The sequence below is a fragment of the Haemaphysalis longicornis genome, unplaced genomic scaffold (genome assembly GCF_048455015.1).
Source record: "Haemaphysalis longicornis isolate Haplotype H1 unplaced genomic scaffold, Haemaphysalis longicornis Haplotype H1 scaffold_2, whole genome shotgun sequence".
Classification (NCBI taxonomy): domain Eukaryota; kingdom Metazoa; phylum Arthropoda; class Arachnida; order Ixodida; family Ixodidae; genus Haemaphysalis; species Haemaphysalis longicornis.
In genome coordinates this window covers 161,274,403-161,413,769 of record NW_027526295.1, presented here as the reverse complement: position 1 = coordinate 161,413,769, position 139,367 = coordinate 161,274,403, and the positions used below count along the sequence as shown (strand labels likewise).

The following is a 139,367-nucleotide window of genomic DNA, read 5'->3' as shown; positions in this document are numbered from 1 at the left end:
ACCAGGCAGATCTAGCAACCTCACCTTTGTGCCACTTCTGCCATGAAATTGAATCGGATGAGCATTTCTTCCTTTTTTGCCGCCGATTCTCGCATCACCGGAGAAGGCTGCTGGAGGCTCCCCTGCGGCGTCTTGGAATGCCACTAACCTTGCCAGTGCTTTTGTCGTTTGGAGGCACACAGCTAGGTCACTGCCATGGGGATGTCTGTCAAGCCATTCATTCCTTCATTTCAGAGACAGCTCGTCTGCCTTGTTAAAATGATTCTGATCAGGATCTCTCACTCCTCTTTCTTGTTCTGTCTTCAACCTATATTCTAAATTCTTTCTTCGACTGCACCTTTTTGCCTATCTGGTTTTCTAGTTAAAAAAACGCTCTTCTTGGCCAATCCCCCTGAGTGGGTATGCGCCACTTTATGGGCCACCACCACCACCACATCACCGAGAATAATCCGACGGCGCCGGCGTATTCGGAGAGAGCGTCATGTGGGCGTTGCCTCCACACAAGATACAGCCCGCGGGCAGCATGCAAGGCCTGGACCCCGAAATTGTGCTCCTCCTCTTCGACCGCCTACTCGTGGAAGACCGCGGCCATCTAGCGCAGGTGTGCCCAGCATGGAACGCCATTTCTGACGCGCCCTCCATCTGGGTGAACGAAGAGGTTGATGTGCGACTCGAGGACAGCGCCGAAGCGGATATGCTGGCCTGCATCGGGAGGCGCTTGATCCGCAAGCTCAAGGTAACAAACGCGGCCAACCCCGTTTCTCATTTGCCGCGGCTACTGACCACCCTGCCCGAGACCAGCTCACTAAACCTCATCTACTGCTATAACCTGACAGACGACGTCCTTCTGGTGACGTGTACCGGGCCTCCATGGACGTTGTTGACTGTTCTCAACCTGAGCTATTGCAACTTGATAACCGATTCGGCCATCTTATATGTCACAAAGCAGCTGCCCAAACCTGAAGAGCTCTGGCTCAACTACTGCAGCCGCATCACGGACGCCTCCGCTGGCCACGTCGCTGCACACCTTTCCAAGCTCAAGACTCTCGAAAGGAACAAAACCAGTTGAGTAGCACCGGCCTCAGTCTACTAGCAGGGCTCGACGAACAGGACACCATCGGGACCGGCCGCTGAATCACTCGAATCTCTGTCCATAAGGCAACGCGAAAATGTAGACGATGCCGGACTGAACTACCTCAGCCAAAGCATGCGGAATCTTGTTGTCTTAGATGTTTGGCAGTGTGGCAGGGTGACTGACACTGGGATAGAGCACATCGGGCCGTTGGGCGGCCGTCGGATAGAGCACATCGGATAGAGCACATCGGGCCGTAGGGCGGCCGTATTTTTGTGGGATATCCTTCAGAGGGTTATCCTCCAGGATTTTTCGCTGCATGCCCCCGGCATCCGGTTTTCGAGTGTGGACAACGAAGAGGGGTTTCCTACCATTAGGTCATGTTATCGGGCCTCCACAGCATTTGGAATTCACGCATAGCCTGGCTCCGCGGGGACGTGGATGCGAGGACGACAAGACGGTATTTTATAGAGAGTGTCACGCAATTTGCGCAAGTGCAAAGGTCGAAGGACTGCCTTCTACCAAGGGTAAAACTCCTGATGGCACTTGGAGAATTTTAAACAACAATGCCAGCATAAGTGAGGCTGGCAGCGAAATGTGTGATTTTGTACATCATTTGTGTGACGTAATGTCGAAGACCTGCAATAAAAAAACAAAAAGAGTGGCGCAATCGGATAGATGTTGGTTTTATACCGCGAGGGACCGGGGTTCAATCCCGTCCACAATGTGTTCTTTTTTTCTGGGGGAAAGGGGGGGGGGGGGGGGGGGGGCTTCCACGATCGTCATCGTCCTCAAAGAAAATTGGCTATCTTGCAGTGCGGTCTAGGCGCTCACGGACGACCGAGTAAGACATGGAAAGCTTTGCCTTGAAAACTACACGAGTTGTTCTATGAAAGAGACCCTGCTAAACTTTTTTTCAACTTTTTTCTAAATCTTATATGCTTTCAGAACGTAGTCAACAAACAGACCCAGTACTTAGGATAGGGAGTTACAAAGTTCCTCAGACAAAAATTACTGGACTATGCCCATCAAATAACTTGAAAACCTTCGCAAAAGATTTTGCTTTCGTCCCCGAGTCTTGGAATTCTTTGAGCGCTGGAAGTACCTCATTACAGCGGTGTAGTGGATATCGGCTGCTTCCTTCCTGTTGCAGCAATGTACGCATTCGATAGCCATTTAAGAATACAGCCACAAAAGCAAAGCGTAAACGGAAGGTGCATCTGTTGCGACGAGCAAATCACGTAGTGTCGCTCCGTGCTGTTCATAACAATAGCTTTAACAATGCTTTCAGATACGAAGGAAAGAGTGACACCGCTTATCCGAAGTGTTGCGGAGTCCATTTAATGAACCACATGCCCTTAGCAATGTGTCCTCAGAACCCACGTACGCCGACACCCTTGCGTGCACGCCTTTTTTTGTGTGTTTTGTTTTGATTTTCGAGGCACTGTGCGTGCTTGCAGCCACATGGCCTGTAACAGCATATGGCATGCCTCCGGGCGCCGACACCGTTGTTTCACTTCGTGAGCCCCTTCTCCTCTCGCACAAGAAGAGGCTATCTGCGTGAAAAAGCGCAGCAGCAGAGAAGGGAGATAAAAGCACATAGAAACAAACCATAATGAAAATAACTCTTCCTGGGAGAAGCACGAAAGCTAAAAGTCCATCCAACCCTTGTCTAAAGGTGCGTCTAATCGATCTTCAAACCTTTGAAGACCCAAATCGCAAATGAAGAACGCACCCTTGCGTCGACTTTTCCCGCACTACGTAAACGCATCTACGAACGACCTAAATATATAAAGATACGTGGTCCATGAGGTAAAGGTATAACTATTAAGCGCAATGCACTTCTCAAGCGACCCTGAACCTGCGTCCACCGGCGATGTCCGCGCACGTGGAGATGGGCGCGCGCAGCCTGGCCGCTGACATAGCACATACCCACGTGGGGGATTGGCCAGGAATCTCCTCGTCTTCCTTGGCAACGGGGGGAGATGGGCGCGCGCTGCCTGGCCGCTGACATTGTACATACCCACGTGGGGGATTGGCCAAGAATCGGGCGTGAGAAGGGCTAATGCACCTGCTTAAAGGAGTACTGACACGAAATTTCAAAGCTGAGATCCGCTCTAGCAATCAAGTACAACGACAACACAAATAGGTGTCTGTGAATGAATGCATCTTTCTTTCTTTGTAGTTGTGTGTGTGTGTGTGTGTGTGATCTCTCTTTCGCGAACATTACCGAACCGCGCAAATTCAACTCGTGCATTCGCACTTTCACATTCTTCCCCTCGGGGAAATGCGGGGAATTTTTTTTGTACAGTTAAGCCTTGCTGTAACAAACGTCCATGTAACGAATTCCTTGATTTAACGAAGTTTTTCAATTCCCCATTGCCCTCCCCATATAAGCCCATGCGTTTTCAACCTATGTAATGAAAGCGTCGCGATGGTTAACCTTGGTGTAATGATTTCGCTACGCTGATTAGTCTATATTTCTTGCACTTTTTCTGAAAAATCGGCTGGAGAAATGTACTAATTTATAGCATCTTCGATAAACCGCACCGGTGCACACCGGGGCGCACCTGTGCAGCTTATCATTCTCGATAAACCGCACCGGTGTGCACAGTTTGTCCTCAATAAACCGGGGTGCACCGTCGCGGGGTAATTTTTGGTTGCACCACCGCGGACCGAGAAAGTCGACGGGGTGGCGTGGTGCAAACCGGTGTGCACAGTTTGTCCTCAATAAACCGGAATATAGACTAATATATAGAAATATAGAAATATAGACTAATCGCTACGCTGGTTAGTCAATATTTCTTGCACTTTTTAAGTGCGAATGCACTTCTTAAGGGACCCTGAACCTGCGTCCACCGGCGATGTCCGCGCTCGTGCGAATGCACGCTACATGGCCGCTGACATGGCACATACCCACGTGGGGGATTGGCCAGGAATCTCCTCGTCTTCCTTGGCAACGGGGGGAGATGGGCGCGCGCTGCCTGGCCGCTGACATGGCACATACCCACGTGGGGGATTGGCCAAGAATTGGGCGTGAGAAGGGCTAATGCACCTGCTTAAAGGAGTACTGACACGAAATTTCAAAGCTGAGATCCGCTCTAGCAATCAAGTACAACGACAACACAAATAGGTGTCTGTGAATAAATGCATCTTTCTTTCTTTGTAGTTGTGTGTGTGTGTGTGATCTCTCTTTCGCGAACATTACCGAACAGCGCAAATTCAACTCGTGCATTCGCACTTTCACATTCTTCCCCTCGGGGAAATGCGGGGAATTTTTCTGAAAAATCGGCTGGAGAAATGTACTAATTTATAGCATCTTCGATAAACCGCACCGGTGCACACCGGGGCGCACCTGTGCAGCTTATCATCCTCGATAAACCGCACCGGTGTGCACAGTTTGTCCTCAATAAACCGGGGTGCACCGTCGCGGGGTAATTTTTGGTTGCACCACCGCGTACCGAGAGAGTCAACGGGGTGGCGTGGTGCAAACCCAAGATAAATCTCGAGCGACGCCGGGGAAGCGGTTTCCTGTGCCGTCTGCTGCTTCCTGTGCCGTCTGCTGCAGCGACGGCGCATCGACGCACTCGTGTCAAGGCGGAAGGAGCTGTATATTGTTGCTGACAAGGATGACTTGCTTGCGAATTCATCGGGCAACGATGCGACAGGCTCCGAACTAGCAGTAACAACGGCCAGTGACTGTAAATGAGGACGTGAACTTCGTGTACTCCACAGAAGGCTTAATGCATTTCCAGACAGTTGGGGATTGGCATTCGTTTTGTTCGATTGAATTATCATGAATTGTCACTGGAGTGCCTAGTCCATGAAGACCTACTTGTTTTGCTGTAGGGGAGGGCGGAACAACACAGGCACTGGCATTATGGCTCAAACGAAGATGAGAAGCAGCTTGTATGTAACTGTTTGGTGGAAGCGGTAGATGTATGTTCTCACGCATGTGTGGCGGATATGGGTTGGGCCTACATATAATCATTGGCCTTGAATAAATATCTCTTTATAATAGCGCTGTGCCTCATTACAGAGCTTTATTGCCACTTGTGAAAGTTTTTAGATGCGAAGAATCTCTTGCTCGGGGGGATGTTCCGTGTTCGTGCCCCGTCCGCAGCGCCTCTGATGATGATTGTGGCAGCCCTCGGGATTGGCCAACCAAAGAATCCATCACGAGATAGCTCCGTGTTCAACCACCGTCGTCATCTTCCTGTAGGGGAACCGCTGAAGTAGAAGAAGGAGAAGAAGACAAAGCTGCGAAGAGGAGGGTGTGTACGTTGCTCTCAGCCGGTGCACCAACGTCAACAACCTTTACCTCACCAACGCTGACGGACGAATTTTTCTCGGGCGGCATCCTTTTCTCCTATTAGGTTGAATGCGAGGCTTCGCACTTCGACAGAATGCGTTGCCTAGGAACACCTTGGCTGCTGCCAACATCGGCCGCTGAGAAGGCGTTCCGATTGTTTGAACCACTGCCATAATCGTCCTTCGATGGCGCCCAATCTTGTTTGAAAGGCTTCAGAAATACGCGCCGCGAATCTCCCCAGTGGGGCATGTAGAATCACACGCAATCATTGCCTGAAGAGGTTATCTCGCGAAGCCGATGATGAGGGATGTCTAGCCACTCACATGGGGAGTCTAAGGTGCTGGGTGTATCATGCGCGGCTTCAATATCGAGGTGGCATGAGGAGATCATGAAACTCTATGCGGAAGTAACATTACAGAGTGCCCGAGTATTTTTCCACCTTTGGAAAGAGTGTGGATCGAAGTGACGCCCTTTGTAACTCTGTCCCACCGGTCTGTTCGCGGCGCGTTCAGGATGGCGGCTGATTTCTGGCGCGCTGCCACATACGTCGGGGCATCTGCCAGTTACTTCTGTGTCTGCCTATCATAGTTCGCCCAGCGCCGTTGCGAAACAGGCTGCTATCTGATAAGAAGCAGCAGCGGGAGGTGCAGGAGCATCAGAGGTGTGTTGAGAACCAATGGTATACTGGATTCCACACCCCCACGAACATGGCGCAGCAACTTTAAAAACAGTGATGATAGGGCTTCTCCAAACTTTTCTGTTATCCAGGACGAGCTGTTTTCGGTCATACCACTACTTTTGTTAGCCAAGCATATCACCATAGGGGTTTCCTGAAACGTCACCACAGTGTCATCACTTTCGTCTATGTCTTCTGGCCTCGGAGCGAACGCCGAAGAAGCCGATGGTAGCGAAGGCATCAATTGACGTACACGGACAGGCCGAAGGATCCCAGCTCGTACGCGGCCAGCGCAGCCCTAAGCAGGATCAGCGGCAGCCAGCCGCCAGGATCGAGCGGGGACGGTGCGTCGCACTGCATGTCGGGAAGGTGGACGAGTGCTGCGCTGGCGTGCTCCTCGGGCGAGGCGCAGCGCGTCTCTCGGGGATGCTCCACCACGATGTTGCGCTTGTCTAGAAGTAGTTGACGCAGCCAGCTAAGCTCGCAGTCGCAGTGGAACGGGTTGTCTGTGTGAGAATAGAAAATAAATCAAGGTAAATACCTCTCTAAAAAATATGCGGAGAACATGCTGACCGGGTGGGTTGTGTTCGCACGAACTAACCAACGAAGGAACAAACTAATCCACGAACAAACAAACGAACGAACGAACGAACGAACGAACGAACGAACGAACGAACGAACGAACGAACGAACGAACGAACGAACGAACGAACCAACGAACGAACGAACGAACGAACAAACGCACGCACTCACGCACGGACGCACGCACGCACGCACCCTCCCTTACAGCGTGTCACAATGCAAACATGCAAAATCAGTACTCATCGCTGAGTTTTGCTCCCAGTCTAGCATCCCTCTTAACCTCCTACAGCAGTTGACGCGACAAATATGTACTGTGCAATAAATGCCCAGTCTAAAATGACGACAACAAAAATCCCTGTAGTTTGTCGTATTTTTGCGTGTGGTACTTTCGTGTCGTCCTAATCTTGTGTCGTGATTCTGGCAGCTGGCTATGTCAACGGCAGTATGATAGTTGTCGTAGCGACAGGCAATCCTGCCGCGACTACAGGAAAGTTTGTTTGTCGTTACGACATAAATGTGTGTCGTAACAACAGATGGCTTTGTCGTTACAAAAGGGTTTCCGTTGTCACAACACAGTTTTTTGTCGTACGACAGAAATTCCTGTTATGTTTCTGGGGTATTCCTGTTGTCATTATAGGCTGGGTGCCGTATTACAAAAGCAGCCGTTTTCACCCAGACGCGTAGGATTGCTGAAGGCGAATAAACCAGGTCATCACCGTCGCGGCATAAGTCGAACGGCACATGATTCAGTGACGCACACCCGAGAGAACCGCATTAGGGGCAAATAAATCGCACAGTATGACCATTTAGTTAATCCCGTGCTGCGCCCTTCAAACTTGAGGAAGCACGTGTCGACAGTGTCCCGTAAGAGGCGAGTCATCTGCTCCCGGTTGACGAAAGTTGGCGATGAAGGCGCTGATTTATACCTAGGAAGGGACACGACGTATTTTCCGCGTCCGCTCCTATCGTTTACAGGCGGCAGTTTAAGCATTGCCGGAAGCTGCATGGATCTGCACAGTCCCAGCACAAATTGCTGGGCTGAGACGGAAGTTGGTAGGGAGGAGCGTCACAGCGTCCTTACCATGAACATCAAGTATTGACAGTGAACTCAGCAAAGGCTTGAGCACGTTGTAGTTGATTGTGGCTATCTTGTTCGAATGCAGGTACAGCCACTGGAGCGAGCCCATCCCATCGAAGGCGCCGGCCTCGATGTACTGCACCCTGCGAAGGGTTGACGCGTTAAGATAAGATTTGGGTGAAATATGTAAAAAAATTATAGAAACAAACATTCACAAGAAAATACTCGTGAAGAGACAACTCAAGCGCATATGCGTGCACCTTTGTCGGTCATCATAACGTTAGGCCTAATATAAAAGCTATTTCCCAAGTCACGCAGACGCTCGTTTACTTGGGCGGTATCCAGAGTTTGTTGAGCAAGAACTCCTGAAGAGGGCATCTAAAAGGCTCCCGATTCATCTAGGATATATAAGATAGTAAATAAATACATATTAATAATACGATAATTAATAAATATAAGATAGCACATAACGTCATTAACTAGAGCGGTGTTGTCTGAGACCTCTACCCGGAGTATTCTTGTCGCGATCATGAACGATCACACCCATATCATCTTGTTAAGTGGTAAATATGTCAGGCGTGACTTCTACGACGGCTACGCAGTGCGCAAAGTCTGGGTTTATAACCTGCATGCAGTAATTGGTCGTGTCTTCGAATGCCGGGCGCCAAGTTATCCTTATAAGCGCAAACAGCTTAGATAGGCTCCGCGTGACCCGCACCTTTTCTGTGAATTCCTGCGAGGCATGCAGTGAAATTATCGTCCAGGTGGTCCGAGGAGAGTCTGAAGCGCAATGGCGCGCAGGTGCTCGGAGGTAGTTGTAAGGGTTCCAGGCGTCAGCGACGCTGCAAAGTCGAACGCGTGGGAAGCGGCGGTTCCCTGAAGGGCTCTATGGCAGCCAGCTTGCTAAGAGCTAACGGCCTTTGGATCATGCCGACTGCGCGGAGACGAATTGGCTTGAGCCTCAGCTTGGCTGCGACGTTGTTTTGAACAGTGTGTTGCAAAGCACAGTACGAGCGTCGGAAAGCGTGGGTCGTATGCTTCTGGGGCCGCCTGCGCGCGCGTTTAGCCAGAGGGACGGTTGTAAAACCATTTGGTCCGTCGAGCGGCTGGAGACGGGGAGCGTGGAGCTAGCTGTCAACTGTGGTTAGACAGTGGCCGATTTATGGCGGTAGCTTTCCTTTTGTTGGCTAGTGCGCGCGTTGCGGCCTGGGATGGGCGCGGCAGAGGCGACGCCTGAGCCGGCCGCCGTGTCCTTTTGTCCCTACGCGCTGTTTCTGCCCGACGGTCCAATTAACGGGGCATCGCCTGTCAACGGCGGAGAATCTTGGGGACGCGCCGGGTCGTTAAGACGGATGTTTATGGGTTTCAGCTGGCTTAGGTGGCTGTCCGGCATTGGACGAGAATCGTGGGAAGGGGTGGCACAGGCCGCGTGTGTAGAAGCTTGCCCCGGGCGCTTGCACGTTTTCTCGGGTGTTTGAGTGTTTGTTGTATTTGTTTGGTTCGGTTTTGATCTCATCCTTTTTTTTCTGGGGGGAGAGAGTGACCAGCCTTTCAGGGTTACGAGGGGCGTCGCCCACCGTGATTTAGGCCCGGATTTACTAATCCATCCTATCAGGTGCCCAGGAGATACCGATTGGTCTGTGTATCGGGGGTGGGGCCTAAGTAACCCATTAAATGCACGAGACACGAGGTCTCGGGGTAGAATCCTCAAGGTTTAATGTGCTATGCACGGCCGGCGTATTGCCGGGCTAGCCAGGTCAGGCCAGGGAGGATCTCACCACTTGGGTAGTCTTAGGTCAGGGTCCGTCGCTGACGGGGGTGCCGCGTGCACAAAGTTGTAGCTGACTTAAGACTCTCATTTTATTTCTTACTCTGTCTACTTCAGTCTGTAAATATCCTGTATATGTCTTCCGTGTAAATATACAGTTTTTGAAAAACCCTCCATCAACCATCGTCGTCGTGTCATCAGTGCCGTCACCATCAGGCACGAACGCAGATCATCTTCAACAACACCAGAAAGAACCTAACATCATTTACTGTAGTGTTTCGTGTCCGCGAGAAATCTCCGCATTTGGCGTGACCTAGTTGTAAAGCTCTTTCAGGGCGGTACAGTAAAAAGGATCATGGAAACAGAGTTGATGTCTGGCTGAGGTGGCGGCGCTAATGGACGACGGTGTGGCCAGAGCACGCACTTGACAGGCGGAGTTCGAGGTCGAAGCCTCCGGCATCACATAGCGAGAACGTATCCTGGGCCTCGTGTGCCGCCTCGAAGCCACGGCATCTTCAAACGTGGGTCCAGTTCTTCCTTTTTTTTCTGGATTTTTGGGCACCACCACGCCGCAAACCAGTCATGCTTATGCCATTATGTCTTACGTGCCTAGAGTGGATGTCTTTAAACACTTCTTCATTGTCAAAACAATTGTTGAGTGGAACAACTTAAACCCATGTGTATTTCCTATCAACAATACGGTTGACGCTTTTGTGCAAAATTTGAATGCATTGTTGGTGTGAACTTTGCATTGTATTCCCACCCTGTAACAGCCCGGAAGGGCTCACAGTATTGAAAATAAAATAAATTGTGCGGAAGCGCACGGAGGGAAAGGCCCAGGGTCTATTATTTATCGTTTGGAACAGCCCATAACCGCCCCACAGGAGCTCCGTATTTTACGAGAACAGTTCTGGACTGCCTTGGAACTGCTCAGCACGGTTTTGGGGAAGTGAATACGAGCGACCATCAGCGTACGGATCTTAGCGGTGGTAAAGGAACAGCTCCTCAAGGTCTAAGAATAAGCTGGGCACGCATAGAATACGAATTACTATATATTCTTCCTAGAAACTGTATTTACGGCAATCTTTCCGCATTATCTCGTTTCCCGCCCACTAGATTGTTGCCAGGATGCCGCTATTAAATCTATACAACCCGAGAATTTCGTTCAAGACAAGTCAAGCAGCTATGGTGAAAGTTCTCTGGGAATCACCCAGCACGCTCACTCGTACTGACCACATACAAGCGGCTTCAACGAGCGCGCATGTGACGCCTCTTGAAATGTTGGGCTTGCTTACCGGTTCTCTTGCAGGTATAGGAACCTGAGCGACGCACTGAAACCTGCGAAGGCGTCGCCGGGCACTGCCGAGATGTTGTTCCCTCGGAGATTGAGCTCGTACATAGAGGTGCAGTTCTGCAGCGCCTCGCTAGGGACTCCCCCGAGATTGTTGCGGCCTAATTTCAGCGTCTGCAAGGTCGCTGCGCACACAAGCAAGTACACATGAGAAAAGTGACAGATTGCGCAGTAGTGAGCAGCCACGAGGAGAGCCGGCGAAATACTGTGTAGACGCGCTTCGGATGTTTGGTTCTTGCAAGACAGCGACGACAAAACGGCCAAAGACATAACAGCACCTACATAACACCCGGCGACATGCTCTTCGCCTCATATCAGTACTGGAGATATCTGGCAGTATCAAATATCAGCGCTTGAAATATAGCCAATGCAATGACACTCAACGGGAAATGACAAGAGTGCGAGGCTGAGCGAGTCGGTAAGGGCGAGTCCTGTCCCAATTGCGGTGTTTTAATCATGGAAATGAGCATTTCCTTATTCCTACGAAACATCGCTCAACTGAAAGCCGCCGCAAGACCCCAACACTGGTTGTTGGTTTCGCAATAACTGCCGGTACAAATCCGATTGTCGGCATTCCAAGCTTATTGTCGGTATTAGAGAGCTTTGCAATTTAAAGGTGCCCTAAATAGTGTGGAGAAGGGTATAACGCCTGGTGCTATATCCTTTCCTCGCGCCTCAAAGCGCTGTCGATGGTACGAGCTGATAAACTAGAGCAAAACAACCTTATGTCCCTTTAAGCTTGTATAATATTGTAAAGGGCCATAATTTGTGGAAAGAAAGTTTCAAAAACCAAAGATATAAAAGATAAAAAAAAATACACGAAACGGTGAACCGTGTAACCCCTGAATTTCCACAGTAATGCCGAATTCGCAAAAGCCCCACCAGTAATCGTTATAAAACGTCAATGGAGATAATTTGCGGAACGTAATTTGTAAATACTAAAAATTAAAAATATATATAAAAATTACGGAAAATGGCCAACAGTAAAACACCCTGCATTTACACTTCACTGCCGATTTCGCGAAAGTTCCACCTGCAATCGTCATACTAGCTGAAATGGAGATAATTGGTCAACGAAATTTCGAAAAACTACAAAGACAACAAAAGTATTAAAAAAATGACGGAAATTAGCGAACCGTGTTACGCCCTGCATTTAAACAATAATGGGGATTTCGTGAAAGTTCCACTTGTAATCATTATTATAGCGTGAATGCAAAGAATTGGACGAACAAAATTTTCGAACACTAAAAAATAAAAAAATAAATAAGTATTACGGGAAATGGCGAACCGGTATAACGCACTGCACTTACACAATAATGCGGATTTCGCGAACGTTCCACATGTAATCGTTATTATAGCGTAAATGAAGAGAATCGGTCGAACTAAATTTTGAAACACTAGAAAAATAAGAAAAACGTAAAAATATTACGGAAATTGCCGAACAGTGTAACGGCCTGCACTTCTACGATAATTCTGATTTCGCGGAAATTCCACCTGTAAGCGTTATAATAGCGTAAATGGAGATAATTTGTCGGACAGGATTTAGAAAAACAAAAAAAGGCTCTAACGAACTCACGCTCAAGACAAGCTGCATAACAATGTTCTACATTAGTAACCAATTCTCTGAACTTCCTGCAGATTTTTTTTTGTTGCTTTGTGTAGTAAATCGAAAGAGGACGCTTAATTTGATACACCTTTCTGATGTTGTTCATACATTTTAAATTGTAATTTACTTTCAAAGACGATAGTCTTTCTTGGGCTACTTAAACCCAGAAATTTTGGTCTGTCTGTCTGTCCGTCTGTCTGTCTGTGACTCAATTCAGCCACCCGGCCAAAGCAAAACAATGCTTGCGCAATAGTCTTATATAGTCACAGCTAAATCTACCCGTCTATGTCCGGTGTAAGGTTCATACTTGTCAACATTGTTGAAGAAGAACAAGACATTACGCAAATATGAGACAACAAATCAATACAGAAGTGATATTTGCAGTGTTCCTTTATAAAAAAAATCAAACATGCTTGACTTTTGTGAAATTAAATACTTCATCAACTGCAGAAAAAGAATTCACTCCGCCGTCGCCTGCTGTCGCCCGCGCCACTATAGCTTCTGGCGCCATTTTAAGAAATCAACCGGCAACAGTTACGCAAGGTTCCACTAGATAGGTTCCACGTTCTGCTTGCAACGCACGTGGAGTAGGGAAGCGCGGTTCTATAAACGTTGAAGTAGGGCGCCTCGATTAACGGGCGTCTTCGCCGTACGGCACCGTTCGCATCGAGACACCCGGTTTGGAGCAGTAGAACGCGGGAAATTTAAAATGATTTAAGCAAACGTTTGGCGTCTTTACATTGGGAGGAGCGCGACGCAAGAGGAACAACATGAGAGGTGAGCGGGAAAACGAAGGGCGGCATTTACTTCGCAAAAGCGTCTTTTGACGGCATTTGCAACGAAAGGAGCAGATACGCGGCCAATTTTTTTATTTTGATTTTGTGTTTGTTTTATTGCTATTTTATCATGCGAAGGTACTTGCGTCAGGGTATTTGCAGGGTATATATATTAAGTATTTGCAAATTCATAATCTTCGTTGTTTTGTTGTTTGAGTCTCCTCCGACTGAAAATGGTCATCAATCAGAGATGGCTGGAAATATCTAATGCCATATTTCTCTATAAATCGCAAAATTCGGCGACCTTTCGCTTTTTGTAGTTACAGTGCTCTTTCTTCTGAGACTTTTTCTTACAAAGACGTAGTTAAGCGATAATATGGCGATTAAATGCGTTAACTTCCGCCAATTCTGCTATTTTCTTTGCCGATGTAAGGAATCACGCTGTTCTTTTTGTTTACTCCTCAAAGAATGCTTACACATTAGGTGGCTGGTACATTAAAATGAATCCATGCGAAGCATATTTCCTGCGGGCTTTCCATTGCCCATTTATTGCCCTCATTTTTTTTTCGTTTGACGTTTCACTTGTTTCTTTCTGTTAAGACAGAACACGACTGTTACATTTTTCTGCTGCTACTTACAATGTAATTTTTTTCATGTGCTCACCCCGTTAAGCGTTCTAAAGCATTAAATATTTTATTACTGCGTGAGCAATATATGTGCCATTTTGGCCTAGAATTTCCGCCGTCGATCAGCGTACAAAGAGCGACAGAAGAGGACAGCAACAGAGCGCGTGCGGAGAACGGTGACGTCAACCAAGCTAGCGCTGCATTGACTTCGGCGGCTCTGCGTTCGCGCAGCATAATTGCCATGAAGCCGTCAAGTCGAAGCGCGGCTTGCCCCTTTCTCCGAGCGGCGCGCTCTTCGAACGGCTTCTGGTCGAGCCTCGTCGCCACTTGTGCGCGTTGTCAAATGGAGCCTGCAGTGAGCCCGTCTCCGGGGAGGCTACAAAAGGGGGTGGGATGAGGATGACGGCGATTAAATTGACAACGAAAGGAATGACAGGCAGCCAGGGCCGCTGCAATATCGAGCACACATGGCGACTGAAACGGTTATTATACAAAGTGCGGTTGGCACAGTGGGCGAGGGGCATGCGTGAAGCGCTGTGCGGCGGGCTTTAGATGCCAAAACAAGGCGTACGCACCGGGACGAGCCTCATGTTTGTGAACAAGATGAGGCGACCACGCAATCTTAAACACCTATCAATGCATTTTACACTTATTTCATCCTTCGGATCTCTAGGGAAGTTTTCCGACATTAAGATTTGAAGTTTCTTGCTCAGAAGGTGGCTCCCCCACTCACTCACTCCGCCGCAATACCCGGGGTATCAGCGTTTTGGAGCTAGCCGTGACACAGACCGTGGACCCCTTGGAAGGCAGCCGGGTGGATTTCGAACAGGCCATTGCGCTCCAGGTCCAGTGAGCGTAGCGCCGCGAGGCGGGCGAAGGCGGCCCCTGGCAGCGTCCGGATGCGGTTGTTGGCAAGGCTGAGGGTGTCGAGCGCCTGACGTTCGAACGGGAACTGGTCGGGGAGCAGCTCGTTTATTTGGTTCTCGTGCAGCAGCAGCCGCTCAAGCGCTCTTAACCCCTTCAGCGACTCCGATGGAACCTGCGGGCACGCAACGCGAAGAGGACCGCCAGTTGAACTAGCTTTATTACCACCAATGCTTTGGTTGAACCATTTCCTCTGGACTTACCGTGGTCTGAGTCAGGCCGACCACCCGACTACGAACGCCCGCTTCTTGGGCCATATCACCACAGCCTCTTAGATTTAATTTTTAAGAACAACACGTTCCAGTACATTGAACCGTAGTCGGATCACCTCTACACAGTAAACTATCTACACAGCAAACTATCGAAAAAAAATAATAAAACGGCCATTTTTCTACATTTCCCTAGAGTGACTACTACTACCGAAACATTTCCGTTGCTTTAAAGGACGTTTGAGAATTTATTTTGTAGTGTGGCATGAGTAGTGGTACACGGAATATATTGTTCCAATCCATAGGATTTGACTCAGAGTTGAAAAAAATTGAAAGAACAAGGGTGGCCATGTATCTGCAGCTTTTTTATTTTAGGCATTTGCAATAACTATACAAAAATAAACCCTACATCACTGATAACATATCTGAAATATCTTTATATAGTTTTCGCGGGGAACAGCTTAGGCTGCTAAAGACAAGAACCAATTACGGCCGACAATATTTAGCATACCAAATTCTCTTTCTTTTAAATATAGTAGGAATGCAAGTAGATTTTAGAAAGAAGATATCGAGTAACACATTTGAAATTATAATAATGGAAAGTAATGTTCAGTGTACCTAATTTGTTTCTGTGCCTTGTATTTACTTAATATGGGCCGACAAGTTTCTTTCTTCGCAAGTACGACTGTCCTGTTCTTATGGTGTTTGCCACTGGTGTTATGGTGTTTGCCATTGTTATCCTGTACTTATGCTAACATGACTTAATAATTAAAATTAAGTTGAGATATGTGCCTTTATTTTCAATACACGGTGGTGTCTTTTCATTTTGTTAAGGGTGGGTCTGTATTTAAATCAATTTCCTTGTAAAACATTTTCTTGACATGTTCTGCTTTGCGAAATAATTGCCAAGTTTTGTTTTGTTTGTATTAAAGTGTACCTGCGTGTCAAGTGTGCTCGGAGGGAAGGCCTCTGTCAGCCTAGCCGCCTTTTGCCATCCCTCAGTTTTTTCTCTATACAGAAAATAAACTTGAATTCAATTCAATTCAATAGATAGGCACCGAGAAAACCAAGAACTTAAATCTTCATCAGTAATTTCTAGTTATTTAGAAAATTGGCAAGTGCAATCACATTTGAAGTCAGCGTTATTCTTGAGGCCTAATGCGAGTGCGAAAAATCTTTGATTTCTGAGGTGTTCAAAGGAAATGAAGGTACGGGGAGAAAATTAACAGTGGCTTAGCTCGGCTATGCCAGGATATACGTAGCGTGAGCAAAGCTTCAGCAGGTTAATCTGAGGTTTCCTGGGTGTCTAGGATTAGCTGATTATCATGCTTACTGCTGCTAAAACGATTTCCAATCGGATCCAATCCGACCCAATCCAATACAGTTCAGTCCAGGGACCCCATTCTCGACTGCACAAATTACCAGGGAAACAGGGAATATGCCGGAAATTCTTTCTCATTGGCTTTCAATTTTGGTCGCGTGCTTCCGGTTGACAAAGCGGTATTGTATGCCTTCGTCATTTCGACGTTTTAATGACTTTAACGGCCACCAGTTGTAAAGTTTGCATTATTTCTTTTTACTGAAAGCGCATAATTCTTGGCCGGCAATGAAATGCTATTCTAAATGCACCGGACATGACAACGTAGGTCTGTCTTTGCTATTCAACAGCAATACTAAGACACAATAAACTAGGACACAATAAGCTTATTGTGAACGAAAAATCCTTCATCTATGATAATAATTTGGATTTTGTGGTTGAACCAAAAAGACAGCAGAAGTGGAAACGGGCACCTGCTCGGAACGATTCACGCCGCGCACGCTGAGTGTCACTAACGTCCGACCTCGTCATTCTGAACGTAAATTGCCGAAGCATTAAAAATAAAATCGACGAATTTGCAATGCTTGTTGCAACAGCTCACATTATCATTGACACAGAGTCTTGGCTTCATAGTTCCATTCGTGATTCAGAAGTTTTCCCGCCTGGCTTTGAAGTATACCGCAGTGATAGGGACACGAAGGGAGGGGGCGTTTTTGTGCTCGTTGACTCCAGCCTGCAATCCAGTCCACTGACAGTATCGTTCACACACGCGGAATCGATATGGTGTAATATTCATCTAAAAAATAATGGTCAGGTAATAACAATTGGTTCCTTTTATCGTCCTCCTACATGCACCAACCCGGATGTTTTTCGGTCCTTATCGGACTTCCTGTCTACTCTAAAAAACGATTACATACTAGGAGGCGATTTCAATATGCCGCAAGTGCTATGGTTAAATCAGAAATCGGTCTTCAGAATCAGAAATCGGTTAAGCTTTCACGAACTGGTTCTGGCCAATGACCTTTTCCAGTTTGTAAACGAACCCACTAGAAAAGGTAAAGAGCAAGCTTCTGTTTTAGATTTACTATTTGCAAACAGACAATCACTTATCAAAGATGTTAATATCATCCCAGGCATCAGCGACCATGACAGCGTTCATGCCTATCTGTCCCCGCTTAACTGCAAAAGCGTGCACACCAATCCGAGAAAGGTATTTTTCTATAACAGAGGTGATTACGCAGCTTTATCGGAAGAACTTCAGTCTTTCCTTCCAGAATTTAATGAAATGAGCCACTCACTTACTTGCAATTCATTATGGGACACACTGAAAATTAAATTGGAACACTTAGTAGAAAAATATGTCCCTAGTAAAGTTATCTCCCGTAAAAAACGGGCTGATAAGCCATGGATGACTCGAGATACTTTGCTGCTAATAAAGAAAAAACGTCGTCTCCTGAACGCGTACAGGAAAAGTAAAAACCTAAGCATTTTAGATGCTATTAGGAAGCTTGGCAACGATATAAAGAGTCGTAACAAAGACTCCAAGGAGAAGTATTTTTGTTGATTGATTGATTGTGGGGGTTTAACGCGCCGACGCAACGCAGGCGATGAGGCGCGCCGTAGTGGAGGGCTCCGGATTAATTTTGACCACCTGGGGATCTTTAACGTGCGCCGAAATCTCGTACACACGGGCGTTTTTGCTTTTCGCCTCCATCAGAAAAGCGGCCGCCGCGGCCGGGAATCGAACCCGCGACCTCGTGCTCAGCAGCGCAACGCCTTAGCCACTGAGCCACCGCGGCGGAAAAGAAGTATTTTTGTTCTCTTGGAACGAAGCTTAAAGAAAACCCCAAGGAAATGTGGAAATTTGTTAAATCCCAGGGCAAGGAACCTACAGGGGTACCCAGCCTCCAAGTTGATGGTGAAATACTTACGGACGACTCTGAAAAAGCTACTTGTCTTAATCATTATTTCAAATCAGTCTTTGCACCTCCCTATTCAGGAAACCTCCCTCCTGTGCCTGAAACGATAGACCAACCTATGAGCCCCATAACTATCACTTATAATGGTGTCCTCAATCTGCTTAAAAATGTTAAAGTTAATTCAGCTGGTGAACCGGATGGCATACCGAATTATGTTTTGCATGCTTGTTCTGAAATCATTGCCCACTTTCTGGTTACCTTGTTCACCATAACGCTCGCTACTGGTGAACTGCCTTGTGACTGGAAAACCGCTAATGTGGTCCCCATTCACAAAAGCGGCTCCAAAAGCAACCCCGAAAATTATAGGCCCATTTCTCTTACAAGCGTGTGCGGAAAAATTCTTGAGCACATAATTTATAGTGCAGTAATTAAACATTTAGAAAGCAATAATTATTTTACAAATTATCAACATGGTTTCCGGGCTGGCTTTTCCTGTACGACTCAATTGGTTGAATTTAGTCATGACATTTTCTCCTCATTTGACCAAAACGAACAAATAGATTGTGTATTTTTAGATTTTAAGAAGGCCTTCGATTGTGTTCCTCACGCCTTGCTTTTACACAAACTATCTTTTCTTGGCTTAGACTGCAATGTAATGCAATGGATAAGGGTTTATTTGGAAAATCGCACGCAGCGCGTTGTTTTGCATGGGTGCCAATCTGATGCAGTGAGTCTCTCTTCCGGTGTTCCGCAGGGGTCTGTCCTGGGGCCTCTGCTTTTTCTTGTTTTTATCAACGACATTGTAGCTGATCTTAACTGCAAAGTGCGTCTGTATGCTGACGACTGTGTCATTTATCACCGTATAACTAGTTTCAATGATACATGCCATCTTCAAAACGATCTACATTCAATTCAGCGCTGGTGTAAAAAATGGAAAATGACGTTGAATGCAATGAAATGTCAGCACATTACTTTTTCGCGCAGTCGTGAACCCATTTCGTCGAAATATGTTCTTGACAATGTGCCCCTTAACACAGTTACAGATTTTAAGTACCTCGGCATTTACTTCTCATCCAACCTCTCCTGGAAAAGACAGGTTGAACATGTTTGTTCTTCTTCCTCCCGAACGCTTAACTTTCTTCGGCGCAATTTCAGGGCTGCCCCTCCTAAACTGAAAGAACTTCTTTATTTCACCCCCGTAAGGTCCATCATGGAGTATGCGTGCGCCGCTTGGGACCCGCAACTTGCGTACTTATGCGAAATGTTAGAACGTGTACAGAACCGTGCCGCCCGTTTTGCCACGGGTGATTACAATTTCCGATCCAGTGTTACATTACTTAAAAACCAGCTTAACTGGGAACCCCTACAAGAACGCAGGCAACATGACAAACTTAATTTGCTTTATCGTAAGTATTTAAAAAAAACTGGCATTGATCCTGACATCTTTCTGTTTACCCCACATTTCGTATCTAGACGGCGTGACCATAGTTGGAAAATTCGTGAAATACCTTGCCGTACAAATGTTTTCAAGGATTCGTTCTTTCCTCACACCATTAGTTTGTGGAATAAGTTGCCAAGTGCTGTAGTTGATTGTACCACTGACGCGCTTTTTATTAAGTATGTGTTAGACTTGACGTTCTGTTTTTATTTTTGTATTTGTGACGATGTTCAGCGATGTGTTGTAGCCTAACTGCCACATGTATATGACCACATGTTCAATTTCCCCCTGCTATAATGCCATCTTGGCGCTGCAGGAAATTAAATAAAATAAAATAAATACTGCTTGTAATACACGCCCTCTCTGTGATTGGCTGAGAAGACATGACGTAATTTAAACAGTTGGAGGGAACGATGACCTCACACATTGGCAACTTCAACTTGCGTAAAAGTGAAGTAATGCTACGTAACAGCTTGAAAATGGCGGCTGCTTTTGCCGCGAAATAGGCCAAAAAATTTCCCCGACCTTCGGCGCAGCGAAATGTCCGCGAATTTGCAACAGTCGCAGTTTTGCATGACGCGCGGTTGAAAGCATGTTTCCTACCGAAAGAAATAATTGTTTGGTCTGTTTCCTAGTCAGCGATGGCGGAGCATACAAATAACGTGCAGTATTTTGTTTTTATGTTTGGCGATAAAATCAAAATTGTTTGGAATAACCGCAACATAAGATGGCATACAAGCCTCTCCATGACAAAGAGAACCCAATGCATGACATTTGTTCACACTCCTCTTAGTAAGCTGCTGGGTTACATGATCCAACTCAAGAGAAAAATAACAAAGAAAAGTGACTCTTTTGTTCATTACAGCGCTGATTGAAGTTGAGCTTGACGAATGAGTGAATCGGCGAGAACGGTAAGTTCCGCGGTTATCAGGCGCAGCACTTCGCTCCTCTTATCTGTCATAGAAGCGATGGTCGCGACCGTATTTTTCTGTGATCACGCCATAAACGTGTAACATGGCAGCAGAGGATAGCGTGGCGGTGGTTGCGGCTGGGAAGGTGTTAACCCATAACGATAACGCAACGAAGATTGCATTGAAGCACAGAGCCCAACTATGTTACTAAAAGCCATTGAAAGAAATAAATAGATACGGTAAAAAATTGTGTGATGTTCTTTAGCTAAACATCCGCCTTTCGCTCGCTTTTGGATCAACGTTACTCGATCGCCTTGTGGTGTTGACGCCAATTTTGACCTGCAGAATACTGTTTCTCTTGCCAGCCTCAGCTACGGTCTTAATGTTTATACAACATGCCGTGTTTTTATATCTTTTATGCGCAATATTTGATACCTTGGTTGTGATCTTTGTGAGTGAAGCGTCAAATTACGCTGCATGTCGTCATAGCTATAGGTGCATCACGTCACTGATTGGTTACGCCGTGCTTACGCAAAAAAAAAAAAAATTGCGAATTGCCTGGGAATCTGTGCAGTCAAGAATAGAGCCCCAGTGCAGTCCAGTCACTGCTCCTCGTGCATGTGCAGCACGGCTGTCCAGGAGACACACGAAACGGCTATCAAGCGGCTCCGGTGCACCGTCAGACTTGGCTACTGCGCAACGGAGGCGCACAGCAGGGCACGTGCTGGCGCGAGTGCGTCTGCCGTGGCTATGACGCCACACCTCTGGAATGCGCAGACCGGGGAATGTGCCGACCCAATTCTCTGCACACCCGTACTCCAATTGGATTGGATTTCCAATCCATTACAAAACAATCCAATTTAATCCAATGCAATACAAATACAATCCAATCCAATCCAATGCTCCTCGCGGTTGCGCAGCACAGCCCTTTAAGGTCCACGCGAAACTGCTTCACCTCGGCCAGTGTTACAAAAGATTCTAGGCAAGTGCTGAGCGTATGCTGTACCTGCTCCAGGAGATTCTCGCCCAGGTTGAGAGTGGTGATTTTCTCGCCAAGCCCTTGGAATGCCATGGCGTCCAGCGTGGCGATTCGGTTGCCCAGGAGCGACAACCGAAGCAGCGACACGAGGCCGCGGAAGGCCCCGGCGCTTACAGTGCGAAGCCGGTTGTAGCTGAGGTTCAGGAGCACCAGCGACCGCAGTGCCTGCAACGAGCCGGTCGGGACCTGCAATGAAAGGGTTTGGTGGATGGGGCTGTACATTCTATCCTCTGATCAGTTTTGTCCCTATGCGTCTGCCTGGTAAAGGATTGGGTCTGCCAGACAAACAAAGACTGAAAAGGACTGCAGATTCAACGAACATAATGCGAATATTAAGTGCTGACTTGCCTTCCAGCTCTCATATATTCTTCGGGAAAAACTGTCGCTATAATTATCAACTAACGCTGGAAAGGGTTTCCTTACTAGTAACTCTCTTTTGCTTCCTCGCACATCATAAGTGTGCTTGCTGTGGAGAACCCATTCTGGATGAGCCTCATGACGGAGAATGACGATGATAATGAGGACGTGGCGGAGATGATGACGACGAAGGTGATGGGGATGACGACCATGAGGATTATTATTGCGACGATGATGACAAACCGATGACGATGCCGATGACGATCATACTATTTGAGGAGACACGGACATGACCAGTATACCAGCACACGCGTGCCTCTTCAAAAGTGAACGTGATGGCACGAAAGGGAAGCAGGTGCAACCATCCCTTCAGAGCCGTGGCTCTAAAGAAGCTTTGGCTACCATTCGCCAGCCAGCTTGGTGAATGATTTCACGCCACAGGCGATGAAACTAAAGCGAAGAAAAATAAGCAAGCATGGTTTCGCTATGCTTTCGCCTTCAAAGCTCATAATCAGCAATTTTATAAATAGTGTTTGAAGAAGAAAAATTTCGCCGCTGTCCGAGCATATGTAGTCGAAAGACAATATCCTTATGCTTCCTCTGCCACGTAACTGCCTCTCTTCTCCCTCGCCCCCTTTCGACACTCCCACGATAAACACAAAGAAAGTTCGCTCAAGTCAATTCAAGTTTTCCGGGTTGCACGACTCGCGCCATCTACTGGAACCTTTTGTGACTGTTGAACTTGGAGGGCTGTCACGAGGTCCAGGATCACGCGAGCACGTTTTGTATGATGTTGAACAGCGCGGAGACGGGACTGAGGGCAGAGGCGGCAAACACGGGTCGCCTCTGCACACGGGTCGCCTCTGCACTCAGTCCCGTCCCTGCGCTGTTCAACTTCATGCAATGAACCAACTAGCCCTGTTACAAACCCTCCTACACGCTTGTAATTCCGGGACAACCTTATTTTTAATGCGCGTCTTTTTCATTTCTTATCGCGAAAATGAAGCAGACATGTGTTTTTAATTAAAATATGACGGCAAACACCACTGATGTTTTAATCTCATTCCTCAAATATGCTTAATGTTTTCTTTATTTCTGAACAATGTTGGCAATGATTAGGCGTGTTTACAGATTTAGTCGCTTGGAAAAGTTTTGTCTTGGTAAACTTGTCGTTTAAGTGTCTTAGCTTTTGGGCGAAAGGCTGAATCGAGGGGCATACATACATACATACATACATACATACATACATACATACATACATACATACATACATACATACATACATACATACATACATACATACATACATACATACATACATACATACATACATACATACATACATACATACATACATACATACATACATACATACATACATACATACATACATACATACATACCGAAATTTTGGTGTTTAAGTACGGCAAGAAAGACTATCGTCTTTAAGAGGAAATAGCGAACATTTACTTCGGTAAAACCAATTAAGCTATACGATGCTGGCAGCATTGCGCGGGTGTTTATGATCAAATGGGTGCCTCTTGTATGGGGAAGCACCGGCATTCCATCCCTCCCTACAATAGTGCATGAAAACCGGAATTGTAGGAGCGCTACTGCAATAGCGCTCATCCTCACAAATTGTGTCACTAAGCTACACCAGGGCACGGAGCCCTCACTACCACAACCACGCAATGCATTCTCAGTGTCCACTGACCTCTTCGAGGGCATTCAGGGAGAGGTCGAGCGCTTCTAGACAGTCACTGAGCCCTCCAAAGGCGTCCGTATGGATCTCGGAGACGTTGCTGCGGTGAACGGACAGCCGGGACAATTGCAAGTCGTCGAGGAGGCCCGGGGGGAAGCGCTCTAGCCTGCAGCGATTGCAGAAAGAATCAGCGAGGATACGTAGAGGAACACTGAAGTGAATTTGTCAAGCTCCTGTTTATGATTGCATTGCGTAGACTGGCCCAAATAAACCCACTTTTCGTCGTTTAGCCGGGCGATAAGGCGGTATTCGTTTTATATATAAAGCCTGAAAGAAGAAAAGCTACCATGCGAGGTTTGCGGCGGCCGCACCAACTAATGCAGTGACGTCCATGAAATGTGCTCCGTGATTGGACGATTTCTAAGAATAGAATTCAAACCAGTTTCGGTTTCGGTTCTCTAAAACAACATGCTTGGCATCCAACGTTATCGTTGGCTGGGCTTTGTCACTAATCGCCATACCATTCCTCTTCCATGTTGTGGGCTGTAAAATGCGTAAGATACGCCTACCAGAATGGCTTGGAGTCGTAGCTACCACTAGCCGAGGCGTACGCAGTGGATGAACGCCCTCCGCGCCAGCGAAGACGCTCAAATGCCATGCGCTTTTAGCCCATCTTTGGAGCTTGCCTCTATTGTTCCCGTATCGTAAAAAGCATGGTCGCACCAGGTTAAGGGTCTGCTAATTCTGGCTTGTGCCCACGGCCCGCAAGCAGTCGATGCTTATGGCAACAGCACACCAACGAGAACTCACTAGCGTTTCAGTGTCAGTCTGCGCTCCTTTTGCTTACTCGTTCGGGGAGCAATGAAAGTTACAGCGCGAAAATGGGGAATTCAGTATACAAAACATCGGCCGAAAACGAAGAAATCAACTTACAAAAAAAAAAGGGTGTACTATCGGTGATTCGAACTTGCCACTTGCACAATAACATATCTAGTGCTCCAGATCCCTCAGCCACACACCAGGGATGCCAAGGGCGAAATAAAAGGTATATAGTGTATAGCCAGTTTATATCTTCATTTAGTTCTAGAATTTCAAGCAGCTGAGATGCCTATTTCTTGTATAGCGCTCGTGCAGTAAGCGTCCCCAAATTTCCACAATATCTCACGTCTAGCGACTGCGTTCCTTAGACGGAAAAGCGTTCGCAGATTTGTAGTTGTGCTACTCACCGCTGGGCTAGTTCACAGAGCGCAAAAAATGCTTTCTGTACCCTGGTTTTACGGTGTACGATAAAAGTTACGGTTGATTTTAATTCATTAGCACCTATATTAACTTCGCTGAATCCTCTCCCGCCTTCAATTGGCCTTATTTTTTTTTTTCTACTAGCGTACCAGTCAGCGAAGCGTCGCGTGTGCGTTTATGTGGAGCGATTTGGACCGAGAAATTGATGCAGTCCACAAACTAAAAAGCTAAAGGCACATTCTTCCTGGCACAAACGTGCCGTGGCTTAGTTTCAACAGAGCCAACGAATTACGACGACCCTCCGACCGCCGGCCGACTAAAGGCTGGGCCGACTGATTCTGTCGGAGGGTCGGCAAGCCGTTCAGTAGCCCAGTCAAGCGACGCCATATTTTTTGACCTCTTACGAAACGTCATAGAAATCAGCAAGGAGGATGCATAGAGGAGGGCAGCATCTCCGAGTTGACTTTTCTATTGAATAATGTCGCGTAAACGCAGCGACAGTGGTAGAAATAAGGGGCGCCAGATGCCCCTAGATGTTTCGCTCCAGAGTTTACACCTGCTGGAGTTAACGAAGTCGTGATAGTAGAGCCTCCAATAAACCTCGACTGACACCGGCCCAATTGCGCGGAGCACGCTTGGCATTATCAGCGCGCCAAGTTGAGGCCACCCACGTTGAAAAAGCGCGGCTTGTGTGAACATCCGCGTGCAGCGGCATCTATAATCGAGTTGGTATATGCACTCCGTTGCGTAAAGTAGATAACCCAGCTATTCATTTTAGAACTTCCGCCTGGCCCCAGCCTTCGTTTAAAACTCCGCGCTCTAAAAGCGGCGCGGGGCGGCTCCGATTTTCTCGGTGTTCTCTTCTTCCAATGAATTGTGTTTGCTACGTGGTTTGAGAATGGCTCCAGTGCAGCTCCGCGCAATCCCGAAGTAAGCGAAGGAGTTCACTGTAGGGAACGGAACGCGCCCTTCTCCCGACTCTGTCAAAGGTGACCGGCATTGTTTACGTGCGGACGGTGCGCGTAGCATCAGAAATCACCCAAATTTAGCGTGCCATGAGCGTGTTTCAATATCGACGAGTGCGTTTTAGTCATTGAAGTCGTGCCATCTGTCGTCGATTGTGTTTTCACTGCGTATGAAAACGGCTGCCGTGGGAAAATCTTGCCGTCTTGGACGCTCCTATCGTTCGGACTAGAGGGAACTCTTTGTTCGGACCGAACAACACCGTGGCTGTGGCAGCATTTTACTGACGGTGGGTTGGGGACTTCGTTTGTTCATTGTTTGTTGCTTAGTTACTGGAGCATAAAATGCAAGTGACTTCGTGGCTGCGACGCTACACAACCGGCGAAGTGGACGCCATGGTTGGGCGTCGCGGTAGCCATGCCGAGAAAAATTTCGCCGCTGTCCGAGCATATGTAGTCGAAAGACAATATCCTTATGCTTCCTCTGCCACGTAACTGCCTCTCTTCTCCCTCGCCCCCTTTCGACACTCCCACGATAAACACAAAGAAAGTTCGCTCAAGTCAATTCAAGTTTTCCGGGTTGCACGACTCGCGCCATCTACTGGAACCTTTTGTGACTGTTGAACTTGGAGGGCTGTCACGAGGTCCAGGATCACGCGAGCACGTTTTGTATGATGTTGAACAGCGCGGAGACGGGACTGAGGGCAGAGGCGGCAAACACGGGTCGCCTCTGCACACGGGTCGCCTCTGCACTCAGTCCCGTCCCTGCGCTGTTCAACTTCATGCAATGAACCAACTAGCCCTGTTACAAACCCTCCTACACGCTTGTAATTCCGGGACAACCTTATTTTTAATGCGCGTCTTTTTCATTTCTTATCGCGAAAATGAAGCAGACATGTGTTTTTAATTAAAATATGACGGCAAACACCACTGATGTTTTAATCTCATTCCTCAAATATGCTTAATGTTTTCTTTATTTCTGAACAATGTTGGCAATGATTAGGCGTGTTTACAGATTTAGTCGCTTGGAAAAGTTTTGTCTTGGTAAACTTGTCGTTTAAGTGTCTTAGCTTTTGGGCGAAAGGCTGAATCGAGGGGCATACATACATACATACATACATACATACATACATACATACATACATACATACATACATACATACATACATACATACATACATACATACATACATACATACATACATACATACATACATACATACATACATACATACATACCGAAATTTTGGTGTTTAAGTACGGCAAGAAAGACTATCGTCTTTAAGAGGAAATAGCGAACATTTACTTCGGTAAAACCAATTAAGCTATACGATGCTGGCAGCATTGCGCGGGTGTTTATGATCAAATGGGTGCCTCTTGTATGGGGAAGCACCGGCATTCCATCCCTCCCTACAATAGTGCATGAAAACCGGAATTGTAGGAGCGCTACTGCAATAGCGCTCATCCTCACAAATTGTGTCACTAAGCTACACCAGGGCACGGAGCCCTCACTACCACAACCACGCAATGCATTCTCAGTGTCCACTGACCTCTTCGAGGGCATTCAGGGAGAGGTCGAGCGCTTCTAGACAGTCACTGAGCCCTCCAAAGGCGTCCGTATGGATCTCGGAGACGTTGCTGCGGTGAACGGACAGCCGGGACAATTGCAAGTCGTCGAGGAGGCCCGGGGGGAAGCGCTCTAGCCTGCAGCGATTGCAGAAAGAATCAGCGAGGATACGTAGAGGAACACTGAAGTGAATTTGTCAAGCTCCTGTTTATGATTGCATTGCGTAGACTGGCCCAAATAAACCCACTTTTCGTCGTTTAGCCGGGCGATAAGGCGGTATTCGTTTTATATATAAAGCCTGAAAGAAGAAAAGCTACCATGCGAGGTTTGCGGCGGCCGCACCAACTAATGCAGTGACGTCCATGAAATGTGCTCCGTGATTGGACGATTTCTAAGAATAGAATTCAAACCAGTTTCGGTTTCGGTTCTCTAAAACAACATGCTTGGCATCCAACGTTATCGTTGGCTGGGCTTTGTCACTAATCGCCATACCATTCCTCTTCCATGTTGTGGGCTGTAAAATGCGTAAGATACGCCTACCAGAATGGCTTGGAGTCGTAGCTACCACTAGCCGAGGCGTACGCAGTGGATGAACGCCCTCCGCGCCAGCGAAGACGCTCAAATGCCATGCGCTTTTAGCCCATCTTTGGAGCTTGCCTCTATTGTTCCCGTATCGTAAAAAGCATGGTCGCACCAGGTTAAGGGTCTGCTAATTCTGGCTTGTGCCCACGGCCCGCAAGCAGTCGATGCTTATGGCAACAGCACACCAACGAGAACTCACTAGCGTTTCAGTGTCAGTCTGCGCTCCTTTTGCTTACTCGTTCGGGGAGCAATGAAAGTTACAGCGCGAAAATGGGGAATTCAGTATACAAAACATCGGCCGAAAACGAAGAAATCAACTTACAAAAAAAAAAGGGTGTACTATCGGTGATTCGAACTTGCCACTTGCACAATAACATATCTAGTGCTCCAGATCCCTCAGCCACACACCAGGGATGCCAAGGGCGAAATAAAAGGTATATAGTGTATAGCCAGTTTATATCTTCATTTAGTTCTAGAATTTCAAGCAGCTGAGATGCCTATTTCTTGTATAGCGCTCGTGCAGTAAGCGTCCCCAAATTTCCACAATATCTCACGTCTAGCGACTGCGTTCCTTAGACGGAAAAGCGTTCGCAGATTTGTAGTTGTGCTACTCACCGCTGGGCTAGTTCACAGAGCGCAAAAAATGCTTTCTGTACCCTGGTTTTACGGTGTACGATAAAAGTTACGGTTGATTTTAATTCATTAGCACCTATATTAACTTCGCTGGGCGGGCTGTGTTTGATTGACACGAGAACTTAGAGGAAACTCGGGATTGATATTGCACGGCCGAGTTGAACTCGTCACGCTCATGGTGGCCGCTGCTTCGTCTTGGATCACTGTTCACGGTCTCCCTAGCAGGCATATATCTATCCCGACAGATGTTTTTCTTTAGCAGACGATGAATCTCCAGCTCGTTTTCATCTCGGAAAAGTGCTATGTATTGGCCGTGCAGTCATATTCCACCCCTTTGCAACGACTTTGAGGCAGCTTTCCCTTCGTCACTGTCGAGGAGCAAGTGTTGTGTGTGCTGCGGTTTGACGTGCGGAGCACCTTAGGACCGCACAATGTCCGTCCGCGTCCGTGCGCATAGCATTTAGAATCGCAAAAAATCACACAGGCACCGGAAGGATACGAGCTTGTGTCTGGTAACCAGACAGAGTTAGTGTCAGACGTCTTAGGGCTACGACCGTGAGTTAGTACCCGAGAGTCAAACGGCTTACTCCCTTGCCTGTAACGGTGCGGAGTACCTTAGGACCTCCCAAGGTCCGTCCGCGTCCATCCGTGCGCACACCACCATCATGCGAAAATCAAGCGAAATTCGATTGGAGCCATGAGCTGCAGTTTCCTCTGGGAATAATCAAGGTGCAACTCACGGCTCAAATCGAATGGCGGTCGGGGCGCCAATCGGATGTCCCTCGGGGCGCAACTCGGATGTCATTTCGAGTCCCCGTACCCCTCACCCTCGCCATCATCCATGGAGTGGAGATGCTGCCATTTTTGAAGTGACGGGCACTTTCAACACAAGCGTTGGTAGCGGCCGCCACCAGTCGACAGTCTGGCGGTGTCTGCACAAAAAGGTTACTGCAGACATGTTTTTCGCCCTTTTTATGTGTTTCGCCGGACATGGCTTCCGAAAGTTCTACCATGCATTTATCCGTCTGCAGCCGGAGCATACGCTTCAGTCGCAGCAGCTCGAAGGAAAGGAGGTTTCCATCGAGTGGCCATGCTTCAGACAACTTTCGAACGTGCCGTTGAATGACCATGCGTTTCATTCACCATAAGTGCGGCAGACATTTTCGCTTCAGGAGTTGCGCGTCACACATTCTTGCGAAAATGCTATTGGCAGGATAGTATAGAATCAAAGGCGTGTATCTATTATCGGAGGAGATCTCTACCCATTTTAAAAAGTTTTGTTCCGCGTATGGCAGGAAGCAGAGCATGCAAAGCGTGTGAAGGGGAGAGTTGAGATCGAAAGTAACAGCGTGTGCGTATGACATGTCGGCGCACGTTAGATCCCTGCAGGCGGTCAGAATAATTCGAAGCTCTCCACTACGGAGCGCCTCATCGCCTGCGTGCGGTGGTGCGTAAAGCCTACAATCAATCAATCAATCAATCAATCAATCAATCAATCAATCAATCAATCAATCAATCAATCAATCAATCAATCAATCAATCAATCAATCAATCAATCAATCAATCAATCAATCAATCAAGCAAGCAATCAATCAATCAATCAATCAATCAGAAAGTATGAGCGTGACGCCAGAAGGAAGGTGAAGGGAGAGGGTGCGGTAGGGGATTGCACTTCATAAAAGAAAAGCAAGGACTGTAAAGACCTTCGTCAAACAAGAGCAATGAAGAGCAAAGCGAAATAAAGGAAACAAATCGGAAAAGCTGTGGTTGTTGCTATTCCTTGCTTCGTAGCACATGCTCACATGGGCGACTTGCCCGCAGTTGGGAACTTTGAAAAGCTAATGGGCCCGGTTTTGAAAATTGACGAAACTCTGAATCGGATAAGTAAAAGTTTCAGAATAGTGCGTGCCGCGTGACACGTGCACGTGATGGCACATCAAAACGGCAGGGGCACATCAGCCACGCAGAACCGCGATTATGGAGAAACTGTGGTGTGTGCCATTCTTCTTGCTGATGAGTTCACTACGAAATGAAAGAGAAGAAACTGACGCAAACACGGCATAGCAGAGAAGAAGCCGATCGAAGTAATGCCAAACTTCATGCCGAAAAACAAAGAAATGAAAGCGAGAAAAAATATGCAAGTGCAATGTATCGTTAAGAATTATCCCAAGTTCAATGCAAAAGTTGTTAATAAGATCGCCAAGCTTTCACCTTCAAATCACGTAAGATGAGTTATGTGCCCCTAGAAAAATTTGTATCGAAAAGTGTAGGTAAAGGTAAAGTGACAGCCTGGATTCCCAACAACCCAGAGGGCAGGCTGGGTTTAGAAGATGGTCATCAACAATAGATCACGTTCATGTCGTCAATCAAGTGATAGAAAATTCCGCAGAGTACACAAAACCTCTTTAGATTGAATTTATAGATTATGAGAAAGGGTTTGATTCCGTACTAAACGCAGCCGCGCAAGAAGTAGTAAAAGACCAAGCAATAAAGGAAACCTGCATAAGACTTCTAGAAGACATATATAAGGAATCCATGGGCAGGCTAACCCTGCACAAGCAAAGAGACAGATTTCGGATCCAAAAAGGAGTAATTCAGGGAGATACCATCTCGCCAAAACTATTCACAGCGTGTCTGGAGTGGCTATTGAGAAAGCTAGACTGGAGAAACAATGGATTAAGGATAAACGCAAAATACTTGAGCCATTTCAGATTTTCGGACGATATAGACTTGCTCAGTGAGACTGCAGAACACACGCAAATAATGCTTGAGGAACTAGAATCAGAAAACATGGTCATGGGGTTAAAATAAATTGAATAAATACAAAGTAATGAGAAATAATCATTCCAAAAAAATTACACCATCTTCCCGTGGGGAACTCTGATGAGGATGCGAAGCATCGTGGCGGTTCCGTGTGGTTCCACTGTGTTGCCGTTATGTTGAGTGATCTGGTTTTTACTAGCGGCAGAGGGAATTCCGCGTCCGGGTCCACACCGGTGGCAAAGGCACGCAAGTGCTGTTGTGTTACGGTGAGTAGGCGGTGGTTCTCGAGGCGCCGAAACTCGTCCATCATGTTCTTGTCGATGTTGTCTCTGTGGTAGAATCGGTAGTCTCCGTCAGCTTTGGTGAGGTAAAGGTGACATTGGTGCACCGGCTGAGAGCAATGTACACGCCCTCCTCTTCGCAGCTTTGTCTTCTCGTTCTTCTTCTTCTTCGGCGGTTCCCCTACGGGAAGGTGACGACGGTGGTTGAACGCGAACCTATCTCGTGATGGATTCTTTGCTTGGCCAATCCCTAGGGGCATCCTGCCACAATCAGCATCAGAGGCGCTGCGGACGGGGCTGGTTAAGCTGCAAGGCGCGTGGCGCTTCCCGCCACAGCTTTCCCACGGGAAATTCAGCATCCCCTTCTAAAGTTTTCAGTTCGTCGTTTCCGTTGACGTTCAGCTTCACGTGCCTTCGTTGTATCAGTAGCTTCTTGACGTAGTTTGAATGAGTCAAGGACATAAGGCGCGTTCGTAGCACTTGCTCCTGTCCCGGATTTGTAGCGTAGTGGGAAGAGCACCGCGTACCTCCCGTTGCGGCCAGAGAGTCGTTGGAACGAAACCGGGCGCCGCTACCTATTTCTTTTTTTATAGTGTAGTATCGCGGAGCTGTGGGTGTAAGGAGGAGAGTTGTGCATGCGCAGTGAGCGTGTGGACGGCGCCGCCATCAACGATGCAGGACCAGGCGAGCCTAAGAAATGCTCCGCATTTAAAACTTCCTCTAAGCTTAGTAAACGAAACGCTAAAAGAAAAAATAAGAATATAACTACCTTGCAGAGATGGTTGTTGCTGACCCCAACCACGAGAGAGAAATCCGGCGCATATTATGTATGGGTTGGGGAAAGCACTAGGAAAGCACTCACAAATAATCAAAAGTAAGCTACCACTGTCACTGAAAAGCAAAATCTACAACCAGTGCATACTGTCGGTAATGAGACACTGAAACTTCGCACTTTACTAAACAACCAGAATGGAAACTTAGGTCGGCTCAACGGGCGAACGAATACTGTTAGGAATAACACTGAGGGGCAGATAACGAGTTACCTGATCAGAGAACAAAATAGAGCAGAAGATATGATAGTTCAAATAAAGAAAATTCCCCGCATTTCCCCGAGGGGAAGAATGTGAAAGTGCGAATGCAGGAGTTGAATTTGCGCGGTTCGGTAATGTTCGCGAAAGAGAGATCACACACACACACACAACTACAAAGAAAGAAAGATGCATTTATTCACAGACACCTATTTGTGTTGTCGTTGTACTTGATTGCTAGAGCGGATCTCAGCTTTGAAATTTCGTGTCAGTACTCCTTTAAGCGGGTGCATTAGCCCTTCTCACGCCCGATTCCTGGCCAATCCCCCACGTGGGTATGTGCCATGTCAGCGGCCAGGCAGCGCGCGCCCATCTCCCCCCGTTGCCAAGGAAGACGAGGAGCGCGCGCACCCGCAGCTGTTGCTATGCGGACTGCGGCGGAATGCGGACGGCGGCGGACGCTTCAGGCTCGCTTAAGAAGTGCATTCGCACTTAAAAAAGAAATAGCATTGGGCTGGCCATGTAGTGAGATGAACCAAAAAACCGGCGGACAATTAGGGTAACACACAGGATAGCAAAAGATGGGTCTAGAAGGGGTAGGCCGATAATCCGATGGAGGGATGAAAAAAAGGAATTCGGGCGTAAACTGGACTCCAGCAGGGCAGGACACGAGTGGTTGGAGGTTAATGGCAGAGGCCTTCATCCTGCAGTGGTCCTGAATAGGCTGATGGTGACGATTATGATGATTATGATGACGAAACCCGACTGTCCGGCAGGAACGCTTCTCGTGTCACACTTTTATCGCGTACTAAAATGATATTAAAATGAAACACACCACTATTGAACTACTATTGAATGGAACGAAGCAAACGGCTACTGAAACAAACAGGGCTGGGTGTATAGCACTTTATAAATACGCGCGGAATCGTAAAGAGGTCTATAAACTAGTTCTTCGGGGCCAGAGACTGCTTACGTAATTTGAACTCAAAAGTATTATGACTTTTGTTGGCACTCTACGCCTTTGGCGCTTTGGTTTTGTTTGCGTACTTGCATGGTGGACCCGGCTTAGCAGACACAGAAACTTGCGGAACACAGCATGTCGAAGCAGTTTCTATCACGACACACGGTGCGAGTAACTCCAACAGCTTCCATGTGCATAAAGCAGACTTACGGCTTCCCCTCGCCCGCTATGAAACTACGAGTCTCGCTAATTCAATGATCCACAAGGGGATCGCTTTTGTTTTTTTTCATTGTCTTTTATTTCTTCTAATTTTTTTGGTTCTAAGAATGGTGGTGCACGCCCGCAAGAAAAATTTGGGGGCCATCGGTTGCTACCAACGCCGGTTTTTTCGCCTCATAGGTCCCATAAGCGTTTCCCCTTTTAACAAAAGGTCCTTGGCCATCATTCATTGAAAGCAAACTTGTTTTATTCCCCTACAAATGTCTTCTCAGCAATACAGTACTACTTCCAACTTCACATAGTGTATTGATAATTAATGCGTCACAAAAGACAAAAAACAAATTAACAACCAAGTAGATATTGTCGAATTAATTTCAGCTGCTCTACTGAACACCAAGCCCGTTTAAATTAGGCTTCGCTACTACACGCCCATACATCCTCGAGGAGACATTTTTCTTCGGGTGCCGCAAAAGCAGCCTGATACAGATGTAGGAAGGCCATAGGGGCTTTATTAATATATTTACCTAAAATCCCATGTATTCCTATAAAGCGCTATGCGTCCTCCCTTTCAGTGTCGGCTTCACAAGTATGCACTAACGTATTCCTAAAAAGACATCTTTATGGGCAATACAAGGGGTCTGATATCAAAGTATGGTAGCATCAGCTTACCCAATTGTGCATACCCAACATGCCCCACTTCAAATCTCCGAGAAGAAAGCTGCAACCTTGTGTTAACTCTTAACCCAATTACCCGTTTTATTAAAATTGTATGGCGCTTTTAACAGCCGGCCATTCTACAGTACTCGCCTGACTTGGTTGATCCTAAGGTAGACCATGGGGGGTTGCACTCGGGCAATGGTGGCCAGAGGGGCACTCAGTCTGTCGGTGCTCTCCACCCGCTCGCAGTAGAGGTTGAGCGCTTTGCTCTTTTCCATGCACTCGCACGAGGGCCCAATCTGATGCCGAGAAGGGCACATCACCACAGGAAACCGGTGCCCCGACGACGATGTCCCTGCCGTGGCCGCCAGCAGAAGCAGTGCCGCCGCCGGCCACGTCCTCCACCGAACCTCGTCTCCTCTTTCCATAGTCGCCCAGTGCTGGGGCCACTCAGAGATGGCGGGACGCCTGAGGACGACGTAAAAAATTATAGGGGCACTGTAGCATTTTTACGTGCTTAGAACAGGAAGCCTGGAGTAGTATTGCGGCGGATTACACTTATATACAAGTCCACACGTCGATACGGCAGCCACTCTTCTTTACCACCCTTAGTCCTTCCGTTGTAATCACCCTTAATCCACATTATCCAATCTTAGTCGAAATTAATCTACCAAAACCAATTTTAATCCACCTGAGTGGTACCCTAATCCAATTTAATCCACCCTAATTTACTCAATTCACCTTAACTGATCTTATTTAATTTTAATATAGCCCAATTTCTGCATTAATTAATCTCTATCCACCTTAATAACACCTTGATAAGCATAACTATGAATTTATAATCAAGTAAACTTCTTGGATTCTAATCCACCTAATGCATCCAGATTCATCCCTATTCACATCATTCTCACTTTACTACTCATTATCATAAATAGCTAAACACTCATTACTGATCACCTCCTACACACGGCTGGCATGCTTTTGTTCGCTTCCTGGGTTCCTTGAACAAATTGCGTTTCTGCAGCATTCGCCTAAACGCCGGGGTCATTCGAAGTCAACCTCCCACTGAGATACAATCAGGCTTTCGCCATAATAATTAACGCACTGAAGACCAGGTATACAACTGAGGCACGAACCCTCACCATCTTCAAACCATCTCGCTCATATCAGGTGTGGGGAAAGTCCTAGAGCACATCAACCGTGTTCGCCTTACGAATCATTTCATCTCTACTAATTCTCTTCTCCACTGCATGATTGCCCGCAGATTAGGATTTCCCACTAAGGATATTCTTCTTCAACTATCCACGGAAGTAATTACCCTACCGTCAAAACTGAACACGAAAGCTATACTTGCCCTAGCTAGACATCACAAAGGCATTTGACCGGATATCAAACACGGCAATATTGTAAGGGCTATCAAGAGTATCCCCTCGAGACCGTACTTACGACTACCCCACGGACTTCCTCACGTCTCCCACTGCAACTATTCAGGCTAGAGACGTCACACCAGACGTTGTTGAACTTCCCTCAGTTGGCACTCCACAGGGCGCCGTACTGTCTTCGCTGCTGTTTAATCTCGCCCTTCTTAACATCCCCAGAGGCTAGAAAGAATCCCTCACTTTCACTTCAGCCTATGCTCCTATCTATGATCCTTCGTCTACCCGCGAAGCGTCGATCGGAAGCCCCCGGACTTAAAAATTCAGATTGGGACCAGCACCGTCCCAACGCCAGAAAGCATGAAAAATCTCGGTCTTCTCATACACCGCAACAGAGCAAACACTCAATTATATCGCTTATTACACCGCATGTAAACAAAACTATCGGGCTAATTCCGTGAATTAGCCCGATAGTTTCTCCTTAAGTCACAAAGGACTTAAGGAGAGAGACGTTCGCTGCTACAAGCTTAAGTTATAAGCCGCATCACCCAGTCCCTCTATTATCTTTGTGTTACGTAAACCAAGCTCAAAGAAATCGATTGTGTCATTTGAAAAGCTTATAAGTCCGCGTTTCAAGTTCCCATTGACGCAACCACTGCTCGACTCTAACGTCATGGGGGTTCATAATACGGCGGAGAAATTTATGGAAGCTCATTGTATTAGCCAAATCCGGGGGCTCTCTGACACCTCCACAGGAAAACACGTACTATAACGCCTGGATCTGCGTGCACCGTCAATTACCCATAAGAGAATCCCCATTCCCGTGGTTACGCGTGACTGTCTTATAGTCCGCGCCATATCGCGGAACATGCACCCCATTCATCGCAAGGGTCCCAGGAAGCAAATTGCAGGGGAGCTGTCCAGGCGTTCTCAATAAGTCCAGAGATACAGCATATCGACGCGGCGGGCTATCAACACCACGAAGCATACGCGGTGGCCGTGTAGACTGACCAAATGCCACCCCTACCCCCCGTCAGCTCCCTATCCGCCCGTAACAGCGACCCTGCGCCGGTGGAAGACACGGCGACTGCATGAGCTTTAACACAACGACCGACCCTCTCCCCAATCTTAATCTGTGATTCGAAGACGGGAATTAAACATTTCGCCAAATGACTACTAACCCCGAAGGCCTTCTAAATTATCTCCAAAACTTCACCCACCAACCCAATAGAACTTATCTGACCCCACCCCGCATCGGTGTGTGTGTGTGTGGGGGGGGGGGGGGGGGGTAATGGGGGTAACAAGGCGGCCCAGGCTATTCCTCTAGAACTCACAATTTGAGCGGGCCCCAGCCTTGTCCCCTCACACGGTTCCAGATCGGTTTGAGACAGCCTACTCAGCTATCACAACTTTGTCACACACTAGTGTCTCCCCCGCCATGTGTTCCCCCGCTCACGTCAATTTTAAAGGGACACTGAAGTGAATTTGTCAAGTTTCAGGTCTTGCTTGCACTGCGTAGACTGGCTCAAATTAGCACAATTTTCATTGTTTATCCGGTTGATAATTCGGTAATTATTTTATAGAGCGTGAAAGAAGAAAAACTACCATTCGCGGTCTGTGGCGCTCGCACCAACTAAAGGCTGTGACGACGGGAGGAGATGCACCTTGATTGGATGATGTCCAATGTTAGCATTCAAACAAGTTTCGGTTTCGGTTCTGTAAAACAACATGCTTGACATCCGACAGCATCGTTGGATGGGCATTCTAGATATCTCAGTAATCGTCGTACCGCGCTTCTCTGTGTTGTCGGCTGTTAAATGCCTTAGATAAGCGTCCCAGGACGCCTTGGAATTGTAGCTATCACTAGCCGAGGCCTACGCAGTGGATGAACGCCCTCCGCGTCACCGCAGATGCTCAAATGCCATGCGCTTTTCCCGCATATCAGAGCTTGCCTCACTCATGCCTGTATCGTAAAAAGCGTGTTCGCACCAGGCCAAGGCTCTGCTGATTCTGGCCTATGCCCACTGCCCGCAAGTAGTCGGTGCTTGCGGCAACAGCACGCCAACGAGAACTCGCTAGCGCGTCAGGGTCAGTCTGCGCGAGTTCTGCGAACTCGCTCGTGGAGCAGTGAACGTTACGGGCCAAAAATGGTGAAGTCAATTTAGAGAACATTGGCCGCAAGTGAAAAAAAGCAGCTTACAAAAAAAAGCATGTGCCCTTGGGAATTCGAACTTGCGACTTGCAAAACAACAGTCCTATAGCGCTTGAGACCACTCGGCCACGAGCCAGCGCACATCGAGGTCGGATATACAAGGTATATAATGTACAACCAGTTTACACTTTTATTCAGTTTTATAATTTCAAGTACCTTAGGTGACTATTTGTTGTATAGCGCTCGTGCAGTACACGTCCCCCAAACTTCCACAATATCTCACGTCTAGCAATTGCATTTCTTTAACGGAAAAGCGTTCGCAGATGCGTAGCCGTGCTGCTGACCGCTGTGCTTGTTCGCCTAGCGTATTATAATTATCATCGTCATCGCATTCATCTGGCGTAGCAAGCCAGGCATATTAGCTGGGCTGACATCGCCAGTTTTCATTAAAGACGACTGTTCTCTCTCTCTCTCTCTCTCTCCTGCTCCCTAGTTTTGCGCTGTACAGTAAAAGTTTAGGTTGATTTTATTTCCGTGGTACCTATATTGACTTCGCTCACACTTCTACGGCCTTCAAGTGGCCTTAGGTTTACCTACTAGCGTAGCAATTGATTTGATTGTAGGGTTTAACGCGCCGACGTAAAGCAGGAGATGAGGCGCGCCGTAGTGCGGGCTTCGGATTAGTTTTGACCATCTGGGGATCTTTAACGTGCGCCGAAATTTTGTAAACACGGGCGTATTTGCTTTTCGCCTCGATTAGAAAAGCGGCCGCCGCGGACGGTAATCGAACCCGCGACCTGGTGCTCAGCAGCGCAACGCCTTAGCCACTGAGCCACCGCGGCGGGTCTCGAAGCTGTTGCTTATTCATTCTAGATAAAAGTTTCTACGTTCTATTCGGTCGTTGTTCTCGGCGTCGACGTTTGCCTCTCAATCTTCCTTCTGCATTCTCTGGAATGAGCACATGGCTGGCAGTGTAGACCAAACGCGGGCTTTTTCTCCCTTGTTTGCGCAGCTCATCGCTGGTTTCTCGAGCCTTGATTGTCTCGACCGGATTCCTGCTGACACAGTATTCCTCGACAGCCTCGTTGAATATCGTTTCATGAGTTGTATAAAAGATTCCCAGCTCTCGACCCAGACCAAACAAAGGGGACCGAACCCTGCAGGAAGAGAGGATCAAGTGGGATGGCGACCTGTGGGTCATCTTCTGGTTTTCCTCGGCGTTTCCCACACAATCCACAGCTACCGACGCCTTCTGATCGGTACGCGAAGAGGATACGGCCATGCCCAGACCTTTGTTTACCCGGGAGCGCATGGAGTCGAGGTATCGAGATAATTTTATCAGAACCCAGTCCTCCTCCTTCGCCTTACGAAGTTTTCAAAGCAAAAAGAAAACGCAATGCCTGATAACGCTAGTCGGGACCAAACTAGAGGCAGGTCAGCGAACTGAAACTTTCTGCTGCAACCGAAGAGCTGGACTGCACGAGCATCACCTGCTCCGCATCATCGATGCTTTTGTTATGTCCCGTATACTATATACAATTCCGTATTTGCAACCCTCGCCATCTCAGCTCTCGTCCCTCGAGGCCTCCCTCCGCACACTTTACCGTATCGCTGTGGGAGTACCCCCCTACGCCCCCAGCGCCACCCTTCTGGAACTAGGGATATATAATACTCTTGAAGAACGCATTGCGTGCCATCGCCAGGCCCAACTCGAACGCCTGCAGACTTCTGCCCAAGGTCGTGCTATTCTCAATACACTTAACTACCCCACTTCGCAACTACCCCCCATACCACCGGAGCACCCTCCTTGGGCGACTTTCACTAATTTACGGGTTGAGCCTTTGCCCCGCAACATGAATCCTGATCGACACCCTGCTCGTCGTGCACTGCGCGTTCAGGCCCTCTCCAGACGAATTAATTTTCTACTCTCCCATGGTTCCATCGTTTACTTTACTGACGCCAGCGACATCTCCTCAAACTCAACGGGCACGGCTTCATTTCTCCAACTCCCTTCTTTAGACACTGCCACGCTTTCCTTTCTTTCCCCACCGGGTTCGATCTCTCGCGAAGAATACGCCATTGCCCTTGCAATAGAGCACGCTACTCTCACTGTTCCTACCAGCACGCCAGTATATATCTTCTCCGACTGTCAGTCAGCCCTTCGTAATTTCGCTCACCATGAGACTCACCCACACACTACTGAATTCGTCACTCCGATACTTGCATCGAATCCTCGGCCCCGCTTCACACTGGTTTGGGTTCCTGGCCACGCTGGCATGTGCGGAAACGCCTTAGCAAACGCGCTCACCCGAGTACCTTTCGCGGGTCCGCCCATGTCCTGGCCAACCTTGTACCACCCGCCGACTGTTCGTATTCAACACCGCGCTTCCCGCCGTTACCAATTACACGCCCAACGCCTATCACGTACCCTGTACCCACCCCCCAGTTCCCGTCTAACTCGTGAGGCTGCGTTCCTCATTCGGCAAGCTCAAACCTCTTCACTCCCCTCCCATCACATTCTTCACCGCATCTATCGGCGCCCTGGTCATCCTTCCTGTCCCACCTGTTCTTCCTACCCCTCCATCCCTCATTCTTATTGGGACTGCACCCCGCCATCACTTGACCCATCCCTCGCCTCCATCACCTCCTGGGAGCTCTGGTTGTCTCCCCCGCCGACAGTAAACATCCAGGCTGCCCAGGAAGCTCTCTACAAACACGTGCACCGGATCCGCACGGACATTCTGGAGTACTACGTGGATCCGGTGAATTGAACTTTGAAATTAGGACCTGGACTTAGGTCCTGCGGAAATAAAGTTTGTTCTTTCTCTCTCTCTATGTATGTGAGATTGCGATGCTGTAGGAGCAAGTCGCCGGCGCTTTTCGCAGGAGGTTACGCAGTGGGAAGCAGGCTTTACTCATGGAGTTCCGGGCGAAGGCGATTAGCTCCTTAACATGATTCGCAGGGGCGGCGAGCGGAAGGTCTGCGTCATCGACTTTCCTGAGTTGATCGATGCCTTAGACTACAAATCTGCTAGAACCACAGGCAGCACGCACAAAAAAAATATAGAAAACATCACAAACACGCTATCTCACGCAGCATCGCAAGAATCGGTCCATCCATATCCGTCATTTTGGTCTTTTTCTATACAACACAATTCGAAAATTGCGGGATGATAAAGTTCTGGCAGTAACAACGAAAATTTATTTGTCGATTGGCTAGTCACTTGATTGGCTATTACTATGTGTGTTTTAGGTGCGGAGCACCTTAGGACCGCACAATGTCCGTTCGCGTCCGTGCGCATAGCATTTCCAATCGCAAAAAATCACACAGGCACAGGCAGGATTCGAGCCTTACACTGGTAAACCAGACAGAGTTAGTGCCAGTCGTCATACCCATTTGGCTACGACCGCGAGTTAGCAACCGAGAGTCAAACGGCTTACTCCCTCGCCTGTAACGATGCGAGTATTATAGGACCTCCTATCCGTCCACGTCCATCCGTGCGCACACCACCATCAAGCGAAAATCAAGCGAAATTCGATTTTAGCCGTGAGTTGCAGTTTCATTTAGGGAATAATCAAGGTGCAACTCAGGGCTCAAATCGAATGACGTTCGGGGCGCAACAGGAATGTCACTCGGAGCGCAACTTGGATGTCATTTCGAGTCCCCGTACTCCCCACACTCGCCATTATCGACGGAATGAAGATGCTGCCATTTTTTTATATCCTTCGGTCTTTACACCTACAAGTAACATGAAATCGATTTAGCTATGTATCTAAATGAGTTTCATGTTTCTTGTAGGTCTAAAAACAGGCGGGTCAACTGTGCACTTTGCAGCGCATGCGAACTAAGGCGTCGTGCTACTGCTCCCTGGGTACGGAGGGGATATCACATTCTTCTCCATGGCGGACACTATTTCCACGAAAGCTAAAACTAAAAAACACCCACTCGTATGCCTTGCAGGCCTCCTTTAAGGACAATAAAAGTGCGATTTGAGTAGGTTAAGTGGCAATTTAATTAGGAAAAATAAACTAATCGTCACCTGTGTTAACTGCCGAGAAAAGGAACTGAGAACGAACAAAGCAAAAGATATGTTGGAAACTGAAGTTACAGTGAATTACTCGGTCAGTCACCGAGGAAAGGCTCAGGTCACGCACTAGTTTCTTAAAATTTAAAACAGACATTGATTCCCTCTGTGGTGCGCAACGCCATGTGCTATTTTTAGAATCTGCGTACGTCCATACCACTCCAAATCATTCGATTGCCCTCTTACACATCCCCTTTCAGTTAGGGTGCTTTGAACACGCACAAGGAGTCTTCTAATGTCTGCAATTTCACGGTCTAGGTTTCAAAGGCCGGCCACAGCCTCGCCATATTTTTCAAGCAGTTATTCAACTGATCTGTTAATTTCTGTCATTGTTGCCTCCCATTCATGGAGAGAATCAATTTTCTCAAATACAGGCGTCAGTTTTCCGAATTATTCCCGTATAGCTGCCATCTCACTTGCATGGCTTTTCTCGTCTGAGTGAGCCTTAGCAGGAGGACGCGAACTGCTGTGCTTTGTGGGGAGCACGCGTGATTTCCATCTCAAACTGTACTGACTTCCATTCGCCTTATTCCTTCTCAGCGACCTAGCTGACAGGGCTGAAGTGTTTCCCGCATGGTACCAGTTTTCGCACGACGAACAGATAACGAATACACTGCTGTCTAATATACAGCATTTGTCTGCGTTATAGAAGGTCTTATCCATCAGACGAATTAAAACCAAGTAATCGCAGTCGGCGGCAGTAGTACAGTCGCCATTAACGGTCAAAGAGCAAACAAAACGCATACCGACCTCTGACACAGTGAACAAGACAACTGTCAGGCGATTGGGGGCCGGATGGTAGAGGAGGCCGCAGTTGCTCTAGCAAAGTGCAACTATACGAGTCTCGGAGCTGTTGCAGTCGCAGCTTGGAAGCCAAGAATAAAACGATAAGGCTCGGCGGAAACCGCGAAGAAAACACCCAAGTAGCAAGCAGCCGCTTCAGTCGGGACTGTGCAAAACTGAAACAGTATACGAAAGCAACTGCCAGACAAGTGAGGGCTGGATGGACGGAGATGCCACGGCGTGTCTTCTCCGCTTCGAGGCTCGTGTTCGCTGACTCCGATTTGTTGTCGCCTTACGACGACGACGTCGACACAGTTGTAGTGTGAGCCTCTCAGCGATTTCCACTACGCGACCCGACTGCAAGATTTGGCTGAATTCTATCGAGTGTCGTAGCTGGTTTTAAGTAGCAGCTCCGTTATCCGGATGCAGGCAGCCTAGTCGGGTCTTCATCCCTTGCTGCGGCGACGCGGCAGGACCAACTTTTGATCCAGTGCTCCGGTTTTGACGAAAATATTTAGGTATGAGCCAAGTCATTGCGATTAAAGAGGACGCAAAGTGTGGTTATCTTAATGCAATCGTGAATGAATCTTGGTACACCTCAAGTAGGAACTACGTGGGCCAGCTTAGGAAACTAAATCATTTCCGAAATACAATATACACAGTGTGTCCCAACTATCATGCACCAAAACTGATAAAACAGCAATGGCGCCACTGGAAGAAAACCTAGCCCATAATGTTTCCAATACGGTGGACTAGCGGCCAGTATTTTCTTCGTTAATAAGATTTCATAAGGTTATTTTGATTAATTATCTAACAACAAAAGTACTGCCCAATCATTAAAGTGTCAATGAAGCACTTGTAGTCACCCACGAGGGAAATCTAACTGCCGTAGTTTCAGCAACGTATTAATTCCGTACTCATTTTTTTTTTCTGACTGACAAAGAAATCCCGCGAAATGGAAAAAAAAGCACGTGACGCCTTCCTGTCCGTGTGTGTGTGTATATACATGCCTTTTTTTGAAACTGCTGTATTGCCTACGCGTACCTGTGGCCGAATTTTAGGCGTTTCCGCTTCGACCGGGAACCAGTGGCAAGCCGTGGGCGAGGCGGTGAGCTATACAGAGCAATTGCAGATCGTTTTGAGAGGAAAGAAGAGGAAAGCTGTAATCACGTTCTCCCCCTCTCTCTTTTCTCGTTCGCCTTGCTGGTGGAGCAGCAGGTGGGTGCTGTTGACATGGGGAATGAAGACGAACTCGTTCTCTGCAGTACCTTAAGGATGAGACAACTACGCGACAGAGCATTCGGAGATTGTTTGAGAGGCAATTGCCTCTCAAAACAATCTCAAACAAAACAAAGGGGAAAGGCCGCTTAATACTGCCCCGCGGTGCGCGACCCCTGCACTAGAAGATAACGAACACAATCAGCGATGATCGTATGGAAATATTTTCGCCGCGCACCGTGTATGCATCTGTTGTATATTATGTAAACATTGAAGTACACATTATGCAGGCAGAGAACGTGCGATTTGGTGCTCATTTCGCAAAAGTCGTTTAGTTTGTGAACATATAAAGGAAAATTTCTTCTCGTTTTTAAGGCGGTGCCCTGCAGGTGGTGTCAGCTGAGCCGGCTGCGCTACTCGCGTCTACTTGCATGCCCCCGCTGAAGAAACCGTTTGCAGTTACCTCAGGCTATAGGAGAGCAACGTTCTGTGTTCTATGCTACTTGCGAACTGTTCCTTCGTCGACCGTACGCAACAAGGAAGAACGATAATTATTGCCGCAAGTTGGGCCACCCGACTTGGCGATACTGACGCATGTCGGGACGATCGCGGCGACAACTCGCTCAAAACGGAGGCGATAAAATGGCTTATTAGGTGCGGAGTACCTTAGGACCACACAATGTCCGTCCGCGTCCGTGCGCATTGCAGTTACAATAACGAAAAATCACACAAGCACCAGCAGGATTCGAGCTTGCGTCTGGAAGACATGACAGAGTTAGTGTCAGTCGTCTTACCCATTGGCCTACGACCATTTTTTTTTTTCTTTAATGCATGGAAATTTTAGAAAACTTTAGAAGACAAGACACTTAATACGCAATAGCAACAGACGGCAAAGGGCAAGGACATCAGTCGAACAAAGATCAAAACTCAGGCAAGCAAACGCACGCATACAAAAGAGTCAGCCACTCCGGTGGATCACTCGCCGCAGCATAAACGCTCCGCACCAACGACGCCTGTTCCCGAAAAATGCACTTGGTCGGCCTTGGGGGTTCCGCATGCCGATCAGTCATGCGGCACTTCTACAAGCTAAAAAATCCTAGGAGAACAAAAACGTCATATGGCACCCGATTAACATCTTCAAATGGCAGGAAGCGAATGGTGTACGGGGTGATGTCAATGTCCTTTTTTAGTGTCCGCTGCAAAACGTCCAAGAAGAACACAGCATCCCGGCACAACACAAAACAATGATCAATTGTCTCTGGTTGATTACAGAGGCGAGAACTGTCCGACCAAGTAATAGACATTCCCTTTTCGCGAAGTCATGTCTTAACTAGGAGTGTGGAAGAATGCAACTTGAAGAAAAACGTTTTTGCATTTGGCAGAATACACATGCTCATTACGCGTTTTAAAACATTGTTTTTCTGCTGGCCTAAGTAATACTGGCGATAAATAGGCACCGAGAATATACTTACAATAAGAGTGCTCGTCATAGTTTTCCTTGACATGCTGAACAGTTATTCCAAGTAAAACCGCGCGGACAGAAAATTAAAAGACTCCACGACCTCCTTGAGAAGTCCCCATGGAGGCTACGTATTAACTTCGCCCGTACATATAAGCAAAAAAGGCAAATGGAAACTTATGCGCTGCTCAAGTGCATTTAGTAAAAGTGGGTGATCCACCAATTTGTAGATGAAAAAACCAGACACAAGTTGGTGCACAAACAAATGCATGAGCCCAACACCCACTGCCTTTAAAGGAAGAAACACACAAATGTTGCAAAAACTCTATGTAGGGCCTGTACTCGCGCACAGTGAAGCACTTGAAGCACATAAAGGAGCTTTGTGGCAAGGAAGACATTACACACTCGTGCACGTGCAAACACAGAGAGATCTCGCCCATTCCATGCCTGCGATGCGCGCTTAACTTGCGTGAGCGCTGATGACCAATGAGGCCCTGTGTTCCGTATTTGCTGTAACGGCACGCCGAGGTACTGAAGTGGGGCGCTATCCCAAATAGTACCTGCGAATCTGGAGTGTTTCGATCCCCATTGTCCGATCCAAAATCCCTTAGTTTTTTTCATATTAATATCCGCTCCAGACATATCGCAGAACTGCTTAGTCACTGTAAGGGCTTCCTGGACACTCCTTTTGTCAGCGCAAAAATACACTATATCATCGCATAAGCAAGCACCTTAACTTCGCACGATTGGAAGCAAAAACCTTCCCCTCCTTGGCTCTGCTGAATGCTGAGACAAAGAGGCTCGAGGTACAATGCAAACAGCAACGGTGACAGGGGGCAGCCTTGTCTGACAGACGACTTGATCGTAATCGGCTTAAACAGAACACGATTGACGATAAGCTGTGTAGTGCGCCGATTATAGCACAGCTTGATGCCCTTATATAACACATCACCTAAGTTGACTGCTGCCAGAAGTGCGAATAAGAAATCGTGAGAAACCCGATCATACGCTTTTGCAAGGTCAATTTGTATTAGGGCCACCTGATCTACTGAATCGGACACACACTCCAAGACAGAAGGAGCAATATGAATATTTGTGTGAATACTACTGCCCCAGTTAATACCCGAGAGTCAAACGGCTTACTCCCTTGCCCGTAACGGTGCGGAGTATCTTAGGACCTCCGAATGTCCGTCCGCGTCCATCCGTGTGTTCACCACCATCAAGCAATTTAGGGAATAATCAAGGTGCAACTCACGGCTCAAATCGAATGACGGTCGGGGCGCAACTTGGATGCCATTTCGAGTCCCCGTTCTCCGCACCACGCCATCATCCACGGAGTGGAGATGCTGCCATTTTTTTAGCAGATGTTATTCTGTTTAGCATGTGCACTTTACGGGTTCTTTTACTCAATTTGCTCATAATTAAACGCCCCACGCGTTTAAATGAGGTACAACCAAGTGTAGCTCTGGCTTGCGATTGAAAACACATGGAAGGCGGCGCGGATTGCCTGCTTTTGTACTGCCCAGCCATGCCGGGCACCAGGGGGCTCTGGATAGCACCAAACCTGAGCGCAGAAGGCCTATATGACGGTTAGCGCTCGAGCATAAGTCGCGCCTTAGCACGAGATTGTAGGCGGACGACCACCATTGCTTTCACTTTACCCATCCGAGTTTTGAGCAGTCAATGGATTCTTGGAGAGCTTCACGACCATCTCGTCTTTAACCCTTTCAGGGTCAATGACGTACATCATCGCTTGTATGTTTAAAAAGCGCGCCTTTTTCGATCATTTCTTTCCCTTCGCATGTGCTGCCACAGTGCTGAAATACGTGAAATTTTTTTCCTTGCACCGATTCCGCCGATGGCCCTTCTCTTCTTTTTTTTATGCTTTACTACTGCAGTGCGCAGGCTATAATTTGTGCATGCGGTCACGCTCGCGCCCGCAACGGCTAGTTTCGGTTTCGTCCTCCGGGCGATTCCAGCTTCCGGCGGCCACAAAATTGATCGCCATCTGGTTTCGCTCACTCAAAAAGTGTTCGCTTTTTACTGTCCCGTTTATTGCTCCCCGTGGAGTAATTACACTTGTTCCCACGCCGGGGCAGACTTACAAAAACCATTTCTTGTATTTTTCTGAACGTGTTTTTTCTTAAGCCAACCACCCGTGCATTTTTGATAAAGGAACATTGCGAATATCATTTATGTATAGATTTCTTACCTCAGATATACGTAATATTTTATTTTGGCTCACCAATGTTGAGAAGTATGAACATTTTCAGCGCCCTTAGACGTTTAGATTTGGCTGTGGGTATATAAACCTTTTTCAGCATCTGCCTTTACTTTAGCCAGGCGGCTGAACACACACACACGCACACACACACACACACACACACACACACACACACACACACACACACACACACACACACACACACACACACACACACGCACACGCACACGCACACGCACACGCACACGCACACGCACACACACGCACACGCACGCACGCACGCACGCACACACACGCACACACACACGCACGCACGCACGCACGCACGCACGCACGCACGCGCACGCGCAGACTTGACTTGACTTGACTTGACTCCGGTTTGAAAACTTCTGTGCCGTATGCAATGTTCCATGGACAGCGGGTCCCGCCCGTTTTGAAACTGTTTAACAAGTGTTACTTTGCAGGTTTCGGTTCTCATGTTGTCGCACCCCAGACTGCTGAATCTCGTATTTTCACGTTCCTCTATTTCAGAGGTAAGCCCTAATCAGATAGATATGGTCGCCGCTGCCGAGTTAGCGAGACGAGATTTAGGCAGAAGAAGCAAAAGAGACCGAAAACTTGTGATGAAATTTCTGATCAATTGACACTAATAGTTCTCATAGCGCAGAATCAAACCCCAAATCAAACCCCGAATCATACCTTGCAGAGTTTGCACTTGCGTCACACTAAATTCAATAAAAATTAGAAGTGATTGTGTTTCTGTTATTTCTAAGATTGTGTAACGAAGGGATAGCTTGTGGTGCGATCTATTCAGTCGCGCAATGCTTGCTTGATTGATTTATTGCTTGTAAGGTTTAACGCGCTGACGCAACGCAGGCGATGAGGCGCGCCGTAGTGGAGGGCTCCGGATTAATTTCGCCCACCTGGGAATCTTTAACGTGCGTCGAAATCTCGTACATACGGGCGTTTTTGCTTTTCGCATCCATCAGAAAAGCGGCCGCCGTGGCCTCGAATCGAACCCGCGACCTAGTCCCGCAATGCACTATTTCCATTATTTTATTCGACAGTGGTGTGTTGAATGAGAAACGGTACGTGACGGTCGTCTATGACGCGACTCATATACAACTTAATAAGGCAGCAAACGACTTTCATTCGTCTCCCAACGAACGGTTTTAAACAGGGGCTTTTCGGGAGTTTACAAGGCGTCCTTAAAAGAGTACTCACACTAAATTTCTCGCTTTCAGTTTTTATGCTGTCAAGAATACATATTGGCCCAGTAATTACGAAAATCGAACCGAAAGCCGTCAGCCGCCAACACAGCATTAATTATAGTTCGTTTATTGCAACCAGTTTCCAATTCGGTCACCGCGCGGGAAAATGGCCGTTCGTAGGCCAGCCTGCAAGCGGGCCAGTCTGACGTCACGGTCTCACCCGTGACGCCAGGGACGTTCGCCGCATCGTCTGCTACGATTGCACATGGTCCGCACTCGCCCGAGCAGTCGACATGTCGTCTGAATCGTCAGACTCAGATGAGTCGCTCGGACTCGGATGAGTCGCTCGGACTCGGATGAGACAGAGCAACTTTATTTGGCCAGGCGGTTAGGCCGGCGATGTCTACACCGTCGTCCGTTTTTTAATATCACTGCGGCTCGAACCGGCGCACACCGTGATAGCAACAGCTTGTCGCCACTCTTATAATCAATCTGATAGCGAAAAAGAAGCTCCACATGCGAGGAAGTAGATGTTAGTGTGGTGTAAAATTGTGCTAGGGGTTGTTATCAGAGCTGAATTTAAAAGCGGCGTTCAGATATTTGCCGCCATGGTAAGCCTACGCTGACCGGCAGCGGAGGTTCGGCGCTCCGACCCAGCACTGCCGGTACCGCGGTGCGGCGAGCGGCCGAAAGATGGCGCCACCTGCGCGCTAGAATCAAAACAGGCCACGGCAGATGTCTTGGTCACCGATCGCTGAAACGGCAATTATCGCCAAAATAAAGCTCATTATGCGAAAAAGGGAATGATAGTGTGGTCATTCGCAGTTGTAGAGATATCGGCGATCAAATGTTCGCCACGATACTAAGCCTGAAGTTCCCAACACCCAAGCTGACGCGGGCAACACCGAGCCCGCTGGCTTGGGCGACAGTTCTTGCGGCCGCCGCCGCGCACGAACTCAGTCCACGTTTAGCGCTGCATGTCGTCGCGTGGAAAATAATGCATCTTGGCATCGTCATCGATTTGCTCGGACAGGCTTCCACGAGCAGTACTTTGCATTCCGCGTGCTTGCCATTGCACAACTTGTGCGAGCTCGGCGCCGCGGTGCGCGTCGACATCGAGCAACGCGCGGTGCCGGCACCGCGCAGTTTTCGGCACCAGTCCAAGGGAACACCATGCACCGGCCACGAACTGAAGAGCAAAGACGCCGAACACGCAAAGTGCGCAAAATTTACAAGCATTGCTCACACAGCTACACCCGTACGTCTCCTGCCCAAACGAATACCACCGACAACTGCAGCGCAGGATATCGTTTCCGGTTCCGAAAACGGCTATATGACGTCACCCTGAACCGGCTAGACACGCCGGCTGATGTTTCGTCACGCCGAAAGCGATTTCGCTAGTGCTGCCGATTTGTGGAAGCTAGCGGCCGGGTCAATCAAAATCGATTTTAGATGTGATTCCGGCCTCGGATCGCTGCAAAAATTTTTGTGAGGCATCTGTACAAACTAATGAAGCCAATTATATCATTTTTAGGCGTCAAAATTTGGTGTCAGTACTCCTTTAAGACGTCTGCGCAATGGTGGGCGTCTTTTCTTACTCGTTTTCTAGCCACTTGCTTCTATAGCATACACGCAGCAAATGCATTTTGTAACCCATTTAGGCTCTTTGGGAACCAGTCTGAAAACCTTCAGAGACTCATAGTCTCTGGTTAGTCTCCATCAAATGGTTAGCGTTAAATCTTCAGCGATCTTTTTGATCAACTGGTAAAACGAGCTCGATTCGGCCTCAGTGGCCTGGCGGCTAGCGTCGCGGCTTTTAGCGCTGATTTACTGGGTTGGGGCCCAAGCAGGTCTACCTTTCTTTTCCCAGAATTCTTTATTGAAACCAAGAACAATTAGTTAACTTTTACGCATTTCTTCGCAAGTAAGGGAGGTTTAGCCCGTTTAGGTTGGTAGAACGCATATCACCACGTTTAATTCAAGTTCTGCATCGCACTGATAATGCCCGACCCGCAGTGACTTAGAAACGGAATGTCGCTGGGCCAGTAAACCTCGACAAATACAGTGCGCGTCAGGTTTGTCTAGGGCAAGCGAGCGCACGGCTCAGGGGCATGCTGGTGACATCTGCTGATAGCAGCTGGGATGGAGATAGCTTGCCATTGCGCATGCGCGGATATCGGACAGGGTCGGGCCGGTCGCTGCTTTGCAGGCGCCACAGCAATTTGCAGGCGCCACCACCGACGAGGGGCGCTTGCCCTCTACAGTGCCGGTCATGGGTAATAACAAGATATGCGCGCCGTTCGACGCGATGCAATATCACCGCAGGCAGCTGTACGTAATCGCACAAAATGACCTGCGCTAATCTTCTGAATATCACGCGATGCAAGCGAAAAAATTGCCCCCACCTCCCCGAAGGGAATCGTGAGGAAGTGCGAATGCATTTCTTGCGCCGAGAGTACACGGCGTAGTAATTCTGCCATCGCCTTGAGAGGCGCAGTACCGGCGAGGGGGAGCTGTCAGGCGAGGGGAGAGGCGCGCGCCGAGGGTGAGTGCAAACCTAACGGGGGGAGAGGCGCGCCAGCTGCAGAGCATGTGACGTCACGGCGCGAGGAGAGGGGGAGCAGACGCAAAGGCGCCAGCGCGCGGTCACGTGGGAGTGTGACGTCACGGCGCGAGGAGCGGTGCGGGAGCCGGCGCGGGCGCGCGCAGCCACGGCGCGGGAGGCGGAGCGCGCGCGGGTCACGTGGGGTGTGACGTCGCTGCGCCGTTGCTACAGACGCTCCTCTCCGCTCCTCGCGCCGTTGCTAGGGGAGAGGAGGAGGAGCGCGGATGACGGCGGATTCAGGGTCGCTTATAAAGTGCATCGCACTTAAAACACGCACTAAGAGCGAAATGCAGTGCTTTCAGTCGAATGTTCAGTGCTTACGTAACTGTCTGCACTGATAATGCATCGTGTCAAATTACGCGCTTCGCTCTCGTGTCATAGCTTACGGCTGTCACTGCAGAACGGAAGCTCTCTGCGAGAAAGATGTCGTCTGCAAATTTGAGTGGCCCATGCTAAACGACGACCGGCCCGAGCCTGTCCGAGATCCGCGCACGCGCAACGGCAAGCCACCTCTAACCAAACAGCAATCAGCAGATGTCGCCAGCATGCACCGAAGCTGCGCACTCGCTTGCCCTAGTCAAGCCTGATGTGCACTGTACAGTCATGGACAATTGAAATACGAACCACGGAACGCACGGCCGAAGATTCTGATGCCGTCGCCTGACAGCGGCCAGGCAAAAGAGACTGACATGGGCAGTAGAGGTGTCGGGAGGGAGGCTGCGTGTCCCACTGCGATATGTTGCCCGCACCTCTCTCGCACGCTCGCCTCGTCGCTCGGGTGGCTCACTTGCGGGATCAATCACTGGCATGGCCATTCATCACAACGTGCAGCAGCTGGTACCTCCCCGCCACCACAATTTCCGCCCACTCTACCTAAAGCTTGCACTGGCTATACTTATGACGTCTTCACTGCTACACAGTGTTTGCGTCCCTTTCTTCGCTTTGGTCGGTTCGTCTTTTGACACCACTTGCTTCTACAGACGGACTGACGACACATTCTCCCCTTCACAGCTTCCCCAGAATCAGTTCTGCGGAGCAAGGGGGGCGGGTTGTTCTACTTACACACCGTCACGTTCACCTGTCACGCGTCACGCACTGGGCTCGCTTTTGTTCCGACGCTAGCAACGTGCACACGTAGCGCGGTGACGCATTCAGCTCCTGCTATGGAGACCCGGGTTAAACTCCCGTACAAACTGAGATGTGTTTTAAGAGGAGAGCTACTTAAATTTCAGTTCAGGCCGTGCCGAACGTTAACACAAAACTCCGCTCGGAGAAGTGGAGAGGGGGAAAGCTAAACGAGTATGAGGGAAGCAATAGCTGCGGGAAATGTTACGAGGGGGGGGGGGGGTGAGGCGAGGAGTAGCGTGCAAATAATGACGTATGAGGAGTAGCCGGGGTGTAGTGGGGGGAAAGGGACAGTAGTCATAAGCGCACGGCACGGTGTAGCTGCCGTAAAGAGGAGGCGCGTGGCGATGGGGGTCTGCCGCCGCCCACACCTTAGACCTTCCCCGTAACGATATCCGACAGCACCGAATTGTTACCGCCAAAAACCTCCGGCTGTATAAAAAGCATTGGCCGTGTTAAACTCGCTTTCGCTGAGAAATCGTACGCGGCTGATTATCCGGTCGGCCCTACCCTACGAGAGATTCAAAACACATGCTCGCACTCATTCAGGAAGATTAGAGAAAGAGAAAAGACAAGGCGCATAAAATTTTACCGTTTTTTTTCTTTCATCCAGGTGTTTCTGTTATTCCGTTTGTGTCCTTGCAGCGGAACTTAATAACAACCTTGTGTCTGATAAACTTACCTGTACCGACGCATGGGCGCAGTACCGAGATGCTTCCACTATTCCGTCAGCACCACTGCGCGAGGGCTGTCCCTTTCACAACCTCAATTTGGCTGGAAAAGCTTTTCATCTCAATCAAACTATAGCGTACGGTGCCTCAGCTACTCGGAGACTGTTCTCACCAAACAACAGCCTCGGCCCTGCCATTCTGGTGGTCCCTGAAACCATTTCTGATTACTCACCTGGCTCCGATTATGCTATCGGTTCGCAGAAACACCCCGATTAGAAGTGACACTGCAACAATGTCAACGCAGCAGGAAGCAAAAGTCGCGCCAAGAACCTGTTTCCGGCAGCCATATTTGTTGTGCAAATTTTGAGCAGCCATATTTGTTGTGACAATGGGAGCAACCAGTCGCACGTTTTTTTTAATGTTCTGCGTTGTTACGGGAATACTGGACCAAAGACACTCCGGATTAATCTATTCGCCCACTGTCAACGGCCCATGTCCCCATGGTAAACTAGGTCTTCACCTGTGGTGCTTTATAAGTTTGTTTTGCAATAAAGTACGCCCTACTGCACATTGTCGAGATCCAGAGCTTCGCTTCCTGCGTGCGGACAGGTCTCGCTAAGAGTTTTCTTACAGGAAAAACAAACGTCGGTTATGTGAGCGGAGTAGCGCTTGACACATTCCTTAATTCCGGCATTGAAGTCCTAAGAGCTGTAATATTTCTTTTGGGGCTTTTTAACCATGGTGGGAACTGCTCGGCCTGCCGAGGACAATGTTCAGCAAAGACAGTTTGTTTTTGTCTTCTTTGCACTGCGCAAGCGTTTCTTGAATTGCATTACCTGAGCCTGGACGGATGCATCATCACCGACAGGGCGGTCGCGCATACACTGCCTTAAGACCCTCAAGCTCAAGCGCTTCAAGTTCATTACAAGCAAGAGCCTTAAAATTACTGCCGCCCACCTCAAGGATTTTCGGCTCATTGACGTCAAGCGCGACCCGCGTGTGTCGAACGTCGCGAAGAAGAGACTGGTCCGCGCACTGCCCCATTTGAAGTTTCTCTAGGGAGATTACCAGACAGATGACAAAATCGCCGGAACCCATTTACGCTAATCTTGTTTTCGACGGAGCGGATTGCGACAAATTCTCTTTGTATACTATGGTGCATATATACGTTCCCATTATACGGACACCCCGGATACCTTCAACCCTGCTGGCGATGAAGTAACGGCACTTCCGTGGGTTGTGGTCATTGACTATGGACAAACAAGTTCCCCGCAAGCAGAAATTCTGTGTGAATCGTATGCCCACTTTGCATTGCCTCAAGCGGCCGCTCCTTGGGATTGTTAAATCAACCTCGGTTTTGTACTGAATTGACCTCGGAGTTAAATTGAAATTTGTTGCCGAAAAACGCCGCTAGAAGCACCATGAATGGCTGGGATTTAGAGTGTCGAAGAGGTGAGTGCAGCAAGAGGAGGATATCAAAAATCATGCACCCCTACGTCTAACGACGGCGATGGTTGAACTTGAAGCTTTCTCGTAGCGGATTTTCTGCGTTGTATTCCGAGTTTGGACTTTCACTCGCAGACGGTTTGGACTTTGACTTATTGAGCACCGACTTTTACTAGCCCGCAGTTTAAACGTGTGATCGCAGAAGCTTTGACATTGACCCTTGGCAATTTGATTTCGCACGAAGAACGCTTAGCGTTCAAGTATCGTCATGGTTAGACGAGGCAGTGCATGATTTTTTGCCTAATTCTGCATGTCCATGCACCGTTCGTCAACTTTACAATGCTTTGACCGTTATGGAGGGGCGCAATCGGCTCGGTGCGTCAGGGATGTCCCCTGTGCCCCTTTTTGTTTAGCGCTTATTTCGAGTCCTTGTGCCAGAGCATCATCCGAAACGAGGCAATTAACGGGTACAAACTGCAGGCAACCGAGGTTAAGCTTTTGACACACGCGAATGGTGTGGCGGGTTTTCGCACCGGCAAACAGAGTAATTCGTTGGTGGTGCAAACTGTCAAGCTCTTCGGGGATGTCACACGAAGTCGGGTCAATTGGGGAAAGTGTGTCGGCTTTTGGTATTGAGCTTGGTTATCGACACCAAGAACTTTAGAAAATGTGAGTTGGGCGACAACACAAGTGAAGTACCTGCGTATGCCCCTTAAGCATTATCGAGATAGCGAGCACTGGCGAAGACAGGTAAATGATTAGACGGGAATTAGAGAAATGTAAGGGCTGTCTCTATTGGGGAAGGCCAGTGTATGTAATTGATTTCGTGTTGCAAAGATTTGGTCGGTGATAAAAACATTGCATTGCTCAATTGTTAATGTACAGAAATTGCACAGGGTCTTGGCCATTTTGCGTGGTCGTCAACGTGGGAAAGATACAGTCGCACCAATTTGCTCAGGCGCGTCTACGAGGGCGGCTTAGGGCTGGTACACTTGTTCGTAAGACAGCTAGTTAATCGCTTTCTGTTTCTACGTGATACCCGTGATCGGTTTCTGCGTACGGTTATTCGGCTGTTCGGCTAGCGCGTGCTTTACCTGAATTTGTGGTGTCGTCAGGTAGCATGACGGGTGGCATCTATGGTTATTTGAAAGAGGTTGCCATCTCTTCAGTTACTAACTGCCCGTTTTTTCTCTTAAATATTTCAGTTCAGTCGCATGTAGAAAGCTGAATAAGGATGTCTGTTATACTGTGTTTCTAATACCGCTGTAAACAATTTGAAACATGTAAGACGAATGGTAGTTAATCCGAGAGTCAAGTCCTTTTTCTTTAAACTGCCTACGGTTACACTCTTGGTGAAAACGCGGATGCGAGAAAATCAAGTGCTCTATTTGCAAGCAACCGGATAACATGGAGTACGTTTGCTTCATTGTTGGGCGACCGTCTTTTTGTGGAATGTCCTTCAGAAGATCATCGACAGGGATTTCCCGCTGCGTCCCCACGGCATCCGATTTTCGAGTGTGGACAACGAAGAGGGGAATTCCCTACCATTAGGTCATGTTGTTGGACCTCGACAGTATTTCGCGTTCACGCATAGTCTGGCTCCACGGGGGCGTGGATGCGCGGACGATAAGACTGTATTTTATAAAGGGTGTCACGCAATTCGTGAAACGGCAAAGGTCAAAGGACAGCCTTCTATCTAGGGTAGACCTCCTGATGTCACTTAAGGAATTTTAAACGACAACACCAGCATAAGTGAGGCTGGCAGCCGTGCGTGTAATTTTGCACATCTTTTTGTGTGCCCATTGTTATGTAATGTCGAAGACCAGCAATAAAGAAAAAAAATGAGTGGCGCAATGGGATAGATATCGCTTTCATAACGCGAGGGACCTAGGTTTGATTCCGACCACTGGATGCGTTTTTTTTTTATGCGCTTCCACGATCGTGATCATCCGCAAAGAAAATTGGCTTTCCTGCAGTGCGTTGTAGGCGCTCATAGACGAACGAGTGAGACATGAAAAGCTTCGCCTTAAAAAACTGTACGAGATGTTCTACTAAAGAAACCCTGCTACACTTTTTTAAATTTTTTTATCACACTTATTTGGTTTCAGAACGTAGTCAACAAACAGATCCAGTACTTAGGATAGGGAGTTACAAAGTGCCTCAGCCAAAAATTACTGGTCTATGCCCATCAAATAGCTTGAAAACCTGCTCAAAAGATTTTTCTCTCTCTCCCAAGTCGAGTCTGGGAATTCTTTGAGCGCTGGAATGACGTCATTACAGCGGTGTAGCGGATATCGGCTGCTTCCTTCCTGTTGCAGCAATGTACGCATTCGATAGCCGCTTTATGAACGAAGCCACAAAAGCAAAGCATAAACGGAAGGCGCATCTGTTGCGACGAGCACATCACGTAGTGTCGCTCCGTGCTGTTGATCATCATCATCACCACCAGCCTATCTACGCCCACTGCAGGGCAAAGGCCTTTCCCATTAATCTCCAATTACCCCGGTCCTGTGCTAACTGTAACCAATTTATCCCCGCAAACTTCTTAATGTAATCTTCTTAATCAACTTCTTAGCAAACTTCTTAATCTCTAGGGATTCACTCTGTTACCCTTAATGACCAATGGTTATCTTGCCTTCGCATTACATGCCCTGCCCACGTCCATTTCTTCCTCTTAATTTCTACTGATACGTCCTTAACACGCGTTTGTTCCCTGACCCACTCCGCTCTCTTCTTGTCCCTAAATGTTACACCTATGATCTTCCGTTCCATTGCTCGCTGAGTTGTCCTAAATTTAAGTTGAACCCTCTTAGTGAGCCTCCAAGTTTCTGCCCCGTAGGTAAGTAGCGGTAAGATGCAGCTTTCATGGACTTTCTTCTTCAGGGACAATGGTAGGTTACCATTCATTATCTGAGAATGCCTCCCGAATGCACTCCACCCCATTCTTATGCTTCGCATTATTTCTGCCTCATGGTTGGGATCCGGGATCACAACATGGCCTATGCAGATATATTCGCTGTTGGTAACAACAGCTTTAACAATGCTTTCAAATCCGAAGGAAAGAGTGACACCGCTTATCCGAAGTGTTGCGGAGTCCCTTTGAAAAACCACGTTCATTTAGCGACATGTCCTTAGAACCCCACGTACTCCGACACCCCTGCTTGCTCGTCTTTTATTTGTGTTTTGTTTTAATTGTCGAGGCTCTGTGCGAGACTGCAGCCACATGACCTGTAACAGCCACTGGCGTGCCGCCGGGCGCCGATACCGTTGTTTCACTTCGGGAGCCCCTTCTCCTATCGCACAAGAAGAGACTATCTGCGTGAAAAAGTGCAGCAGCAGAGAAGGGACATAAAAGCAGACAGAAACAAACCATAAAGAAAATAATTCTGCCTCGCTCTGCCTCTAGCGTCGCCTGACACAACAAAAACAAAGAAGAAAAAACTGCGGTTGACTCCTCTGTCATAGGAATCGGTAAAACACGAAAGTGAAATGTGCAGCGAGATCTGCAGCTGCGTATGATTTGCGGGTCGGTGGCTGTCTTGTGGGTGTGCTTGGCGAGCGATGTCCTGCTGGCGGGTCGCTTCAGCAAAGGTGTACTGGCGTCATTTCCTTGACGGATATGACGTCAGTGAAACCTTGGTGTATTACGGCGTAAAACACTTTCGTGTTAAAATATACAACCCGAAAACGAAAAACCCTAAGTATAACGTACTCTTTAGTACTAAAGGTTGCTTCCCCGCAAGAATTTCCTGTGTGCAGGAGTGCATTCTTTACAGGCCGCTTGCTGCGTTGTACTGGCGTCATTTCCGTGACGGATAGGACGTCAGTAAAATCTTTGTGTATTCCGGAATAGAACATTTCCGTGTCAAAAACGCCACGCCTTCATAAAAAAAGCTGAGAGAAGCGCAAAAGCTAAACGTGCATCCAACCTTGTCTGAAGGTGCGTCTAATCGATCGTCAAACCTTTGAAGGCCCAAATCGCAAACGAAGAACTCACCCATGCGTCGCCTTTTCGCGCACTAAGTAAACGCATCCACGAACGACCTAAATGTAAAAGGATACGTGGACTACGAGGTAAAGGTATAACTATTGTACACCTTCATGATCGGTGCGTGTATTGTGTTATCTGGAACCGTTCCTCTTTCGTGATTCTCAAGTCAACGTTTTGATGCAATGCAAGCCCGGATTCACGCACGCACCGTGTGTCCAGAGATCTAATCAGAGCTTTTCGGTCTACCAACAGGTCTATGGGGAAGTTAATTTTTTTTTTGACGGTAGGTCATCGGTTCCAGTAAGAAAGATTTGCTTTAAAATTTAGAGGGTCACTTTGTGAAGTGAACCCGTACGTGACGCTCGCGAGCACGCTTTCAATTCTGCCGTCATTTTTACCCAGATATTAAGCGTATTGCTTTACCCCAGGTGAACACAGCACGATTACGCACAGTATTCCGTCACCGTGACAGCTGCCCCCCTCAGCCCAGTCTTGGCGCTGTGCGGACTTTTAACATCGAGCTTCATACACCCCGCAACGCGAGTGTTAAGACATATAGGTGGTATTCATTGAAAAGTCTCGCTGTCAATTTTTTCGCTTGGCAACATTGGAAACGGTCACAGACATGGCTCATGCGCCACGGACATGGCGCGACTTGTGCCACTGCGCTCGCACGCCGAAAAAAAAAACACACCGGCGTGCGTCGTCTGCTCTTTTTCAACCCGGATCTCAATGGTGGTGTCAGCAGAGATGTTATTAATCTAACTCACATTAGACTCGAGACATTACTTTGCGTTCGGTGGGGCATAGTCCGGAACGTCCAACACAAATCACGTGCTTAGCACGGACGAGTACCGCCATCCCTCGGAGCCCGACGTAACCAGTAACGGCACCCTCCCATGGTTGCCTGTATGCGTGCCTGGCTAGTGAATACAAGCTATACGCTCACGCTCAAGAACTTTGAAGCAAGTTTAGTTCCGATTTTAAAGGGACACTGAAGTGAATTTGTCAAGCTCCCGTTTTTGCTTGCACTGCGTAGACTGGCTCAAATTAGCACACTTTTCATCGTTTATCCGGTTGACAAATCGGTAATTATTTTACAAAGCGCGGAAGAAGAAAAACTACCATGCGCGGTTTGCGGCGGCCGCACCAACTAAGGCTGTGACGTTGAGAGGAGGGGCGCCGTGATTGGACGATGCCCAAGGTTAGCAATCACACAAGTTTCGGTTTCGGTTTCGGTTCTGTAAAACATAACCAATGGCTTTGTTGGATGGGCATTCTCAATATCTCAGTAATCATCGTACCGCGCTTCTGCCATGTTGTCGGCTGTAAAATGCACAAGATAAGCCTCCCAGGACGGCTTGTAGTCGTAGCATTCACTAGCCGAGACCTACGCAGTGCATGAACGCCCTCCGCGTACCCGCAGACGCCCAAATGTCATGCGCTTTTCCCCCATATTTGGAGCTTGCCTCCCTCATGCCTGTATCGTAAAAAGCGTGTTCGCACCAGGCCAAGGGTCTGTTCATTGTGGCCTGTGCCCACTGCCTGCAAGCAGTCGGTGCTTATGGCAACAGCACGCCAACGAGAACTCGCTAGCGCGCCAGTGCCAGCCTGCGCGCGTTTTGTGAACTAGTTCGTGTAGCCATGAACGTTGCGGCCCCAAAAAAGGTGAACTCAATATAGAAAACATCGGCGGAAAACAAAAAAGTTAACTTACAAAAAAAAAAAAAAAGCACGTACCCGCGGGGATTCGAACTCGTGACTCGCAAAACATTTGCAGCGAATTCCTAGCACCCGAGACCGCTAGACCACGGAGCGGGACGCAAATGGATTGCTAATATAGGGTATATATTGTACAACCGGTTTACACTTTTATTTAGTTTTGGCATTTCAAGCCGCTTAGGTGACTATTTGTTGTACTGCGATCGTGCAGTAAGCGTCGCCCGAGTTTCCACAGTAGCTCACGTCTAGCAATTGCATTTCGTAGACGGAAAAGCGTTCGCAGATGCGTAGTCGTGCTGCTGACCTCTGTGCTTGTTCGCCCAGCGCAAAAAAGTGCTTCCCGCGCCCTAGTTTTACGCTGTACGGTAAAAATATCAGTTGATTTTATTTGCTTAGTACCTATATTGACTTCGCTGACTCTTCTCCCGCCTTCAAGATGCCTTATATTTTCCTACTGGCGTACCAGTCAGCGAATCGTCGCATGTGCAGCGCTTGTGTGAAGCGACCTTGACTTGGAGCTAGATACAGTGTACAAACAAATCAAGTAAAGAAAGGCACATTCTTCCATTCACAAACGTGTCCTGGCTTCGTTTCAACTAAGCGAACGAATTGCGACCAAGCAATTTTTTTTAACCTCCTTGATTGCGACGACCCGCCGGCGGCCGGCGGACGAAACACTGGGCCGACTGGCTCTGTCGGCCGGGGAGCCGTGCAGTAGCGCAGCCGTGGCGCAGCCAATTGCCAGCTCATCCCCTCCTGACGTCACACGAAAACGCCACAGAAAATGGGCGAGCGTAAAGAGAGGAGGACAGCGTTTTCGAATTAGTTTTTCTACTAAATAAAATCGCGTAAACGCGCCTAGAGTGGTCGAAACATGGCCTGGGGACTCCGGACTACAATTTGCGCTAGTAATCCCGCAATGTTTACATATCACTTCAGTGTCCCTTTAAGCGTTGAACGCGAAAGCGTGATCAGGCCTGTTTGCATCAGATTATCATTCATTTAGCATTATCATTCATTTAGCATGATTTTGAGTCACACAATGACTTAATTGTCGTGACACAACGGGCGCTACGGCGCATAACAATCGATGTTTGACGTCATGCACCCTTCTAGGAATGAGCTCTCTCTGTTCCCCTCGCTCGCCGTCTGTTGGGGCAGTGTCTTGCGGTTCCGGAAGATTCAGCGGGCGGCGCTACGGGATGTTTTTGCTCCCGGTCCACGTTGCCGTAGACGCTGGCTTTTCTGCGACACGAGATCTTTACGTCTCTTACCGATACGTTTTCGTTTTTCTCAGCCGGCACACTTTCCTCGTATGACGTTGAATGCGAGGCTTCACACTTCGACGGAACGCTTTGCCTAGCAAGGCCTTCACTCTTAAAAAAAAGGTTGTGGTATTCAATGACGGAACACTAACAAGTTCGTACTTAGTAACCGGAGGTAGTAAATGTAGCGCTAGTCAGGGTTACTAACTGAAGCAGGCAGCAAGCGTCCCTACCTTTACTAGTAAAGTCCTGGCGATAACATCCCTCTGAGCTGCATGCGTTTAATAACTGACCATGCGTTACCTAGCCATAAGCACGACCTTTATCTAGTGGATACTTCCTACACCTAGTTAATTTCCTAACCATGCAGTTGCTAGTGGCAGAGACTACGTACCATACCGCGGGGATGTAACGTTCGTAGGGAGATAGTAAATACTGCCGTATCTACCCTTTTACGACCTTTTTTTTTTATTAAGAGTGTTGGCTGCCGCCAACATCGGCCGAAGAGAACGCATTCCGATTGTTTGAACCACTGGCATAATGATCCTGGATGGCTCCCAATCTTGATGGACAGGCTTCAGAAATACACGCCGCGAATCTCCCCAGTGTGCCATGTAGAATCACACGCAATTATTGCCTGAAGAGGTTATCTTGCGAAGACGATGATGAGGGATGTCTAGCCACTCACATGGGGAGTCGAAGAGGGTGGCTGTATCATGCGCGGCTTGGACATCGAGGTGGCATGCGTGGATCGTGGAACTCTATGGAAGAGACATTTCACAGTCCCCGAGTATTCAGCCGCCTCTGGAAAGAGTGTGGATGCAAGTGACGCCATTTTTAACTCTGTCCCGCCATCTGGTCTGTTTGTGGCGCGTTCAGGATGGCGGCTGATTTCTCGCGCGCTGCCACAGACGTCGGGGCATCTGCCAGTTCCTTCCGTGTCTGCTTAGTTCGCGCGGTGCCGTTGCGAAACAGGCTGCTATATGGTAACAAGCATCAGCGGGAGAGGTGCAGGCGAATCAGAGGAGAGTCGGGAACCAATGGTATAGCGGGTTCCGCAGCCCCACCAACATGGCGCAGCAACTTTAAAAACAATGACGATAGGCATCTCCAAAATTTTATGTGGTCCAGAACGAACTGCTGTTGTCATAGCACTTATTTCGTTATCCAATCGTATCATAAGGGCTCCCCATGGCTCCCCTGTAACGTGTCATCACTTTCATCTGTTTTGTGGCCTCGGAGCGAACGTCGAAGAATGCGGTGGTAGCGAAGGCCTCAGTCGAAGTACACGGACAGGCAGAAGGATCCCAGCTCGTACGCGGCGAGCGCAGCCCTAAGCAGGATCAGCAGCAGCCAGCCGCCTAGATCGAGCGGGGACGGTGCGCCGCACTGCATGTCGGGAAGGTGGACGAGTGCTGCGCTGATGGGCTCCTCGGGCGAGGCGCGGCGCGTCTCTCGGGGATGCTCCACCACGATGTTGCGCTTGTCTGGAAGTAGTTGACCCTTCCAGCTTTTCTCGCAGTTGCAGGCTAGCTCCACCACGATGTTGCGCTTGTGTGGAAGTAGTTGACCCTTCCAGCTTTTCTCGCAGTTGCAGGCTGACAGGTTGTCTATGGCACAAAAGAAAAATAAATGAGGGTAAATAGCTCTCTAAAAAAATATGCGGGGAACATGCTGCCTAGGTGTGATTGTGTTCACACGAAAGGACCAACGAACGCACGAACGAACGAACGAACCCTCCTTTACAGCGTGTCGCATTGCAAACATGCAAAATTTGTACTTATCGCTGAGTTTTGCGCCCAGTCCCTCCTCCCCTTATACAGCAGTTGACGCGACAAATATGTACTGTGCACTAAATGCCCAGTCGAAAATGACGACTAGAAACATTTCTGCAGTTTGTCGTATTTTTGCGTGTCGCGCTGTCGTCTGGTCGTAATCTTGTGTCGTGATTCTGTCAGCGGGGTATGTCATGACAGTATGATGGCTGTCGTAGCGACAAGGAATTCGGTCGTGACTACAGGAAAGTTTGTCGTTGAAAAAAATTGAGTTCGTCGTTATGACATAATTGTGTACCCTAACAACAGATGGCTTTGTCGAAACAAGAGGGCTTCCGTTTCCACAACATAGCTTTTGCCGCACGACTAAAATTCTTGTTAGGTTTCTGGGGTATTCCTGTTGTCATTATAGGCTGGGTGCCGTATTACACCAGCGGCCGTTTTCACCTAGACGTGTAGGATTGCTAAAGGCAAATTAAGCAGGTCATCACCGTCGTGGCATGAGTCGAACTGCACACGATTCAGTGACGCACACCTGAGAGAATCGAACTAGAGGCACGTAAATCGTAAAGTATGACCAAGTAGTTAATACCGTGCTGCGCCCTTCAAACTTGAGGATGCACGCGTCGACAGCGTCCCGTAAGAGACGAGCCATCTGCTCCCTTTTAACGAAAGTTGGTGATGGAGGCGCTGTTACATACCTCGGAAGCGACAAGACGTATTTTCCGCGTCCGCTCCTTTCGCTTACGGCCGGCAGTTTAAGCATTGCCGGAAGCTGCATAGATCTCAACAGGCCCAGCACAAATTGCTGGACCCAATGTTCAAGCTGAGACGGAAGTTCGTGGGCAGGAGAGTCACAGCCTCCTTACCATGAACATCAAGTATTGACAGCGAACTCAGCAAAGGCTTGAACACGTTATGGTTGATTGTGGCTATCTTGTTCGAATGCAGGTACAGCCGCTGGAGCTCGCCCATCCCATCGAAGGCGCCGGCCTCGATGTACTGCAACCTGCGAACGGTGGACGCGTAAGATGAGACTTAGGTGACACATGTAAAAAAAATTAGGAAAATAAACAAACACGAAAAAATACTCGTGAGGAGCTACCACAAGCGCATATGCATGCGTCTTAGTCGGCCATCATAACGTTAGGCCCAATATAAAGGTAATTCCCCAAGTCACGCAGTCTCACGTTTACTTGGGAGGTATTCAGACTTTATTGAGCAAAAACCTCTGAACAGAGCACCTAAATGGCTTCCGATACATGTAGGATATATCAGATAGCACATAACGTCATTCACAAGAGCGGTGTTGTCTGAGACCTCCATCCGGAGTATTTTTGCCGTGTTCACGAACCCATATCCTCGGGATATGGATACCCATATCCTCGGGTTATTTGGCAAATATGTCAGGCGTCACTCCTACGACAGAAAGGAAGTCCTCAAGGTATGGGTTTATAATCTGCGTGTAGTAATTGGTCGTGTCTTCGAGTTCAGGGCGCCAACAGTTATCCTTATAAGCGCAAACAGCTTAGATAGGCTCTGCATGACCCGCACCCTTTCTGCGAATTCCTGCGAGGCACGCAGTGAAATTATCGCCAAGGTGGTCTGAGGAGAAAGCGAAGTGCAATGGTGCGCAGGTGCCCGGAGGTAGTTTTCCTTGTCCGCGAGAACATCAAGCAACAGTGAACCTCCGCCTTTGGCGTGACCTAGTTTTAAAGCTCTTTCACGGCGGTGCAGTAAAAAGGATATAATAAACAGAGTTGATCTCTGGCCGAGGTGGCGCCACTAAAGGAGGACGGTGTGGCCAGAGCACGCACTTGTCAGGCAGCGTTCGAGGTCGAAGCCTCCGGCATCACATAGCGAGAACGTATCCTAGGCCCGCTGTGCCTCGAAGCCGCGGTATCTTCAAACGTGGGTCCAGTTCTTCCTTTTTTTCTGGATTTTTGGGCACCACATGGTGCGGAAGCGGACGGAGGGAAAGGCCCGGGGTCTGTAATTTATCGTTTGGAACAGCCCATAACCACCCTACAGGAGCTCCGTATTTTATTTGCCCAGCAATATCTATTGCGAGAACAGTTCTGGACTGCCTTGGAACTGCTCAGCACTGTTTTGGGGAAGCGAATAAGAGAGCCCATCAGCGTACGGATCACTGAGGGGGCAAAGGAACAGCTCCCCGAGGTCTAAGAATGATCTGGGACCGCATAGATTGACAATTACTATATCTGCTTCCTAGAAACTGTATTTACGACAATCTTTCTGCAATATTTCGTTGCCCGTCCACTATATTGCTGCCAGGTTGCCGCTATTAAATCTACGCGAACCCGAGAATTTTGTTCAAGACAAGTCAAGCATCTATGGTGAAAGTTCTCTGAGAATCACCTAGCACGCTCACACGAACTGACCACATACAAGCGGCTTCAACGAGCGCGCATGTGACGCTTCCTGAAATGTTCGGCTTGCTTACCGGTTCTCTTGCAGGTATAGGAACCTGAGCGACGCACTGAAACCTGCGAAGGCGTCGCCCGGCACTGCCGAGATGTTGTTCCCTCGGAGATCGAGCTCGCGCAGAGAGGTGCAGTTCTGCAGGGCCTCGCTAGGAACTCTCCCGAGATTGTTGTTGCCTAACCTCAGCCACTGCAAGGTCGCTGCGCACACAAGCAAGTACACGTGAGAAAAAGTGGTCACAGATTGCGCAGTAGTGAGCAGACACGAAGAGAACGGGCGAAATATTGTGTAGACGTGCTTCGGATGTTTGGTCCTTGCAAGACGGCAAAACTGCCAAAGACTTAAAAGCACCTAAATAACGGCCGGCGACATGGTCTTCGCCTCATATCAGTACTGCCGATATCTGGCAGTATCAAGTATCAGGCAGCTTCAGGCTTAGAATATAGCCAATGCGTTGAAAGTCAACTGAAAATGAGCAATAGTGTGACGCTAAGCTGGTCGGTAAGGGCGAGTCCTGTCTCTTGAGCTGTTTTAATCACGGAAATGAGCATTTTCTTATTTTTACGAAACATCGCTAAACTGAAAGCACTCGCAAGAGCCCGACGCTGGTTGTTGGTTTCACAATAGAGAGTTTTAGCTGACCGTTTTTGACGCTCCGCTGTGCTCCCGACGTCCCGTTCAGCACAACCGGAGCGTCGGCAGCGGAAGGGCGTTTAGCTGAGCGATAACCATATCTCCCTCGACGGGGAATGATTCGCGTGACTGGTCGTTTCGCGTGCGCGTGTAAACCAAACTTCATCCTAGAGGAAACATACGAATTTGTATTTGGTCGCCCAAACACAGCAAAATACTCTGCTTCTTGGCCGCATTTAGCCTTTTTTTGTATAATGTAGTCGCTGTCATGGTATAATTTTTATAAATAACAAAAAAGAAGCGGATAAACTTTGGAATAGCCAAGCCAAGGGTGTCTTTCTCGACGCATATAGCAGCCAGCCGCGCGCTCCAGTCGACGTTTTTCGCTTCCGTTCTAAAGCTCGTTGAGGTTTGTGGCACTTTTGCCTATTTGGAAGGGTTTTGGCGATTTCGTCGCTCGTGTTTGAACTGAAGAAACGGAGTACGCCGTTGCGCGCCCGCCTCGCGGGGGCAGCCACGTTAAAATTCCGCATGGTAGCTAGCGCAAGCTGCCGCGACGGTCCGCTAAGAGGCCCCGGTTAGCGAAGCGGGGCCCCGCTCCGGTATCGCTGGTAGCCTGCTAGCACATCACGCATGCGCAATAGCGCTCCCGCTTGCTATCGAAGCGGAGCGGACCGTCAGAAGCGGTCAGCTGAAACTAGAGAGTTTTAGCTAACCGTTTCTGACGGTCCGCTCCGCTACGATAGCCAGCGGGAGCGCCATTGGGCATGCGTGGCGCGCAAGGGCGCTAGCGGCGATAGCTGCTCCGCTCCGCTAACCGGGGCCTCTTAGCGGACCGTTGCGGCAGCTTACGTTACCGTGGGGAATATCAATTTTTTTTATTGTAGTGTTTAACGCGCCGACGCAACGCAGGCGATGAGGCGCGCCGTAGTGGAGGGCTCCGGATTAATTTTGGCCACCTGGGTATCTTTCACGTGCGCCGAAATCTCGTACACACGGGCGTTTTTGCTTTTAGCCTCCATCAGAAAAGCGGCCGCCGTGGCCGGGAATCGAACCCGCGACCTCATGCTCCGTGGGGAATCTCAACATGGCTTCCCCGCGATGCGAGCTCGCTCCCGCGAACTCCGTTTCTGTAGTTCAAACGCGAGCGACGAAATCGCGAAAGCGCTTCCGAATAGGCAAAGGGGCCACACTCCTCAACGAGCTTTAGTACGGAAGCGAAAAACGTCGACCGATGCGCGGGGCTGCTTCTATGCAGCGCCAAGAAAGACAGCCTTGTCTTGGCTATTCCAAAGTTTATCGGCTTCTTTAAAATAATTTGGAACATTATACCGTGTAAACAAATTCGTTGTATTAAAAAGGCGAAACAAGGCGCTAAACACGGTACACTCTTAGGCAAAAAGGACTAAAATAGGGAGTAAAATACAGCCGTTAGTCCACGCGGGCGACCGTTCATCTTCAAGGCGAGTATCTGCGGCAGAGTACGGGCCGTGTGCATAAATGCGGACTAACTGTTCATCCCCGTTGATCTATAAGGAGTAACGGGAAGACGAAACGCATGCAGTTCTCTGCTGCGTCGTTAATCCCCTAATGGCGTCGTCGTTGCCCTTTCGCGCATATGTCTGCGAACAGTTTTATATTTCCGAAACACAAGCCATTGCAGTCACTGGGTGGTTTAGATGGTGCCACGGGAGAATATATTGATGTTAGTTATAAGAAAATCGCCTAGGGTTAGTAGGGCGGCGGGTAATGGCAAGGAGCGGCGAAGCGCGATTGCCATACGCTTCTCGGCGAGGTTATGTTGATACGCTGTTGCATATGATTCGTGCCAGGTAATAACGGCCAATGAACGCTTTCAAGCGCCTTAACAGTAACGCAAAAATTAGTGACAATAGAAAAAGTGGATTCCTGAGCGTAATGAATATGTGTATGTTTAACAGACGAGAAAAAACGCATGCTGCTGATGACAACTGCAAAACAAAAATGCTCGCTACAGGTACGCGTCTCGAAGTTATCTTTTACACTCGGTACATAATTGCCTTGGGCACCAAAGCTATGACAATGCTGCAACTGCTGTAAAACCCGCTTGCATTTCCCAGTCGCAATCGTCTGGCGACGCGAATTTGAAGAATTCAGGCTAAGCAACGCCGAATTCGCTTTCGCCGATGCAGGAAAATATGGCATGTTTCCTTATTCTGACACTCACACAGACGACACGTTTCATATACGTTACATAGATAGAGCCCTTAACATGTATCGAACACTAAGAAAGCACTTAGCTTGCGCTAATTTGTGCGGAAACAAATGAGTCGTCCGATCGCCCAGCTACCTATCTCAACTAGGCGACGACGAGTTGATTGTTATTTACGAGAAAAACTATGGTTGTGAGGCTCTACTTCGAATCGAACTGAGCAATAGTCCCTAAACCTAGCAAAGCGCTAAGCGCAAGGCGCAAAATGCGGTCACGTTCGCTTGCACAGATAGAAATTCGGGCACAAGTTGCAATGGATCTGTTGCGTTATGCACAGAACTACACGCAGTACACTTGAATATTATCTACTGCAGCTACCACTCGTCGGCGTGGTCCTCTGCCCCCTGCGCCACAAAGCCGACACAAACTGCGTACTAACCGCCAGCGACAGGGCGGGGAACCGTGGCAACGCCGACGGCGCGGCCCGCACACTGTCATCTGTACTACGCGAAAGCGACCTAACTGACGTGACACGTGATCGCGACTGGGGTGCACCCCACTACACGCGGTGGCGTGGCGCGTCCCAGGCACGGCTGGATCGCTTTTACGTTAGCGGCGACTTGCTACAGCGGGTAGCTAGCGACAATGTAATACCGATCGCTTTCTCTGACCATGGGCTGGTGTCCTGCTCAATATCAATGGGCCAAGCGCGCTCACAAACGAAGTCCAGCAGTCGCTGGATAATGAACGCGAAGTGCATCGAGCACCCTGATTTCACCGTAAGGGTAAGGGAGGCCTTGAAGATCTTAGAAGACAACTTAGATGATGATGTCGCGTGGGAAAGTTTCAAAACCACGATTAAGGAAGTAGCCATGGAGATAGGTAGGCGTGAGGCGGCCGAACAGAGAGCCGACGAGCGGTGCCTTATGGAGACCCTCCGTGGCCTCATCGAGGCGGACGAAGAACGGCCGGGAGAGTTCCGAGAAGACATCCGCCTAACTAAAGAAGAGCTCCGGAGTGAGCTAGAGCGGCGATACTGGGGCGCCCGTGTCCGCAGCCGCGAGCAGAGGGTCGAGTACGAGGCGCAGCCGTCCAAGATCTTCCGAGCTTCCGAGCGCGAGCGCATTGCCCGCAAAAAGATCAACGAGGTCAGCCACGGTGGCGGAGTCGCGCAGGGGCAGAAGGAAGTGGCGGCAGCCTTTTGCGACTATTTTAAAGACCTTTTTCGGTCTAGACCGACGCCAGACGGCGTGCCCACCGAGGTACTCTCTTCCTTACCCTCAGTGCCGGACGACGCAAAAGACCTCATCAACGCGCCTATAACCGCGTGGGAGGTAGACCGCGAAATCAAAAAACTCCCTAAGAACAAGTCTCCAGGTCCGGACGGCATCATCGCCGAATTCTATCGGGCGTTTCGAAAAGAATTGGGCCCCATTCTAGTGACCGTTTTTTGAAAAATGCAGGCAGGAAGGTCGGCTCCTTCCCTCCATGCGGCAAAGCCACCTCGTTCTGATCCCCAAAGAGACCAGCTCCAAAGCTTTACCGGCCGTAACCGACTTCCGCCCAATCACACTCCTATTGACAGACTATAAGATACTCGCTAGGATCCTAGCTCGACCCCTCGGGATGGCCCTCCGAGGCGTGGTTGGTGAGCATCAAACCTGCGGGTTCAAAGGTCGCTCAATCAACACCAATTTACATCGGATGAGGACCGCCTGCGAGGTTGCAGAGATGGGCGTGGTGACTATTGCGGTACTGCAACTAGATCTTCGAAAAGCCTTCGATCAAGTCGATCGCACATTTCTCTTCGCTCTACTTCAGCACTGTGGGATAGGGGAAACAATGATGGAATGGCTTGAAACGTGTTACGCAGATCTACATCACAACAAGTGTGATGTTGGGGGGAGCACTAGGACCACCCATAGAGGTCAGCAGGTCGGTCCGCCAGGGATGTCCAATGTCTCCTGTCTTGTTTAGAATTCAAACCGGTTTCGCTTTTGGTTCTGTGAAACAACATGCTTGGCATCCGACGTTGTCGTTATATGAGCATTCTCAATATCTCAGTAATTGGTATACCGCGCTTCTGCCATGTTGTCGCCTGTAAAATGCGTCAGATAAGCCTGCCTGCCAGCACGGCTAGTTGTGAGAATTGCCCACTTGCGGCACCGCTCTTACGGCACTTCTTACGGTTCTTATGGCACCTCTACTATTCCACAACTTTACGCCCCCTTGGTCGCTTTGAAAGAACACGCCAACCAAGACAGCGCCCGTTTTTAATGTTTTAATGCATAGCATACTTTGCCGAGTAGCCCCCAGGCAGGACCGTGTAACGCCCTGCATTTCTACAATAATGCAGATTTCGCGAAAGTTCCACCTGTAATCGTTATAATAGCCTAAATGGAGGCAATTGTTGGGAAAAAGTTTTGAATTCTAATGATATAAAAAATATATAAAAATTACGAAAAATGGCCAACAGTAAAACACCCTGTATTTCCACAATACTGCAGATTTCGCGAAAGTTCCGCCTGCATTGGTATAATAGCTTAAATGGAGATAATTGGTCAACGAAATTTTGAAAAACGAAGAAGACAAGAAAAATATTAAAAAATGATGGAAAATGGTGAACCGTGTAACGCCCTGAATTTCCACAATAAAGGGGATTTCGCGGAAGTTCCACTTGTAATCGTTATTATAGCGCAAATGCAAAGAATTGGTCGAACAAAATTTTCAAACACTAAAAAATAAGAAAAATAATAAAATTACGCGAGATGGAGAACTTTATGTAAACGTTCTCCACTTCCACAATAATGCGGATTTCGCAGAAGTAACCCCTTTAATCGTTACTATAGCGTAAATGATGAGAATTGGCCGAACGCACTTTTGAAACAGAAAAACAACAAAAAAAATGTAGAAAGATTACGAAAAGTGTAGAACATGGTTACGGGCTGCATTTCAAAATAGTGTTGATTTCGCAGAAATTCCACGTGTAATCATTATAGTAGCATAAATGGAGATAATTGGTAGGACAGGATTTAGAAAAATAAAAAGGAATTGGCAGTAATGAGCTCACACTGAAGACAAGCCGCATAAAAATGTTACGCATGAGTAGACGATTCTCTGAACTTTCTGCAGATTTCTTTTGTTTGCTGCTTTCCGTAGTAAATCGCATGAGGACGCTTAATTAGATACACCTTTCTGATCTTGTTCATTCTTTTTGAGTTTAAATTTATTTTTATTTTGTTTTTGCTTTTTATTTAATCATGCGAGGGTATTGGCAGGGTATGTACTTATATAAGGTACTTCCAATTTCATAATCTTCCTTGTTTTGTTGTTTTAGTTTCCTCCGAATGAAAATGGTCGTCAGAAATGGCTACAGTTATCCAAAGCCATATTTGTCTATAAATGGCAAAAATCCCAGACCGTTCACTTCGCGTAGTTACAGTGCTCTTCTTTCTTTGATTTTTTTCTTACAAAGATGTAGATAACCAATATAATGCAATTAAATGTGTTAAATTCCGCCGATTCCGCTCTTTTCTTTGTAGATGTAAGGAATCACGCTGTTTCTTCTTCTTTTTGGTTTACTTCGAAAAGAATGCTTACACATTAGGTTGCTGATGCATTAAAATGAATCCATGTAAGCATATTTCCTGCGGGCTTTCCATTGCCCCCATTTTTTATCGTTTGAAGTTTATCTTGCTTCTTTCTGTTAAGACAGAACACGACTGTTAAATTTTTTTGCCGCTACTTACAATATCATTTTTTCAAAGTTGTGCTCACCACGTTAAGCATTCTAAAGCACTAAATATTCTATTACTGCGTGAGCAATATATGGGCCATTTTGGCAAGAATTTCCGCCGTCGATCAGCGCACAAAGAGCGACAGAAGAGGCGAACAACAGAACGCGTGCGGAGAACGGCAACGTCAACCAAGCCAGCGGCGCATTGACTTCGGCGGCGCTGCGTTCGCGCAGCATAGTTGCTATTAAGACGTGAAGTCCAAGCGCGGCTTGCCCCTTTCTCCGAGCGGCGCGCTTTTCGAACGGCTTCTGGACGAGCCTCGTCGCCACTTGTGCGTGCTGTAAAATAGAGCGTGCAGTGAGCCCATGTCCGGGTAGGCTACAAAATAGGGTGGAATGAGGATGACGGCGATTGAATTGACAAGCAAAGGAATGACAGACTTCCAGGATCGCTGCAATATCGAGCGAACATGGTGGCTGAAACGGTTATTACACAAAGTGCGGTTGGCACAGTGGGCGAGGGGTGTGCGTGAACCACTGTGTGGCGGGCTTCAAATGCTCGAACTGTACGCATCGGCACGAGCCTCACTTTCGTGAACGAGAAGATGAGGAACCCACGCATTTTTAAACACGCATCGATACATTTTACACTCATTTCATTCGTTGGCTGTCTATTTTCAGGAAAGTTTTCCTGGGTTAAAGGAACCCTGCAATACTTTTTTCAACTTTTTTTCGAAATCTTAAATGCTTGCAGAGTGTTGTCACCCAACACACCGAGTACTTACATTACGGGGTTGAAAAGCACCTCAGCCAAACATTACTGCTCTATGAACATCAGATAACTTGGAAACTCACTCAAAAAAATTTTCTCTCTCCCCCGGTCTTGTCGTTCTTCGACCGCCCGAATTACGTCACTGAGGCCATGTAGCGGCTGTTGGACTGTTTTCTCTGCAATATTGTCGGAAGTTTCTAAGCTCAACATGGGTGAACGGAGCTACAACTACAGCCAGGACTTCCTAACAGGTAGAACCGCTCAGCTAAGAACAGGTCATTTACGACTCGAGGATCAGAAGATCGGCAGCACTGGCACTCAGCAAGGGCCCATGATATGGTCATTAGTATTCAATCTAGTAATGATTGGAGCAGCCAACAGACTCACCAGAGTAGGGATCTAACGCACATTCTATGCCGATCATATTACAGTGTGCATAAACAGGGATAGCGACGGTCACATTGAGACGAAACTACAAGAAGCAGTCGACGCCATTGAAGAACATCTGGATGGGTAAGGACTTGTTTGCTCTCCAAGCAAATCGGAACTTCTAGTTAAATAACCACGGAGGGGTCGCTCGCATCACGGACAGACAACATGGCACGATCAGGATCACTACGCGGTCTGGTCAAGTTGTTCCCAAAGTCAACAAGATCAGAGTACTCGGCGAGACTATCGCACGCACCACAGCCAAGATCGCGGAAGCAATGAGGCTCATCCGACGAGTCACATCACGACAGCTGGCATGGAGGACAGTCTGATCAGACTAGTCCACTTCTTTGGGATCAGCCACATCACGTATGTCGCGGCCTGCCACAAGTGGTTACAGTACGAGCGTAATAAGATCAGCGCCACGATTAGGAAAGCCTTTAAGTCCGCGCTGGGCCTGTTTGAATTTACAAGCACGCCGCTCTTCCTTAAGTTAGGAGTCCATAAGCAGCTCGAGGAGATAGCGGAAGCACAACGTACGGCCCAGCTGGAACGTCTATCTACTACGAAGACTAGAAGAAAGATCTCAGAGGACCTAGGATATGTACGCCACAGCGGAAGGGACAAGAAACTTACCATCCCGTACGAGATACGTCGCCAGGTCAGGGTAGGTCTACCAAAAAACATGAACCCCGACTACAAGGGTAGGAGGGCGGCAAGGGCTAAAGCCCTCGTCGACTTACACGCACAGGATAAGCACGCTCGCTATGTAGGTGCGGCGGAATATCAACATGGGGCCTTCCCTGCCGTTGTCATAGAGGCAACCACCGGAGACACTGTGACGGCGGCAAGAGTAAAGTGCACCGAGGCAGAACGCGCAGAGGAGGTGGCCATCGCCCTGGCCATTACCGACGCAGGCTGCCAGTCGGTGATCAGTTACTCACGAACTGCAGTTCGGAACTACGCCAAGGGACGCATCTGCAAAGAAGCTTTGCAGGTGCTACGCAATGCATGTCTAGAAGGCCCAAGAACTGTTCAAGTCAAGTGGATCCCGGCGCAGGCGGGCAAGGAACGCAAACCACAACGAAACGGCACGCGTGGAGGCGTGAGCACTAACCAACCGCGCCTCCGCAACTGACCGTCCAACGTGGTTCGGTGCTAAGGACCGAATGACAGATTATGGCAAAATCACCAAAGCCTACTGCCTGGCTCGTAGGACCTTCCCACATCCGTACCCGGGGTTGAGCAGGGCGAGGCAGTGCTACTAAGGCAGCTTCAGACCTGGCCCCTACCTACCCTGGCTCTGATGCACCGAATGTATCTGAAGGCGTACCCAACCGACAAGTGCCAGCTCTGCTGCAGGGAAAATGCAGACCAGAAGCACATCTTGTGGGAGTGTGTCATGAAGCCTGTAGAAGCGACGGCAGGAACCATCCCACCACGGCTTGCAAAAGCCGCAAGGCGCTACACCTATGAACATCAACACTAAGCCGTCCAGCAGGTCTTGCGGGCGCTCGAAAGGCACGAGACTCGTGAGTCGGCAATGGCGAGCTCACATCTCGGCTGAGTAGTAGCTGACCACCAGGGCGACGCCGATGCCCGTGTCCCGGGGAGTAAAAATTTTATTCTGACGGATCAAATAAAGTTTATCCAATCCAATCCAATCCTTCAGTTGCAGCAATGAACGCTTTTCGATAGCAACTATAAAAAGAAAGACGCAAAAACAAGCCGAAATGGAGGGCGTGTCTGGTGCGACAAGCAAATCACGCAGTGTGGCTCTGTGCTGGTGATAACTGTAGCTTTCGCTGTTCTTATAGACGCGAAGGAAATAGTGAAAGCATTTATCGAAAGTTTTGCAGGGTCCTTTTAGGTTTGAAGTTTTTTCCTCAGAAGGTGGCTCCCCCACTCACTCACTCCACCGCAATACACGGCGTATCAGCATTCTGGCGCTAGCCGTGACACCGACCGTGAACGCCTCGAAAGGCAGCCGGGTGGATTTCGATCAGGCCGTTGCTCTCGAGGTCCAGCGAGGCGAGCTTCCCGAGGCGGGCGAAGGCGGCGGCTGGTAGCGTCTGGATGCGGTTGCCAGCAAGGCTGAGGGTCTCGAGCACGTCGCCATCGAATGGGAACCGGTCGGGGAGCAGCTCGCCTATGTGGTTCTTGTGCAGCAGCAGCCGCTGAAGCACTCTTAACTCCTTCAGCGACTCCGAGGGAACCTGCGGGCACGCAACGCGAAGAGGAACGTCAGTTGAACTAACTTTGTTACCACCAATGCTTTGGTTGAACCATCTTCTCTGGACTTTCCGTGGTCTGCTTCCAGGCCGACCACCCGACTACGAAAACTGGCTTCTTGGGCCATATCACCAAAGCCTCCAAGACTTAATTCCTAAGAAAAACATGTTCCAGTACATTGAACCCTAGTAGGATCACCTCTACTATGCTACGCAGCAAACTATCGAATAAAAATAATAAAACGGCCGTTTTCCTACATTTCCCGCGTGTGACTACTGCTAGCGAGACATTTCCATTGCTTCAAAGGACGTTTTAGAATTATCGCTTAGTGTGCGGCCTACGCGTGCGACAGGTAAAAGCACATTGGCTGGTCAGCTTGCTTAGAACCGGGAGGTATCGTGTGGCTACTTAAGGTCTATAACAAATGCCCTTGCCCCGAAGAGGCCGTTTAGTGCCACCAGTATCCGCCAGGTTGTGTGTATGTGATTTGACCATATTTTGTTCTATTTTATGATAGTCGGTGGAGGATCATAGATCCGCTCACCGTAGGTGTTGTCCGTAGCGGTGTACGCTAGCAGCCATTACTTCTTGAGCAATGTATATTTGCGTTTTCCGTAGAGCCTAATCGTTATGCCTTACCTACAACGCGCACCGTAGCTGTACACTTGTACGACAGCTCGAACGGGTAGGTGGCATCTGGTTTTGTCATCAAATTACAGTGACGCCTTCAAGCTGTTTGGTCGCTGACAATACCTAAACGCAGTTTACTCAAATGCACCGTAACTACGCAATTCCCTGTTTGGCTATAGTCATGGCTCTATTCAAGATAAGCAAAAGTAACGGAACAATTTCTTGGAGCAATGAGTGCTTGTACACCAAATCCATTGTTCCAATCCATGGGCTTTGACTCAGAGTAGAAACAAACGGATAATGGCAGAGTCCTTCAATGCTTTGAAGGACTCTGATAATGGCCATCCATTTTCGAAATAAATACAAATCATTACTTTTCTTTCTTACCATAGATCTGACTTAATGTTTCAAAATAGAATGAAGCCGACACGCGAAGCTCTATCCCCCTTCAAAATACCTAAAGCGACATATGCTCCAATACTCGACACCAAACTTTGGAGCCAAATCAGCGGACCTTCCTGCTCCTGTCGATCGGAACTCTCAGTTCTAGTATTATCTACGGAAGAAAACGGGAAGCGTATTTTATTGAGAGCTTTGACTGCGTCTATCTTAAGCCTGTCTATCGGTCCCAGGGGTTCAAGAAAACAAGAATTGCTTTATGTAATGGATACATCTAATTTTACTGTGTAAATAGGTACCGAGAAAACCAAGAACTTAAATCTTCATTAGTAATTTCTAGTTATTAAAAAAATGGCGATAGCAATCACATTTGAAGTCAGTGTTATTTTTGAGGCCTAATGCGAGTACGAATTTTTTTTTATTTCTGAGGTATTCAAAGGAAATGAAGGGAGGGGAAAACGTTTCTGAGCAAGCGCTGAGGTTATGCCGCACCTGCGCCAGGAGGTTCTCGCCCAGGTTGAGAGTAGTGATTTTCTCGCCAAGCCCTTGGAATGCCATGGCGTCCAGCGTGGCGATTCGGTTGCCCAAGAGCGACAACCGAAGCAGCGACACGAGGCCGCGGAAGGCCCCGGCGCTTACAGTGCGAATCTGGTTGTAGCTGAGGTTCAGGAACACCAGTGATCGCAGCGTGTGTAACGAGCCGGTCGGTACCTGCAATGAAAGGGTTTGGTGGATGGGGCCGTACATTTTATCTTCTGATACGTTTTCTCCCTATGCGTCTGCCTGGCAAAGGATTGGGTCTGCCAGACAAAAAAGGCTGAAAAGGACTGCAGATTCAATGAACATAATGCGATTATCAAGTGCTGACTTGCCTTCCAGCTCTCATATACTCGTCGGGAAAAACTCACTATAACTATCAACTAACGCTGGAAAGGGTTTCTTTCCTTACTATTAACTCTCTTTTGCTTCCTTCACACATCAAAAGTGTGCTTGCTGTGCAGAACCCATTCTGGGTAAGTCTCATGATGGAGAATGATGATGATCATGAGGACGTGGCGGAGATGATGACGACGATGGTGACGGGGATGACGACCATGAGGATTATTATTGCGACGATGTGGACAAACAGATTACGACGCCGATGACGATCACAATAGTTGAGGATACACGGACATGACCGGTATACCAGCACTCGCGTCCCTCGACTGAAGTGAGCGTGATGGCACTAAAGGGAACCAGGAGCAACCATCCCTGCAAAGCCGTGGCTCTAAATAAGATTTGGCTATGAGTTACCATTCAGCTTGGTGAATTTTTTCCCGCCACAAGGCGGCAAAACTAAAGCGATGAAAAAGAAGCAAACATGGTTTAGCAGTAAAGATCTTATTGATAAGTATCCCTGTGCTTTCGCCTTTAAAGAACATAATCAGCAATTTTAATCGGTAGTGTTTAAATAAGAAAAAAAATCTCCGGTATCCGCGCACTTCGCTGCAAATGTAGTCCAAAGACAATATCCTTTGCCTCCCCTGCCACGTAACTGCCTATCTTCTCCCTCGCCCCCTTTAGGCACTCCCATGATAAATACAAACAAGATTTGCTCAAGTCAATTCAATTTTTCCGGGTTCCACGGCTCGCGCCAACCTTTTGTTACTGTTGAACTTGGAAGACTGCCACGAGATCCAGGATCGCGCGAGCACGTTTTGTATTTCCGGGACAAAACCTTATTTTTAATGCTTGTCTTTTTCATTTCTTATCGCAAAAATAAAGCAGCCATGTGTTTTTAAATAAAAAGATCACTGCGAACAACACTGATGTTTTGATGTTATTCCTCAAATATACCCAATGTTTTCTTTTTTTTCTGAACAATGTTGCCAATTATTAAGCGTGTTTACAGATTTAGTGGATTAGAAAAGTTTTGTCTAAGTAAACTTATCATTGAAGTTTCCTAGCTTTTGGGCGGAGGCTGAGTCGACACACACACACACACACACACACACACACACACACACACACACACACACACACACACACACACACGCACGCACACGCAACACACACACGCACACACGCACGCACACACACACACACGCACACACACACGCACACACGCACGCACACGCGCGCACACACACACACACGCACGCACGCACGCACGCACACACACACGCACGCGCACACGCACACGCACCCACACTTACTTCGGTAAAACCAATACAGCTATGCGATGCTGGAAGCATTTGCGGGTGTTTTATATTGATCAAATGGGTGCCTCTTGTATGGGGAAGCACCGGCATTCCATCCCTCCCTACAATAGTGCATGAAAACCGGAATTGTAGGAGCGCTACTGCAATAGCGCTCACCGTCACAAAATGTGTCACTAAGCTACACCAGGGCACGGAGCCCTCACTACCACAACCACGCAATGCATTCTCAGTGTCCACTGACCTCTTCGAGGGCATTCAGGGAGAGGTCGAGCGCTTCTAGACAGTCACTGAGTCCTCCAAAGGCGTCCGTATGTATCTCAGACACGTTGCTGCGGTGAACGAACAGCCGGGACAATTGCAAATCGTCGAGGAGGCCCGGGGGGAAGTGCTCTAGCCTGCAGCGATTGCAGCAAAGAATAAGCCAGGATGCTTAGAGGGACACTGAAGTGAATTTGCCAAGTTCCTGTTTTGACTTGCATTGCGTAGACTGGCCCAAATAAACCCACTTTTCGTCGTTTATCCGGGTGATAGGGCGGTATTTGTTTTATATATAAAGCCTGAAAGAAGAAAAACTACCATGCGCGGTTTTCGGTGGCGGCCGCTCCAACTAATGCAGTGACGTCCATGAAATGTGCTACGTGATTGGACGATTTCCAAGAATAGAATTCGAACTGGTTTTGGTTTCGGTTCTGTGGAACAACATGCTTGGCATCCGACGTTATCGTTGGATGGGCTTTCGCGATATCTCAGTAATCGCCATACCACAACTCTGCCAGGTTCTGGGCTGTGAAATGCGTAAGATATGCCTACCAGCATGGCTTGGAGTCGTAGCAGTCACTAGCCGAGGTGTACGCAATAAATGAACGCCCTTCAAGTCATCAGAGACGCTCAAATGCCATGCGCTTTTCCTCAATCTTTGGAGCTTGCCTGGATAGTGCCTCTATCATAAAAAGCATGTTCGCACCAGGTTAAGGGTCTGCTAATTCTGGCTTGTGCCCACGGCCCACATGCATGTAGTCGATGCTTATGGCAAAAGCACGCCAACGAGAATTCACTAGCATGTCGGTGCCACTCTGTGCGCATCTTGCTTACTCGCTCGTAGAGCAATGAACGTTACGGCGCAAAAATGGTGACTTCAGTATAGAAAACATCGGCCCAAAACAAAGAAATCAACTTACAACAAAGCATGTACTACCGGTGATTCGAACTTGAGACTTGCTAAATAACCAACCTAGTGCTCCAGATCGCTCAGCCACACCCCAGGGATGCCAAGGGCAAAATAAAAGGTATTTAGTGCGTAGCCAGTTTATATTTTCATTTAGTTTCACATATTTTCATGACTATTTCTTGTATAGCGCTCGTGCAGTAAGCGTCCCCAAATTAGAAAACAAGTAAGCGTCCCCAAATTTCCACAATGTCTTGCCGCCTTGGCCGCTCCTATCGTCCGGACTAGAGGGAACTCTTTTTTCGGACCGAGCAACCCCGCTACTGTGGCAGCATTTGACTCACGGTGGCCTGGGGACTTCGCTCGTTCATTGTTTGCTGCTAAGCTTTCTTACTGGAGCATCAAATGCAAGTGACTTCGCCGCTGCGATGCTACCCAACCGACGAAGTTGACGCCATTATTGGGTGGGGCTTCGGTCGCTTTGCCGCACCCACGTATGGGTTTGGGTGTGTTTGATTGACACGACGACTCGGAGGAAACTTGGGATTCATATTGCACGGCCGACATGAACTCGTGACGCTCGTGGTGGTGGCTGATGCGGCTTGGATCATTTTTAACGGTCAGCGTAGCAAGGTTATATCTATCCCGAAAGATGTTTTTCTTTAGAAGAGGATGAATTTCGAGCTCGTTTTCATCTCTGGAAAGTACTATGCATTGGTTATGCAGTCATCTGCTGCCTGAACCCCTTTGCGACGACTTTGAGGCAGATTTTGTTTCATGACTGCCGAGGAGCAAGTGTTGTGTGGGCTGCGGTTGTGCGCGGCGTGCACCTTCCACAGAAGCGTTGGTAGCGACCGCACCACCGACCACCACCAGTCGACAGTCTGCCGGTATGCGCTCAAAAACATTACTACAGACAAGTTTTCAGATGCATCTCTTGTTCGGGGAGATGTCCCGCGTCTGTGCCCCGTCCGCAGCGCCTCTGATGATGATTGTGGCAGGATGCCCCTAGGGATTGGCCAACCAAAGAAACATCACAAGATAGCTTCGCGTTCAACCACCGTCGTCATGTTCCCGTAGGGGAACCGCTGAAGAAGAGGGAGGAGAAGAAGACAAGAAGGCAAAGCTGCGAAGAGGAGGGCGCGTACGTTGCTTTCAGCATATGCGCCAACGTCAACAACCTTTACCTCACCAACGCTGACGGAGACTACCGATTCTACCACAGAGACGACAGCATCGACAAGAACACAATGGAACCACACGGAACCCCCATGATGCTTCACATCCCCATCAGGGTTCCCCACGGTAAGATATTATTCGCGTTTTTTAGGTGGTTCGACGGAGATGGCTTCCATAGGTTCTACCATGCGTTTATCCGTCTGGAGCCGGAGCCCTTGCTTCTGTCGCGGCACCTCTTTTCCATCGAGTGGCCGTGCTTCAGTCATCGTCTGATAGTGAATCTTTCGATCGGGCCGTTGCATGACTGCGTTTCATTCATCGTCAGCGCGGCAGACAATCTCGCTTGAGGCGCTGCCTGTCACACCAATCTTACTCCATGCTCACACCATTCTTTCGAAAATGCTATTGGCAGGGTAGTATAGAATCAACGGCGCGTACCTGTTATCGGAGGAGATATCTACCCATTCCGAGGAGTTCTGTCCAGCGTCTTCGTAGTCTTGCCGGAAGCAGAGCATGCAAACCTTGTGGAGCGGAGAGTTGAGACCGAAAGTAACAACGTGTGTACGAGATTTCGGCGCACGTTAAAGATCCCTGCAGGTGGTAAAAATAATTCGGAGCTGTCCACTACAGCGCGCCTCATCGCTTGCGTTGCGTCGGCGCGTTAAACTCTACAATGAATGAATGAATGAATCAATCAATCAATCAATCAATCAATCAATCAATCAATCAATCAATCAATCAATCAATCAATCAATCAATCAATCAGAAAGTACGAGCGTGATGCCAGAAGGAAGGTGAAGGGAGAGTGTGGGGTAGGGGATTGGACTCCATAAAAGAAAAGCAAGGACTGTAGAAAGCTTCGTCGAACAAGAGCAATGAAGGGCAAAGCGAAATAAAGGAAACAAATTTGAAAAGCTGTGGTTGTTGTTATTCCTTTCTTCGTAGCACCCCTTATGAAAATGAACTTTTCCTTTCTGTTTACTTTGTGTCTCCTGCATGTTGACTGTGTGGCCTTTCTTTTGACTTTTCCTTTGTGTTACCTCTAGGACATAAGCAGGCTGTGTACTTTTTATAGACTGCCGGATAAACAGCCATGATGTTTTACCTTTATATGTACTATGGTAAAGACAAAGTTTAAATTTCTATACCAAGATTTTATTTCGGATGAGAGGTATAAAACTTTAAAAATGACTTGCTTTCTTCTCTTTCTGAGTTCCGCAATGCTATTGCCCATGTGTGCACTCAAGGCAAAATGAAGTCAAAAGACTTTGGCCTGTTTCCCCTGTGTTGCCTCTAGGACAAAGGCTGTAAGATAGAACTTGAATTTGCTGTCTTAATTCTTCTGTGTGCCGTAATGCTGTTGCTTATGTATGTACTGAAGGCAAAATGAAGTCAAAAGACTGACTTATGTCTTTTGTGTTGCCTCTAGGACACTGGGAGGAAGGATAACTATTTATTGCCTTACATTCTTTTTCTGAAGATTGTGCTTCCTCAAGTAAACATAAAGTCGAACATGTAAGCCTTAATTATACTCGAAAGGTTAAGTTTTTTGGCTTGGCTAGAGATGGTAAGAAACAATGCCGATGGTTTGTGGAAATTCTGCAGCACTGTATACGTTATTTCGTGCTAGTAAGGTCTGATAAATTCGCAGAATTAATATTACCAACTGGTACGTTTGTATGAAACAGTGGCGTAAGAAGGATACATATTGAACGAGGCTGTTCGAAGTGCCTCGTCCCTCCCATTACGAAAAAAAAGTGGGAGGGAGAAGAATATACAGACCACAAAAAATAAAAAGAACACAAAAAGCCGAATAGAAAACGAAGCAATGAAAACAAAAACAACCTAAAAAGTGGCTTCCGATTGTCCTAGTCTGTGTTTTCCTTCAGGGTCGTTGTAAAATGGCTTATCCTTGCAACTAAATGCTGAAGCGGTGTACTGTTTTTTGGGGCAGAGCTTGCGGTAGAAATATATTGCGACAGAAAAAAAAGGGACACAGCCAGACGAGAGCAACAAGAGCAACAACAATGTCAAAATATAACCTAAGGCAGAAAACCTTCAATTAAAACACGGTTAAAAAAAAAACAAAAAGGTCACTGAGCGGGTTTCGAACCACCGCTCTTCCAATCAGTAGGCGAGTACTTAACCTCCAAGCCACCGAAACTTTTTTTTTTTTCTTTATTACCGGTTTCAGACATCACAAAAACGTGCTACAGATAACCAACGCTAGCTTTGCCTAAGCCAGCGTGTTATGTCTAGAAACGGGGCATAGACAACACTTTCTCTACTTCCTGCAGCCACTCGGGTGTACAAGGTTGACCCTTCCACATTTCTACAATGCGATGAACGCTTTCACAGAAATACTGCCTCGCGGGCCGTCCATCAACGTCCGAGTAACGAGCTGCCAATCGAGACCTCCATATTCCGTGGAGGACCAGCAACATCAATAGGTCGTAAGGCACTCCATTATCGTTCTCAACTGCCAGAAACCGTATACCATGAGGATCCAAGGGGAGTTCCTTTTTCAAAGTTCTCTGAAGTACATCCCACAAAAACACCGCATCCCAACAGTCCAAAAATACATGTTCAACAGTTTCCGGCTTCTTGCATAGCCAGCAGTCTGCTCCCCAGGGCACGAACAAACCCTTCTCAAGCATCCACGTTTTAACCGGGAGCACACCAACATGAAGCTTAAAGAAAAACGTTTTAACACCCGGCGGAACAACCATTGCTTTTACACGTTTCAAAACATTTTGTCCTGGTCCACTTCGAAACATAGATCTGTATATTGGCACAGGAAAGCAGATTTCAACGAGATCTTTGTACAACTTCTTCTTCGACACTGAAGTCAAATACTCCATGGAAAAACGCGAACATACAAATTGTGTTGCCTGTACGACTTCCTTTAGATATCCGTGAAGTCCTCCGGTATAACACAAAGATGACGTAATAACAAACTGAGGCAGAAATCTACCTAACCTAACCTGAATTACAGTGCGAAGTAGGGGGTCCTTCACCTCACGCAAAAAATAAAATCTATTAACTACTTGTCGCAGAAAAAGATGCGATAGTGACAAACCACCATCACGCACACGTCTGGAAAGATTAGTTCTACTCGTCCGTTCCCAGGTCGAGCCCCAGATAAAAACAGCACATACACGATGTAACCTTTGTACATTTGCACGCGAACAATGAATAACTTGCAAAACGTACCACAGTTTAGCGAACAGGAACACATTATACACCGTCGCCCGTGCAAACACAGACAACGTTTTACCCTTTCCCTCCCACTTTTCCGCTTTCTCTCGCAACGCCGCTGTCTGGCTTCGCCAGTACGGCTCGCTGTCGCGGTAATTTTCCAGCGGGACACCTAGATACTTCGCAGGCGTAACTTGCCAGCTGACACCTTCAAACACACTGGGTGTCCAGTCCCAGCACCCGTGCCAGAACCCCAGACACTTTTTCCAATTTACGGAACTTCCAGTATATTCACAAAAGGAATTAAGTATTTTAATGGCGCTACTGATACTTTCTCTATCACGGCACAAAAAAGCAATGTCGTCCGCATAGGCAAGTACACGGACCTCACATGCCTGCAACCGAAAGCCTTGAATACTGTTGTTATTTACGCTTGCGCAGAGGGCCTCAATGTATAAACAAAAAAGTAAAGGCGAAAGCGGGCACCCTTGGCGAACCGAACGTGTGACCTTGATTGGACGACACACCGACTTGTTAATAACCAAACTTGTCGAACACCCTTTATAAGCCATTTGTACACCCCCCACTATTATTCTTCCCAAGTTTACTTGTCCCAAGATGCTAAAAAGCATTTCATGAGAGACTTTATCAAAGGCCTTTTCGAGGTCTATTTGGAGCATGGCTACAATTAAGTCCATACTGTCACAACATTCTAGGATGCTTCTGGCTGCGTGTATATTACTTGTTATAGATCTTCCTTTTATACCACATGTTTGGTGCTCCCCCACTATATCTGTTATCACCATCTGTAACCTCCCTGCTAGAATTTTCATTAATATTTTATAATCGACGTTAGTTAACGTGATTGGCCTATACGCTGTGACATGTAGAAACAACATGTAGGGAACAAACTGGAAAACTAAGAAAACGAAGCAAGTAATTGCGAAACGTAAGAACATGAAAGTGTCAAGTACGGCGGATCGGATTTAATTGGCCGAGCTTTCTAAAACTATTTAACATAAGTAAAACAAACTACATTCGTGCGATAACATGGCAGTGATTGAGGAAACGCTGCAAATAGGGGGAAGCTTGAAAGCAACTCAGAGAAAACTAGCCATCGGCAAAGGCAAGGTGCACGCACTCAGAGAAGAGCAGTGTAGCATTACGCCCAACTTGTACGAGATAATAAAGGTAGCAGAACGACTCTACACCATGCTCTGTTCCAGCGATGTTACACAATGGGAAACTACTGAAACTACAAGCTCAACTTGCGATGTCCCACTAGTAACGAAAGAGGAAGTTGGAAAGGCTCTCAAAGGCATGAAACTAGGAAAAGCTGCAGCTGACGATGGCATAACCGTGGATCCTTTGAAGGAGGGAAGAGATATTGTACTGGGAAAGCTTGCTTTACTTTTTTCGGAATTCCTGAAGACTAAAAAAAGTTCCCATGGCCTGAAAAAACACTACCCTTATTTTGATTCATCAGAAGAGAGATCACAAAGAGCTCAAGAATTACAGACTCATCAGCCGACTCTCAGTCGTTTACAAGCTGTTTACCAAAGTTATATTTAGCCGCACAGGTGACAGCCTGGATTCCCAACAACCTACCGAGCAGGCTGGGTTTAGGAAAGGGCCCTCAACACTGGATCGCGTCCATGTCGTCAATCAAGTGATTAAAAATCCGCAGAGTACACAAAACCCCTTTACATAAGATTTATAGATTTTGGGAAAGCGCTTGGTTCTGTACTCAACGCAGCCGTTCAAGAAGTACTAAAAGGCTAGACAATAGAGGAAACCTGCATAAGACTTCTAGAAGACACATATAATGAATACACGGGCCGGATAACACTCCACATGCAAAGCGCTAAATTTACGATCGAAAAGGGAGTAAGACAGGGAGATACCATCTCGCCAAAACTATTCACAGCGTGTCTGGAGTGGCTATTGAGAAAGCTAGACTGGGGAAACAATGGATTAAGGATAAACACGAAATACATGAACCATTTCAGATTTGCGGACGATATAGTCTTGCTGGGTGAGACTACAGAACACATGAAAACAATGCTTGAGGAACTACAATCAGAAACCACGGCAATGGGGCTAAAAATAAACATGAATAAGTATAAAATAACGATGAATAAGCGTACCAAAAACGACCTCTTAGCTCTTAGCTTAGGAAACGACGCGCTAGAAAAAAAGGATATAGTTACTGTGGTACCGGGGTTCTTGCACCCGGCTGCGGTCCCCCAGAAAGACTCTGAGCCCCCTCAATCACACCTTTACTGGGAGTCCCGGTCCGCCAAGGTCCACTACTCAGCCGATCCGGATGCGCACACCTCGCCCAGCCGAGTCCGCCATGTTCTAACCTCGCTCATCTCGAGCCACACCTTCGTCCTCACCCGGCACATGTCCATCCCGTGGGATTGTCCGCCGCCACTATTGCCGGGTTCCCACACTACCTAACACAGATGTTTGTTGCTGACCCCAACCATGAGAGAAATCCGCCGCACAATAGGTATGGGTTGGGGAAAGTACCAGGAGAGCACCCCCAATCATCGAAAGTAAGCTACCACCGTCACTGAAAAGCAACATCTACAATCCGTGCATACTGTCGGTAATGAGACATGGAGCGGAAACTTCGCACTTTACTAAACAACCAGAATGCAAACTTAGGTCGGCTCAACGGGCGAACGAATAATGTTAGGAATAGGACTCAGGGACAGATAACGAGCTACCTGGATAAGAGAAGAAACTGGAGCAGAAGATATGATAGTTCAAATAAAGAAAAAGAAATGGCATTGGGCTGGCCATGTAGTGAGACGAACCGAAAACCGGCAGACAATTAGGGTAACAGTGGATAGCAAGATATGGGTCTAGAAGAAGGGGAAGGCCAATAATCCGGTGGAGGGATGAAATAAGGGAATTCGGGGGTAAGCTGTACTCCAGCAGCGCAGGACAGGAGTGGTTGGAGGTCAATGCGACAGGCCTTCGTCCTGCAGTGGACCTGGATAGGCTGATGGTGATGATTAAAAATGACGAAACCCGACTGTCTGTCAGAAACGCTTGGCGTGTCACACTTTTACTGCGTACGAAAATGATATTAATAAAATGAAACACACCACTATTGAACTACTATTGAATGCAAAACGGATAATTAAACAAACAGCGCTGGGTGTATAGCGCTTTATGGGGATGCACAGAGTCGTAAAGAGGTCTATAAAAGAATTCTTCGGGGCCTGAGACTGCTGAGGTAATTTGAACGCAAAAGTATTATGACTTCCGTTGGCACTGTACGCCGTTGGCACTTTGGTTTTGTTGGGGTGCGTGCATGGTGTACCCGGCTCAGCAGACGCAGAAACTTGCGGAACACAGTATGTCGAAGCAGTTTCTATCGCGACGCACGGTGCGAGTAACACCAACAGCTTCCATGTGCATAAAGCAGACTGGCGGCTTCCCCTGGTCCGCTATTAAATTACGAGTCTCGCTCATTCAAGGGTCCACGAGGGGATCGCTCTCGTTTTTTGTTCATTGTCTTTTATTTCATCGCATCAAATGAATTTTTTGTTCGAAGATTGTGGTTCACGCCCGCAAGAAAAATTTGGGAGCCATCCGTTGCTACTAACGCCGGTTTTTTCGCCACGTAGGCCTAATAACCTTTCACCTTAACAAAAAGCCCTTCTGTGCTATCATTGCTTGAAAGCAGACATCTTTTTTTGCCCCTACTAATGTCTTCTCAGCAATAAAGTACTACTTCCAACTTTGCATAGTGTATTCGTAATTAATTCATCACGAAAGACACAAAAAAATGACACCACCTTCCCGCGAGGGAACCCTGAGTTGATGCGAAGCATCTCGGAGGTTCCGAAACGTTCACGAGTTTGGGTATCCAAATAATGGAAAATGACGGAACTCCGCACGGCGCAGCGTGACTCAACCGAAGCAGCAACTGAGGGAGCGGCGCGCGGACCGGGTTTATTATATAGAGCAGATGGAGTGGAGAGGAGGAGATGAGAGAGGAGACGCGCATGCGCGCTTAACGCTCAGCTGCGGTGATGAGTAGCGCGCGCGCTATCGAACAGCTGGCGTGGAGAGGGGGAGAGGCGCTCGCGCTATAGCACAGCTGACGTGGAGAGAGGGAGAGGAGGAGAAGCGCGCGCGCTATCGCACATCTGGTGGGGAGAGGGGGAGAGGTGCGGACACACGGACGACGGAGCCGAGAGCAAGAGATGCTTTGCATCTAAAAGCAAATTAACTCCCAGGTAGAAATTGTCGCATTAATTTCAGCTGCTCTACTATACACCAAGCTCGTTTAAATTAGGCTTCACTACTACGCGCACGTACATCCCTTAGGAGACAATTTTCTTTGGGCGCCCCAAAATCAGTCTGATACCGAAGTAGGAAGACCATAGGGTCTTTTATTGATTGATTTCCCTTAGCGCAATGCGTCCTTCCCCTTAAGTGTGGGCTTCATGAATTGGCACTAGTGTACTGCTAGAAAGAAATGTTTATTGGCAATACCTTCTAACTTCCCGCGCCTGCTACGGAGCCTCGTGTTTTGACCTCACTCAGGCTCAAACCAAACAACTAGAGGCGTTGCACCGAGCATCCATGCGTGTTATTACGGGCCTTCCTTGGCACGCGCGAGTAGAAGAGATCCATCGTTTCTCTCGTCTTCCTGCAATAGCTGCGACTATCGAAGAGCGGAGGCGTAATCACTCAAGGCGCCGCACATGGACTCTTTCTGGTCAACGTTTACTATTGCTGGACTCCCCCGTGCACCATATCGACTTGCCAAACATTCCTCCAAAGATTCCATCATGGGAGGATGAAAATGTGTGCCTGCTCAATCCTACTACCCGAAAGATTACCAAAGCGTCCCACGCTTTCCAGCGATCCGCTCAGGCTGCCCATGCCGATGCCGATCCTGGGGCCATTTTCACAGACGCCTCCTGGGATTCTACCACCCACCGCGCAGGCATTGTTTTCTACCACCCTCAATGTGACGTGCGCCGTGGCCTGGTGCTCCAGTACAATGATCAGGAGTGCCCCACGTCTTGTGAACTGGAGTTGCGCGCTATTCACATGGCCCTGGACTTTTTATCGCAACAAGAGCCTCAAGGCGCCTTTCACCCAGGGAAGCGCCTCACCATTTACACAGATTCCCTTCAGGCCATCAAAAAACTACAGCAGATTCCACGGCACGGCGCCTAACTCATCAAATTAAGAGCAGTTGCCGTGCACTTTCCGTACAAAACAATGTGGACGTACATGTGACCTGGGTTCCCGGACACGCGGGCGACTTCGGAAATGAGACTGCTCACGCTTTGGCGAGCGCGCTTCTCAACTCCCGCTCGCCGTCGCTAGAACACGGGTTCACTACCGCCCGTCCACTCCAGGACCCCGACGACCAGCGTGACGTCCTGAAGCAACGCGGACGGCAAGTGCTCCTCGCATCGGTACCTCTTGACCCCCATCCATTGCCGAGCGGACTGCCGCGGGCTGCCAAGGTTTTTATCCATAAGGCTCGAGCTGGAGCGGCACTCACCGATGATGTCATTGCTAAATGGCGAGCCTACATCCCTCGTCATGGACGCCAGCAACCTGAAGATACTGAGCCCTCCCATTCGAACGTCACCTGTCGAACATGCGACCTGGGGGTCCGCCCCGCTATGCAGCATCTTGTATGGGAGTGTCCCGGACTTGAGGCTATTCGCGCGCGCCATCGCCACCAAGTTCCGACGTACGAGTACTGGATCTCGCCACCGCAGCACACGCACGCAGCCCGAGTCCTGCGTTCACTCTGGGACTTCGCACGCGAGGCTGACATTCTGAGCCGGACTTAATTTTACCCCCTCCTCTTCCGCCCTACCATTCTTATAGGCCTCTGAGCCAGCCCTTTCCCTAGTAAAGTTACATCTATCTATCTATTGGCAATACAAGGGGCCTGATATCAAAGTATGATAGCCCAAGCTTACGCCATTGTTCATCCCCAACATGCCGCACTTCGAATCTCCGAGAAAAGAGCTTCAACCTTGCGTTAACTCCGAACCTTATTACTCGTTTTATAAAAATTGTATGGCGCCTTTAATGACCGGCCATTCTACAGTACTCGCCTGACTTGGTTGATCCTAAGGTAGACCACGGGGGGTTTCACTTGGGCAACGGCGGCCAGCGAGGCCCTCAGCCTGTCGGTGCTCTGCACCCGCTCGCAGTACAGGTCGAGCGCTTTGCTCTTGGCCATGCACTCGCACGAGGGCCCCATCTGATGCCGAGAAGGGCACATCAACCAAGGAAACCGCTGCCCCGACGACGATGTCCCTGCCGTGGCCGCCAGCAGAAGCAGGGCCGCCACCGGCCACGTCCTCCACCGAACCTCGTCTCCTCTTTCCATAGTCGCCCAGTGCTGGGGCCACTCCTGAGGATGACGTAACAAAATTATAGGGGCACTGTAGCATTTTTTCGTGCTTAGAACAGGAAGCCTGGAGCGGTATTGCGGCGGATACCATTTATATACACGCCCACACGGCAGCCACTCTGTTTTACCACCCTTTAATCGCTTTAATACTTCGCTTTAATACACCCTTTCATACTTCCATTTTAATCAACCTTAATCCACATTAGACAATTTTAGTCCACATTAATGTACCACAATCAGTTTTAATCTACCTGAGTGCCACCCTAATTCAATTTAATCCATCCTAATTTATGTCAATCCCCCTGAACTGATCATCACTATTCTTAATCAACCCGAATTTCTGCCTTAATCCATCTCTATCCCCCTTAATCGCACCTTACTAAGCATAACTTTGAATTTATAATCAATTCAAGTCTTTTTTTCTTTTACTCCACCTTAATGCATCCTAATTCATCTTCATTCATATTATTCTCACTTTACTACTCATTACTATCAATTGCTGAACACTCATTAACAAACTTCCGTAATCATAAGCATCTACACACGGCTGGCAAGCTTTTGTTCACTTCCTGGGTTCCTTGAATCAATTGCGTTTCCGCATCATTCGCGTAAACGCCGGGATCATTCGAGGTCAACCTCCCACTGAGATGCAATCAGGCTTTCGCCTTAATAAAGAACACACTGAGGACCAGGTAGCTCAGGCACGTGCCTTCACCATCTTAAAACTATCTCGCTCATATCAGGTGTGAGAAAAGTCCCAGAGCACATCATCCATTTTCGCCTCACGAATCATCTCACCTCTACTAATTCTCCTCTCCACTCCATGATTGGCCTTAGATAGGATTGCCCACACAAGATATTCTTCTTCAACTATCCAGGGAAGTAATTACCTTTCCTTCAAAGCCGGACGTGACAGCTATACTTGCCATAGACCTCACAAAGGCATCTGACCGGATATCAAACACGCCAATCTTGCAAGGGCTGGCAACAGCATCCCCTCGAGACCGCTCTCAGAATTACCTCAGTGACTCCCTCACGTCTCCCACTGCAACTATAAAGGCTAGACACGTCACACCAGACGTTGAACTTCCCTCAGTTGGCACTCCACAGGGCGCCGTACAGTGTCCGCTGCTGTTTAATCTCACCCTTCTCACAATCCCCAAGAGGCTAGAAAGAATCTCTCACCTTCCCTTCAGCCTTTACGAGGACGACTATACTCTCTGGGAAACAAGCGGTAGCGATGCCCTCATAGAAAAAACCCTATAAGCTGGTGCACAGGTGGTTGTCGAGGGCGGTCGTCCAGCAGGTCTAACCTATTCAACAGAAAAATCTCGGCTCCTTCGTCTACGCGCGAAGCGTCGATCGGAAGCCCCCCGGACATAAAAATTCAGATTTGGACCAGCACCATCCAAACGCTTGAAAGCATAAAAATTCTTGGTCTCCTCACACATCACAACAGAGCAAACACTCAATTGTATAGCTAATTACAACGCATGTAAACCAAAGCTATCGGTGCTGCGCGAAAGCACAGGCCACTAATCCGTTCATCTTCACTATGAAGGTACTCACTGTTCTCGCCAGCTAGCTCCTGGCGGCTTTCCTGCCTGCTTGCGCCGGACAAACGCCGTATCCCGCCCCCAACAACTCTGTGAATGGCTCCCACAACTGGCGCCATCCCTGAAGCGATCTGCACTTCACCGCACCGCCGCCAGATGTCTCGATCTACGATCCAGCCTGGCCATCCCGTCAAAGCAAACTTCAACGTCACCGACTATAAGAAAGTGCCACCCGTCTTCGCCGCTCTGTGGGCTCGGTATCTGTGCGAAAGCACAGGCTACTAATCCGTTCATCTTCACTGTGCAGGTTGGTAACACGCAGGTTATCTTTTGGGAAAAATCAAATAATTATTTTCTAGTACAGCTGCCGAGCCCGCAGCGCTGTGTTGTTATTATTGTCGAATGTATTCAAGTGCTGTGGTCGTTACTGCTTTTGGGAGGGGATATTGAAACTAACCCGGGGCTTCTACATACCATAGATACTGCGCTCACCGAGCTAAAAAACCTGTCTGCAGCACAAACCAAATTAATTTCCGTACTTCAAACTGTTAAATATCATCTGCGATCAACAGACGCAGCAATAAACGATATGCGCAAGCGTCTGACTAACCTGGAAACGCATTACTGTCGGCTTTCAGGCATGCGCAGAGAACTAGATGACACGAAAACTTTAACCGCTTAAATCACCCAGCATTACCACAACGTTCAATCCCGTGCAGACGATAGCAAAAACCCTTCACGCCGAAATAGCCTGATATTTTATGGTATTCCTGATCCCAATCTCAAAGAATCCTTTGCCGATTCAGAGGCAACAGTCATGCGTTGTATTACTGAAAACCTTGAATAAGAAATACATCCTTCCCATGTAGAACGCGCACACCACCTTGGGCACCATGACCGCGTACGCGCTGTAATTGTAAAATTCAGCTCGTTTAGGGTCAAACAATCGATCTTGTTGGAAGGGAACAAATTCAAAGACACTAACGACAGCGTTGGTGAGGATTTTTCGCCTGCCGTACGAAATGCCCGAAGACATTTTGTGACTTTCGCCAAATCAAAATCTGCAGCATTTAAGTTGAGCTTCAAGACTTTGTTCATCGGTTCTAAACATTACTTCTTTGATAAATCCTCACAGACAGTGAAGGAAGTAACCTAGCAAGCACTGCGTCGTCCATTATCATCAAGCAATCCCCAGCCATCGCCTAAAATTAGGGTGTCTCTTTCCGTAATCTTCACCAACATTCGCAGTTTCATTTCAAAACGTGAAGTCGTCTCTAATCTGGTTTCATCATCCAGTAGCAACATGCTTTTTTTAACGGAAACATGGCTTAATAGCGACGTAAATGATCAGGAAGTTCTGGCTGACTTGCCAAATTTTCAGATCTTCCGTAAGGAACGGGACGGCAGGATTGGAGGAGGGGTGCTCTTTGCTGTTAGCGAGGACCTACCAGCAACTTTGGTGAATCTTTCTTCCGACTTGGAGATGATATGGATAAAATATCAAGCTGTACCACAATCAGTTTTAATTGGCGTATGCTCCGGCCTCCACATAGGAATCCTGATTTCTCCGGCAAGCTTAATTCTGTGCTAAATAAACTTTCAACAAAGTACCCTGATGACCATATTATCTTTTTTGGCGATTTTAATTTCTCGAATATTGACTGGCCTAATCTCACTGTTAACGAGGACTACACAGTGAGGTGAGTGAATTTGTTAATGTTTGTCTAAATTTCAACCTAGCTCAAGTTGTCACCAAGCCAACCATCGTAACCCAAGGCTGTGAAAGCATATTAGACCTAATACTAACCTGCGTTTCTGAAAGCGTAACATCTGTTTCCTATTGGCCAGAAATAAGCGACCACAAAGTAATTCAAGCAGACATTTTAATCATTCCTCCAAAACAACGAAACGCCAAAAAGACCATACGACTATATGATAAAGGTAATTACGCTGCTATAAATAACGAATTAAACCATTTTCTTCCAATATTCAAAGCAAATTTTCATTTTCGCTCAGAGCATGATAAGTGGGAGATATTTAAGGATGTGATATACTGGTCGAAAAATTCATCCCTAAGCTCAGTTTCCATGCCAGTTCCCAAAACGCTCAAATGATTAGAAAATAGGAAAAAACGTCTTTTTCTCTCCGCCAAGCAGCAGAATAATTAAATGCACGGTTAAAATATTATGCTGGTGAAAAAGCTTACCTAACAGCTAAAAGCTTACCCAACGCTAAGCATTCTTTTTTTTTTTTTTTTTTTGAAACCGGCTTAGCGAAATTGCTTACTAGTAACCCTAGGAAATTTTGGGAGGTCATAAATCCCAACCACTCGTGCACTGTTACTCTTACCGATGAAGCAGGTGACATGGCCACTGAATCTGAATGTGCCGATATGTTTAACAGAGCTTTAACATCTGTTTTTAGCAAAGAAACTGACGCTCCACCCCCGCCACAGCCTACTGTAGTCAGCACTGTCATGCCACCAATCCTTTTTCTAGAACCAGAATTTCCGCAATCATTGACAAACTTAAATTACCTTCATCATCAGGTACACGCAACATAAATTCGAAATTTCTAAAGAACACTCAACAGATATGTGCAACCATTTTGTGCCTAATTTACTGGCAGTCTCTTTTCACGGGGCAGCTTCATGTTGACTGGAAACATGAAAATATCACCCCAATATTCAAATCAGGTATAAGAAAGTCACCCTTGAATTATCGACCCATATCATTAACCAGCATCCTATGCAAAATCATCGAATATGTCATCTACACCCGGATCATAAACTTCCTAGATTCAAATAACTTTTTCAATTCCGCGCAGCACGGGTTTTGCAAAGGTTTCTCGTGCGAGGCTCACCTAGCTATGTTTTCGCACGATTTGCATATTAACTTGGATTCTAACGCGCAGACTGACGCCATATTTCCGGACTTCGCGAAAGCGTTCGATAAAGTACCCCATAAACACTTTATGTACAAACTTTCCCGGTTAAACCTATACCCGGATGTCCTAAAGTGGATCCGTGAATTTTAAGTAACCGCACTCAAGCTGTCTTTATTAACAAGGCTACCTCTACTTCCCTTCTGGTAACATCCGGTGTCCCGCAGGGGTCAGTTCAGGGTCCCCTTTTGTTTCTCATATTTATTAACGATCTCCAAACTCACGTATCCTGTAAAATCCGAATGTTTGCTGATGATTGTGTAATTTGCCACACTGTTTCTAAGGCTTCTGATCAATTAGCTCTACAAAGTGATCTTAACAATGTAAAATAATGGAGCGAAGAATTGCTAATGGAACTTAACCCATACAAATGCAAAGCCTTATCCTTCACCCGCCGCCGCTCTCCACTTGTTTTTCCTTATGCTATCAGTAACGTTCCAGTTGAAACAGTTACTTTATCTAAATATCTGGGAGTCACATTCTGCAACGATCTTTCATGGGGTTTGCATATCACAAACGTCATATCATCGGCCAATAAAACTCCGGGACTCTTGCAACGTCATCTACGTAACGCACCTAGAAATTTAAAATTATTAGCTTACAAAAGCCTTGCAAGAACTAAACTGGAATATGCTCCCCCAATGTGGAGCTCGCAACAAGCCTATCTTCATGACGCCCTTGAGTCTCTTCAAAAATGTGCCGCTAGGTTTATCCATAGTTCGTACACCCATGACGTCAGCGTTTCTTCAACTGAAGGCAGAAATTCAACTACCCCTCCTTTCGTTTCACCGCCGTATCTCCAGTCTTTCTTTATTCCAAAAGTTTTTTCACAGTTCGATGCGCATGCCACCTTATTTTGTTCCCCCAGCACATACCTCTCAACGCACTGGTCATCCCCTTCAAGACGCCCGTTCACGTGCACGTACCGTTACTTTTTCTACATCATTTTTTCCTCGCACATCAGCTGCCTGGAATGGGCTTTCAGGCGACATTCCTGCCATTACTTGTACTTCCACCTTCACGAGCAGTATCACGGATTACCTTTCACCGTAGGACAAGCGATTGTTTCCGGCTCAGTTTTTTTAATGTACCCACCCCTTATGTAATACCCCGCAAGGGGTCTTTAAGGAAATAAAATGAAATGAAACGAAATTCCGGGAATTAGCCCAATAGTTTCTCTTTAAGTCACAAAGAACTTAAGGATAAAGAGAGACTGCCGCTCCTACAAGCTTCAGTGATAAGCCGCATCACCTACTCCCTGTATTACCTTCATGTTACGAAAATCGAGCTCAAATAAATTGATTGTATCATTAGAAAAGCTTATAAGTCCGTTCTACAAGTTCCCATTCACGCATCCACTGCTCGACTCCAACGTCTGGGGGGTCCATAATACGGCGGAGAAATTTGTGGAAGCCCATGGTATTAGCCAAATCCGGGGGCTCTCGCACACCTCCACCGGAAAGCACTTACTAGAACGCCTGGATCTGCGTGCACCTTCAATTACGAATAAGAGAATCCTCATTCCCCTGGTTACGCATGACTGTCATAGTCCGCCCCATATCGCGCAACATGCACCCCATTCATCGCAGGGGTCCCAGGGAGCAAAGGGCATGGGTGCTGTCCAGGCCAGAGCCACCGCATGCCGACGTGGCGAGATATCGACACCACGACGCATACGCGGTGGCAGTAGTCGGCGGACCAAATGCCGCGCCCTCCCCCTTCCCCCCTGTCACCTCCCTCTCCGTCCGTACCACCGGCCCTACGACGGCGGAAGAGACGGCGACTTACACAACGGCCCGACCCCCCCCCCCCCCCCTAATCTTAATCTCTGATTCGAAGACGGGCATTAAAAATTTCGCCAAGTGACTAACAACCCCGCAGGCCCTCTCAATTCCCTCCGAAGCTTCACCCACCAACCCAATCGAACTTATCTGGACCCCAGCCCGCACCGGTGTGGGGGGTAACAAGGCGGCCCACGCTATTGCTCTAGAACTCAATATTTGAGCGGGCCCCAGCCTTGTCCCCTCACACGGTTCCAGATCGGCTCGACATAGCCTACTCAGCTATCACGACTTTGTCACACACTAGTGTCTCGCCCCGCGTGTGTTCCCCCGCTCCTGTCAGCCTTAAGAACGCCCAGGAACGCAATTGTCGGCTTTTACAGACCGACACTCTTCCGTGACGTGCAGTACTCGTTTACATACACCGGACACTGCTTCCCACTTCTCAACTGACCTTCGTGCGGTGCTCTAGCCACCCTGTCCCACTCCATGTCGGCATGCCAAATGAGGCGTTTGTAACACCAAGTGTTTTATGCCGGGGTACACCAAGATCCCCCTGACATCATATCCGTCACGGAAATGACGTCGCCAGAAAAAGTGTCATTGACGCCGACAGCAAGGCCTCCTACCTGAACTCGGTCTACTGCCGGGAAATATGAAGAAGGAAGACTAAAATTTCGCGTTTAGCGTATGCAAAGGCCACATACGCTGCACTAAAACTTTCTATTAGCAGCAAAATAGCGTGCGTACGTGCGGCTGCAACATGGCGGCAAGTAGCGCGAGATGCAGGAAAGATTGTTTGCTTCCGATGAACCAAGTTCTTTGCCCCTGTGTTTTTAGGGGCGAAGCTCCTTAAGTCATGGGTCTGTCCATCCCTTGAGATGTCGCAAAGTGGGCCGCGTTGCACGCGCAACAACCGGATGCAACCGGCAGCGCAAACTCGGGAGCGCGAGCTTGACTGTGTTCGCCAACGGAGGCGCGAGCGCACGTGCACTGCGAGGGGGAGATCACGCAAGAGATCACGCCACGAACGCAGGCAGTCGTTCTCGGAGATCGAACGAGACGCAAGGACCTTTGCTCGTTTCCTCTCGTCTTGTTCGGGCACAAGTTCGCCCTAAATAAAAGTTCTTTCTTTACCGTTGTGTCCCATCCTACGTGACAAATTGTGGTGGAGGTGCGGGGTAGTCCTCGATGGCGCGGGGTCTTTCACCAGGTCTGGGCCTGGGAGCATTGACTCCGAAAATAAAAGTTGATTTGTACAATATACGCACACAGTCTTACGTCTTTCTTAATGATGTAATGGGTGAACTTTCACGGGAGAGTTACGGTTACCGATGATCTCCCCCTCTCGAGCTTCGCCCCACTTATCATTCATTCTGTGGATATGGCGTGATTTTTTTAAATACATCAAGTGGTTAGCACTTCGCCCTCATGCAGCTCTGTATCGTCGTAACATCGCTGAATGTCCGAACGAAGCTTGCAGCTAAGCCAAGGCAGCGACCGAAGCTGTGTGTGTGTGTGTGTGTGTGTGTGCATCGCCTCCTGTGCTATAGGGAACGCATTCGTTTCGCGATGAAATGCGACTTTGTACTTCTGCGGGTGGATAGTGCTTCCCATGGTCTGGGTGATCTTTCTCGAGCGACGTACGACTCAACCTCGCATGGGGTATGTGCAGTGTGCCTGGCTAAAATCCTTCTCGACTTGCGCGCCAGAGTTAAGTGAATTGCTGTTCGTCCCCGCAAACCGGGCGCGAGATGAGTGCCGAATTTACGACGGGCAGGAGGAAACAACCGATCGTCTGACAATCGCGGTTCAGACTTGCAACGCATGTTGTGACGTTGTGTTCGTTCGAAACGCATATCTGGATTGTTTTGAAGTTGAATAAAATGTATGCGTCAAACCCGGGCATTCGGCTCAGGGCGTTCTCTGCGATTGCACGAAAGAAGTGCCACGGGGCTTCGACGCTTTCTTTATGGTACGTACTCACGTAAGATAATATCGATGTCGTGTTATGGCCGGCATTCAATACAAACGGTGAAGCGTTTGTTTACCCTTGTTTCGTTTGTCGTAAAATGTCCAAGCACTCCGGCACTCCGCTGGCAGATCAGTCGGCGAGCCGACGCTGAGCAGACGACACATCTCTCTGCCGGAAGTGCATGAAAAATCCGCCCAATAGCAGGATTTCTACCACATGACGAACATCTGGGAATCGATGACGTAGACATGTGAACATGGCGGCGTCCAAAAACACGCAGGAAAGGGTGAGAAAAGGGCGACAAACCTTGTAACAAAAGTGTGAGCTTTCCGCTGCACGTAAAAGAGTAATACTTGGCACAGCTGACGTTGACGACCCAATCTAACGATTGCGCTACTTCATTTAGTGGGCACAAAACGCGTTTCAGGGCCCCTTTAATTTCTGCCATTGTCACCTTCCATTCGAGGAGAGAATCAATTTTCTCAAATACAGGCGTCACTTTTCAATATTATTCCCGTACGACTGCCACCTTATTTGCAAGGCTTTTAAATGCAGAGCATTTCAGTAACTCACGATGTCACCCGCGTTGACGTCCGTAGTCCGCACCACCGTTGTCCCTACTATATAAAAAAGATACTATCCGGCGCCCGGTTTCGATCCCTCGACCCTGCGGGCGGAACGCAATGTACATGGTGCTCTACCCACTGCGCCACAAAGCCGACACAGAATGGGACGCTACAAACGCGCCTTATATCGTTGACTCATTCAAATTACTGCTGACGACCGCTCTCTCGTCAGCAGTTGCCACAAATGCAACAACATTAACGTTACGCAAACTACTTAACGTCGTGCGCCCTCGGAAATGCTCTGCATTTGATCGTGCCCCTCGCGAGGGGGATGTTTCACTGCGTCTTCTCTCGGTCGCGGGACCCGTGGCGCCGTCTGGCGGAGGCACGGCACAACTCTCAGCACTTTGAAAAGATGCGGCGCCAGCCAGCTGTGTGTGTGCGTGCCGCACTTGTACAAATGGCGAGTGCATTGGCTGTCCACAGAGCAAAGCATTCGTGCAAGTAAGCCGTTGCAGTCAGTCAGTCAGTCATAATGACTTCCGGAGTAGCAACCTCTGGCATTGCAAGCAAAAAAATCACGCCATATCCACGGAATGAATGATGATAAGTGGGGCGAAGCTCGAGAGGGGGAGATCATCGGTAACCGTAACTCTCCCGTGAAAGTTCACCCATTACATCATTAAGAAAGACGTAAGACTGTGTGCGTATATTGTACAAATCAACTTTTATTTTCGGAGTCAATGCTCCCAGGCCCAGACCTGGTGAAAGACCCCGCGCCATCGAGGACTACCCCGCACCTCCACCACAATTTGTCACGTAGGATGGGACACAACGGTAAAGAAAGAACTTTTATTTAGGGCGAACTTGTGCCCGAACAAGACGAGAGGAAACGAGCAAAGGTCCTTGCGTCTCGTTCGATCTCCGAGAACGACTGCCTGCGTTCGTGGCGTGATCTCTTGCGTGATCTCCCCCTCGCAGTGCACGTGCGCTCGCCCCTCCGTTGGCGAACACAGACAAGCTCGCGCTCCCGGTGCCGAGTTTGCGCTGCCGGTTGCAGCCGGTTGTTGCGCGTGCAACGCGGCCCACTTTGCGACATCTCCGAAAGCATGCGGCGGTCACGTACCACGAGACACAAGGGATGGACAGACCCATGACTTAAGGAGCTTCGCCGCTAAAAAGCGGACCCTCATTTACAAAGCTGCTTGCTCGTACGATATGGAAAGGCAGCTTTCGTTACAGACGAGGCCTCGGCTGTCACGTACCTCTCTTTGAAAAGAACAAACCGCACGTGGGCGACGATCAATTTTTTTTTTCTCGGCTGAGTGAGCCTTAGCATCAGGACGCGCACTGCTGCGCTCTGTGGAGACCACACGTGTTTTTTGTTTCAAACTGTGCTGGCTTCCATTCGCCTTCTTCCTTCTCAGCGACCTAGCTGACATGGCTGAAGTGTTTCCCGCATGGTACCAGTTTTCGCGCGACCAACAAATAACAAATACACTGCTGTCAACTATCACAGCATTTTTTCTACGTCATAGAAGGTCTGATTCGTCAGTCGAATTAAAACCAAGTAATCGCAGTTGGCGGCATTAGCCCAATCGTCATGAACGGTCAAAGAGCAAGCAAAACGCATACCGACCTGTAACACAGTAAACAAGACAACTGTCAGACGACTGGGGGCCCGATGGTGGGGTAGGCCGCCGCAGCTCTAGCAAAGTGCAAGTATACGAGTCTCGGAGCTGTTGCAGTCGCAGCGTAGAAGCCAAGAAAAAAAAACGGTAAGGCTCGGCGGAAACCGCGAAGAAAACGCCGAAGTAGCAAGCAGCCGCTTCAGTGGGGTCTGTGCAAAGCTGCAACAGTATACGAAAGCAACTGCCACGCAAGTGAGGGCTGGATGGACAGAGATGCTACAGGGTGTCTTTTTCGCTTCGAGGCTCGTGTTCGCTGACTCCGGTTTGGTGTCGCCTTAGGACGACGACGTCGACACAATTTTAGTGTGAGCCTCTCAGCGATTCTCCGCTACCCGCCCCGGCTGCAATATTAGGCTACCTGCCGCGGTGGCTCAGTGGCTAAGGCATTGCGCTGCGGAGCACGAGGTCGCGGGTTCGATTCCCGGCCGTGGTGGCTTCTTTTCTGATGGGGGCGAAAAGCAAAAACGCCCGTGTGTACGAGATTTCGGCGCACGTTAAAGATCCCCAGGGGGTCAAAATTAATCCGGAGCCCTCCACTACGGCGCGCCTCACCGCCTGCGTTGCGTCGGTGCCTTAAACCACACAATAATAATAATAATAAAAAATTAGGCTAAATTCTACCAAGTGTCGTAGCTGGTGTTTTAAGTAGCAGCTTCGTTATCCGGATGCAGGTACTTTAGTCGGGTCTTCGCCAGTTTCTGTGGCGACGCGGGACAAGGACCAACGTTTGATCCAGTGCACCAATTTTGACAAAAATATTTAAGGAATGAGCCACGTCATGGCGTTTAAAGAGGATGCAAAATATGGTTACTTTTTTTGTAAATGTGAAGGAATCTGTGTACAGATCAAGTAGGAACTAAGTGGGGCAGCTTAGGTAACCTTATCATTTCCGAAGTGCAATATACAGACGGTGTCCCAACTATCATGCACCAAAATTGATAAAACAGCAATGGCGTCACTAGAAGAAAACCCAGCTCATAATGTTTCCAGTGCAGTGGACTAGCGGCCAGTATTTTCTTCGCTAATGAGATTTAATTAGGCAATTTTAATTAATTACATAACTCCAGAAGTACTGCCCTATCATTAAAGTGTCAATGAAGCACGTGTAGGCACCCGCGAGGGAAATCTGACTGCGGTATTTTCAGCAGCCTACGCTTACTGCAGACTGGCACTTATCCTTGCCCGCGGAGGCTCCACATGTTTTATCCTGAGACGTATACGGAGCCTTATTGCATGGACTGTGGTGATTTAGCCACACTGGAACACATGCTCTGGTCTTGCGAGCGAATTGAAGATCCGGCTATCAAGGACGCGTCCAGGTGGGAGGCTGCACTTCGCAGTCCGAACCTGGACGATCAATTCTGGGCTGTCCAGCAAGCTCACGACGTGGCTGTGAGGCTTGGCCTTTCGGTCCCGACGTGGGAGCGGCCCGCTTAGTGGTTCATTTATCACTATTTGCAGGACCAAATAAAGTTTTCCCTCCTCCTCCTCCTCCTCCTCATTCCGTACTCATTTTTTTCTGACTGGTGAAGAAATCCAGCAAAATATCAAAAATACCACGCGAGGCGCTCGCGCCCGCATGTATGAATATACACGCCTTTTTTGAAACGGCTGTTTTACCCACGCGTACTTGTAGCCGAATTTTAGGCGTTTCCGCGTGGGGCGGGAACCAGTGGCAAGTTTTGGGCGGGGCGGTGAGCTATACAGAGCATTCGCAGATAGTTGTTAGAGGCAATAAGTGGAAAGCTGTAGTCACGTTCCCCACTTCTTTTCGTTTTCGCGTTCGCCTTGCTGGTGGAGCTGCAGGTGGATGCTGCTGACGTGAATAATGAAGACGAACTCGTTCTCTGCGGGCACCTCAAGGATGAGACAACTACGACATCTGAGAGGAGGGAGTGTGTATGCGTCTCCTGTTCTCAGATTGTAGTGGAGTGCTGCTGCTGAAGAAGCTTCTCTACTTGTGTGTGCGTGTGTGTGCCTGTCACCTTTTACATGTGTCTTAAACATTGCCCTCTGTAGTTTCACGTGTTGTGTATATCTGTAGTGTTTCTCTATAATGCCAATTTTCTCAATGTTCAACTCCTTTTTTTTTCTTTTGTGTTTTATCTTTATCCTTGTCAACTTGCCCAGTGTGTTATATACATTATAATGTCAACCTTCTCCCTTATCCTCCTATTCATATGTATTCTTTCCTCCCTATCCCCCCCTACGCCAGCAGGCGTTCCGGTGTCCGCCCCCTAGGCGACGCAATTTTCGCCTGTTGGTGGATATTCTTTTTTCAATGAACAATAAATGCATACATACATAGCCAACGGGAAAAAAATCAGCGGGATAAAAAGAAGTAACGCGCGCTCGCGCGATGTACCGGCCCACGCCGCGCGAGCAGTGCCAACGCGGGAAAATTGGAGTGAATTCAATAAAACTGCATCGCATTCCTTATAGGAGTTGCAAGAGGGGAAGAGGAGAGCGCAAGAGAGTGAGGATGGAAAGAAGAACACCAGTTCTGTGGCAGGGGCAGCAGAAGACACAAACGAAATTAAATGGAACGCGCATACACGGGTGTTTCATTTCGTAGAAGCAGCAGATACGTGGCCAATTGTTTTCACTCACTCATGGTCAACAAAAAATGAAGCTTAATTGAGCCCCTACTCCGTAATAGATACGTAACGACAAAGTTGCAAGTCTGTAGGTCTACCAATTTGAGCCGGGTGCTGATATCACGTGGGAGCTACTTTCACACCCTAAAATGCGTCTATTAGTATGGAGCCATTCCCTATTTTACGTGTTAGAACAAAATCGTTGAATAGGATTTCGGGTGTTTGTAGGGGTAGCATTTGTAAGCGAACGCAAACGAGATATATCAACGAGCTTAAGCCTTGTTGAGAAATCCGTAAAATCCCGTGCGTTGCCACAAATACAAATTAGTCGTACTGTAGGTTCATTCAGAGAAATCTCGTTACGTTCTTTTTACTCGTTTGTACCGGTTATCTCTATCTGCAAGAAACACGGCGATTAGTATCTCATCGGGCATGCGATAAGGTAAATTCTTGAAAAAATCTATTCCTGATGTTTTGCTCTCCCGGGGGTACAATTTTTAAAAGCCAGCCATATTTAGCTCTTACATGATAGAATTTCACTCGCTATATTTCAAGCCTCCTGGACTAGCAATTTTGCTTTTTTTTTTCTTCCTCTCGTTTTTGTTTCTCGCATATGAAAATATCCTTCTGATTCCTTTACCGGAGACTCAGAGAGCAATCCTTAAATATATTTTTCGGCACTGGTATGGGTATCATTTGACAGGCAAAACCCATTTCCATATATTGGAGGGCCAAACATATATGGCAGAAGCTGCTCAAAGATAAAATTTACTCCCGCATCCCGATTGGCTTGTCAGGGGTTGGTTATAGCAGCAAACCCCGTTCGATACGTCATTCAAGCGGCAAAATCAGGAATTTTCGAAAACACAATTACCCTTTTTTCCTCTATTAGGGGAGGAACTTCCAAAAATCCAGACTTAGAGAGCCCCTATGGTGGGATACAAATGTACTCTCGAATTTCAAACAATTTCGCCTGGGCATTGATAGTCGGTCAGTCGGTCGGTTGGTCGGGCACTTCTCCTTATAGATATACTTGCGGCAGTACCCAGGAATTCCAAGGTGGCCATATACCACGGAAAATTGATGTGAAGAAACTTTAAGCATATTTAACATGCGAGTTGCCAGACCAGAAGGGACGGAGCATGACGTGTGGAAGGGGAGAAAACAGATATTTGACTGCAACAAATAATAATGGCTCCAACAGGAGCCATGTGGTTGAAGACACCGCCGCGTGGTGCCACCAGGTGGAATGGACCCCTCCACAGTAATTAACATGTGAGTGGCTGAGAACTTTTAAATAAATCTCTGAAAATGGAAACTTGCCATAAGAAAACATTTGTCTTATTAGGACGCTGTTTAAGCAAAACACCGTAAAGCAGTTTTCAGCGAGTCGAATTGGTTGCCTATACCAGCGAAAACGAGTTAGTTATCTAAACAGCTTTGCGATACTGTGAACTGGCAAAAAATACATTTTATATTTAGATCTTTTCACCTCTCAGGACCGTAATTTTTAAAAATCCCGCCATTATCAATATCGACAGCATGATTGCAATGTGCTCCTAAAATTTGAACTCTCTATAACCAGCAGTTTGTGTGGGCGTTGGTATTACCTGCTAGGTCTTTAAGTGCATCAAAGTTTTGTTTTTCCACCTCACCCTTTTAGTGGCACTTTAATCCTTGAAATGCTTTTTGTGTATTTCAATGAATGCGAAAGTATACGTACGCAATACAAAGATTAAGGGACTATACATGTGAACACGCCGTAAAAACTAGATGCGAAACAACAATCAAGCACGTGACAATGATACAACGAGGGGAAAGGGAGGTGGTGAGGCAAGGATACTCGCAGGTATGCAAAGCTATGCTTTCATAGCTTTCATATCCAGTTAAAGAATTGTCTTACTTAGTGAACCTACAAACGCCATGCTAGCGCAATTATTTCCAGCCTGGTGAATGAGGTACGCTTCGTGAATTTCACGGTGGCTTTGCCGTTTGTACGTTCTTGCAACAGTCCGCGTGTCTTGGAATCTGGGCGAGCACCCGCAGTAGCGGGAACGTATAGCGAGATTGGTTACTGTTCCAGTTTTCATGCTCAAGTAAACGATTTTTCAAACAGCGTGCGGTTGACCAAACCGAAACGATGCAGGAAATTAAGCGGAGAAATGTTATCCGCATGAACCACCGCAGTGTCTCTAGAACGATTTGGACAGCCGTAGGCGTTTCGCACACGTGGGCCTGTTTCATTCGAAACATCCGAGACTGCTGAAGGTTGCTAATAGCGAGAACGGCTAATGTCATTCCCTCTGAATGTCATTTTACCCCCCGTGTGACAGCGCCATTATATGATGGGCAGCATTCAAGCTCTCATCAACTACGCAAAGTACTATGTGCTTCGATTATCCCTTCTTCGCCTTGTTTCAAGTGAAGGGAATGACCGAGGCCCGGCTACAGCACCAGGTAATTACCGCCCGTTTCTGCCACTTCTCTTTGTAAGCACGTCTACCGACGTTGGCCACCGCGCAAAATGAATGCTTTAAAGCGCGCTTAAAGGCAGTGCTAACGTGTTCATCGTAGAGTGCTACTCCATGCATGCACAGCAATGTCGGTGACCAATAAGCCATATTTCCCTAGCTTCGGAGTAGGTGTGCTAAGAACGTCATCTCTCTGCAAGCGTAAACGCGCCGCCAATATGACCCACCAAGTGAATACCGCTTCAGTCTGGAAGCGACGGTACAAAAGCGTTGCAGGACGAACGGGCGCCGCGAAATCAACAGCGCCGAAAAAGCTTGAGTCGTTCGGGGTTGGCAGCGGAGGGAATGTATTGGCGGAACTCTGCTTGGAAAAAAGGCCCTTGCGGTGTTCCCCACCGGCCGCCGAACGTATTGGCGCCAGGCTGGGTCGAACGAGTGCTGTGCCGCACTCAAGTCACGCTCTAACGGAACTCAGCTACGTACGGCTTTCCCGACCGCTCATTGTAGCAGAATGGCGAGTTTGGCTAGTTGGTGAAATTGCATTTTGGAACCTTCAGAAAGTGCAACACACTGAAAAATCGCGGGACGAAGAAAGGTGTACACCCTGTGGCAGTTGATGATGTAGGTGTTAGGTTTTGTTTTTGTGGATTTTATTGCTGTTTGTGGTTTTTGGGTTGTTCCCATCTGATTATAGGAGACGAATGCGTGGTGTGATGACTGGGAGGGTATATTTACTTCGTTTTTTTCTGATTAAACTTTACTTGTGCGTACAGCTCGTCCTGTGTTCCCTTTCTTCGTCTCGCGTTTTTTCAGTGTTGCGCTTTCTGAAGGTTTCAAAAACGCTCATTGTAAGCTCAAGGTACAAGGCACTTTCTCTCACCCTTCAACGTCGTAGTCCAGAAGAGTCAACGATGGGGTGGCCTCGTCGAAGCCTTCGCCGGGGATGTGGCACCCAAGGCTCGGTGGGAGCACGGGGCGCATTCGGTGGCACGAGGTCGCTGCCAGTCGCCCACGTCACGGGAGAAAATAAGAGATAAAAGAAGAACATGATGATGATGTCGTCGATCTGCTTCGCTCTTACCCGAAAGGGGGATTGGCGAATTCAAAATTCTGACTGCTCTCAAGCTGGAGTTTATATACCTTATTTATCAAAAAGAAAAATAAGACAGGCGGGGAAGTGAAAGCCCGCTTTGATAAAAACCAGGATTAACCAGCAACTGTGGATTCCGTAGCAATCCAGGTGACCTGTAGCAGAAAGATAACCTCCAATACTACTACTACAAATCTACCTTTTTTCATGACCCAAATTTGTCACCCCGGAGGATAAAATGAGTGGGATGGAAAGGGTAAGTCTCATACGGCCAATGGAACCACCGTACACGACTGTTGTTCTTGTGATTAATGGCTCGCCACCATGGAGGACATTTCCATGGATTCAGAATGGGCCATTTAGTACTCGTGGAGCAGGAATGCGAACGCGCAGAAAAACATACGTCGAAAAAGAAGAATGGCGTTTCATCCCCTCGTCGACGTTGTTGCTGGTGTTTCGCTTGCTGAATTGTCGCATACGGGCGGGGAAGATTACTCAAGAAAATAGCTTAATGGCGACGGACTCACGCGGCCAACTAACCTGAAAGACAGGCCTCAAGGAGGCAGGAGAGTGCCCGCAAATTACATCATAGTAAGAATGTCCACAGGAGGGGAGCGGGTAGAAAATACAGTGTGAATTCCTCCCTCGATGCGACTGGCAACAACCCACCATGTGAGGGCAGGTGTACGCATGTACGGTGTACATGCGTACACCGGTGTACGGTGAGGGCAGGTGTACGGTGAGGGCAGGTGAGGACAGGTGTACCGCCCAAACTAACGCACTATACTTCAAATGTTTCTCTTAAGACACGCAAGGGCGGGAACAGCGCATTGCCCCCATAGAGTAGGGCGCTGGTGATACAGGTGCCCTTGGGAGAGACAGGGCCACTCCGCTGTCCTGGTCGTCAGCGTGCTATGCCTCTCGTGACGACCGCACTTCCCGAATGCCGCTCCCCTCGCAGGCAAGAGGCAAGGGATGGCATAACCTCACCTCCCGGGATCCCCTGAACGCTCGGATCCCTGTAGCGGACTACATCCATCGGCAAGGTACCGAAGGCGACCGAGAGAAAGCTCGAGACCTGACCCCTCCATGTTTCTAAGGGTTGAAGTTTCAGACGCCGCAGTACAGGCTGGCGAGGAGAAGACCGGACCGTCTTAACGCAAGGGTGGCGTGAAATACGTAAGCTGATCTCGGCAGGCATCTAAAAACGGAAGTTGTCCGCAAGCGTATATGCGCCGCCAATGAGGCTCACCAAGTGAATTCTGCTTCAGTTCTGGAAACTACGGCACAAAGGCGTGGCGGGAAGAACGGGCGCAGAGAATTAAACAGCGCCGAAAAATCTAGGGTCGTTTGCCGCGCCACGCCTGTATAGAAGGATAAGAAAATATTTTGGATTCTTCCCAACGAAATACATGACTGACTCGCGAGGGGCGTGTCGGAACTTCGAACAAGGCTGGACCCTTTATCTCGCCTATCGAATCTTTCAAGATAGCTTCTCCATCGGGTACCCCGCGGACCGATACATTATTTGGGCTCCTGCTCACCAGGGGCTCGCTGCAAACGCGGCTGCCGACGCTGCCGCCCGCGCGCTTTCTCTCCAGGAAGTTTCCTCCTTCCCCTTCGACCAGGACGCTGGTAATCATCCCGCTTACACTTTCAAAGATATCATCAATTGCTATCAGTCTAGCCACGGCCTTCATCCCCGCCCATGTAAAGGGCTTTCAGAGGAGGATGGGCGGCTCTTACTCCGCCTCTATACCCATACATTGCTGCGCCCGGCAGCACTAAATCATTTCCACCCTGCTTTCTCCAGCAGTTGCCCGCACTGTGGGGCTGTGTCTTCGGACATCTACCCCATGGTGTGGGCCTGTCCCTCAAACCCCGCTATCCCCCTTCACCGCAACCCGACCCGGGAGGACTGGCAGGCGGCCCTGCTCGGCGGCTCTGACCTGCAGGCCCAACAGGCCTTGGTCGGGAGAGCCCGGGCTGCAGCCGACGCCACTGGTGTCCCTAACTAGGGACCTGCACCCGGTATCTGTAGGGGCTGGCCCCTTCTGGGTCAGCCCATGCATAACCTCCTGTTTCACATCACTCAATAAATGTTTACCACCACCACCATGCCTGTATAAATAAAACACGGTCGACAGCGGAGGGAATGTACTCGCGGAACCCTGCGTTTGAAAAAGACCCCTGGGGGGCTCCCCACCGGCCAACGAACCTCCTCGCGCCAGGCTGGGTTGAACGAGGGCTGTGCGGCACCCGAGCCACACTCGAACGAATCCCCGGCTACGGCTTTCCAGACCGCTCAGTGTCCGCTCAAGGTGCAAGGCACTTTCTCTCACCCTTGTCGGAATCCGGAAGGGTCAACTATGGGGTGGCCTCGTCGACGCCTTCGCCGTAGAGGTGGCACTTTAGGCTCGCGCGGATGGCGCGGGATGCACTTTGGTTGCCCGAGATGGCTGTCAGCCGCCCACGTCACGTGCCAACCTACGAGAAAAAAGAAGAGCATGATTATGATGATGCTGTCATGCTGTCGATGTGCTTGGCTCGTACCCGCAAGGGGGATTGGCCAGTTCAAAATGCTGATAGCGCTCAAGCTGGAGTCTATAGGAATACTCCTCTATTTTTCAGGAAAGAAAAATAAAAGAGGCGGGGAAGTGTAAGCTCGCTGTGATAAAAACCAGGACTAACCAACAATTGTGGCTTGTGTAGCAATTCGTGCAGAAAGATAACCTCCAATGCAATAACAAATCTCCCTTTCTACGGGACCCAAATTTGTTACCCCAAAGGATACAATAAGTGGGATGGAAAGGGTAAGCCTCATACCGTCAATGGAACCACAGTATAAGTGGGATGGAAAGGGTAAGCCTCATACCGTCAATGGAACCACAGTACACGACTGTTCTTCTTTTCGGTAATGGTACGTCGCCAGTCGCGCTAACTTCAAGCGAGTGGTCCGCGTAAAAGCCTTTCGAAGCTCACCGCTGTGAGAATACAGCAAGCACATGCGTATTCGCAGGACCTACGCCATGGAAACGCGTTTCAAGACAACTAGACGCAAGCAAACGCTGGTGCACATCGGTCAGTGTCGTCACACGTCATCTAGACGTCATCTAAGCGTTCTCCGAGTCAGCAGCCATCAAACTAGCCACTGCATCCAAGAGCGCCACGCAGCGTACCAAAATAGTGCTGAAATTATTCCCCCGATTTTGGTCGAATCCCGTTCGAGCACATCCTACACGGTTGCAACATTCGGCAGCAGTCGCGCATTGCTGCGTAGGAATTCAATTACGGCCCTGTCAGCTTCAGCAAACGTAAATACGCGGCATAAAAGTGTGCCCCACCCGTCCATGTGAAGACTTTCAATATTCCAAAATAACACAGCATCCGTGGTCCTTCGCCCTGATTTCCGCCAACTGAGGGGACGCGGCCGTATTGGAAACGTCCCTCGCCTCCTCGGTACTATGCCGGCTGCTGTATGATGGCGTCTGCACGCAATACTCCCGTCAACGGCACCGACGTAGCTCGCGAAAGCCCTAACGAAACGAGCGATGGAAGAATATTATACTACTCACGTTTTGGGTGGGGCAAGTGCAACGAAGGCCGGCGTCCGTGACTGAAGGCGGTGGGCACAACAACGTCACACGTAATACTGCGAGCGGGGAGGACAGCGCGTCTGGACTTGTACGATTTCTATCCCTGTGGCCTGAACCCGTTGCACGCGTAGTTTGGACCAATCGCGTCACGGCACGCCTCCGCCGCGAGAGCTGTCCTCCAGGCGACTGCATTCCCTTCGGATCCAGACGCCGAAGCGAACGTGGGAGCTTTATTAAAAGCGACGCTTATTATAATCCTGTTCAGAAGTTGATCCAGGGATTTTTTTTTTGCCAGGGGTTTCAACTTGTATCAGTGATGATGGTAATAATAATTAAAATACTGATGATGATGAGTAGCCTTGTTTTTTCACCATCTTTCAGAAAAGCGAAAATTCCGAAAATCGAAATAAAATAATCAACCAGACCTTTTCTACAACCTGAGGGGTTATCTTCTGAGGGATATAAATTTAAAAAATTGGGCCCATCTCCCCGCGAGGGGGACTCGAGTAAATGCGTCGCATAGGGGGTGGGTGTATTGCGTTAACGTTTAGTGTTTGGGGAGTTGGTGGTAGCGAATGCGTTGTATCAGCAGCTTCTTGACGTAGTTTGAATGAGTCAAGGGTATAAGGCGCGTTCGTAGCCTCCCATTCTGTGGCGGCTTTGTGGCGCAGTGGGTAAAGCACCATGTACATTGCGTTCCGCCCGCAGGGTCGAGGGATCGAAACCAGGCGCCGGATAGTATTTTTTTTTTATATAGTTTAGGGGGAGGGGTGCGGACTACGACTACGGAAGTCAACGCGGGTGACATCGTGAGTTACTCAAATGCTCTGCATTTAAAAAAAAAACGAGCCATCTGCACTAACGTGAAACCTGGTGAGGGGTGAAGCATGCAGTGTATGAGTGTGTTTTTGGTGCCTTAGTGTTTTTGCAACGAAGATGAAACCGTTGGGGGGTAGTGGTATAGAGCTTTGTGGTAAAAGTATCTTGTCTTTGAAGCACGAAACTCTCTAGCGCGAGGCGCAAACGAGTGTCCCGGTGTTTTTAGTACGCGTTACGAAACGCTCCAGCGCGAGGCGTAAACGAGTTCCCGGTGTTTTAGTACCGTGACTACATGAGATGAACGACGATTACGGCGACGACTACAGGATACGCCAACGGCCCAATACTCTAAAGGGCTTCGCCGGTAAAATAGGGCAGGGGTCAGGACATCCGACCTCCCCACGTCTGGATTCGCCAATGTTACTCGTACTAACCGCCTTCCAGCCCCGCCAAGGTCACGAAAGCGCCTCACACTGTTTTGTGAGGCCAAAGCAAACGCCACTGACCGTGCTTCGGCTACCATCCACGATGCGTCTATCGCCCAAACCACTACCAGCGCCAACGAAAGCTTCTCGTGGCCTTGCGAAGGTAACGCGTTTCGTTTGGCGGCGCAGAGAAATATTAGATGCGACGCTGAGAGCATCTCTTGTCGGCGGCCCTGTCCTTCCTGCGTGCGTCCGTCGTCGTCGTCGGCCGCGGCGTCCGCACTCTCCTCCGCTCACCCCCTCTCCTCTCCGATAGCGAACACTCTCTCGCGAGGGGCATTGGATTGGATTGGATTGGCTTGGCATGGATTGGATTGAATTTGGATTGGATTGGATTAAAGTGGATTGTGTTGGATTGTGTTGCGTCATAGCCGCGGCAGACGCACTGGCGCCGGCGCGTGCCCAGGTGAGAGCGAACACTCTCTCTCAGCATCTGCGGGTGTGCGGCCCAGCGCGCTCTCACTCCGCCGGTGGGCGGCACTGCGCGCGGTGCTGCGCATGTGCAGCACTCTCTCTCTCTCTCTCTCTCCGCGGTCTCTTCTCCTTCGGGCGCGCTGCGCATATAACTGGTGTGCCGCTCTCCGGCCGCCTTTCGGTCGACGGTTGCTCTCCGCTTGCGCTTGAACCACCCTCAGCGTCGCAACACATCAGGGTTCCCGCGAGGGGAGGTGGGCGTAATTTTTTATAAAATCATTTTGTCAGGGACGGATTCGGAGCTTCGCTTGACGTCCGGGCCGAGCTAATCTTGGGATTCATCAATTCTTTTTTATTTTGGCCCCGCTATTTGTTTTTAGGGCGAAAGCCTCGCAAGTGTATCTGCACATGCCAAGTTCATGATGGGAAGTACACATAAATTGGTCTGAAAATCGGAGCGCGCTCTGGTAGGGACACATAATTAGACTGAAAATCGCAGCGCGTGCCTGGAAAGGGAAACTGCAGTGCGGGTAAAACGCCGGAGGAGGCTTATCAGAAAAGGCGACGGGCCGCGGATCGTTCTGGAGGCGCCTTGTATATAACGCTGCGTGGATTCAAAGGGTAATTTCACATCGCTATGGGTGACGACGCAGCAGGCCCTAGTTGCGCATAACGAAAACCTAGATGTGCGCCACTGCGGATGAGGAACGAACAGCTTTAAATACTGGTCATTGTACCATACGCCGAAAGGAAGCTGCGACAACGGCTCGACGAGAGGAACAGGCAAAATCAACAGAAATTTCACATGCACATCAACTGAAGGTCCAACTAGGCCTCCACATTGCTGGAAAGTCTAAGCACCTGTACAATTTTTGTAGTCTACACAAGCATTAGGGCATCGAGCGCACGCTTAGCTCATCATTTAGTTTTTTAAATTGATTTGTTTATAGACATCGGTAGCGCCGCTACATGCCAGTATCTTCTTTATCACCAGGACTGCGTGCATCTGCAATCGTTTACAGTTCAGTTTATTCATGCAGAATGCGGATAATCCTAGGTCAGTGGACAAGTATTCACATAGGGCAGAATACGCTAAGGATCTCGGACCTACCTTCACTTCACAAAACCTAAAATAGATGGAGCCTGTGTTGGCGGAGACCAGAGGGAGTGAGGTTTCCTGTATTGCTTTCTCTGGTCGGAGGTTGGGTACAAAGCAAAAGACTGAATTGAGCTTCTTCAGTGCAGCGAGGAATTGTTTGGAGAGTAGTTAAAAAGTCCATTTTCTTAGTTGCCAGTTCTTTTATGGCTTCCTCACGATGGGCACATGGAAACGAACATCACTGCGGCTCCACCCGCCCCCCCCCCCCCCCCCCCAAAAAAAAAAACACAACTTTGGCGCACAAAGTCAAACATCTGTGGCCATCTTAACAATCTGTATGGCCTCCCTAACACTCTGACCAATGTTTATAGAAGCTCACATGAACAGAAAGTTTAAGCGACTACAGCCCACTGCAACGGGCCTACACCTGCTGTATAAGCGTGGCCGACATGCGGCGCAGACTCCCGATACCCTCTCCGAATACCCACTACTCTACGCGCGAACATCCCAGAGCTTTCCATTTCACGCCAATAGCGCCGCACCTACCATATTGGACGACGACAGCTCCGGACGCACCTCCAGCTTCGAAAATACGGCAGTGATTCAACTGCCCTCAACCCCGACGTCGCGCCTTACCCCGACCACGTGTACACGCACCTGCCTTAGTGCGCTCCAATACTCCCACCCTCGTTATTTCCAGCCTGCACACAGCATCAACGAACACGGAAAAGAATTGGCCTTCGTCATTGCTCACACTACGACTCTACGAACTATGACATGGCTCACGGACTTCCAAGCCGCCTGCCGCCGCTACACTCTAAGAAAAAAGGGTAGAAAAAAGGAGGAAATCGAGGGTTTTCTTCCCCGGACCAGCGAGATTCTCCCTTTAGCTAATCACACGTAGCGCTTTCTGTACGGCCTCTACGAAACACCGAAACGGGGGGAGGAAATATTCTCCCCTGTCGTCTGACGCCGAAAACGAAACCGTTCATCGTTGCACTGTGGCTTTCGCCGATCGGGCGCATACGACGACTATGAGCAACACCTCCCCTGTGGTGTGCTGCTTGCTTGTTTTCTCGCTGTCTTTCTTTTTATTATTACCATGTGCCCGCCACGCTAACGCACGGCTCGCCAGCCGTGTGTTTGAAGCCCATTCTGTGGGCACCACTGCATGCTTGCTGTGTGCGACTCGCCTGCGCCCTGTTCAACATTACCATTGCATTTGTAGACGTTTTATACTGACGCCCAAGTGTAAAAGAGGTCAGCGATGATAGCAAACTGCACCTTTTTTCGTCAACGAGCACGGACCGCAGCATATTGAAGCATCAGTTACCATCAACAAGAGGCCCCCATTCAGCAACATCTTGGCTGAATGGTTGCCAGACCAGCGGTGCGCTCTACGGTAAAATAGCGAAGGCGAGGCAATAAGTATCATTACCCAAACATACCTGCCGCACTGTTTTGTGAAACGTTTTTTCTTCTTTGAGCTATTTTACTGCTTCTTACGTTTCCCGTTTTCTTTTTTTCAAATTTGACCCATGCAACACACATGACAGATGTCTTAAAACTTCAGTTAAGTCAACGAAAAGAGCGCAAATACAGGATTCGCAACCGCAATTCTCGGAAAATCACCAAGTCACACAGCATAGTTTTATTGCGTAATCATTTTATTTATTAAATAAACATAATTTTATTGCGCGCGTGTGTGCGTCCGTGCGTGCATGCGTGCGTGTATGTGTGTTCGTGCGTGCGTGTATGTGTGTTCGCGCGTGCGCGCGTGTGTGTGCGCGCGCGCGTGTGTATGTGCGTGCGTGTGTGTTCGCACGTGCGTGCGTGTACGTGCGTGCCTGCGTGCGTGTGTGTGTGTGTGTGTGTGCAAGTGTGCCTGCACACACACACACACACACACACACACACAGGCACGCACGTACACGCACGCACACACACACACACACACACACGCACACACACACACACACACACACACACACACACACACACACACACACACACACACACACACACACACACATTTAAATAAGCCTGAGCCCGCCAGACTGTTTCTAAATATCAGCCCGCGTCCGACAGAGTATGAGCCCGGAAAAAATCGGCCTTTTCAATCTAGAGCGAGTATATATACAGATATATCGCATTTAATTTTCTTAAACTTGGACCGAGCTTTGTACAACACACACACGCACGCACACACACACACACATACATACATATATATATATATATATATATATATATATATATTAGAAAATAAGGGTTGGCAGTCAAGAAAACCTCGGAAAGCAAAGGGGAGGTTGTGGTGGGTCATAGAAACAGATGAAGAATTTTTTGAGTCGGAAAGAAAGTGGTCAAAAAATGCCCGCCGGGTGGAATCCGAACCCACCCGGCGGGCATTTTCTCACCACTTTCGCACCAGACCGGTATTCTGGTGTATATATATATATATATATATATATATATATATATATATATATATATATATATATATATATATATATATATATATATATATATATATATATATATATATATATATATATATATATATCCTGACGTAGAAAATATTTTTTGAGTATAGTATCAGCAAAAGATATTTTTAACGGCGCCGCAGTCACCTCCCACTTTGATTTTTTTGTTTTTCTTTTAAGCTAAATGATCAATGCGGAAACTTTTTGGCATCAACCATCACGAAGATACTGCATGCATGCGCTCGGGCAAGCACGTCTCAAAATATTTTTGTTGAAGCCCGAGCCTGGCCCGGGCCCGAGAAAATGCGTGCTACCTGGCCCGGGCCCTTGCAGTGCACTAATTCCCGCAACACACACGATACGTTTTAAAAACTTCACTCAAGTCAGCGAAAAGCATCAACATTCGCAACTGTACGTAGTTCTAAGAAAAGCACCACATGGCACACTTTATCGCGCGATCATTTTAAAAGTGCACAGTTCATTGGAACGCTGGTTACCCATTAACATAAAATAATTAGCGCTTTAGAAATGCACAAGTTCATGAAATGTACTGCCCACGTCTTGCAGACGTAAGATAATTATGAACAGTTAGGAACTCAATAAATAAAAGCAGGGTAAAACAAATCGCAAATATGAAATATTTCTAGCAATCACATAAATATATTGGGGGTGCAGTCCCACCCCACAATACTGCATAATCCTTTCAAACTGCATGAGCCATGGCCCTCCTGCAATTAGAGACGTATTACCAATAAATGACAGAATCAAGAACACTTAAGGATCAGTGCAGTGCCTGCAAGGCTCCTCTTGTAATTACACACAAAAAAGACCATGTACAGCGGTTAAAAAACGTCAAAACACAGCGTGAATCGCCGAACAGCAGCATAGCGGCACGTCGATCAACGCGCGCCGCTTCGGGATCTCCTCGGGCGGGGCACACCAGCGCCACGCGCGGCGGTTAACACGTTTGGCTTCAAGGGCGCCGTGGGGAGCAGCCGCCGCTTTTTCCACTACCCAAGTATTCTAGTTCACTCTACTCCTGAGCGACGCATCTCTAGGTCTCTTCGATTTGGCCTGCACTTTCTGCATGAGTTCAGGATGAGTTCAGCCAGTTCAGCGCAGGCGCCGCCACTGCAGAACCGGTCCTGCACTTTTGTCGTCTGCTTCTGCACCTCCTCCCTGGGAGGTGCAGGGAAAGCGTGAACTCATCCTGCACTCTGTGCACCGTCGGTAAATCGAAGAGAAAAGTGCAGGCGCCGCGCGCTGCACTCGAAAATCGAAGAGACGAGTGCTGCACTACCTGAATGAGTGCAGCGAGTGCAGTAAAATCGAAGACACCTTACATTTCGCGCAGAAAATAGCGGCGGCGCTGTAGTCAACGGCAACTGAAAGCGAAAGCGGCGGCTGGCCGGCCGCACGGCCGCGCGCGGGCCAGGAAACGCTGCTGCTTTACGCGCGGAGCGCTCGAAATTTGTTCTGCGGGTCGTCCAATTGCTTAAATATACTGTAGGTACAGTGGAATGTGGGTAACGAAATGAAAAATAAACGCTGCAGCTCATTTTGCGTTAGTTTTGCCTTTCCCGCTCGACAACAACAAGGAAAATTACGGATTTTCCTTTGCAGCATTCGTAACGTATTGTAAATAAATTAATTGCAGCGACATTTTCGCTTTTGCAATTTCCCATAAAAAAGTATTTTGCGTGAAATTGCCTGGTATATGATCCAGTTCATGATTGCTTTATGAATTTGTCCTTATTGTGCTGCTTGATGGACATAGCTGGTCGACGCAACTGACATAAAAAATATATCAGGACTGGGATGATAGCTTCTCAGATAATTTTTTTTAATTTATTGTCTTGCCATTTACGCTCGGACTGCAGTTATGTGGGTTAATATCATAAGGTGCGTTTGTTTTTTATTGCATGAGTTGTTATTATAGCAGTATTTAAGCAGTGGCCCGCTTGAAATAATTACGGGTCACCGTGGTGGCCGATCAGAAAATGACACGCGCAAGCGAGGTATTTTTTTAACTAAAAAGGGGTTAGCCCAGCAGTTAGCTCAGCTGTCCCAATGGCCGTCTTTCATAGAACTATTTCCGCAACGTTCTATTAATCGTACCACCTTTCACCTGATTAGGTCAAGAAAGGAGTTGAATCAAATTAACACAAATTTAATTCACAAGTATGCTGATGGTACGATTACATGCACATAAAAAATTCCCCGCATTTCCCCGAGGGGAAGAATGTGAAAGTGCGAATGCACGAGTTGAATTTGCGCGGTTCGGTAATGTTCGCGAAAGAGAGATCACACACACACACACACACAACTACAAAGAAAGAAAGATGCATTTATTCACAGACACCTATTTGTGTTGTCGTTGTACTTGATTGCTAGAGCGGATCTCAGCTTTGAAATTTCGTGTCAGTACTCCTTTAAGCGGGTGCATTAGCCCTTCTCACGCCCGATTCCTGGCCAATCCCCCACGTGGGTATGTGCCATGTCAGCGGCCAGGCAGCGCGCGCCCATCTTTGAAATTTCGTGTCAGTACTCCTTTAAGCGGGTGCATTAGCCCTTCTCACGCCCGATTCCTGGCCAATCCCCCACGAGGGTATGTGCCATGTCAGCGGCCAGCACTGTAAACGCAAACTAGCCGGAAATGGAGTTTTAATCAAGTAATGTGCCCTGAAAAGTACCTATAGCAAAAAATGTACTCCCTAGGCATGATCTAAAGAAGTGGACGAACCTCCATGGTAGTACCGTTGCCCATCCGGGTAGCAAAAGGGAGGATTTAGAACAACTTAACACCATTTGTGAGATGGCGTTCCGTTCCTTGTATACTACCACGTCCACAATAAACGCCCTATCTGAGGTAATCATCTCAAGCGGGCGGTCGCCATGTTAGTCTTCTGTTGTCTCCGTGCACCAGCACTTCAACCGTGGCCTAATGCTAATTAGAACGAGTAAGCAGGACGCGACGGTTGCACGCAGCTACAAAACCAATACCGTACGTATACCCGTATAGATGCTTCAACCAGCGCGATCACAGGCAGAGAGCGCGGCCGTGTTGTCTCAATCTGTTTATTTTGGCGATAGGTGTTGTCAAACTCTGCTGCTAACGAAGATGCAGTTCTCGCCGTTGCAAACAATTGCAATGTTCATCTGCTTCGCTTGCTTGCGCATACATAGACGATTTAAATTCTCGTGCCAGCGCGCCAACGCACCCGACTGCAGCGACTCAACTTGCCCTGGCGGCACGACTGGCTGCCCGGATGTAAACAACTATCAACGCAGCGCGGCCGGTGACGGCAGGCCTCTCAAGCTTGGACGTTCCCTGTCTTTCCTATAGGCGGCGTAAAAATCGACGCCCCACGTGACCAACCTAAAGCGCTGTTTTCGACCATCAAGCCCACCAGACGGCGCAGGCAAAATGTTACTTTTGGTATAGAAACAAAACATTCATTCCGTGACTCAAAGAGCCCACACAGTTCGCTTACAATGTGTTATTTAAAAATACTATTAACAAGTTCCGCATCAAACATCCGTTGAGCAAAAATGTACGCAACTTTTTACGAACAGCCGACTGGTGCACCACCTCGTTTCTGAATTCGCAACCACAAAGCCGCCAATTCAAATTGAAACCGCTGCAACGGCCGACCGTTTCAATGTGCGCGGAGCACCGGTTTCGTGACTGTTATTGCTGTTATGTGCTTTTGCGTCCATCAGTTGTTGAGAGGACTGGCAAAACACGGGAATTGAGTGCTTGTGGAATGGCAAATGTGGGAAATTCCGCATCGGAAGGCAGCTGTCGAGGCCAGAATATTCGATTCTTCCAACAGAAGGTGAGTGTTATGCACTCCGCTAGAAAGACGGTGCAAAGGAAACCGTTGTCGCCGTCAATACTTCATTTGTGCCCTTCGTTCGAAATCTTAGCGCAAGTGAACGAGTTGTTGTGGCAAAAAAAAAAATGTTGTCACGAAAGCGACGTACAATTGCAGCGATCGAAATGAAATGATGTCCTGGCCTCTGTAAACTTGCGGATGTCAATAAACGATTTGTTCTCACTTGCTGCTCACTGTGGTCTGTGCCAGTCGAGGCCATCTGGTCACCTGGCGTAACATCACTTCACTAGCGCGGCGCAAGTAAACACGCGACCAGCGTGCCAGCCAGGAGCCAGCAGGAGCAGCCACGGCCGGACTCGACGCCCCTTTCGCGCGCGGGAGGAGGAGAGTCGAGTCCGGCCGTGGAGCAGCGAGCCGGCGGCCGCCGTGCGAGGGCAGCCATGTTATTAAGGAGCTCAAGCGGCCTGTGCAAAAAGCATCCGCCATGTTTACAAAGCCGTGTTTACAGCGCCATCAAGCGGGCGTACTGGGTAGTTCACGACGCCGCCACTACGCTTTTTCTGGCACTACAGGCAAAGCTAGACCTTTGCTTCTCTAAAATCCTCCCTGTTCTGTGGTGACGGCGCGGCCGGAGCTTCAAGCCTCGCCCTGGGCCGTCGTTTTTTTCTTATTTGTGAAGGACTAGTAGTGCCATTTGGTGGAAAGATTTTCATGTGCCCCTGTCACACGAGGAACGGCCGCAAACAGCATTTGGATTCGGCGACAGGTGTGGACAGCTCGCTGGTAAGTGGTCTTTCATCAGTCGATGCATTTGTCAAACGTTTGGATAGGGTTAACAGCGAAGTACCCGGGTTCCCGTGCCGCTCACAGCTCGTACACGCACGGGCAAAGAAAAAAGCGCACACTCGTATTATTTTGCTTGTTTGTGGGTTTTGGGGTATGCGTTCGCATTCTTTTGTAGGCCGGTTTGTAACAGGGCATTCGAGATAAAATCGTTTGTCGCGCTTGGCGTCGTTTCAAAGCAACGTGACGGTTACTTCGTGCTGGCGAAAATCAGCGCAGTAAGACGGAAGCGGGAAGGAAGGTGGAGAGATCGGGAAAGAGGGCGCTAATATATAAAAGAAAGCGTAATGCAAGACGAGAAATATAACACAACCCGCCTGCATTTCTCCGAACTTCAGGACAGAGCCGCACACAGGTACGTTGTCACAAACTCGAGCGTACGACGTCTAAAAGTACCGTATATATTTTTTTTTTCATTTTTCAACTTGACCTGAGCCACTTATCTCCTCATTGCCGCGCATGCAGACCTGATTGTGTCCCTGTGTTTAAGCGCACAGCCATCCTTTTGCGACATAAGAACCAGCGAACGCGAGAAATTGTAGAAGCCAGCCACATCAGAAACGCTGGTTCCGAATGCATCAGTCATCCCTCTATCGCCCTGCTTAATCGAGAAGTCGCATATTTAGACGCACATTGAGCGCTATTTCGGTGCTTCTTCTGGGAATGCGTGTTGGGGGTGGGAGGGGGGTCTTAATCCATGTATGATGCGGTTATCTTTGCTGATTTTTCGCCTTTCCTGCGCCTCAAAGTTCGTTTTGTGGTTTTGTTGTTACGGTTTTTTAGTATTTTCGGCTGAGTGCGCCGAGAACGGTGACGCATTGGGGGCGCGGCAATTGGGCGCTTGGGCATATAAAGCTTTGAATTGTGCAATAATAAACTAGTTGCGAGTGTGCGCTTGTGCCGTCTTCATGTGTTCTTGTCCTCGTTAATTTGCGCGCAGTTTATTTTTCGCAATGCATAATTACCAACTCGCCCAACTCGCAACACTTTTACAGATCCTATACTCCGTAAAAATGAGTTGCCTGTCCTTTTAGGTACGGCAAAATCTCGCGCAGCGCATCGTTCTGCCAGGGGGCCATATCCTAATGTCAATGCACACACTATGAAAGCAGCTTGCACTTAATGCGTCACATTGTCTGCTGATAAGCATTTTAGATTCGCCCCTCTCATCATCATTCACTTCGTGGAGATGGCGGGATTTTCTTTCATAGCTTGTTGTCACTGCAGTAATTAATAGCAGAATCAGTCCTACAAATCACAGAAACGGTTTGTTTCACGTTGAAATACTCACAGTAACACACTTTGCACCACACGGAGGAACAATCGGTTGCAGTGATGAGGCATAAGGGTAACTTGTTGTTAAAGGGTCATTGAAGACAACCAGCAGGTTGATTTCAAACGGAAGTCGGACCTCCGTATAGCCATTTCAGCATTGATTTAGTGCCAAGATGCCTTAAGTGCTGAGAAATCGCTGTTCAACTGCTCATCAAACGTGACGCAAACACGACTGCAGTCGCTGTTTGCATCAGGATAAACCGGAAGCAAGTGAAGCAGCGGTGATTAATAGCAGTATACAAGCAACTGAATACAACATTACCACGTACCAAGCAGTTTGGTCAGTTCCGGTCAAATCGCTCATGCTTCCCCAAACTCCCCTGTCATTTGCCGTTCGAGACCACTAAGCAAAATGTTTCTCCATTGGACCTGTGATCAGTATTTACGCTTCACTGAAGAAAAACATTGTCCTTTTGAGGCCCCGCAAGTTTTGGCGTCGAACGATTTTCTCATGCGTAGCTCGCATGCTCCCTTGGAAAGCGGTACTGCCACCCCAAGTATGGACGAGTAGCACCATCCAGCGGCAGCCAAGAAAGAAGTTGTGCGCGTCAGGCCACTTAAGCCCTTCCGGTGAAAACGTGTTTTTGCTAGTTTCAACCTTATTTTAAAAAAATGCCAGGTGTAAGAGGGGTATAATAGTGTTCTCCGTGAGCTAATCTATCAACCTAGAGAGACTTGCATTTTAACTTCACTGTCATTTAAAGTTGTGCTCGAGTATATTGTGCGGAAGTAATATCTTTTTTATTGCTGCAAAAGCCACGATGGTTAATGAACTGGCACTTGGTTTTATGAAGCATTTGCATTCTTAATTTAAGTACTGAATCTTCGCAGGGAACCTGGCATAACAATTTTATTACTGTACCGAATTATTAAGTTCATTTAACCATAGTGTCTGTTTTGAATTTTACATGTGGGTCATTTTTTTTTTCTTTTTTGCTTTTTCAGGTAGATGTTCCTTTGACTCCCTGCCTGCATTCCGCGAACGGGGAAATTAGCCTCCGCATCGATGGCCAGAGTGTCTTGACTGCATCACCTTTACTGGGAGGACTGTGTAGTCTGTTTGCATCGTTCTGGGTTTTCAACATTCAATATCCCAAGAAGGCACACAGAGCTCTAACGTTTGTGGAACATGCCTTTTTGGACCTTGCCAGCACCAAACCACGTGTGAAGGATTTAGAACTAATTAACTTTTATCGCATCAATATCCCTCACCAATATTTTATTTGTTTTCAATCCTGTAATCATTGGATAGTAGTTTAAGGAATTTCGTATTATGTTTCTGACGTTTTCTTTTTTTTTACTGAACAGGGGATATTTGATGGGCCCTTCAGTATGCTGATAATACAGCTATCTTTTAGTGAAGCAATAATATTAACCAACTAATATAGCTTGAAACAATTATCTAAATAATGTTGGCAACTGGTGCCAAATGAATCAACTTAAAATTATCGGAAAAACACGAATTACATGGCTTTTTCTTCTCACTCTGAAGAAGCTGTCGCAAAACCACGCATTCTGTTCTATATCCTTGCAATTAACCCCTCAGACTGGGTCACTTTTCTTGGCGCATTTGTGTCTTTATCAAAACGCACTGGTATTTTCCGCAGCATATTTCTCGTTCTTTATATTACTCATTTATCCATAGCCATCTCATTTCTGTCTGTCTCCTACATCATTTATCTCTTGTGCCTTTACCATCTACAAAATGCTCGTTACCTTTCAATATCAAATCGTTACACAGCTCTCGCTCATTTCACCACCAATTGAAAAAATTTTTTGTTGTTGTAAACCACTGCAACCATTTTTTTCACTTTGTGTACTGAGTACTGATGCGTACTGATAAGTACTCACGCGTTCTCAATCCTCTAGTATTATATAATGATGTCACTTACCATGCCGTTGTGTTTGTGCCTATATGTTTTTCGCGTATTTCCAGTTCTTGTAGTAATATTGTTTCTACAGTTTGTTCAACTAGCACACAGATCGCTCATTTCACCACCAACTGAAATATTTTTGTTGTTGTAAACCACTGCAACCATTTTTTTCACTTTCTGTACTGAGTGCTGATGCGTTCTGATAAGTTCTGATAAGTACTGACGCGTTCCCGACCCGCTATTATTATATAATGATTTCACTTACCATGTGGTTGTGTTTGCGCCTATCTTTGTTTGTCGCGTATTTCCAGTTCTTGTAGTAATATTAATTGTACGGTTTGTTCAACTAGCATTCTATTGCTGTATTCCATTCCTAACTGGCGTGTTTTTAGCAATTTACCATTTTTGCTTTCTTATAGGAGGTCGCCCAAAGTTTTTATTTCGGAGCCTCCTTGTGTACACCATGTACCATGTAAACTTGTATGCGAAAGTTCGTTTGAAACAAACCTGAAACCGAGAAAAACCGGGTGAAATCAGTACTCCCGCAGGGAACTAGAAACTCTCCCTTGTGGCCTTGAAAAAACTCCTTTCGGAAGGCCTACAAAACCGCCCCAACTTTGCAAAACTCCATTCAAAAGAAATATATGCTTCCCTTGAACCTCCTAAAAACTCCCCTCGCGAGGCCTACAAAACGTAAAGCTCCATGCAAAAGAAGTAAATGCTTCCCTTGAACCTCCTCAAAACGCCCCTAAAATAACATAAGTACTTCCCAAGGGAGCCATAATAGGCTCCTATTCAACCGCCTAAAAAGTCCATAAACATCACTTAAAAACGCCTTGAGGAAGTAAAGAATACTCCATTTTCATCTCCTTAAATTCTCCCTAACATTTCTTAACACTCCCTAACTACCTCCTTTCTATCACCTAAAAACACCCTGTTTTGAGGAGGTAAACAAAACCTCCCTGTTCCATGTACTAAAAAAACTCCTACAAGGAGGATCACTAGAGGACAGGCGAAAAAGAACCTCTAGGGAGTATATGGGTGGAAAAAAAGTTAGGGTGAGGCAGCGCGCGCCCATCTCCCCCCGTTGCTAAGGAAGACGAGGAGCGCGCGCACCCGCAGCTGTTGCTATGCGGACTACGGCGGCGGACGATTCAGGCTAGCTTAAGAAGTGCATTCGCACTTAAAAGAAATGCAAAACATAGATCAGAAAATATATTGACCGCGACAACAATGAAATATACCACGTCTACTATAGAGGTAAAGGTTGAAGAACGCTAACATGGAGGTTCAAATAAACAGAAATGGAACAAAATACACATTTTGTTTTCATTTTCGATACCCTAGAAAATGAAATGTAAAGCGGGAAATTATGCACAAAGTCTCCACAGGTAAAGGTTTAGGAATAACGCTAACATGGAGGTTTAAATTGACATTTTTTGCCAACGCATTTTCATAACTCGCCCTCGATCATTAGTGACGGCTAAATTTAAGGTGTTGCTCCCACCTTCGCATGCAATCACGGAACTTGATTAAACCTTTTATATAGAAATGAATCCGTGTCAGAATGTGTACAGAACCCAACCAAATTTGCTGTCAAGGTCTCACGTGCTGGTCGCAACCAACGCCGTTAAAATGTTTGCTGTGAATAAGGGCTGCGGCACATCCATAACGCCGTCATGGTGGAGCTAGAGTTCCTGTATATAGCTCCCGCAGGGAGCTAAGAGTTGCGCGACCGACCGCCATCTTTGTTATCCGGATTGCTGCGGGAAAGCCGCCCGTCGCGGCTGAAGGAGCCTCGCCGCCACGCTTCCGACGGCGGCTGACGCGCGGTGGGGGCGCTTCGGTCGGCGTCGCCTCACGCTTCTGCTGCTGCTGTTCCTGGGCGGGCCGTGGTGCCGCCCGCGTCGGCGGCTGCGGCGCAGCCGTAGTGGGGGCTTCTCTGCGCGGCATGGATAACCGGAGTGTCGCAATCACGGCGGCGCATGGAAAAGGGTCGCGCAACTCTTAGCTCCCTGCGGGAGCTATATACAGGAACTCTAGGTGGAGCTCCTTGTTGCTGAAGCAACTGGTAAAAACGTCCTAGAGATCGCTAATAAACTTTCAAAAATTCACGGAAGGATTCTGAAGCCCCCCCTCCCTCGCCTACCCCCTCCGCCACCCCCCCCCCCCCCAAAAAAAAATACAACAGGTAGTAAACACAGCGGCATGCGACATAGCAGGTTAATAAAATAAGAAAGCCCACTAACGACAGTACAAGCATCAACGGCAGGGGTAGCCCAGAAGGAGGCTCTTGGTATTTTCTTTCCAAATGAGAACGTAAAAAAACATTAAACTTTTTGCAGCCTATATAGAATATGCGCCCGCCGCTTTTGCTTCATGCGCAGAGTCAAGAAGGGGAAGGGAAAAACATTCCTGGTGCCTGTCGGTCAAATTAATCCCTCGTTAACTCGAACTCTGCTATCTCAAAATATCTTCTCGAAACTATTTCTCACCGTGTGTTTACCTCCCATAGGCGTTAACCATTTGCCCGCTTTATCTCGAAACGTTTTTTCGGAGGACCACGGATGCCTCGAAATCCTGGCAGAGAGGACAAAAGGCACAGTCCGCTGCAGGCAGCTGATAAGGTCCCCGTTCGAATGATTACTCCCGCCGAACGCGGTCGTGAAGTGCAAGTTTACGCGGACTACGCGTCCCCGTTACCGGAATGCTGTCTGGCGCGTACATCATTGCTATGGACGACGCAGCTACTGATCACGCGGACGAGGAGGAGCCTCCAGAAGTGCGTGCGTACAACGGCAGAAACAACATACATGCTGCGTCTGCTTTGTAACAAGGTAGAATGCAGCGGTGGCGACCACCAATCCATGCGATGCATTGAGAGGCTCGGGTATACTTTTCTGAGGTGCAGATGCGAACGCGAAACAGCAGAGCGCAACACAGTTCTTTCTTCCGCAATAATAAAAGTTCCTTTTTCCTGCGAATTATTTTGCCTTTATTACGAAATCTCCCCTGTGCCTTTGTTAGCACCACTAGCTGTTATTTCAGGGACCTGGCTACAAATTTTCTGCATTTGACTTAACTCGAAACTCTGCGCTTATCTCAAAATTTTCAGCTAATTTTACGACTTTGAGTTAACGAGAGCTTACTGCATATCAACAATTAACGTTTTCGGAAAACGCCTAAAAATGAGAAAGTATCGTTCAAGCGGAGTCATAACGTTTCTGCATCTACTTTCTAAATCAGCTGACCAAAGACGCAGGTTCGATTCGCGGCCGCGGCGGGGCCGCTTTTGTGATGGAGGATAAAAGCGAAAAACGCCCGTGTCTTCGAGATTTCGGCGCACGTTAAAGATCCCCAGGTGGTTAAAATTAACCCGAAGCCCCCCAGTACCGCTTGCCTCATCGCCTGTGTAGCGCCGGCGCGGTAAACTTCATAATCCAAAATAAATCAACTTCGCAAGCGCAAAACACCGCCGCGAGCAACGCAAATATTGCCGCGCGCAGGCTGGGAGCTGGTGCCGGGGAGCGCCGGCTGTACAGTTGTCGACGACAGCAGCGCCGCCGCTACACCGGTTTTATTTTCTGCGCGAAAGTCGACCCGGCGGAGCAATGGGAGAGGCCGCCGCTCGGGCCCCTCTAAAACTTCTAGTACACTCTAGATCTCACTGTTCCTACCTGCATTCTCGGCGATCAGGGTTATAAATACTTTGTCGCCGTTTCAATGTTTAGTTGTGGCTTGTGATAATGCGGACATGTGTAAAGTGTACTATATATTGTGGTGTATTATGCTTGCGATGTTGTGTGTTGCGTGTATTGTGCGTTGTCGCTGTGTTGTGCTATGTCTGTATGTGTATGTCGCTGTGTTGTGCTATGTTTCTTCCCAATATGTGCCCGCCCACATGCGGCCTCTGTGATGTTGGCTATAATAATATAAGTTATCCATAAAGGAAACCAAGGAAACGTCTTGATGTAAGTGCCCACTGATGGTGATGCTTAGTAGCTGCCCCTCCCCACCCCTACTTTTTTTTGCATCATCTATCGGTCATTTTAAAACGTTTACGGTTGCTTTACTTCGAGCACGCCAGGGGCGAGCATTGTCATCTCCTCGCTCCGACGGTTGCGATGGTTGCGACAGCGACGGATACGACGGCGACAGCGACGAACAACAGCGACGGACGGACCTCAACGATCCCTTCCAATGAAACGAAACGAAAGAAAAAACATTAGCCGTCCAGTGTTGCCCCCAGGTCTACCGCCGAACAGAAGCATACTACAGTGGAATTGCCGTAGTTTTTCACAAACCGGTCCGCTCCTCAAGTCCCAAGTGAAAACGCTCCGTCCAATGGCGTTACTGCTTCAGGAAACACGTGGTCCTTGCAAAATGTTAGATTACACCACCTTTTCAGATCCCTCCATTTCAAGCCAAATCCGCTCCTCCCACGGCCCGACTCCAGGGTTAGCAGTGGTACTAGTCCACAAATCCTGCCACGCTGTCCAGCATCGTTGGGACCAAGCATGCAATGATGACAGAGAAGTGATTATGGTCCTCGTTACGCCGCCAGGAGGCAAATCGGTGCTGCTTGTGTCTATATACTACAAGCCAAAATCCGGTGCCGTCCCCCCATCACTTTATGACTGGATACCCTATATTTTTTTCGCTACGATTCACCGGTCCCATTATTATCGGGGGAGACTTTAACGCTCGCAATACCCTTTGGGGTTACTCGTCCACAAACCGTCGAGGCCGGCTTCTGGAACAAACACTGGAGTACAGCCCCCTTCAACTAAGAAACGAATATGGCGTCGCAACCCGCATTGGCCTTTACTACGCTCAAAGCGATACAACACCGGACCTCACCCTAGCTACCCCTGGGGCGGTGAAGACATGGCGCACGTTAGACAGCACCTGGGGTAGTGACCATTATCCCATCATGCTTCAAATCAATAGCAAGAAATTCCGCAATAGACGTGCTTACCGTGAGATAAACTGGTCCTCGTATCGCTCCCAATTCAACATCTCCTCTCAACCTACCCTTGAGGAATTCATCTCGTCCTTAACGCAAGCACGTTTGCTCTCAAGCGAAGAAGTAACCAGTACGGCAGATGTGGATCGCCCTGATTCGCACATGTTCGGACTTCTCCGCAAGGCAGAACGGCTAACCAATCGATACCGTACGCAAGGAAAACGCCATAATCACCTAATGCAGCTAAAACGTCACTACCGCATTATTCGCGAATATCAGGTCACGTTACAGAGAGAGAAGTGGCAAGATTTTTGTCAAGACCTCGGGCATGAATCGGGCCTGTCTCGTCTTTGGGGAGTTTTCCGTACCATGAACGGCCGTGCGAAGGTGCGCGTCCCGATCTTGTATGAGATGTGCCTTCAAATGGACTACTCACAAGTGGAAGATACCATCATTCACACGTTATTTCCACACGCCGTTACAGACCCTTCAACCCTCCCACCTTTACCAATTATAAGCATTTGACCAACCGGTGCCGGAGCTCGATTCTCCCTTCTCTTTAGGGGAACTGCAAGTAGCCATCTCTCAAGGCAACCCCAAATCTATTCCTGGCCATGACCAAGTAAAATTGCAGGACCTCCGAAACCTTCCGCCGCACGGCCTCGATGCGCTGCTACATTTGGCCAACCACTCTTGGGGCTCAGGCGAGATACCTGACGCCCTGAGGGTAACGATCATTCATCCGATACCCAAGCCCGGTAAAGATCCTCGGAATCCCCAGAATCTTCGGCCCATAGCTCTAACCCCCGTAATATGCAAACTTATCGAGCGTATGATTAACAATCGACTCGTCCACCACTTGGAAAGTACAAATTGGTTTCACCCCGCTCTCACTGGTTTCCGCCCCCATCTTGCTACCCACGATTACCTATGGCTGCTCGGAGAGTTATTAATCGAACCTCGCGCAAGGCCTTGCCAGACTACGTCCTCGCCTTAGGCATGCACAAGGCATTTGACAATGTCAGCCAGTCAGGTATCCTTCAAGAGCTTTCCCTCGCCTTCCCCAGCCAAAAGGCCCAGGCCTGGGTACGCAGCTTTCTACAGCATAGGCCGATCCGTCTTAACCCTCAAGGACATCAGCCCACAACGTTCTACCTCGATAGAGGAGTCCCACAGGGGTCCATTTTGGCTTCTCTCCTTTTTAATCTCGCAATGAACCGTGTGGCCCGAACTCTCGAGCAGGACACTGCCGCCCGATTCGCGCTTTCTGCGGACGATATTGTGGTATGGACAGAAGTCCAGGATTACAACTCCAAAGAAACTATGCAAACAGAGTTGCAGGCAGCAGTCCTAAGTTTGGAACATACGCTGTCCCAGTTCCGGCTACAGCTATCCCCAACCAAGACAGAACTGCTCAGCGTGGATGGTAAACGTGGCACAAATAAGGAACAAATTATCTCCCTTCAAGTGGGAGATACGCTGCTCGAATCCCACAATGGTACCATTCGACTGCTGGGTGTTCCCGTCAGCAGCTGTAATAGCCCAAAACAGTGGATAGCCTCACTTAGGAAAACCTGGCGTTCCACCTTACACCTAGTTACCCGGATATCGAATAAGTATGGTGGGGCGCACCAAACAGCTTGCACCATGCTCGCCCGTGCTGTGGCGCATGGGCGCTTCACGTACGGCTTCCCGGTTTACGAATTACGGCATTCACATGTAAACGCCCTCCACCAAATGAATCGGCACCTTCTCCGTGCGATCAGTGGCCTCCCCGCCTTCACAAGGGTAGACACTCTACACGATGCAGTTCCCCTTCCGCCTCTCGCTAACCTCATAGAAGAGACAAAACTACGCTTCCAATAACGTACCCGCACGTTTAATCATCTACGACGCGCCCCGTTTACACTAGCAGCCGGTGCGAGCATCGCGCACGCGCTACTTGAGTCATGTTTGAAAACTTTGCCGTGTGCAAAGTTCGATGGTTAGATTTGCAGGTGTTATGGCTTTTTTCCCGGAAAGCGGTCCCCGCTCGTTTTGAAACAGTGTAACGAGTGTAACTTTGCAGGTTTCTGTTATCATGTTGCCCCACCACAGTCTGCTGAATCTCGTAATTTTACGCTTCTCTTTTATAGCGAAAGCTACACTACGCTACCTCGGCAGTCTTTGGGGGTGATAAGTTTTGACCTTGAGAGCTAGAGGTCAAACCACGCCCCTTTCCGCAATCACGCGGCACGGAGCAGGGGTCCGATGGCGGGGAGAGATCGGCGGCAGCGGAGAGATAGTCGAGGAGGGAACGGAGACGTCCGCGGCCCCGTGTCGCCACCCGGCGGAGGAAGATGAAGACGACGCCGCCGCAGCGATAACGGCGCGCCACGAAGAAATGCCAGGTGCCCACGTGCGGCGGAGAGACCCCCTTCCGCAAGCTCCAGCACGGGGCAGAGGCACGACGGCGGGGAGAGATATGCGGCAGTGGAGATATAGGCGAGGAGGAAACGGAGACGTGCGAAGCTGTCCCTTTCAACTAGGGTTACCCAAAGCTAAACCACAGCAACTTTCTTCAGATGAAGGGCCTAATGATGTAGATATGGTCACCGCTGCCAAGCCAACGAGACAAGATGTAAGCAGCATGTTGGATCTCTGGGTCCTCCAGCTGCGGCGCGATGATCAGAAATCGGAGCGACACGTCTTGAAAAGATGAGGCTTTAATGGAAACTGCTAGGAAAAGCGGGCGCGAGCCGGCGCAGCCGCGAGAGCATGCGACAGCTCGTGAGGAGCATAATGAAAATGATGATCAACGTCGTCTGCTGCTGGTAAGGAAAAGGAAGTCCCAACACAGCAGAAGCAAGAGGGACCATAACTCATATTATCTTTGTGCAGGCAGCTTCGTGCGGGACTTGAGCTGAGGGCTGTTTTGGGTCCATGGTCGGGTCCCAGTCAGGCTGCACGTGCAATCAAAGCTCTTTTGGAGTTTCTTCGGAGCACAGAACTGGACAGGGTTTTGTGATTGAAAATTTTGAGCGCATCAAATGACATCTTTTCGTTTTCACATTTTTCTCTCGTTTTTTTTTTTCTGTTTGTTTTTCTTCTCTCATCTAGCGTAGCAAGCCAGCCCGACGGCTCAGCTAACATCGCTGTTCTTCATTAAAGTTATTCTCTCTCTCTCTCCCAAAAACGTGACAAAATTTCCTATCAATTCATACTAATAGTTCTCATAGCACAGAATCAAACTCTAAATAATACCTTCTAGAGTTTGCACTTGTGTCACACTGAACTGAAAAAAATATTCAATTGATTGTGTTTCTGTTATTCTTAAGATTGTGTAATGAATGAATGGCTTGCGGTGAGATCTATTTAGTCGCGAAATGCACTGTTTGTTATTTTATTCGACAGTTGTGTGTAGAACGAGAACAAAAGGTACGTAACGTTAGTCTATGAGGCGACCCTATGCAGCTTAATAAGGCAGCAAAGAGCTTTCATTCGTCTCCCCACGAGCAGTTTTAAACAGGGACTTTCCAGGCGTGCAAAGCCGTTGTTTACGCCGATTGCATAATACATCCGAAACGCATTTAGCACATATTTTATAATAACTATTTAAAACCAGATTTTTTTCAAAGTTTTCTAAATCAAATTTACATCGTCTAGAAAAGGGTTAGCCGGCCGGACAAAGTCGTCTGCGCCACGGTGGGCGCCTTTTCTGGCTCGTTTACTAGCCATTTGTTTCTCTAGCATACATGCAACAATTACGCTTCGTAAACTTTGTTATACCTGGGACCCAGTCTGAAAACCTTCAGAGACTCATACACAATTCCACTGCCTAACTCTCCCAGCTCATGACCGAGCGTTGCTTCACATACAAATCAAAAGGACGGCAAACACTCTATCCAATCTATCGTAGACGAGATAACGACGACCTCGTCGTTGACATCCTCGAAGCACAAGTAAGGGCGGCTCTACAAACCACCAACTCTGGCTCAGCCCCCTCTCCTGGATCTGTAGCTAATCAGATAATACGCTGCCTCTTTGACGCCTCCATCACTCAACTGACCCAAGACTACTATCCCTACTGGTGAAGCGGCACCCTACCCTTAGAGTGGCGAGTTCTGTTCATCCTGAAACCGCCAATAAAGGTAGCCCTGGAACAGCTCCGCCATTTCTCACTCATCTCAAGTGTTGTCAAAGTGCTGAAACACGTCCTCTTAGGCAGGCTTACCGGTCACTTCCACTGAAGCGAGGCTCTTCCGCACGAAATACTTGGTATCAGACCTAAGATCTCTGCCCAAGATCTCCTACTATCTGGCCCGTGTTGGGAAAGACGATCCCACCGCTGCCACCACTGTTGGGAATGACTATCCCAGGGCGGTCGCCAAGGTTGTGACTCGCCTTCCTGCTCGTCACCGAGGTTGGGAATCAGCCATCCCGACGCTGTCTCCGCTGTTGCGACTGGCCACCCGAGCGCAGTCACCGGTGTAGCGATGTTGCCTTGCTCCGTCCGCTATCGACGCGGCGCAGAGCCGAGCGAAGAAGTTCTCGAGCCGACGAAAACTTGAAGTAACATTTATATACAGTATATACAGGGTAAGCAAACGTTACATAACTCGCACAAAGGCGACAGCACCCCTTTCACTCGGTGCTTCCGAAGAGACTGGTGCCGGAGAGAAGCCGCCGAGGAATGCCGACGATGAGAGCCTCCGGACTTCTTTTATAGCCCGGGAAGTTCGTTGTGGCCCCAAGAAGTTCGAAAATCTCCAATCAGGGCTCTCGCTGCCTGAAGTTCGAATTCCGACGAATGGTAGCGAAGCGGTGAGTCAGCTGCGCCGCCAATGGGGAAAGGGAGAGCGATGCCGCCGCCGTCTCCGTGACCTCGCCTCCGGGCGTAGCGACATGCCCTTGTTTGGGTCGTTCTCCGCTGAGGGATTCGGCCGCACCGCAGCGTTTCGAGATGCAGGAGTCGGCCGCGCCGCAGCGTTCTGAGATGCGGGATTCGGCCGCGCCGCAGCGACGAAAGGGAGAGGCGTGACTCAGCCTCGCTGTCGGCGCGTCGCCTCGTGCAACGCCTTTGGGCCAGGCGCTCTGGCACAACAGCACCCCCGCCGCCAGACAATGCGCCGTGAAGACGAGCTGCCTCCACGTGGCTCGGATGCTGGGCGCCCTCGTTCGCCAGGCTCATCCAGGTACACCTCAAGTGCCCCAGGAAAAGGGCGGCTCCACCAAGTTCCTCTCCTTGAACAGGTACCGCCTGCCAGGACCGCATCGCAGGTACCTCGCCGTGCTGCCCAGGTGTCTCGACCAGCTTCGTCCGGCTCTTCCGGTCTGTCCTCAGCACCGGTTGCTCATCGTTCTGGAGCTTGCAAAGAACCGACCGACAACAGACAACACCAAGCGCACGCAAGCACCCTCTGTCCTCTGTCAGAACACCAGACTCTAAAACGTGACAAACTCTCCTAGCTAAGTGTCTATCCCCAATTTGGACCCTCTACACCAAGAGACCCATGCGGGACGTAAAACTCTTAAAGGAAGAACTCACACTTAAGTGTCAAAATTAACACACGACATTAAATGATAACTAAGGTTGATTACTTGAAATCACGCGGTGTGGAAACAATCAACTGAGGCAGCACATGAGGGCAATAATTTTGCTCCCATCTACCTGCTACGATAAAATCTGCTCACGAAGAGGCGAAATGAAACGAAAGACACGGGGAGGACGAAGGCGGCCCTACTTAGAACGGCCGGCCTAGTGCGTCTGCGTTACCGGCTACAGAGCACGCAAACTTCTGCACTGCCCACACGACGCAGACACATTCCTTTCCGGAATTACTGTAAGCTTCTTCCTTGCAAGTTATCCTGCGGCTGAAGTACAACACTGGTCGTTCCCGGCCATTCGTATCCTCTTGGCATAGTACAGCTTCCATGCCACGATCGCTCGATCGCACTGAATAACGAAACTTTCGAAAAGTCGGGGACCGTTAGAACTGGCTCCTCGCTCAAGGCACGTTTCAGCGCTTAAAACGCGTCCTCCTTCTTTGTGCCCCATGCCACCTTTACTGGCTCAGTCTTTCTGAGAGCGTCAGTTAAAGGACTAGCCAGTGTGGAGTAATCTCTCCCCTAAGTCTAGCCATATCCAGTCAAACCAGAAAAGCCCTTATCTCTGAATTAGTGTTTGGTCGGCGATAGTTCACGACTGCGGCCACTGATTTCCGACGGTCTGCGTCGGCCGCGCTACCACCGCCACATGCCTTAGTTACGTCACTTGGGCGAAACCTATGCGACACTTTTGACTGTTTGACTGATAGGCCTGCTTTGAGCCTGCTCAGCACGACTCGTAAGTGCTCTACTTGCTCCTACCATGTGCTAGAAAAGCTGGCGACATCGTCGAGGTAATGGAGCGCGAACTACGACAGGCAACGAAACACCCGATGCGTTAGTTTCGAGAAGCAATATGGCGCGCTTTTGAGACCGAAGCTCAACATGACGGAACAGACTGTTCCGAATGGGGAAACGAAGAACGCAGCGTTACAACTAGCTCTTCCCCACAGGCTAGTTCTGTTATTCGAAACGCGTTCTCTTTCCGCGGTCATATACAAGCCTCGCAAAGCTGACACCCGTAATCTCGCGCGGAGCTGACTTCAAGGCCAACATAGCGGCCCGCACGCACGCCTCCCAATTGCGTTTCCGCTCAAAGCAGAAAGCTCTCAGCTTTCGCTTTCGCCCTGTGCGTCTCCGCTCCACTTGCTTGAAATGCGGGTGGAAGTGCCCCATCTTGCTTTCAAGCAAGTCATCGCGAACTGGGGACAACATCGAGTTAGCCTCGCAGCCCTCGGCCACCTGGGTTTCCCTGCCGATGGGGATGACGCAACCCGCTTCGGCCGTAGGCGGCTCCACTAAGCTACTGCCTGAACTTTCGGTCCGCTCGCCGCTCGGCCTTCGTTGCTCGCTCGTCTCTCGTGTCCCGCTCGCAGGCTTAGCCACAACATCGCCAGAGTTAGAGCTCGCACCCGAAGGAACGCTTTCTGTTTCCGGGGGCTCTAGCGGCTTCGTCTGGCTAGCCTCGCTGTCCAAGGTTTCCCGAGAAACCTCGCTATCTCGCGCACTGTGCGCGATCCCGTTGGAAGCCGTCTCTGTGGCCTCCTCTGATTCTGAGCGTTCTGCCGAGATCGTTGAACCCGAGACCGACACATGAACGCGATCAGCGGACCCGCACGGCCCTCTATCGGACGTCTCAGCAAGTGCGTTATCTACTTTAGGTTCGCCCTTGCTCTCCGAGACAGCGGTACGGTCTCTGTCAACGTCATTCGCTACGAGTCGACTGGATTTCTCTCTCGGCAGCGCTTCGACCTTGAGCTCGTCTTCGCGTAACGGCTGATCGGAAAACGGTGGCAACGTACTCTCCGTGTCTCCGAAGGGTTTCACGCAACCCGCCTCAGCCGCTGGCGGTTCGACTAACCTACCGCGGGAGTTTTCGGTCGGCTCGTAGTTCGGGCTAAGCTTCTCGGCGTCCTTTCGCGTCTCGCTCGCTGGGGAAGAGTCAAGTCTCTGCGAGAGCTTCCCCGCTTGCGAACTCGTAAGTGCCTTGCACTGGCCACTGCTCGCAGACTCTGCGCGCGTTTCGAAATCTTCATTTCGAAGCGGCTTCTCTGCCTCCGCGCCGTTCTCGCTCTCTTGGCTCGCTTCTCTGGCCAAGAATACGAGTGCGGTCGCTTCGCGTTTGCCATGCGACGCTCCGTCTTTCGGCTCTGACCTCTCAACAACGAACGGCGGCCGTTGGTCCTGACTTCTCGGACCGCTCGCCTGAACTGTTGGACAAGTCACGCTAGGCGCCGGCGAACCCTGCCGGAGCTCCGACTCTAGCCTCATCAACTCGAGCTGCCTTTCAGCTTCCTCCCTCCGTTCCTGCCTTTCCGCTTCCTCGCGCTCGCGGCGCTCTTCTTCTTCGGCCTCCTCGCGCTCCCGGCGCTCTTTGATATCAGCCCTGGCCTCATTGACTTCCTCAGCCGTTACGTTCTCCTTCCGCATGATCTCAAGGATCGCATGCTTCCGTTTCGCACGGCCTAAGTCAAGGCCCAGCTCCTCGCAAATTTCGATGAGTTCCCTCACTTTAAGGTCCTCCATCGTTTGCACTGGCCTCTTGCTGCTTACCCGCGTTAGAATTCCCTTGCCGTTCCTATACTACCGAGCTACTAGTAAGACACGCGCAAGTAATTCTCTACGCTCTTTTGTTTACCTCTCGGCACTAGCCTTGTTTTCAACGCACTTTCTCTAGGCTTGAAACAATCAAAGCTATACAGTGCTTCACCCAGCCCTTCTCTAAACTACCATAACCTGTGCTAGAGAAGTCTGGTGAACTGAGAGAAAACGTCGAGCGCTTACCACACCAGGTAGTAGCCGTTGCCGGTCGATCCCGCAGCTGCCATCCACTGTTGGAAAAGACGATCCCACCGCTGCCACCACTGTTGGGAATGACTATCCCAGGGCGGTCGCCAAGGTTGTGACTCGCCTTCCTGCTCGTCACCGAGGTTGGGAATCAGCCATCCCGACGCTGTCTCCGCTGTTGCGACTGGCCACCCGAGCGCAGTCACCGGTGTAGCGATGTTGCCTTGCTCCGTCCGCTATCGACGCGGCGCAGAGCCGAGCGAAGAAGTTCTCGAGCCGACGAAAACTTGAAGTAACATTTATATACAGTATATACAGGGTAAGCAAACGTTACATAACTCGCACAAAGGCGACAGCACCCCTTTCACTCGGTGCTTCCGAAGAGACTGGTGCCGGAGAGAAGCCGCCGAGGAATGCCGACGATGAGAGCCTCCGGACTTCTTTTATAGCCCGGGAAGTTCGTTGTGGCCCCAAGAAGTTCGAAAATCTCCAATCAGGGCTCTCGCTGCCTGAAGTTCGAATTCCGACGAATGGTAGCGAAGCGGTGAGTCAGCTGCGCCGCCAATGGGGAAAGGGAGAGCGATGCCGCCGCCGTCTCCGTGACCTCGCCTCCGGGCGTAGCGACATGCCCTTGTTTGGGTCGTTCTCCGCTGAGGGATTCGGCCGCGCCGCAGCGTTTCGAGATGCAGGAGTCGGCCGCGCCGCAGCGTTCTGAGATGCGGGATTCGGCCGCGCCGCAGCGACGAAAGGGAGAGGCGTGACTCAGCCTCGCTGTCGGCGCGTCGCCTCGTGCAACGCCTTTGGGCCAGGCGCTCTGGCACAACACCCGCAAAGGGGCTACCATCTGCTAGCATCTTCCCGGCACACATACCGCCACAAATACACACATTGAAGTAACGGTGCAAATCCGCCGGGAACCTGCCGTCTCTGGCAAGAACGTTCTGACAGTGTTGGAAGAGTAGCTGCCTGATGCCTGCCCAGGGGTATGGCGTTAAAGTTCGAACACATTACGAGCCGTGGCAATATGGTCCTGACCTTTGCCCTCATAGTACTTGTTCTAATACTCCTGAAGAATCGATCCAATGTCTTTTCTATACTACCACTGGGCTTTCACGCCAACCTAACCGTGCCGCTCCCCCCCCGGTGACGAAGCGACACCCCGGACTAGATGAAGGGAACCGCCTCCGCCCAACGCAATCTTTCTTAACAGGCCACCTCAACCTCTACTCTACATTGCACAAGCGACAAAACGGAAAACGATTGATTACCTCTTCCACTATGC

At 48.6% G+C, this 139,367-nt stretch overlaps 2 protein-coding genes across 2 annotated transcripts; both read right to left on the bottom strand.

Annotated features, from left to right (window-relative positions):
* Positions 1-4,906: 4,906 nt before the first annotated feature.
* On the bottom strand, positions 4,907-27,938 carry LOC144168396 (uncharacterized). The gene is made up of 10 exons (XM_077697394.1): positions 27,925-27,938; positions 27,416-27,569; positions 26,522-26,595; positions 23,677-23,875; positions 21,573-21,791; positions 14,637-14,886; positions 10,784-10,964; positions 7,724-7,863; positions 6,314-6,566; positions 4,907-5,302 (listed from the first exon to the last, which is right to left on the bottom strand). The coding sequence occupies exons 1-10, from the start codon at positions 27,936-27,938 to the stop codon at positions 5,281-5,283; spliced, it is 1,506 nt and encodes a 501-aa protein (XP_077553520.1). The 3' UTR covers positions 4,907-5,280.
* Positions 27,939-62,989: 35,051 nt separating this feature from the next.
* Positions 62,990-92,962, bottom strand: LOC144169406 (uncharacterized). Its single transcript, XM_077698528.1, has 8 exons — positions 92,859-92,962; positions 90,988-91,289; positions 79,574-79,727; positions 77,624-77,842; positions 75,837-76,086; positions 66,129-66,309; positions 64,534-64,673; positions 62,990-63,499 (listed from the first exon to the last, which is right to left on the bottom strand). Exons 2-8 carry the CDS (start codon positions 91,263-91,265, stop codon positions 63,165-63,167), a joined length of 1,557 nt encoding a protein of 518 aa, XP_077554654.1. The 5' UTR covers positions 91,266-91,289; positions 92,859-92,962; the 3' UTR covers positions 62,990-63,164.
* Positions 92,963-139,367: the final 46,405 nt, after the last annotated feature.

What these genes read in the sequence shown, in the direction of transcription:
- LOC144168396 (XM_077697394.1), bottom strand. An exon ending in CCCTGAATGCCCTCGAAGAG is followed by an intron (nt 21,792 to 23,676) that starts GTCAGTGGACAC and finishes CTTTCATTGCAG; the next exon opens with GTCCCGACCGGCTCGTTGCA. An exon ending in GTCAATACTTGATGTTCATG is followed by an intron (nt 6,567 to 7,723) that starts GTAAGGACGCTG and finishes ATTCTCACACAG; the next exon opens with ACAACCCGTTCCACTGCGAC.
- LOC144169406 (XM_077698528.1), bottom strand. Translation starts at nt 91,265, where the DNA reads ATGGAAAGAGGAGACGAGGTTCGGTGGAGGACGTGGCCGGTGGCGGCC. An exon ending in CTTAGGATCAACCAAGTCAG is followed by an intron (nt 79,728 to 90,987) that starts GCGAGTACTGTA and finishes CAATCGCTGCAG; the next exon opens with GCTAGAGCACTTCCCCCCGG. An exon ending in GCGAGAACCTCCTGGCGCAG is followed by an intron (nt 76,087 to 77,623) that starts GTGCGGCATAAC and finishes GCGTGCCCGCAG; the next exon opens with GTTCCCTCGGAGTCGCTGAA.